Below are 144,179 nucleotides of genomic sequence, written 5' to 3'. Positions count from 1 at the left end.
GATCAGGTAGAAAAAACAGATCCCTCACAATTTTGGAAAACAATTACCAACCAACACATTACCAACAAATAATAGCAATAGTGATAATGTTACTGTAAAGTTATGGATTAGACATTTCTCAAATGTGAACAAGAAATGTGAAAATGACTCTTCATTAGATAGAGATATTCATAATATGGAAAACGGATAGGTCAATATTAATATGAACAAAGGTAGAAATAATTAAAGTAATTAAAAAAGAGAAAATCACCAGGCAAGGATAAAATCACAAATGAAATGATTATTTATGGACAGTCTGTATAAATTAAGCCAATTAGAAAACTGTTTAATAGCATCAATGGCGTATTAGTGTAATTAATCTGATGATAAAAACAATCCCAGTAATTATAGAGGAATTGCGCTTTCACGTTGTCTGGCAAAACTGCTTACATCTGTATTAAATAATTGCATATTAATTTTTAAGGGAAATGACATTCTAAACCAATGTCAGGCTGGATTCAGACCTGGTTATAGAACTACAGACAACATGTTTGTACTTAAAACAATTGTTGATAAATACATTAATAACAAAATTACAACAAATAATAGGGATTTCAAAAAAGCCTTTGGTAGCATACGGCGTAAAGGACTGAATTATAAATTGTTAAAGAATATTATTACTGGAAACGTATTTCAGGTAATTAAAAGTATGTATGAAGATGTGAGATACAATATAAAATAGAATGACTAAAGATTTCAAATCGCTCAGAGGTACGGTGTAAGACAAGGTTGCAACATCAGCCCAATACTCTTTAATTTATTCCTAAATGATTTACCAGGACAACTAGATAAGTCATGTAAAGCAGTTAAGTTAAACAACAAATCAATTAGTAGCCTGTTATGATGACCTTGTCTTTGTGTCAGAAACTGAAGCAGGTTTTCAAAATTGTTTCAATAAGTTGGCATCCTACTGCAGTATGTAGAACAGTAAACACATCTAAAACAAAAATTTGTAATAAAATTGGCAAATTATTAAATCATAAGTATAGTGTTTATTATGAAAATGAAGAACTAGATATAGTTAAAAATTATAAATAGTTAAGAATAGAATTTAAACCAAGTTTAAACATTTATATAAAAAGTATTTAAAAGCATTTAACTATATCAAACAAATAATTAGCACATCAACATAGCAACTTGGATCAACATTTTTGACCATATAATAAGACCAATACTAACTTATGGATGTGAAATATAGGGTTCAGAGAAGTATACAGATAAAACGTACATAGAAAAATTAAATTTGAAATTGTGTAAAATGCTTCTACAAGTTAACCAGTCAGCATCAAATCTAGCAGTTCGTAGGAAATTGGGCAGATACCCAATCTCAGTTTTCATTAAAAGATGATGGTCAGATATTGGTATAAAATATGTAACAAAAATGGAAATAAACTAGTAAATGAGGCTATTTCCTGTGATATTATTGATCAATCACAATGGGCAAAATCAATACAAGAAATAATAGGCGAAAGTGAAATTAATAATTACTAGAAAGAGACCAAGAATAGCATACATCACACAAGTGGTCAAATAGAAGCCAGTTATGTAAATTTGTGGAGAAAAGCAATTAATTCAGAAAAATCCACATCTGAAGAAAATAATTAATAAAAAATAATAAAAGAATAATAAAAGAACTTACAGTAAATTCAAGAAAAAAATTAAAACAGAACATTACTTGACAAAAATTAAAAATCCAATTTATAGAACATGTATATATGCAAACTCAGAATTAGTGATCATAATTTATATTTGTTAGAGAAAGGTCGTCATACAAGACCAAAAACAAAAGCGATGTGTAAAAGGTATGGTACTAATAAAGTTGAGAATTAATTTCACTATCTGATTAATTGTTCACAACACAAAGAAGCAAGAATGAGGTTATTTCAATCAGCACAAACCTCAAATCATAATCATTATAATATGTTAGATAATGTAGCAAAGTTTATATATATTATGGGCAATATACATATAGAACTGACAATTTACATTAACGAAAGTGCCAATTTCTAAACCAGTGCCAACAGTATATTTATTTTCATCTTTTTTTTGTAGTTTTTGTTTTGTTTCTTAGAATAGTATTTGACTATGTTCTATTCAAAATGAATATTGTCAATAAAGTTAAAGTAAAGTTTAAGTTTATAAACGCCACTAGAACAGCCATGTCTGTATCTGATTATATTCACCACATGGACACGCCTTCAGAACAACCTCATCCGTCTCTGATGGTATTAAACGTGTGGACACACCCTCAGAACAGCCTTATCTGTATCTGACCATACCAACCACATGGATACGCCCACTAAAAAGCCTCATCCTTATCTGATCGTACCAACTGGGTATACATGCCTTCAGAACAGCCTAATTTGTATCTGATCTTATTAACTGCATGGACACACCCTCAGAATAGCCTCACTCGTTCTGACTGTATCAGTGACATATACACTTCCTCAGAACAGCCTCATCCATATCTGATTGTATCAACCGCATAGACACACCCACAGAACAGCCTCATCCATATCTGATTGTATCAATCGCATGGACATCCCCTCAGAACAGCCTCATCCATATCTGATTGTATCAATCGCATGGACGCCCAATCAGAACAGCCTCATCCGCATCTGACCATATCAACCGCATGGACACGCCCTCAGAACAGCCTCATCTGTATCTGATTGAATCAATCGCATGATAGGCCCTCAGAACAACCTCATGCTTATCAGATCATATGAGCCGCATATCAACGCCCTCAGAACCGCCTTACACGTATCTGATAGTATCAACCACATGAACAAGCCTTCAGAACAGTCTCACCCATATCTGAACTTATCAACCACATATACACGCCTATAGAACAGCCTTATTCATATCTGATTGTATCAACCACATGGACACGCCCCAGAACATCCACATTCGTATCTCAGAACAGCCTCATCAATATCTTATTGCATTAACCGCATGGAAACTCCACGTCCGTATCTGATAATATCAACTGCTTGAAAACCCCCTCAGAACAGCCTCGTCTGTATCTGATCTTATCAACAGCATATACACGTCCTTAGAACAGCCTCATCTGTATCTGATTGTATCAACCGCATGTATACGCCCTCAGAACAGCCTCATCCATATTTGATCATATCAACCACATATACACATCCGTATCTGATCGTACTAACCGCATGGATACGTTCTAAGAACAATGTCATTCTTATCAGATCATAAGCCATACTGGAACGACGAGCTATATAGTATGTGGCATATTATGAGGGAACGAGAACGCTCTTACACTCGATTTGGTGGCTCTAAGAATATTAGAACAATATTAAGTAATGATTTCAAAGCAGCAAGACGGGCATTTGACAAAAAACTTCAGTGCTGTGAACGAAATTATAGAAATGATCTTGTTTCTAGCATTGAAAGGGTATGTACTGAAAACCCACACCAATTTTGGGAGCATATTAATAAATTGGGGCCAGTCAAACGTAAAGATATCCCAATGGAAGTTTACGATGACGGTGGTCATATTACAAGTAATCATAACATTGTTTTAAATAAGTGGAAACACGATTTTCCATCCCTTTATAATCAATCTGATTTAGATGGATTTGAAACTAATTTCTACGAACATATTTTACAATATAAATTGATCCTAGAAAATGATTTGAATGATCCACTGTATGATAGTAATTCTGAATTAAATAAGAATTTCTCCAATAATAATATTTTAGTAGATGAGCAAAATGGTTTCAGAAAGGATAGAAACTGCGAAGATCATATTTATATTTTGACATCTATTATCAGGAATAGAATATCCCATGATTTATCAACCTTTGCCGCTTTCATTGATTTACGAAAAGTGTTCGACAGTGACGACAGAGACGCATTGCTATACAAATTACTTATTAATGGAATTGATGGTAAAATGTACAAGTCTATACGAGCTATGTATAGCGACACAAATTCTTCTGTAAAACTAAATGATTTTAAAACAGACTGGTTTAACACTGAGCAAGGCGTGCGTCAGGGTGATAATCTTTCTCCTACATTATTATCCATCTTTATTAACGATTTGGCAGTTGAAATTAACCTGAAACAAAAAGGAATAACTCTTGATAATAACGTTAATGTTAGTATTTTGTTATACGCTGATGATATCGTGTTGTTAGCTGATAATGAAATTGATATGCAAATTATGTTAAGTCATTTAAATAGGTGGTGTGAAAAATGGAAAATTAGGATTAATAATGCGAAATCGAAAATGTTACATTTTAGAAAAGCCAGTGCAGCTAGAAGTGCATTCCGATTTTGTATTGGTGAAGACGTGTCAGATTATACCGATAAGTATAGATATTTGGGGATTGTTTTGGATGAATTCGTTGATTATTCTGTAACTGCTGGTATCGCAGCAGACTCGGCAAGTAGAGCGTTAGGAGCGTTATTCGTTAAATTTAAAACTCTCAAGAATCTTGGGTTTTCCACATTTACAAAGTTGTATGATGCCAGTGTCGCACCTATACTTGATTATTGTTCCGGTGTTTGGGGTTTTAGTAAATTTGAAAAGTGCGAAATGATTCAAAATAGGGCTCTTGGCACCCATAGGTTTTCCCCACTCCCGGCTGTTGAAGGTGACACTGGGTGGGTCTCATGCATATGGTTAGACTGTGGAAGTGTCTTGCTGAACTTGATGACAATAGACTAGTTAAACGAGTATTTCTGTGGGGTCACTCCCTAAATTATAATAATTGGTCATCGGAGATTTACCAAATTAAGGAGCTCGTCGACTTAAATTATGAACACCTATTTGACGTAAATATACATGCATTAAGAGAAAATATTGCAAGGAGGTCAGAGTCATCTTAGTCAGAAGATGTTAGTAACAAACCAAAGTTACGTGTCTATGCAACTTTTAAATTTTAATATAAACCAGAAAAGTACGTGCTAATAAATTTAAGTCGGGGTCAAAGGTCACTATTAGCTCAACTGCGCATGGGCATTTTGCCTCTCCACATTGAGACTGGGCGATTTAGACACGAGCCTGTAAGTGAACGAATCTGTAATTTTTGTGATGCAAACGTTGTCGAGGACGAAATGCATTTTTTGTTTGACTGTCAACAATACAATGAATTGAGGCATGAGTATCTAGATTCTATCCTCAATGAAATAACTGGCATATCACGGGAACAAATACTGGTTCGTTTATTTTCAGGGCTAATAAGAAAACTTGCTCTTTTTATAGAAAAGACTTTTAACAAAAAAAGAATTTTGTTGCCAGTGTACGTCTGAATTTAATGAACTACGCGATTGTATTGTTGATATATTATTTCAAGCTCTTTTTCGTAACCTTTATTTGTAAATGTAATCGTTATTACTTAAGGTGACTTATAAGTCCACTGGGCTGGACAGTTCTCTAAGCTGCAGGTCACTATAATAAATTACTTACTACTACTATTCACATAACAATATAATTTGACGCATTCAACACAAAGCAAATAAAGCGACTTTTTAATGCCAGTTTGAATAAGAGCACTGTTTGATCTTTTCCATTCTAAAACAAAAGAATGTAATTATACAGGAAAAGTCCGAATTCGCCTGTCTAATTGTTGTGAACCAGTCAACGAACTATGTTTCTGGCTATTAACTTCCCCTCATGGTAATGCGATCTGCAGAACACCAGTTTATGGTTTATAGACTGTGCACGTCGGACGTAAATTTGATATACGGAAAATTCTGCGTTTTTGAGTGTTTCGTTATTTCATTTTTGCTATAACGAGGTGTCCGGATTTCAAGCTAGTCTGCATCATGAAGAATCTTGAGGCCACGAATGACACAACTCACATTAAATCATTAAATTGTTAAACCTGTACTTGCCTGTTTTTTAGTGTTTTGCCTTGCACGTTGAAAATATAGCTACTTTTGGTTTATGTTGTGAGCTTTGTTTCAATTTATGTGGCTTTCCCGGCAACGAAGTATTCGAAAATCTACATCTTTCTGGGGCGGTTATTATAATTAGGTAATAAAATTAACATGTCATCATGATGTCTTTAATAACGTGATAATGATAATGTACATGCCAAACATAACATTTTAAAAAACCTTTGGCATTTACAATTATTTTGACAACGCACATTTGTGTGACATCAACATTTATATCGGTACATATAATAATAAAATAATAATTGTATTTTATATTGCATAATTTATGTGTATACATTGTTTTTTAATATTGACATTTATGGAAGTGATGTATTAAAATAAAAACGTTATCATGACAGAATTAGCATTTATTCATAGATAGTTTTTTTTTTGCATTACGTAATTGTTAATATAATATGATTTTCTGTTGTGCACGTACCGGTATACACTATAATGTATTTTAAAAACTTAACCTTTCTTTCGAAAAAAAAAAAAACCTTGTTAGCTGCTATCATATATATGTAAAATGTAATTTATAATTCATTTCTTACAGGGAATGTGCTTATCTAACATCGTAGTGTTACGTAGTTTTTGACAACAATTCCAAATAAGTTTTCCAATAATAAAAAAAGAAAGCTACACGAACGCGTGTACCTTATACCGAATGTGTTTCTATTTTTTTTGCTTTATAATTGTTTAAATATCCAAATCAGATAACCGACTAGCAGTACATTTGTTTTGCTTGTAAAAACATAAATACATGTTAGATTTTAGTAAATATTTTCTAACATGTTGTCCAACAGAAAATATTTCATTATATCGATAACATTATTTACTTATACTTACAGTTATTAATATATACTATCACCATAACATTCATATCAGCCAATACAATAATTTAATATCTTCATATCAGCCAATACAATAATTTAATATCTTCATATCAGCCAATACAATAATTTAATATATTCATATCAGCCAATACAATAATTTAATATCTTCATATCGGCCAATACAATAATTTAATATCTTCATATCAACCAATACAATGATTTAATATCTTCATATCAACAAATACAATAATTTAATATCTTCATATCGGCCAATACAATAATTTAATATCTTCATATCAGCCAATACAATAATTTAATATCTTCATATCAGCCAATACAATAATTTAATATATTCATATCGGCCAATACAATAATTTAATATCTTCATATCGGCCAATACAATAATTTAATATCTTCATATCGACCAATACAATAATTTTATATCTTCATATCAACCAATACAATAATTTAATATCTTCATATCGGCCAATACAATAATTTAATATCTTCATATCAACCAATACAATAATTTAATATCTTCATATCGGCCAATACAATAATTTAATATCTTCATATCCGCCAATACAATAATTTAATATCTTCATATCGGCCAATACAATAATTTAATATCTTCATATCGGCCAATACAATAATTTAATATCTTCATATCGGCCAATACAATAATTTAATATCTTCATATCAGCCAATACAATAATTTAATATATTCATATCAGTCAATACAATAATTTAATATCTTCATATCAGCCAATACAATAATTTAATATCTTCATATCGGCCAATACAATAATTTAATATCTTCGTATCAGCCAATACAATAATTTATTATCTTCATATCAGCCAATACAATAATTTAATATCTTCATATCAGCCAATACAATAATTTAATATCTTCGTATCAGCCAATACAATAATTTAATATCTTCATATCGGCCAATACAATAATTTAATATCTTCATATCGGCCAATACAATAATTTAATATCTTCATATCGGCCAATACAATAATTTAATATCTTCATATCAGCCAATACAATAATTTAATATCTTCATATCAGCCAATACAATAATTTAATATCTTCATATTAACCAATACAATAATTTAATATCTTCATATCGGCCAATACAATAATTTAATATCTTCATATCAGCCAATACAATAATTTAATATCTTCATATCAGCCAATACAATAATTTAATATCTTCATATCAGCCAATACAATAATTTAATATCTTCATATCGGCCAATACAATAATCTAATATCTTCATATCAGCCAATACAATAATTTAATATCTTCATATCAGCCAAAACAATAATTTACTATCTTCATATCAGCCAATACAATAATTTAATATCTTCATATCAGCCAATACAATAATTTAATATCTTCATATCGGCCAATACAATAATTTAATATCTTCATATCAGCCAATACAATAATTTAATATCTTCATATCAGCCAATACAATAATTTAATATCTTCATATCGGCCAATACAATAATTTAATATCTTCATATCAGCCAATACAATAATTTAATATCTTCATATCAGCCAATACAATAATTTAATATCTTCATATCAGCCAATACAATAATTTAATGTCTTCATATCGGCCAATACAATAATTTAATATCTTCATATCGGCCAATACAATAATTTAATATCTTCATATCGGCCAATACAATAATTTAATATCTTCATATCGGCCAATACAATAATTTAATATCTTCATATCGGCCAATACAATAATTTAATATCTTCATATCAGCCAATACAATAATTTAATATCTTCATATCGGCCAATACAATATTTAATATCTTCATATCGGCCAATACAATAATTTAATATCTTCATATCAGCCAATACAATAATTTAATATCTTCATATCGGCCAATACAATAATTTAATATCTTCATATCAGCCAATACAATAATTTAATATCTTCATATCGGCCAATACAATAATTTAATATCTTCATATCAGCCAATACAATAATTTAATATCTTCATATCGGCTAATACAATAATTTAATATCTTCATATCAGCCAATACAATAATTTAATATCTTCATATCGGCCAATACAATAATTTAATATCTTCATATCGGCCAATACAATAATTTAATATCTTCATATCAGCCAATACAATAATTTAATATCTTCATATCGGCCAATACAATAATTTAATATCTTCATATCAGCCAATACAATAATTTAATATCTTCATATCGGCCAATACAATAATTTAATATCTTCATATCAGCCAATACAATAATTTAATATCTTCATATCAGCCAATACAATAATTTAATATCTTCATATCGGCCAATACAATAATTTAATATCTTCATATCAGCCAATACAATAATTTAATATCTTCATATCGGCCAATACAATAATTTAATATCTTCATATCAGCCAATACAATAATTTAATATCTTCATATCAGCCAATACAATAATTTAATATCTTCATATCGGCCAATACAATAATTTAATATCTTCATATCAGCCAATACAATAATTTAATATCTTCATATCGGCCAATACAATAATTTAATATCTTCATATCAGCCAATACAATAATTTAATATCTTCATATCAGCCAATACAATAATTTAATATCTTCATATCGGCCAATACAATAATTTAATATCTTCATATCAGCCAATACAATAATTTAATATCTTCATATCGGCCAATACAATAATTTAATATCTTCATATCAGCCAATACAATAATTTAATATCTTCATATCAGCCAATACAATAATTTAATATTTTCATATCGGCCAATACAATAATTTAATATCTTCATATCAGCCAATACAATACTTTTCATATTTTCATATCGGACAATAAACTACTTTTCACATCTTTATTTTGGCCAGTAGACAACTTTTTCATCTTTGTGTTCTGAATTATGATTTTTCGATCTCTGTTTATTTCTATATGACTTCATAAAGATGTGTACATTATTATAACATCAATAATTATGGACATTTTTATAGGTTTCAGACAAGTCTATAATTTAGATTTCATTTCTCATTTTCGAAAATTTGAAAATGTTATAACAAATATCAAATTTGCGTAATGGTTGAGTGAAACACGTTTTTTTTTGCGATTATTCCAGTTCATCATATCCCGTTACCTCGTATTGCCAGGCTTTGTATTGGTTAGGGACTCCACTAATGGTCTCAGTGAGTTCTTCGTTGGTAAAATCTAGTCCAACATAGTATCTGTAAAGGTGCAATTCTAACACTGAAGGTCTCATGCCACTAATCAACCAATGACCGTTCAATTTAAATGCCTTGCAAGAACCAATGAAATATTTTAAATATTTTTTTTTTCTCAGGTGCTCCCTGTTTGAGGGCGTGATAAACTGGGTCAAAGGTGAGACCAACCAGCGGCTGTTCACCTGTTCTAATCTTATTTTTTTTTTCAGTGATTTTTCTAGGTGCAATTCAAATGCTAGTACAGTGGGTGTGTCTTGTTTACCTGAGATTTGCAAAAGTTTGAGCTGGCCAACATGTTATTTTTTTCATGTGGTTGATTATTGGCATGTTGATTTCCCATTTTTGAGCCATGTTTTCAACTTTGTTTATCATTTTCATATAGCAATCTCGTCATATGTTAACATTGTCGTCTGTGGAAATTCAATTAGTGGTATGTGCGCCCTCGCACCAGGCATTAGTGTGCGCATGGGCGACGCGCATGGGCATAATAGTATTTTTGTCACATGATGTAGTTTGGTCATGTGCATTTATTTACCAACATTAGACAGTCCTGAAATCGTCGTTATTTAACTGGACGTTTCTGAGACTCATTGCGATCCGATTCTTCGTTTCAGGTACAGTAAATGTTATGATATAGTCTAGATGTACTCCCTCATGTTTCGTTACAATTTACATGCATAAACTGTGAAAAATTGATGAACATCAAAACTTTTTAACTGCGTGGCACGACATGGCCGGTGCACACATTATTTGCTGTGAAACGATTTTGTCATTAAGATTGCTCTGGATGTTGTAAGATCTGATTAGAACAACTGACGCTTTACTTCAAAGTATCGCCAAACGCCGGCAGACTTTGTCTACGGCCTATACTTACCCCCCCCCCCCCGGGGTATGTCAATACGTCTCGGGATACGTCTAGACTAGACGAAAGTTTACAGGCGATCAATATTTTGAAACAAAGTAGTTAATCAGTCATTTTTCTGATCATACAAAATCTTGGTGGTTTCCACTGTATTTATATGAAATATGATTTGCAAATCATGTCGTTGGAACCTGTGAATAGCTTTTGTTAAATAAAAATACATTTGTAAATAATCATTAATTGTCAAGTCTCGGCCGCACAGGCGCTCGGAACGTTTCTTGGCTAATAAAAAATGATCTAAAGAGGGATCGGCGTAGTTAGTCAGTCGCCCGTACATTCCCCTGCTACTCATATAATAAGGGAGGGGCAAGGTTATTTTCATTCAACGTAATTGCAATATTTTTTTGTTCGTACAACGTAAATTGAAAAAATAAATTCTGTAATTCTGTAATCACAGGCTAGACGTACAACGTAATCAATCATATATTTTATTCGTACACTGTAAAAATGTGTTATTTTTCTCGGTTCGTACAAGAATTTACATCCAAATAAAAAAAGCCGTAAAGAATAGTACAGGGTAATTACATTTTCGAAACTGTAAAACGACTAGATGACACAATTCACTGCAAAATTCAATTTTCACTGTAAACTGTAAAAACATCTTTTTTTTCCCTTGTAATTTGTAAAAAGCCCTATTTATTTCCCGTAAAACTGTACCAGCTACCTCCCTTGCCCGCCCTCTAATAACACAAGGTAATAAAACGTTGACACCATGACATCGAAACTTCCCGAAAATAACATGATTTTCCAAATTCACACAACTCAAGCATGATATCGGTAGAAATACTATCAATCGACTTACATTACCTTTATTCAAACTAAAACAGGTTAAATCCTGTGAAAATCAAAACACCAGAGCAATAAGAACAAACCCATCTACGCGGATATTTTGAAGCAGAGGCCCAAGCATGCGTATATGTTTAGAACTGCGCATGTTTGGAACTGCATTATGCAGATGTTGGTTCTCCAACACATTGTTTTCATTTACATATTTTAATTTGCTTTTCACACCAGTTACGCAGTTAGGTGTATTGTTTTTGTCAAGCTCCATTCCAAGTTGGTATGCTTCATGAACTAGAGTATTTTCATTTTAATTTTTAATTTTTAGCCAATAATTTATTAAGTGCTTTATGCTCGTTAGAAGTAGGGGATACCAACCAAGTTCTAATAGACATGCTAAATTACTAGCTTTACAGTTAACTTTACAGAATTTGGTGTGTAGCTTCTCCATAGGAAGCATATTGTTATGAAGATCTTTGGATTGTAGTATGCAATCACTAGCCAATACTTCACTGCAATCGAGTAGGACTTGTTTGATTATGCTGTCAAATAGTTTTATTGCGATGTTATTTTCTGAGTATAATAGTTGTTTCATTTTGAATAGTGCTTTTGTTGCTCTGTGTCCAAGATCTTCCTGTGCTTTGCTGAGTTTACCTGAAGAATTTATTTTTAGTCCTAAATAAGTATACGTTTTCCAAATCACGTATGTAAATAGGTCTCTATGTGGTAGTTGAGTGCGGTAACTGAGCGTCTCAGTTTTTATGAAGATATGCGTTGAGCATACGCTCACTTTCAAAAGTAAGCGTGGAGCCAAACAATGGAAAGCTTGAGTGCGCTCACTTTTAAAAATAAGCGTGGGAACAAACCATGGAATGCTGGTGATGTAATGAAAGCTACGCTCAGTTTAACATGAAGTTGATACAAGTTCGTTTCAGAGGTCTAACTTAAGTTAAAGAATCCAATCTGGATTCACATGAGCAGGACGTTTGTTAAAACTGAAGCAACCATATTTAAAAAAATATTCACGCAGTTTGAACTCATGACCTTGTAAGATGGACGCGTCTGGTAATGAGGGACTACGCTTACTTTTACGTGTAATAGTAGGCATGGGACCTACAATAGAATGAGAAGTGCGCGTGTCTGATTTCAAGTTACCATAAGTCACCAGTATATACATGAAGTTTTGGAGAGTACTATTTTGATTTACGCAAGATAAAAGCCGCGATCAGCTACAATTATATTTAATAGTGATAAAGGTGCAACTCTGGCGTGAAATACAACATGACCAAAATATGTTTTAAAAATATTTATTCCTGTTATTGTTTTAGTGTTGTGTGACCAACAATAGAGATGGCTTCTGGAGACCAAGCTACTTACCAACAGGAAGAAGGTGATCAGTCACATTATCAACTTGATAGAAACAGGGCTGATAATGTTGTAAAAATCTTTCTTGAGTTGATTGACTTACAACGTGAACTGGCTGCACTGAATGGCAAATTAAATGCAATCATCACACAGTGTAAAAATGTACCAAGCATTGCTACCAAGCTGGAGATAATAGATAATGCCAATCTGCCAAAAGATGAGTGGACGAAAGCTGATTCAAATGAATTAGAAAAACAGGTTGAAAAAAATCATGGATATAGTGCAAGACTTGATGACCAGGTAGGTAATATGAGGTTATCACCTGCTATCATTTGATAAGAGCGACGTCATGGGTTAGTATTACCCAGAATCCATGATCCAAAGTGATATCAGATCTAAGCTTGTTGGTGACCATGCATTTGTACCTACTGCTCTCAATATGGTTTTTGAAATGAACAGCAATATTTCTCTTCTTCACAATATTTTTTTCAGAATAAACTTTTTATTTTTTTGTCATATTTGTCATTGAACCATGCAATTAATTGTTGTTATCTAGTTTGAAATTCTTATTTCACAGCGTTAAAAATAATACTATCGCACAATACTCTGCATCGTGTTCAAGCACACAAAGAACTGTTTAATGTGAAATATCAGTTAGTGCTATTCCCCCTAAACATCACTACTATGAATGATATGTACCATAGTCAAGTGATAATATGACTATGCATGAATGTATTACACTGGTAGTGAAGTTACATGTACCTGGTGGCTGCCATGTTTGTTTTTATCAGCAGAGAACACTTACACTCGTAATCATTCCATATTTGGAATTCACATTTCCTAATATGGTAGGATGCAAATACCTAGTGCAATACCGCAAAATTAAGGCACGCTGTAACTTATGGCATTACAGTGACAGATGTATAATAATAGAAAATATTATTATGATTGTTGTGTTGTTTTGTATTTGATTTGTTTTTATCCAAATTGAAATAACCAGTTCGTTTGTTTGTTTGTGTCTAATATAATAAAAAGTCTAATTTTCTTTATATCGGTAGGTTGTACAGTCTGAGACCACTGGGAATGCAGATATTGTTGGTGACACAGGGTTTTCAGAGCTTAGCAGGTTAACAATGCATCCGGTGGCTACTCCGACTGGTAATGAGGTGTCCACTGTTGCTGTTCTCCAGGAACAGCTGTGTACACCTGAAGTTGACTTGACTCAAAGATCCAAGAATTTGTTGAATAAGTCCCAGTTTGCTGAGCACAAACCTTGTAAGAGTACAGATGAGTTCTTTTCTACTGTGGCTCTACAGAAACAGCCAAGTGCTGCTAAAGTTGACTTCACTCAAAGTGCTCAGATTCTTTTGAAAAAAGAGAAGTCCCAGGACAAGGTAGACTATGTTGAAAAGAAACTTGGTAAGAATCTGAATATGGATGAGTTTGATCTGAAACATTGTAAAACTAACAAAGAATGTATTAAAGTTGTTGTGCCACTCGCTGACCAAGATTCCTTATCACAGACAGCACCCACGCATCGTAAAAGTAATTTTTTTTTACAAAAGTGTTTCGAGGTCAGGGAATGTGACGATCATATTGAGTTGTCACACCATAAGATGGACAATGTTGAACTTGGAAATGGTGAAGAACTTCCTATGCATGTTGAAGAGACCATTGAAAATGATGTTGATGCTGGAAACATGCCATGTTATTTGTCAACGAGTGATAAAACGTTTGACAGAGACAAAACTCGCATTCTAAAGGCCAAAAGCAAAAGGAAAATAGCTATGCAATTTCCCTCCTATAGTGATATGTTGCATTCAGTAGACAGAAGAATTGCCAACTCTCTCCAGTCCAACAGAGATAATGTTGATGAGACATCAGACATGTTAAAAGACAATCCACCTTCTGAATTGACAAACCAAGCAAGCGACAAAACAGAAGCAACTACTAATGTACCAAAACCTAGCAAGGTAGGGGGCCTTCAGATGGCCCATCACAACCAGCCATTCTATTCACAGCCAACTGGTTTGCATGAATCAGTAAGACCGGCAAAAACTGAGAAGTGTATGAAAACCAGTGCCTTGACCTTGACCAAACCTTCACATGGCACAGATGTCACGGGAGATGTCAGCAGTGTCATTGGTTCAGAGCAGTGCTATATCCATGGTGCTGGGTTACCTGCGTATCACCCAAAGTTGATAACAAACTTTATGCATCCATGGAGTGATAAAAATATGTTACATCCAGTGGACAGAAGAATTGCCAGTGACAGTCCACATATAAAATCACAATGTCTTGGCAACTCTCTTCAGTCCTATAGAGATAATGTTGATGAGACATCAGACATGGAAAAAGATTATCAACCTTTTGAATTAACAAACCAAGCAAGCGGCAAAACAGAAGCAACTACTAATGTACCTAGCAGCAAGATATGGGGCCTTCAGATGGCTGAATCACATCAAGTTGTACAAGCTTCAAAAAACACTTCACCGGTGTTGTCAGCTACAGCTAGGAAATCGGTTGCACATGTACCGGTAGATGTGAACTTGGATGTGCAAAACCAAGGGTATTTGAATGCAATTCCTTCTTCACCATGTGAAATCCAATCATCTTATCCACAGCCAACTGGTTTGCATGAAACATTGAGATTGCCAAAAAATGTGAAGTGTATAAAAACCAGTGCCTTGACCTTGACCAAACCTTCAGATGTCACGGGAGATGTCAGCAGTGTCATTGGTTCAGAGCAGTGCTATATCTATAATGATCGATTACCTGCGTATCACCCGAAGTTGATAAAAAACTTTATGCGCCTACGCATTGGTGTTCCATTTCCAGTACAAGTAGGGCAAGACCTCCCTAAGCGTTGCTTACGAGGAACTGGTACATATTCTGTGCAGAACAATTATTATGCCTACCCAGGTAATATTGTCATGCATTGTCAAAATCTGTTGTTTCATATTTACATAGTGTGGAATACTTTATTTTCACTGGAATTAATTTACGCTGAAAAGGCTTTTTGGGTGTTTTGTATGGAATTTATTTTCACTGATTTTTGATGAGTTGAATGTGAAATATAGGAAACAAAGTATATTCCCTGGTTTTTATTTTCACTGAATCATCCCTGCAGCAAAAATAGTGAAAATAAATTCCAAGCGAAAATAAAGTATTCTTCAGTAGTGTGTTCAATAATGCAGTACTGGCAGGTCAAGTTTTATAGAAAAAGAATATGCTATTTGAATAAAAAAAAAATAGTTTATAGGGGAAAATCAATGCACTCTTGAAATAATTGAAATTGAAAAATTTGAAATTAAAATAAAATTGAAATAATGTCCAGTGTTTAAAATAAATATAAACATGTATGCTATTATTTTTGTAAACGGATTATGCTTTGAGCCATTTAGGGTTACAGTCATGTGTAAACAAATGTACACATGCTTCAATACATAATCCGCAGTATGTTATTAAAATGCGTGATCTTGCTTGATCTCATTTTCCAGGAGTTCGGGTAAAACTGAAGTATAATTGCCGACATATTGCCACAGTCGCATGCTTGAGACCAACTGATACTATCAGTGAGCTGCGTCATATTGTCAAATACAAGGTACTGGATTCAAGTAATGGGAGGGAGGGAGGGGGGGGGGTTACTGTCATTCAAAGATATTCATTAAATCTTGTAATCTTCCAACCAGCAGCAGTATTGTGACAATCAAAGCATGAATGGATGAATCCTTTGACACAAGTGTTAATGTCCATATCATCACATGCTAAAAATTGGCCTGGTCGGCCCTTCACTACTGTAAAATACTTTATTTTCACTTTTTGGGTGTTTTGTATGGAAATTATTTTCACTGATTCTTCACTAGTTGAATGTAAAATATAGGGAAAATAGTATATTCGCTAGATTTTATTTTCACTAAATCATTCTTTCAGCGAAAAATAATTCCAAACAAAAATAAAGTATTTTACAGTATTAGAAATTGTGGATTTCTACTTCATGGCAATATTGGGGGCTTATCAACTCTATTTATGGATTCAGTTACAAGCATAATCGCTAACAAAACAAATTATCAATTTGTTTTTTTTTCAGGTGTCCCAGGAAACTGGTTTACACATGGATCGATTTGTGCTTCACAATGCTATCACTGGCATGCTGCTTGATGGTGGTAGTTACATTGGACACAACAACTTGACAGTGGAGATCAAACCAACCTCACGTTGGTTTTAATAGAAATCCAGAACAAACGCAATAGATATGGGTGGGTGGAGTGAAAGAGTGAGTGCTGTATTTGATTTGTTTGTGCTAAAACGTCATCTAGCACCGTTGTAGTATGCAGGCTTGCATACTCCACTTACTCAACTGTTATGCATACAGCTATGAAGGATGGCTCACTTGGAAAAATGTATAGTCTTATATAAATAAGAGAATCAGCTCTACATATTGTACAATTTGAGCATCAATAAAAATTTACATAACCACATACAAGGTTTCAGAAACTACAAGCAGCTGTAATGAAATTTTGAGCTTTTAACCCAATTTAATAGATGGGTTGTTGCATTATCATCTTTGCTGCTGTCTTCAATTTTATTAAATGTTTTTATCGAGCAATAAAAGATGTAAAAGTAGTATGGTTATCACAAGATAACTGCAGAATAAGCACTCCGGTAGTAAGAGTTACCTTCATTTGATATCACCTTCATATGCTCATAGAGTGTTGCAGTGTTTTATAGATAAACATTATTTCAGGTAGTTTGCTACCATTAAACATAAAAAAAAATGATAACAATAAATTATTCAATGATTGTTTGTATAGGTCATTTGTATTTAATGTTTTTCACGAAGAAAGAAGGCTGTGTTTTCAAGAAAACTTATACAAAATAATCTAAAAAGCGGCCATTTTGGAACATTTTCATAGAACACATTATTCCACAGATAACTGGTATTCAAATTCTCCCATTTTTTAGTGACTCTCATCTGTTGCCCTCATAACACTACATTTTGAGATACATGTATGATGGAATGCTTCTGCCAAAGGAACCAATGGTATACTGTTCAATTTTCACGTTTGTTTTGTGGAAAACTTAGTTAGGTGACCATATATTTTTATTTCAGAATTTTGAACCTGACAGTAACCTAACCAATCTTGCTGGATTTTGAGGATTTCCGAATATATTTTTTTCAATGGTAGCAAACTACAGATGAAAGCGTCGCTGCTTATTTACTGGTCTTTTTCTGCAGCATAATAAAACTTTAAATATGGATGAGAATTGACATAATTTTTTGTGATGTTTGATAATGTAATTGATAAATAAATTAGACTAAGATTTATCGTGACCCTGTTCTGGTACTATATGCAGCCCACATGTGGGTTTTCATTCAATAAAATAATTAAATTCTCTAATACGCTTGTGCACTGGTTATTTGTGTACATACATACAGTCTTTGCATATGCGTATTAATGTTTTTAATTTTTTTATCTGAGTAATGCAACATTTTTAGCTCATGAATCGTAATCTTATTTTATCTACAGTGTGGTGTATCGAACATTTTAAAAATTATTTTTTTGTCCATATTACATTCTTAATATTACAGTTTTTGGTTCAGCCTTATTTATATATTATATATATAATGCATATTTCACCAAGTGATAATTTTACTGCATTCCATGTAATGGAGTATATAAATGTATATAGTGCACATTTCACTAAGTGATAATAATTGTACTTTTTTTATTGCATTCCATGTAATGGATTATATAATATGATGAATTTCTGTATATTTGAAAGTATAATAAAAATTTTGATATGAAGTACTGATTGCCTTTAATAGTTTGTTTGGTAGTCTTCAGTGAAAACCTGTGATGTACATAGTGGAAGTCTTTGGAGTTACTCTGTCTGTATGTATCACTGGTCGGATTTCAGTGAAACTTGGTATACATATGCTCTGGGATAATACACATAGTTCTGGCTTAAAATCCATGCATACTAATAACCAATTTTGCATAATGTCTATTTTCAAAAGCAAACTACAGTTTTCTTCCCTCATAAACAACATGTTGTTTTAATTATTTAATGAGAGTCAAGAAATTAGTTGTTCGCTGCCTAAAAGGGACATGTAGATATAACTTAAATTATTTCCGAGGATCCAATGGGGGAAGCATGTTTCTAATATTTTTATTTCATTTTTACGCACTTGTTGAAAAGGAGAAAGTCTGAGAGTGATGAAAAATGGACATGTGCATAATACAACTAAAATTATTCTGAAGTCCCAAAATATAGAGAAATATTTTGTAAAAGAAATCATAATTGTATGCCCATTGGCAAGTAGAAAATAATCTCCCCAAGTCTGGGTAATGCAACAATGTTGTGGTGATTTCTATCAAATATATGTCTCAAACTAAATAACGTCAATGAAAACTGTATGCTTTGTCCTGTGTTTCAATGGATGGAAAAAAAAGTTACATACTTGATGTTAAGTGATGAGAATGAATACCCATGTTGATTACAATCCCTGTAGATTCATAATCCACCAAATAGCGAATGCATTGGGGGGGGGGGTTAGCTGGTACAGTTTTACGGAAAATAAAAAGGGCTTTTTACAGTGAAAATTGAATTTTGCAGTGAATTGTGTCATCTAGTCGTTTTACAGTTTCGAGAATGTAATTTCTCTGGATTATTCTGTACGACTTTTTTTATTTGGATGTAAATTCTTGTACGTACCGAGAAAAATGACACATTTTTACAGTGCATGAAAAAAATATTTGATTGATTACGTAGTACCGGTATGTCTAGCCTGTGATTACAGAATTACGGAATTTATTTTTTTAATTTACGTTGTACGATCAAAAAAATATTGCAATTACGTTGAACGAAAATAACCCTTGCCCCCCCCTCATTTTGGTCATCATTTTGACAACGTTTTTATTTACCTATAAACGTATTTACAACTTATACCCTACAGGAGAGGGATAAAAAACTAAGGCACGTAATACTAGAAATCAGCATGCATGTTGAACCATGTTTCTTTGCCTTATTATCTGGTAGAACAAGAAAGTTCTCATGAACTGTGTCCCACTATGGCTAAATGAAAGCAAACTTTATTTGTCATATGACCTTAATTTATCAATTTTCTGTTTTTACTTATGTCTGTGAATCTACTAGTCATAGATTATTTGACAAATGTACTTTTGAGATGGTAAAAAATATGTGAATGTTGGTCAATCAGCAGATTTGATATCTATTTTTGTTGAATATAATAAAGTAAACACCTTTATATATGGTGATCCACACTGTAGGAAAAATACCCACAAACCTGTTGCTACGGTACAACTACCAGAAGATACCGAATACACAGTGTGTTCGAATATATTTTTTTGTTGTTACCTAATTACTATGCAAAGAGCACTGTTAATAGAAATTCTGTAGTTGCCTATCCCAATTGAATTCTAAAGGGTTTTTTGTAGTAATAACTTTTAAATAAATTATTTGACATTCAATTAATTAATACTTGCTAACTTGTGCTAACCTAATGACAACTAAATGTATTTTAATAACCACAATTAGCTAAATTTTTGACTATTCATTTGGTAATATAAATCATGTTCAGAACAGCGTGTAAACATTTGAGATTCATCGATCAGAGTTTTGGATCGTGTACACTTGTATTGTTGATATTAGAAATATCTTTAGCAGGGGCGGATCTAGAATTTTTCCAGAGGGGGGGGGGGGGGCTCTAATACATGTATTGTCTATATTGTAGTAATAATTTTATTGAAATCATACCCTGTTTCCAGATTTTTAAAATACAATAAAGTTTCAGATACATTCAAAATAGCAGGAAAAAATACAAATGAAGACAAAAAGAAAGCTTAAAGCGCGGTGGTCGCCGCACAGCACGTGTTTGATGTAAATAAACAATGTATTTTACACGCGTTGTATACGTTGCTATGAGTCCCATATCAAACAGGACGCGGCGCTTCGACTGCCACCCTTTAATAAAATAAAAGAAGAGAACACAACGTCTTATTAGAAAAAAAATAATATTCAGCCACATTCGATATCATTAGATAAGTTTAGATCTTTAAAAGTGCTGAAATAGGTGAGGGTACATTAAAGCGGGAGGGTTGTCACCTGCACACGCCCGGGAATTGAGTCCCAAGCGATGATAACAGCAATATCGAGAGATTTAGGATGGCAAGACATCAACTTTATTCACGATAAATCGCGAATACAGTATTTGGACAGATTACAAAAGATGAATGATAACAGGTGGACCAAAATAGTTTTCTCTAAACTACATGAATCATATCAGAACAAGGCTAAACTTGCTTGGAACTGGCCAAAATATATAAACAATACCCTAATTCAAAATGATATGGATCATGTTTATGGCCTAAAAAGACCACAGAATATTAGTTGGATTAAAAGTTTCTATAAAATTAGTGAAGAAAATGAAATAAAGCGTTGAAACTATTCAAGACATGAAATCCCTAAAAGCACTATGGTTGGATTAAACACAACAATAATCAAAGAAAGCTTAGAAAGAACCATGTGCTGAGAGTATTGGAGACACATTAAATATAATTCAAAATTACTTAGCTGGAAACTAATTATGCAAATCAGAAAATTAATATGAACAGATTTGAGTGTAAAACTAATGAGGTCTGCGCAATGTAACAGAAAATCTATGTTTCTAAGTTTAATTGAAACATGATTAGAACCAAAAAATTATGAATTATTATACTTATTAGGGAATTAATATGAACAGATTTTTACCCCAAACTAATTAGGTTTGTACATTGTCCTAGAGCATCTTTGTACTAAGTTTCATTGAAATGGAATAATTAGTACTTTAGATATCAGTGTGAAAGCTTAAAATTGGTTAATTATGCAAATTAGGTAATTAATATGTACAGATTTTAACCCACAATTATCCAGGTCTGTCTATTGTCCTACAGTATCCATGTACAAACATTCATTGATATGTGATGATTAGGACCTGAGATATCAGTGTGAAAGTTGGTTAATTATGCAAATTAATTAATGTGATTAATATGCACAATTATTTATCCTAAAACTAATCAGGTCTCTGCATAGTCCTAAAGGATCTATGTACCAAGTTTCATTGAAATGCGATGATTAGTACTTGAGATACCCGTGGAAAAGCTGAAAATTAACCAATTATGCAAATTAGGTGATTAATATGCACAAATATTTATCGGAAACAATCAATCTCTGCATAGACCTTGAGTATCTAAGTACCAAGTTTCATTGAAATGTAATGCTCACTACTTATATCAAATGCTGAAAATTAATTAATTATGCAAATTAGGTAATTAATATGTACTGATATTACCATAAAAACTATTAGGTCTGAGCAGTGTCATATGACATCTATGTACCAAGTTTCATTGAAATGTGATGATTAGTACTTATATCAAATGCTGAAAATTAATTAATTATGCAAATTAGGTAATTAATATGTACTGATATTACCATAAAAACTATCAGGTCTGTGCAGTGCCATATGACATCTATGTACCAAGTTTCATTGAAATGTGATGATTAGTACTTGAGATATCAGTGGGAAAACCGTAAATTGACTAATCATTATGCAAATTAGGTAATTAGCATGTATGTTCAAAGGTTCATCAAAATCCAATGAGTGGTTGTTTAGATATCAGTGGAACAATCATGGAACAGCTAAAAATCAGCTAATTATCATGCAAATTAGGTAATTAATATGCACGGATTTTTACCAAAAACTAATCAAATCTGCGCATATGTTCAGAGCATCTATGTACCAAGTTTCATCAAAATCCAATGAGTGGTTCTTTAGATATCAGTGGAACAGTCATAGAACAGCTAAAAATTAGCTAATTATCATGCAAATTAGGTAATTAACGAGCATGGATTTTTACCAAAACCTAATCAAATCTGCGCATTGGCCCAGAGCATCTATGCACCAAGTTTCATCAAAAACCGATGTATGGTTTTTGAGATAGCAGTGGAACAGTCGGACACACATACACACACACAGACACACTAACTGCAAAGACTCCCATTATGTGCTTCGCACATGGGAGTCAAAAAGGAAAATTATACAAAGGATCCCCTTGATCATCATGGCATCTCAATCCTCTTTAATAGACTTGAAAGGGAATAAAACAGGATGGGAAAATTATAAACGTGACGGGGTATGTAAGCTTTGTAATGATGGAAAGGAGGATGTTTATCACTTTTTATTTCTTTGCAAATCAACTAACCACTTGAGAAGTAAATTCTATTCAGCACTGACCGATACAATAGCGGAAAGTGGTGAAGAAATAATACATCAAACAAAATCCGAAACTTTCTCACCCACCTATGGAAATTCAGAAACAAGAAACTGAATGATTTACATGTATGAATTAATGCTTCTTATAGATTTTTTTCTTTTCTTTTTTTGTTGTTGTTGACTTGTATGTTACTTTTTACGCCGTTTCAAAGGCTAATAAAATATTATTATTATTATTATTATTATTATTATTATTATGCGACGACTCCTTCGATTTAAATATAATTTGATTGTAGTACCTTTTCCAAAGAAAATGGCAATACATTTCAAAATGTTGTCACGTTATTTACTATCAGAGCAGTGGCAGCGTCACGAAATTTGGCATGGGAGCATCTGCTCAGCAACCATGCGCCAAATACCTAATTAGGGTTCTGGGGGCATGCTCCCTCTTAAAAAAATGAAATCTAGATCCACTGAAACGATATTTCCTGTATTTTGAGGGACAAATTTTGCTGACACAAAGGGTTTGGAGGGGCGAAGCCCCAAACATTTTTATGAGGGGGCAACCCCCCTCTGTCCCCATGTGCCGCTGCCACTGCAGAGTTTCTCAAAAACTGATTTCAGAAGACATCCTGCCATCATGTCAGATCTATACTGCTAGTTGTAGCATCTGAAATCGCGTGCACACTGTTACAACACTAACCTAATGTAAACATTTTCTGTACATCATTATAAGTCCTCTATAGAGGGCGCTTTTATTTATGATAACCACTAATTACGCGTTTTGTCAACTTCGCTTACTTTTTTACTCCAGCACTGAAAGAAAATAACTGATGTATATTAATGAAGGGCATAGCAATGACAGTCTTTGTTACATGGAGCTAAGTGATTACAAAAATGTTCTCAACTCAGCCCCTCAACAACTGTGTTCTCAAACACGGACTTTCGTTCAGCTAAACGTACATTTTACAAGTAATTGTGCACGTAACTGTCGCATTTAATTATTTGTTTCCAGACCCCAAACATCCCCTTTAAATCCGTTACAGATCATAGAGGGCGCCACCAAGCAATGCTGGCTTTTTGGACGGATTTTTACGAAAACTGTGCTTATTTACATTAAATTGCCCACTAAATCTCTAATCGCGTCATGATTCAAGGGCGCCACATGGCAGTGCTGGCTTTTTTAACAGGTTTGTTTTTACGAAATCCGCGCATATTTACATTGAATTGCTCGCCTATTTCTCTATTTGCGTTTAAACGCGGTGGTCGTTGCGCAGCGCGTGTTCGAATTTCATGTAAACAAACAATGTATTTTACACGCGTTGTATACGTAGCTATGATACGAAATTTGCACTTATTTACATTAAATTGCTGGCCAAATCTCTAGTCGCGTTACTGGTTAGAGGGTGCCACCAAGCAGTGCTGTTTTTTTGAACAGATTTGTTTTTACGAAATCCGCGCATATTTACATTAAATTGCTCGCCTAATTCTCTATTCCTTTCTTATCTCGCCGAAACCATATAGAATAGAAGAATAGAATAGAATAGTACTTCATTGATACCGTAAAAAATATTACATTTATTTTTTGGTTATAGACACCAATGAAGTTGAAATATTGAAAACATTAGTAACGTAATAAGTAAAAGTATATAATAAAAATAGTAAAATTAGGTTATACTACTAGTATTTTGATTGTGAAATTAATTGTTACACACATACTTTGATAATACATTTTTAAAATTGTTAGTCAGTGTTATGCATGTACAACAAATAACAACCGATCCCAAATTTTAGAAATACATGTAGCTCAGTTTTGTTTATGTCTGTTGTAGTTGGTGGCGTCCTTTAACACGCGACGCCCACAAAAAGAGATGCGCGATGATAGATAGTGATTTGACACACAATTTAGTATGAATGAAAAAAAACAAAAAAACATACAATAAATCAATGGTCAATGATATGCATTTTATACCTCAATCAGTTAACATAGGTAGGTCCATGGTTATACATAATCGTAAAAGGGCGGCTGTCGTCGTGCCGCGTCCTGTTCGATATGGGACTCATAGCGACGTATACAACGCGTGTAAAATACATTGTTTATTTACATGAAATACGAACACGCGTTGCGCGACGACCACCGCGCTTTAACACTTGATTGTCATTGATACACGTAGCTCAATGAGCCTGCTTATGTTTTGATCTCCACCAACCAATGTCTGGTAATTACCATACCACCTCACATGGGCAGTCGTAGGCAAACAATGTAAGTACTTGTATTTTACACGCATTGTTTTAGCTGCAGTTCTGTAGCTCTGGATTTCGCTGGTGTCCAATTATGAGACGAACGAATCAGACTACGGATGCAAATCCAGAGCTACAGCGAAATACAGAGCTACAGAACTGCATCTAGAATTGTTTACGCCGCATGGGGCCCATGTCGAAAATGTTGCATCATTGTAAAGAACACACAACTGATATATTCTACCCAGAATACACTTGGTCGTCATTCACCACGGTGGAGTAGCAAAATAAATACGAGCAACAAATAAAACAATAATCCAAAATATCATCCATTATATTAAGTTTCCTAAATTGGCGGTTATTGACCCCCGCATTTAGCACGGATGACGCATATCACATTTAGCACCTAAACTTTCAGTCACATTCGATACTATTCAACTCAGGCCCTCTCAATGGTGGTCTGAGCACTCAATAATAACTTTATTACATTACTATGCCATCAGAGGGCGCAGTATGGTATAAAATAAAATAAAATACAAATCATAACAAATACAGTAGCTAAAATATAAGATAAAATTAAAATTAAAAGATGTTAAATAGGAAAAAAATAATGATAGTTACAGGATTCTTCCAATGTAGAGGTGATAGCTATCATATACCTGATTTCTGTTCTGCCTTATTTAGAAACGTTGCCAGGGGTATGAAGCACGTCATTATTTTAATGAAAATGTCTGTTTTATTTAGTTTATTTTTAATTCCTATTTCTTGAAACATCTATCTTCTTTCTTTATCGAGAAATTCGCAATCTAGGATAAAATGTTGTTCGTCTTCAACTGAATTTGTATGACATTTTTTACAAAATCGCTCTTCCGCAGTCAGAAGTGCAGAAATAGGTAAATGTATATTAAATTAAATGTAATTTGGTCGTAGTGCCTTTTTCAAAGAAAATGGCAATGCATTTACAAATGTTGTCCAATTATTTACTATCAGAGTTTATCGAAAACTTATTTCAGAAGCAGACAACCACCCTGCCAACATGAAATCGCGTGCACAGATTGTACATCAGGCAGGGGGAGGGGGTGTTGATAATCACTCAATACATGGTACCCCTCTAACGATCAATGCTCTGACTGTCGGCGGCCATTTTTGTTCTGACATTCAATCGGTGATCTGCAGTTGATTTCCGGGTTGAAGCAGTTGTGAGTTAGTCAAATACTTCGTACATTATCAAGGCGATGAACCCACTAAATTTTCTCACAACCATATGTGGTGACAGGTGAGTATCCATAAGCCGTATGAAAGCTCAATAATTCAAAATATTATTTGCGATCGTCGACAGATAAGTTTTGTTTAGAGAGGTGTTCGGGATGTTCGCACAGAAACAGAATGTGTTTCAAGTTTCCGTCACTCCCCGTTCACTTCTACATTTAATTCTCGTTTGATTTTAGTTTTGCTAACTAATGCGGCGAATAGTCTTTGGTAGTTATCGTTCCTTTGATAAAAACACGTCACATAAACTGACCTTGTCTTTAAACGACACACCCGAATGCCGTAGGCTTCGTAAACAAGCAGGTGCAAAGTCCGACCTGAACTTCACTGACCGATTCTTACCCGTGCTGGCCGGGGATCGAATACGGTCAACCAATGTTTTTTTTGTCGGAATTACAGTTATCGACATAAATATCGTGGCCCTTTATAATAACAGCTATATTTCTCAGTTAATTTACTGATGATCGAACTTCACACACCATAATTGTGATCGACTGTGTTCGATTGAGACAAGCTCACCTGGTGTGCCGGTTACGTGTCGGGGACACCAACCGAGCTGAGGACAAGTTGGCATCACCTGGAACAACTTAAACCGTGTCCCGTTTTGAGAATTTCGTATGTGTGATGATTTCTACATTATTGTGCCTTGTCTTTTTGGACAGTTTTCATTTCCACATTTCTTTTTTTGTAATCAGTACTATCAATGAACTGGGCTTCTAGTGAAACAGGAAACCTGGATATAATTTGAAATGTGACATTTTCTTTCCAGTTCCTGATAATATATCAATTGTGTGAAATTATTTGTCCTTCATTTACCAACAGGCAAGGGACATTCATAACATTTAATGGATGTTGCTGTTGCAATAATCCTTGGGGAGTGTCCATAAACTTACATAATACTAGTACATGTATTAGATTTAAAAAACAATATTAAACCAAAGACAATAGAAATCTCTTTCTAATGTCTTTGATTAAACAATGTACAGTGATATAGAAAGACTGAATGATCCTTAAAATCGTAGTATTACTAATCGGTCGTTGTTCATAACCTACCTTTTACCTTTTCTGCACTTTTCAGTGATATTCCTTGGTAGCTCTGGGTCATTGAGAGCACAAGTTTTTTGTTTTGTAGAGCGATACCGAAGGATCGAACCCCAACAATTAAACTATTTTTAGGTGAGGAGAAAATAAACACCCTGTTAAAAACTACAGGTATAGGGATTAGATAAAACCAGGTCTCGCGAGCCGTGGTGATCACGGGAATCATGAGGTACAGTGTCACTGGTAATACGCTAATTTAACGCAATATTAATTAACTGATTCATAGAGACAACAGCTTCAAAAAATCGTTTGAGACAGTTTACTGTCACATAACATTTCATTGTTATGTTAATTAGCAAGCACTTCCTTGTACTGGAAGCTCACGGATGTGTTTACCCTCACCTGAGTACACAAGATTATATAGATTTTTTTTCAATGATATTTAAGGAACTGTTCTAGTTTTGGGGGACAATTTATTCTTTTTATTTGTAGTTGTACCTCTTAAGGAATCTGCATTTTTTGTCGTAGCATCCTCCTGCATTTAAACAGTCTGATGAAACAACTGATCACAGCAGTAATATTTGCGTTTATTTTTATTTCACTCAATTTATTTTATCTATCTATGAATAAAAAATACTAATAATATAATAATCTGAATAATATACTCATATCAGGTTACCCCTGAATTTGGCAATTATTAGTTTATGAATTTTTAAAGAGCATTTAGAAACTCAAAATGGCAGTTGGAATCCTGACCAATCACAGTGACTATGAATATGATGTCACTAGTGCTGAGGAATGTAATTTCGAAACGATCTGAGCAATATCTAATCAGCAATCAGTTTCGCATATAGAGGTCGGTAGAGGCAAAAGAACATCCAAAAAACAAATCACAACCTGCCATTTGAATTTGAATCTACGTTTTATAAATATTTACATTTTAAATATTAACAAAATTTGACAGTTTAACAGCATCATGGGTAATCTCAAATGAGTGTAATATGGGTAAATTGTATTAAAATAACATTAAATAAGGTTTGGTTGGTTGGTTGCTGAATATGAATCTTATCTTGGCCTTATTTTTTTGAGTTAAAAGACTTTTAATATCATCAGAAAAATCATAAATGCAGAGCTGACAACCATTACGAAAAATTTGTATTTGTTACGAAAATACAACAGGAATACGATTATAAGCCCCTCCCCGAGTATAAGCCCACCCCTCTGTTTTTGGTCGTTTAACAAGTTGAGGGCATCCCTGAGTATAGGCCCAGGGTGGTTTTACCGGGTGTCAAGAAATTTATTAAAATATGCATGTAAAAAGTGTATTTCATTGCCTAAAAATCATGATTGGTACGGTAGTTTGGTTCCAGCTTTTACGAGAAAACTCACATTAATTTCAGAGTGCATGGTGGGCGAACAAACATAGTTCCCACATTTTCTATTCTGTTATATACTTGAAATGAACCCCGATGTTGCAATACCGATTTAATCCATATTTCTTTTGAGTAGTAGTTTTCCAAATGACAAAAATGTGATCGTCAAGTCGTGAAACCTGGTCACTGAACATCATTTTACTTTTCCCGAATAGTCTTGTCCATTGAGTCTATCGTGAATGGGGTGTGAACATGCAAACTATTTTTAAATACTTTGTCAATAATCGGAAAACTTTGTCTGTATGACACAGCATTATCATGGGTTAACGAAAGACTGGAACCTGTTAGGTCAAAGGAAGTTGTTCAGATCAAATTATGATAGCGGAAATAGCTTTGTATCGAGAGTTTCATACGATCGAAAACATTTCACAACGAAGATAATGATAAAGATCTTGCCTTCGACCGTTTTCCCACAGACCTAACCCATTTTTGCACCGTAAATTCAGACAGTATGTAAACCGTATTGTAATAAAATGCGTGCACTTTTACGAACATGTTTCTTCATTGTAAAAAGTGTTGTTGTAATCATTGACGACTCGTTTCACATTTTTCCCTCAAAAAAACGTAATTTTCCTCCAAGACCGGCACTGTGAATGAAAAATATAATTTGGATAATGTTTCAAGGTTCGGGAGATGGTTACACTATTAAGCGCATCAAAAAATTATTTTTTTCTGAGGTGGTTCTTGAGTATAAGCCCACCCCTTAATTTTCCTGATATTTCATGTTCAGGCCCCTGGGCTTATAGTCGGGGAAGTACGGTAGGTAAAATACTGCAACTTAAAAAAATACAAATTTTGGATTAAAAATACAAATTTAGTAGGTGCTGAGCACCAATTCTGTTTTTCCAAGGTTGGCAGCTCTGTAAATGTGTCTGAAGCGATTTAATTGTTGTCTCAAAATATTAAATTACCGTAAAATCTGTATTACAAGCCTCATCCCTAATAGAAGTCGCACACATTCTTTTTGAATAATTGAGAAGCAAAGATTCACCATTTTTCATATGTGTACATGCTCTAATAGAAGCCACATTCCCTCTGTTGCATTGTACCATTTTAATAGAAGCCGCAGCTTCTAATACAGATTTTACAGTACACAACTGTGACATATGACAAGAATTGACACACAAAAACGTATTACAATTTCTAGTGGACCAGGGAGTGGTTGGCTGGCTGGCGAGCTAGCTGAAGAACAATTGAAAATGAGTGATTGCAACATTGTAATATTGAGCGATGGTTATGTGAGTGCCTGACCAGTCTCTATAAAAACGTATGTTGAATGCTGCTGTACTGTACACCCACATACTAACCTGGTTAGAGCTTATGCATGATCATCAAACATCCTGGTACTTTTGGGGGTATTTTCATATTTTGTCATGTTACTGTTTTTGAACATCAATAGCTACTGCTTGCATTTCTTTGTTAAATATATCCAAGAAATTCCCATTCATAGTGAATTTGTACCCTTAGAAAGTACATGTATCAAGATGTGTGTCCTTTTTTAAGTCAAGTGTAAGGCATATTCGTTGGCTAGTTTTGTTAATTGTGGGCAGTTGAGTCCTGTTAATTTTTGTATGATTGACGAAGCATGCAGAATCTTTTCTGTATTGGTCTTCACCAAAATCATATTGTTTATATACTTATAACACGCTTCTTGGGAAAACTTCATCCATCATGGCTATCCTCAAAGTCGACCTTATTGAAATGATCACCATGTTGCAAGAGTAAACTTATCTGTGAAGCAAATTACCTGTAACAATGTAATTGCTAATAATATGAAAAGGCATTACAAATGTGCATTTTATTTTTTTTTCTAAAATTTTGGTGAAATGCATACACTTCATGGCACTATAGACAACAGCATGCATCTTGACACAGTCAGAGGGCTTATGGATCAGATTCTGTCCATTTGTTCATTTGTCTGTCCGTCCATCTGTGCTTAGCATTTTACAAAAGTTCATGCTCTCGATTTACATATGCTAGATTTTTCTTGTTGATCAGATTCAAAATGGCGGATTGACGGCCATATTTAATCCAAAAATACCTTAAAAACTTAGATGGTGGCCAATTGTGGTGGCCAATTCTGTTCAAACATAGAATATCAATTTGGTAACACCTGTTGTTGACATACCCGGTACTGAGGCACATCCATTATTTTTTGGTCATTTTGGTTGATTTGTATTGCGATCCATTCTAAGATGGTAGACTGGCAGCCATTTTGTTTGATGAAAAATATGAATCCATCTTTACACAATTCTGCTTATTATCACAAATCCAAGCTGTCAAATTATGTCAAAACATGGTTCACAGATATCAACGAAACTTGTGCACCAACCCAGTGTTCTCCCCAGGCCTTTCAAGCACTGCGGGCCCGCGTCGCTTAGACAAACAGCCGCGTCGCTTTCGTTTTGCCCGCGATGCTTGAAATCCTGTCCGCGATGCTTATTCACGTTGTATTGTTGTATCAGCCTTGTCTAGCACATTTTTAAAACAATAACATGTATTAATCGAAAGGTAATCCCACCTTTGTACATGGTTAGCCTTACAAAAACAGTGATAAAAAGTCTACAAGAAGTTACCAAGTCAAACAAACCCAAAATACTAGGGTAGTAATAATTTGCCCATTGTGTCGGGATGGTCTATCCCGACTTGCTGCACTGCGGTTAATTGCGTTTTTACTACTCCATCGCCGATGACGCTAATTACCAAGAATTTAAAAAACAAGTGAAATTAAGTCGTATTGGAACGAAAACTGTAAATAAATCGAAGCAAAAATTATTCAATGCAGACGAGACAGTCGAGGAAAAAAACAAACTCTGACCTCTAGAAATACCTCATTTATCATAAATAATAATCGTTTTAATTAACCAAACATTTTAAGTTTGTGTATTTTTAAACAAAAAAGTCAGGGACCGATGATCGAAACAGCAACGGAGAATACCCATTCAACGCAATGCCGTAAAGTGACAATGTTGCGGTGATCGTAGCGTTACGCATAAGGTATAGATAGATCAATGAAAAATCGCTGACTTTAGTTTTGAAATGCCATTGTAGAAAAAAAATGTCATTATTGATTTGTTAATTTCTTCATATTCTGATAACCCGCAATCTTGTAGACTTTACAAATTTAACAAAAAAGTGTTTTTCCTCCATGTCGTATGAACTGACAGTAACATTGGCACTAAAACTGACTGTACTTGTTGTACACAAAATAATGATGAACCAGTTACCTCCATGGATAACAATATATTCACTGACTGGCTAGAAGTATTTCCATTTTTTTCCTGTTCTATTTCAAACTTTACCCGGTATTTGACTTGATGCACGCATAAAATACAATGAATTTAAATGATATAAAATATATGAGATATGTATAAAACTATCTCTTCTTTATTGCAGTTCTAATGTTTGTTGGGGAAACTAATTATTATGCAAATAAGATGTATTGTTATGCTTGGCTTGGGGTCTGGGGAGAACACTGCACCAACCCAATACATGTACCGGTATATCTCAAATTCATGCTCTTTGATAATTTATCGTTAGTTCTTGTGTGTACAAAGCACAAACAGGGTTATATTTCATGTTTTACAAATGTGGTTTGATAGATATGTGTGTAAAATCGTGTTAATATCAATATCACTGGGTGGTTTTCAAAGCAATTTAGTAGACACATACTTTATACCTTATAGTTTTTTTGTGTAACTTTGCAACTGTTTGTACAGTGCATTGACACATGGTAAATGCTTTCTGTTTGTGTAAATGAGTATGCGATCATATTAATTAACTAATTTACATATTGAGACATTTTAATATTTTTCAGTATTGCATCATATAGATGTATAATGACACTTGGGAAAAAATTCCTTTTGTTCAAATTTGGTATCGATACCTTGGGGGTAATGGGCATTTGTGATTAGTTTTTGGTCCATTTTAACACATTATGTAGCTAATTTGCATAATATTTTTTTTTTCATTTCAGTCTGTGTGTAATCTTTGATAAAATTTGGTACATAAAATAGGTTAGCTGGTACAACATAATTAAATGGAAATTGGTTTGCAGTGCATTAAAAATGTGTGATCGCAAGCTTGGTTTAATTTTTTATAGGTCAAAAATCTTCGTTATCTGTAAAATTCCTGAAAGTTTTGATTTATTGCTTGCCATGCAGTAACAATGGTTTGCTTAAATACCTGCTGCAAATGAAAGATTTATTTGTCAAAGTGCAAATAAATTTGAACAAATAGTTGCCTGATTTACCATATGTTGTTTCTATTCATAAAGCATGTATTCATTACACTATGTTAGCATGTCATTCTGTTCATGTCAAGTTCCATTGATACATTTCCTCCAGACTTCTTTTAGACTAATTCTCAACTTCAGTAATGTCGCATTCAATGACTGCTTTGCCGGAATGATGACACCATAGCTGTCACCTTCACTGAATAACTAGACAGTTCTGCTCCCCTCCCCCCATCCCAACTCTAGCTGATTCATATATATGCACAGGGAGTAGGGAACAATATATTGTTCAAAAATATTACAAAATATGGTTGTTTCCATACCCATGATTTTGGCCATGGCGATCGTAGCATTCGGCACTCAAAACAAAAAAGTTGCCGCGACCAACACTATTGTATTTACTGCAGTTGTGTTGACATCACGCCCTCATTCGTCGATCTGCTCGTTAACCAAATCATGGCAAATGATACGCATATGATGATAATAACACATCGCCACATCAGACTAGTATGAGTCAGTATATGTTATCTGAAGTTCACCACTGGGGGCCTGGGGGTGATTTTGATAGCGTTGAGTCTTCAGGCAGCATATCTTGGCATTTGTTGAGTTTCAGTCTGACTTGCTATTGGGACCAAGATCTATTTTTTCTGGCAGGTCTGTAATGTGAACACTATTTGTGTCAACTGAGAAGACTACATACATATACATGTATGACTGAATTTATCTCCGGAACATTACTATAAACACAGTGACAGTTACTAGAAACTCTTCAGTTGATATTTAATGGTTTAACTTTTGTTACCTACTGGTAGTTCTTGTTCATAGTGTATTTTTGTGGCATGAGGTAACAGATTTTGTTTAAAATGACCCATACCATCATGTCCAGTATTGAAAATGATCATGGGGTACAGCAATTCAACAAATATTTCCAAAAGTCAGGACTGAAAAATATACCATTGATTTACCCACGCTTCATAGGACAATAGCAATGAATCACAGGAAAATTTGTTTATTTCTGGTCACATGACATGATGATGTATATATTTTCAATGTTGTAAACAAGCAGACAAATCAATAGATGCATCTGGTTTGAATGGCAATTCTCTTTACCATCAAGATTAATTTGAGTTTGTATTTACCTGGTACTCATTGAAATGAGTCACATTGTGAACATAAATGAGGTTGTTTAATATTTGGACAAATGAATCAATAATCTAAAACTAGAATAGTGACAATTTTTTTTTATAATCGTAGTGTTGAATTAATTTTGCAATGACTTTGGTCAATGCAGCTGGATTTGAACATATCATTATTGTACGTCTGTGTCACATTTCCCATGTTTATTCTTTTTCATAAGTAATGCCTGGAGAATTCTGCACACAATGAACAAGTACATTGTCTGATGCATTATGAAATTGATATATGCTGTGTGGACGAGATAAGAAACATTTCCTGTTAACGCAAAGGAAGTTAAAATACAGTGAAACGAGGAAGCGAATACACACTGTAATCTTTACTTGGTATACTTTTGTATAATTCATTTGCGTCGACAGTTGCCACACTTACAAATGAGTGAATTGGCACTTGTTGAAAACTGATCGGTATACAAAAATAAAAACATTCAGTGGTCTCCTTTTGGGTGATGTATATTTCAGTGGTGTTGATGTTTTGGTTGATTAGAATCTGTTGTCGTGTTGGCAGTGGTTCAAGTGTTATTGATTGTTGGGGCAGCACTGGTATGTTAACTGCAGTGTTGTTGAGTAGAAAATTTTGTTCTGTTTTTTGTTTTTCTAAAATTCTTACGTAGTGTTAACATGATTTTTTTATTTTACCTTCTATACTTGTATTTTTGACTTTTTAGATTTGCTCTCTGTCTCGCGTGCGTATGTAGTGTAGGAATCAATATGTCTGCGGTCGTGTACACATGTTGGCAACCCTCTTCAATTGACCAGACTTTCAAAACTTTCAAAACAATTCTTAAAACCAATGAGTAAATATCCTCATTCTGGAATGAATGCATTTTTAACAGTATTTATTAACTTTTAACTAAAGTGAAGGCATAACCTGACCTACCTCTCTATTTCCTTTCCTGTTAGTCTTCGACCTTTTGAGAATTTTAACTGCAGTAACAACTTTAAAAGCATGTGCATGGTTTAGTGGTTCTTAACAAATTTGAAACAAACAGCATTAGCAGGCAATGTAATAAACATTTCTCATCAAGTTCTGCTTTAAAGCAAAGGGGTCGTCACCTACGCACACACGGGAGTTCCAAGTAACCATAATAGTGTGTTTGTAAACAACGACATGCTATGTTTCATGCGCAGATGATGACTCCCCAGCTTTAATTGGCTTAAGTGATAATATTTGCGGAGATTTTGTATACAAATAGTTAAATTAACAAAAATTATTGGCTGGGTCAGTTGATTTGGTCCTTTAAGTCTGACAATATCCAATGCTAAAAAAAAAGAAGAATAATTCAAGGAATAAATCACTGCTGAATTGCATGGTGTGTATCCTCTTTACTTTTAAAGGCCGATGGTTGTCGCGCCATGTTCTGTTCGATATGGGACTCATAGCAACGTACACAACGTGTCTAGAATACATCACCTTTAAAAAATGTTTAATATGTAGTTATGCTGGAGATGAACTACATTTGTGTTTGTTTTAAAGTGTTTACTGCCTTTAAAATGATGCGTATCGGTACTAGAAATTACTAATTAATTAATTTAAGTAAGTTAAGTTTGTCTCTCTCGTAACTGGTACATTGTATGACTTGAATGTTCATTGTTGAAATTTCATTTCTTTGTGTATTTATGATATTATATCAGTTGAATACAAAAACACACATGACATACGATTTATAGAGACAATCAAGTTTTAAACTATTAGGCAGTATCAATTTCAGTGACAAAACTAAAGTTTCACGATATGCCTAATATTGTCATTCAGTTTAGCCTATGACTCGTAGTAAGCTTTTCCATCAATATCTCGAGTGCTTACTTATTTCAATGAATCTTCGTACATATATACTCTAAGACAATGCACTAATCAAATTACTGTAGTTTTGTGTTTATATCATTCATAATAATTATCTAATTTGCATAATAATTTAATTTTTAGCTTTCCATCGATTTTTGTTAGGATTAATCATTACATTATAATGAAACTTGCTACATGTGCACCCTGAAACAACACACAGACCTAAATATATGCATAAGAATTAATTAATTTTCATAATTATTCATTTGGTTCATTGAGCTAATCCAGAGACATGATTAGTTTAATGTTGAAAACATACATATTGATTATTTTATTATTATTAGTCAATTTCTGGTATCTCAAAAAATCTGATTTAAGGATGTAGTAGACTTAACATGGATGCTATAATTAGGCTTGTTATTTTCATATAAGAATTGTCCTGAACTATAAAACTATATATTTTATTAAAAGCTCTTGTTTCACACTTCCTAAAATTCTGGGTCATTTTTGATCTAATTCAATGGTAGTCACATGACTGCTAGTTAACTAACAAAAATATTAATTAAAACAAATGGGTACTGCGTGACGCTGAAAATAGTTAGATGAGTAACAAACATCGTAATGTTAACCATAAGGTGTCCCATCCAATCGGGTGACAGGATTTTTGCCCAGCGTGTTGCGTTAATTTCATGACACTAGCTTGAAGTGTTCGACCACAGTCACTGAATGACACCAAATTTATTTTGAGTTTAAAACGTGATTTTTCGCCAATGCTCTCACATGTTTGTTTGATACTTTCGGTAGAACAGCCCATGCAAAATTCAAGCAAATGCGATACCGAGGGAACGCAGCATACTCTATATTGTAGTTCACTAATTAGTTTGTTTTTATTTGCCAGAAATGGAAAGTAACCTTTCCAATGAACAAACTGACCAATACTTTCAGTTTGGGACGTCATTTGAGAAAAATTTTACACTCGGGCGAAGGATATACTTCTATTTTATAGATTGTGTGGTTCAAGTTAAAAAGTGATCATGCGTATCATCGATATTCAATGTAAAACAGGCTCCAAACACTGACAAGACTCGTTTGCCTAAATAGCGTTGTACAGTTACAACGTAATCCTTTGCGCATACAAAGGTTGTTTATTGCCTGGACATAAGTGAGAGATTATGGTTACTTCCTTAGTAACCGGGAACTGCACGTCTGAGTTGATTGTGGCAGTTACTGCAATTTTTAATGTAGGCCAACTGTGATCAGTTTGAATCGCCACATGTTTTCTACACAATGTCTAAGTTGCAGACAACGATCATATCGGTCACCAGCCTTAGAAAAAAAAAATATATATATAGATATATATAAAATAAAATAAAATAAAATGTGCGTTGTAGATGCAGGCTTGCAAGCTGGAGACGAGAGATAGAAACAACTCGGTCTGACAAAGCATGTGCTTCGCTGTTCGGTCGAGTGGCACCCGGGACTGGCGTAACGATTATTCAATTGTATTTATATCTCAGATTCTTACTGGATATTAAAATTTAATTGTGATAAATAGTTTGTTGTTTGGGACAACGTGGCCTGGTATACAGGAAGTAAACATGCAGTACTGTTCAGCTCTGAAAATTTGACGTCATAATTAGGCGGAGACACTCCGTATAAGGAGTGAGGTGATTGACAAGTTTCTTGAGTTGTGTCATCATTTGCCATGACCATTTTCTTGAGAAGCATCAATCGTATTCAAATAACAACATGCCTGGCCGAAGAAAACAGCTTTCAGATGTCAACCACAACGTCAACCAGCAGCGATTGGAACAATTAATTTCCGTGATCGCCGAAAAAGTTCGCTATTTAAAATGTAGACATCGATCAGTCTCAGCTTCAGCCATTTTATCATCGTCACCATGTGACGATAATTTCTTTTTTTCTTGGCACTTCTTCTAGTTCTTCAATGTCTGAGCTATATGGAGATAAATGTTGCACCGTCACAGCAGTATCGTTAGCAGTGTTCTCCCCAGGCTCAGAGGCAAGCATGGCAGTCTAATTTGCATGCTAATTTGCATACTAATTTGCATATTTTTCAGGATTCACTCTCACAAAAACAAACATACAAGACAGTATTAAAATGTATGAGAGACTTTATTTAAATTACATAATACTTTACATAATATACCATAATTTGACAAGATCGTCATTTAATGTAAACTGTTCCATAAAACTTAGTCTAAACTAATCCTTCTGACTTTGTTGTGCATTGGCTGCCTTACTGTAGTTAAACTCGTCATAGACTTGCACGGGACTTTGTTCCATAAAGAAGATCCACTCTTTGCAATCATGTTGTGCTTTGAGCATTAACTGCACAACATTCCTAGTGGGAAAAAATGATAAATAATAAAAAAACAACAATGAGGATTGAGGTTCAAATAAATGTAAACATAACGATTGAATTGTGCCACGATCGGGAACCCAGTGCCGTATGGATAGCATTTCGTCTGCAAAACATGTTGTTTACATGTTGGTTTTGTCAGGTCAACGACAAGGAGACTCGGGAATTTCGAGGAAAAAAAACATGAGGTCACTATTCAATTAAAATTAAAACGTAACAATAGAATTATGTATACAAATCGGGATTCCATCGATCATAGCGCGTGATGATAGCAGCTGTCGTTCGCAAGACGTTGACAGGCCGCCATCTTGGAAATACCGACACAGGTCAACATGTGACCGGAAGATTACAAAATTCGATTTTTTTTTTTGCTTGGACAAATTATAACATACGCGTACCCATTAATCTATGAAGATATCCATAAATAATCTAAAAAAAGTTGACAGTAACGAGTGATGTTTTTTTTTCATGTCGTGTCTATACCAGCCTCGTGTCTAAGATGTTGATTGAAATCGGTGTAGGCCTACCATGTTCGGTGTTCTTACGATCGGCAAAACATACACACACTGGCATTTTATTTCTAAAATTACGAAATCTTACCTGAACAATTGACCTTAACCAGGGAAATGTCTTTTTCCACGACTCATCAAAACCAGCCTCACGTCGTTTCTGTGTTTCTACACGCTTCCGTTTCTGTGCTGTGCTAACGGTGATTGTACGTTTTAGCCGGGCGGCATCACCTTTTTTTCCTTTACATGTTTTGTCATATAGCATCTCGATGTTTGCAACTTGAGTGACAATTTGTTCCCCATTGACAGTGTCTGTACTTCACACGTGTTTAACAATGGGACTGTTTAATTTGTCCCGGCAAGTTCAAACCGCCGTGGCGTAGACGGTGATAATTTACGCAGTGCTACGTGTGAGTGGGTCAAATGGACGTAAACAATGCATCCTATTAGCATGGCGGTGAAGTTGTAAGCATGGCGGTCCGAACCCAAGCGTGGCGGCCGGGTCGCCAAGCATGGCGGTGCCGCCATGCTTTGTTCTATGTGGGGAGAACACTGCGTTAGAGTCCGAACTTTCGCTGGACTCATACAACGATCGATGTTTTTTTTTTGAGATGAAGTTTTGCTTCTTCGGACATTGGAGTCATATTCTTCCTTTTTGGTCCCTTCCTTCTCTTCATTTCTAATAATAATTCTTATAACAATTTTAAGGAGCGCTAATTTTTGGATATGTAATTTTTTGGGTGTACTGGTTACTATTTTGAGTGGGAAACACATCCATTGCATGCAGATAGACAAATGCCACCAAACTAGACAATAAACAAAAAATGTATAAAATAGTGACTGTTAAGTCTACTACATCCTTAAATTAAATTTGTCACAGAGGTGCTCTGGAATTAATTAGACTGAGTACCACAGATATACAATCAAATGTATTTTTTGCAAGTTTTATAAATTTTGATAATGTGGTTCACATCTCAAATAGCAGACAAATATTAGCTGCCAAAGTAATCTGAAATTTTGAATTAATTTTAATGTGTCTTCATTATGCTTAGCACACAAGAGTTCTTTCTAAGCTTTCTTTGATTATGATATATACGTTGCAAAAATCTTTTCACATTATGTCAAATTAATTGCTCAACATTAAAAAAAATCATGCTCAGTCTGCTGACTTGAAATGCATGTAACATTGCTATATACCATTTCCTTAGATACATGAAAATGTATGCTTTGTAGAGACTTGAAAATGATAAACTCAAACCAAGTGCCTGTGAATAACCATGAAACTAACACTTTGCACCTTAGTTTTGGTTTCATTGTATTTACATGCTCACATAACCCTTATTATTATACATCTGTCACCGTAACGCCATAAGTTACAGCGTGCCGTAATTTTGCGTATTTTACAGGGTATTTTCATCCTACCATACTGTAAAATACTTTATTTTCGCTTGGAATTAATTGTTGTTATTTTCGCTAAAGGAATGATTTAGTGAAAATAAAATCCATCGAATATACCATTTTTCCTATATTTTAAATTCAACTTGTCAAAAATCAGTGAAAATAAATTCCATACAAAACACCAAAAAAGTCTTTTCAGTGAAAATTAATTGCAGCTAAAATAAAGTATTTTACAGTATTGGGAATGCGAATTCTAAATATGGAATGATTACGTTCCTGAAATAATAAAAACAAACATGGCTGCCACCAGAGTTTGACCGGACTCTACACAAAGAAGTTCACTGATTCTGTTCTAAACATTTTGGATTTTGGCATTCCCATGATGTATACTTAGAAGGAAAAGATGTATAATAATAAGGTTATTACGAGAATACCACAAAGTATGCTCTCAGACAGTACACCGCGTATCTCTTTTTGTGCTTCTTTTGATACATACACCTATGCATATTCATTTATTTCACAATCTTATTCAAAATAGCCAAATGGGGGACAACATTTAGCAATCCAATTATATATCCACACTTTTTAGTGATTCTTGATGGCAATTCTAGTGAAATGGGCTAACGACCATCTACTTCCAACCTTTATCTTTTTGACTCAGAAAAAACTTGTAAAATCTTAGTATACCTTTTCAACATATGCATTAAATTTTAAGGAATTAAATTACGAATGCATAGCTATTTTTAAATTTTAAAATAAAAGTAAATTTATTTTTAAAAATAATAGTAAATTTTCAAATGTAAATCTATTTTCAAAAAGTGAAGTGAAATTACAAATGTACAGTATAATTTATATAGTATTTATAATAAATACTTATTTCATTTTTGCTTATGCTTTTAAGATTGATATACAAATAAAAATGTTAATTATGAATGTGCGAAAATATGAAAAAAAACAACAACCAAAAACATAATTTGTTTCAAAAAGCTTGGCTGTGACCCTTCTTGGTTGTCGTTTCCATGCAACTTACATGACTAGCTGCATGAGTCTTCCAACATATCATTTTAAATTACATGTGTAACAAAATCTTTTTGACATATAGATGCTACGTAATGATTTTAGTAATTTCCCAACTACTGAAGAAAAGTCTGTATGTTAGTTTGAGATGAATCTATTGAGCAAATACGTTGAAAATAAATGTTAACTACAACTATTGTTGTCTATTTTCACCAAATTCTTTTCAGTGAATATTATTTGCAGCTCACAAGATTTGAATCATTGTAAGTTATGCTAGAAAAAAAACATCTTCCTAAAAGTTGAAACCAATGACATGTTACCTTCTTATATTTTTTCTCTTGCAGATTGTAGAAGTACCAGTAGTATTTAATCAAAATATCTAAAAAGGCTTGAGAATGCCGCCCCCACCACCACCACCACCGGGGCCCCCACCACCTCCTACATTCAGTCAAGCCAATACAGTAGCACCTAAGCTGAAGAAAAACGAGCAGGGCGAGCGAAATGCGCTATTGTCGGCAATTCAAAAAGGAAAGAAACTGAATCATGCTGAGACAAACGATAGAAGTGGACCGATAATTACCAGTAAGAAAACTAATTAATAATTTTGACTAGTAGGTTTGAAATTGAGAATTGAGTATTTTTAGTCCCCGTTCGGACGCAGTCCGAAAACGGGGACTTATGTTTTGACCTCCATGTGTGCGCCTGTGCATGCGTCCGGACCTGTATCTTAGAAATGCCTGGACCATTCACAATCAAACTTCACACATACATCATACATGATATCATACATATGTACGTCAATTTGTTTCATGATCTGATTCAAGATGGCCGAATGGCGGCCATTTTTGTGCTAAAAATCATCAAAATCGAGCATTTCCCGGTTGTTTACAGATGGATTTTGTTCAAACCTTGTATATACGTTGGGCATTATAGGACCTTAATGCACATCATTTTGTTTTACGATCTGATTCAAGATGGCCGAATGGCGGCCATTTTTGTGCTAAAAAATCATAAAAAGCAACCATTTCTCAGCTGTTTACAGATGGATTTTGCTCAAACTTGGTATATACATTAGACATTTTGTTTTTCAGATAACATTTATAATGGCCGACTGGCGGCCATTTTGTATTAATCAATGTGGTTCTCGTGCCATATCTCCAGCTTGTTATGACTGATTATGTTCAAATTTTAAATATTCATTATACATCATGTCATAGATATATTGGTTTGACGATCTTATTCAAAATGGCCAAATGGTTGTCATTTTTGTACTAAAAAATTATCAAATATCAAGCATTTATGGATGGATTTCGTTCAAACTTGGTACATACATTAGACATTACGGGTTCTTGATGCACGTCATTTTATTTTTCAGATCAGATTCAAAATGCCTGTCTGGCCGCCATTTTGTTTTAATGAATGGGTTTCCAGACCCATATGTCTGACTTGTTTTGTCTGATTATGTTCAAATTTTTAATATTCATTATACATCATGTCACAGATATACGGATATATTGGTTTGATGATCTTTTTCAAAGTGTGCTATTTTTGTGCTGAAAAAATCCTCGAATATCGAACATTTCTTGCATTTATGGATGGATTTTGTTCAAACTTATAACACATGTTAGACATTACAGGTTCCTGATGTATGTCATTTTATTTTTCAGATTGGATTCTAAATAGCTGACTGGCGGCCATTTTGTTTTAATGATTGGACTTCTAGAGCCATATCTCTTAAATGCTTTGACTGATTATATTCAAATTTTATATATTCGTTATACATCATGTTATATATATATATATATATACATGTATTCAAAATGGCTGATTTTGAATGCTGTTCCAGAGTAATATCTCTCAAAATGGACAAGTACTTGTTTGACGATCAGATACAAATGTCAATCATTTTAATGTTAAAAAAATCATATTCCTAACATGGTTATATTCCAGCTATATTACTATAAACATAACTATATATCTTAAATCTGATAACTAACGGGAACTGTGCCATGCATGGCTTGTTTTTATTATCCTTGAAGCTTAAAATGAACTCCATTTAAAATAATAAATGTGAAATCCGGACATTCAGAGTTGTAATTAATAAAATTAATTTATTTTTGCAGTTTTGAAATATAATTTTGTGAAGAAGAGTGTACATATCCAATGTAGTGAAAACATGATTACAGCCATTCTGTCTTTAACGCTATAATGGCCGTACTAACAAACAAAGCATTGATTTGGCAATACTTTGTAACAATGTAGCCCTTTATATTGTATAAATGACCAAGTACTGAAATATTATTGCAGCCTGCTTCTATTTATAAACCTCCTTGACCTTTTGCTGACCTAATATACTTCAAAGCGTTACACAACAATAACATCACTTTGTTGGTCAGGGAATTGACTTTTTTAAATACTTCCTCATCTTTAGTTGTGCGCTGTTCTTACCAACAGTCATTCTGACTGAGTATAGCTTTTCTATTTTTTCAGTGAGCAGACAGGGTATGTGCCAAGCCAATTTTGTATGTCGGTAAATTTGTACCTTCTTCAACTTAAGTTAATTTATGGTTGTACATTTACAACATGTCAATAACTTAATATTTAACAAAAGACGTAACGCAACTTGTAACTTCCTTGATGTAATGTCCCTTGGGATTCAAGTGAATTGTACAAAATGTACATGCAAACAAGTAAACAAGAGAGCCGTGGCAATGGCCGCAGTGAACCAACCATTTGATTTCCTACTCTCTCCTAATTAAACAAAAATCCCGCTTCGCTACAATGTAGCATCTGCATCATTTCCATTTGCATTCGCGTTTGCTTTGCTTCAGTGTTGCGTGCATTTTGGCCAAATCGAGGTCAAAGCGTGCATATAATTATAACAGCTACAAACAGGACATACTTAGATTGGGACTCACTTTAATCACCCTAAATTCAAAAAGATATAAATATTAATCAATGTGAACATGAGCAATACGTGCAGGCTTGCATGGTCGTAAATAAACTAAACATTCTCCAATCGATTTCAATCAGTCGATAAAAATGCCGAGATGTTTGGCGGAATGAATACTTTACTAGATTTGTTGTTGTTTATGATACACAATTAATCTCAGTTGTGAAGCAGATCATTACCTGTCCTTGGAGAAAAGAGGCAAAACTGATGCAAAGCTATTTGGAAGCGAAAGCAAGTTGTACCGAAGCTGCCTTTTTGTTTAAGTGAAGCTGAAACGATGCTGTAGTGAAAAAAAGCCAATTTAAAGCATATGCAATGGCTGTACTGTAGTTATGTAATCATGGTTTTAATGAACTTTACTTAGTTCCGATTGATCTCAGGGACATACATGTATATATCTACCGTACTCGACCGCGTTAGCGCCCAGGGGCCTCAACTCAGAAAATCACGATTTTGTAGGGGTGGGCGCTTAACCGAGCACCCCCCTCGAAAAAGAGTGCAAATGAAAATTTTGATTCATCAAGTGACAGATTACGTCTTTGAGGGAAAGTCAAATTACTAAATTAATTTGCGTCGTCATTGATTTTCACAACAAAGAAACAGAAATGATCACAAAAAATATGCACATTTTATTACAATATTAATTACGTACCACCATAATTTATAGAATTAAAAACATTTGAGTCTGTTGGAACACAGTCGAAGTCAAAATTGTCATATTATTTCCACTGACGAAGTTGTTGGATCGTACGCAAACTCTCGATGAAAATCACTTTCCGCCATGATGCAATTGCAGATTTGACCTACAGCAGCGTCGTTTGACCAAATGGGTCAAAGTTGGTTATTAACTAATCAGAATGCTGTGTTGTACAGACGCAATTCTTCGGAAATTCCCAAAGACTTTCTGGTAACGCAATGCGGAAGTGAATAATCAATGTCGAAGTACGATCTGTTGGAATTGATTTCAGCGAATAAACGACATGGTTTTTCCAAAAAACTAGTAACTAGCCATTTTTGAGAGGTAAACTGAATATGGCATGAAATATTTATCGCATTTTACTTGTACTAACAGGTCATTCTCGAAGCGTAGTTTACGCACGGTTACCGTGTTCTACGCATTCACAACATATTCACAGCGATCGATGTCCACGCTGTATCATATAAAAACGATTACCAAGATTCGTTACGCAAGACCAAGTTTTAAATTAGTTGCATTTTGAAGGGGTGGGCGCTTTGCCGAATGTGACCCCAAATATAAAAATTTTGCAAAAGTGGGGGGGGGGGGGCGCTTGCCCGGGCATGGGCGCTAACGTGGTCGAGTACGGTATCTGCCATGTAGAAAACAACCACTATAAAGTCGAATTGATAAATTGTACAAATTGGCAAATTGAATTTTAAACAAGTACATGCAAAATTACATTCAAATATTCAAAGACAATTTACATCATACATGTAAAAAATCCAAGAAAGTATTAATTACGTTTTTTGATTCAAGAATTTCAAAACAAAAATAAGATCCCTACCCATTACTCATCACATTATTAACTGTAAATTGTTAAGTATTAAGAAAGTTTGAAGAAATTTGATCTTCCATGTTTCAGAACCCAAGAGCTCAACAGTGGGTGGTGCCCGGAGTAGTAACAGTGGTTTCAGCGGAGGAGGTGGGAGCAGCACTGTTTCAGGTGGAATGGGAGGAGGAGGGGGGCTATTTGCAGGAGGAATGCCACAACTTCGAAAAACAGGGAACCTTGCCTATGGCACAAACACAGGTACGATTCACATCAGATTTGGAACCATCTTGTCTGCCAGGTTCAGTGTACTGGCTGATGCCAGAGGGATAAAAATGTAAATCACTTCATTTGCATGCATAATTACTGTCCACTTTAGTTTACAGTGTATATTTGATATTATGTGTGAAAATATAAGATGCAGTGTTGTGTTCACATCAAGTAAAATCTTATTTTGTGCTCAGTTGGTATTAGATTTCTGAACTTTGCTGACTTTGCAGATGTTGTTTTTGATTTCAGAATCTATTTAGGAGACCAGTGATAATTAAAACACTTACACAGCAAATTTAATCACTTTGTTCAACTTTCATTCTCTGAATGGAAGTTTGCAAGTGTCACAAATTTTGTGTGGAAACTATATTTAAACTATTTAAACTAAAAATGACATTTGGCAGAGACATGTTCCTACAATGATTCAGTGTGACTGGTTGAAATAACTCACCTATGCCCCTCTCTTCTAAATTGAGAAATTACGTTTATCATGTATGTGTTTTGATTATCCATAGCTACTTATCCATAGCTAGATTTATTTTTAATCTCATTTGAGCTGTGGTATAGATTGAGTGATTGATTGAGTGACTACTGAAATCTTCAACACATCGCCTGGTGAATGCCTCCACAGATGAATGTGAAAAAAAAACGCATAAGCAGGCGATGTGCTAACATTTTTTGCAATGCCTACTCACAATGTATAAATGCATTTCATTCTTTGCTGCTCTTTCTCTCTTTGTAAAAACTTGCTGAGAATCTTCCATTAGGTAACTTGTATGATCATACATGTACAACCCCCATCTTAACAGGCAACAGATTAATCTATTCTGTGCGGAGGTGTGACAGCTTATAACTCTGTTGGCTCTATCATCTAATTGTTTAATTTCACCCACAGCGCATCCACCACCACCACATAAAGCACCCCCACCTTACAATGTAGCTGTAAATAGGAAAAAAAGTTTAAAAAGAGGTAAATCGAGTGGGTCACACTTTTTCTGTACACCCATCATTTTATATATTCTTAATGTTACCCCTACTACTCTAAATGTTGTTTGTACACGTATGTATATTTGTCAGTATTACCGTAGTTAGTTAGTTTGACCATGTTCTCTCCATTTGGGCACTATATTGAATGCCATTATAATTGTCACATGATTCCAACATAGCAGTCATGTCATTTTCTCACTTACTGTTAATGTAACAGCCATTATTCTCAAGATCAAGATCATGTTGACTACCTCATAGTTTTATTTTTTAATTATAATAAATACAGTATTATTTGTCTTTTTTGGTATTCTGATATTTTCCAGTTCTTTATTTTACGCATTTTCTTTCATATTTTACTTGGGTTGACTTCTGTTGGATTTGTTTATTTTTGGATGATAACTTCAATACTCTAATTTCAGTCAATATAATTTGCCATTATTGGTTAAAAATGCTATTATCAATCGTAATTCATTCTCAGCTTTGATCAATTCATGACATTTTCTTTGTTTTAGGGTTAGGGCTACACAGCTAATAGACTTCTAATTATAAATAATTCTTGATTTAATTATCTCTCACCTCAAGTATTGACTGGACGACTTTCTAAGTGATTATAAAGATGCAATGTATATGCATTCAATTTTCATTCAGTCAAGGAAATAGTTCTAATTTTAAATAACACTGCCTTTCAAATGGAGACAGTATGGTACCCCTCTGTAGTCATTAGTTTATGTGCATAAATATACGCAGATTTCATGTTTTATTCCCCCTGTTATTCCTGTCTGCTTTGTACTTTTTTCTATCCATTTATCTGTGTAGTGCTTGTGTATAACGTATTTCCTTATATTGATACTAGCATGTCACACCTGTAATGTATTCTTGTGTGTGTGTAAAGTACACACAATGTGGAATGTGGTGTTCTTTTAATTTATTGAAAACAGCTCTTTGATCAACACTTGGTCTCAGTTTTCATCTACAAATGTGTATTAAAGAAACTGGTGAAAAAGGTATCAGGACTACATTCATACTACCGTGTGATATTTTCTTTAATACTTGATGGCATGATAAATATTACCGTGAAATCATTTATTTTCTCTGACATCTAATTTCACTGTTTTGATATGTCCACTGGGTTTTTCAGTTTATGAATCTCAACGATAACAATGATTTCCAATTCATTCGCAACGTAAATAGTGAAATTAAAACCCAGTGAATAATTAAATCGGGAGGGTCATCACCTGCGCACGCACGGGAATTGAGTCCCAAGCTACGATAACAACACGCACTGAAAATGAAAAGACTCATGGGTAGACGCTTGTTTGTAAACAACGACACGCTATGGCCATCTGACGCATGCGCAGGTGACGACTCCTTCGCTTTAATGGTTTGACAGTAATCTATATGTATACAATGATATATGAAGGGTTAAGTATAATGGTTTCTTTCCAAACAAGATCTTCGTTCAAATCCTGATTGCTGTTTTAGGAGCACTTTATTTGTCTTTATGAGATTTGATGTATATATTTCTATATATATTGTACATTAAATTGCTGTTTATTTCCTCAACAGATCCACCACGGCCCCCAGGTAACCCTGGGTTATATAATAGGTATAATAATAATGTGAGTAGTGGTCCACCGCCTCCACCACCTCAAAATAAACCAGGATATTCATCCAATTACAATAACCATAGTACCACAAAAGTTGCTAATAGTTGGGATTCTAAAAACAAAAATGTGCCATCGCCGCCACCACAAAGTAACAAACCTGTTAATAGACTCAGTCAACATGGGAATCAGCCTCCGCCACCACCCTCTCAGAACACTAAGCCAAGTTATATGAACAGTGGTGCTGGCAGTGGTCCACCACCACCACCACCTTTGCAACAAACAAAGCCATCATCAGCATCATCAAACAGGCCTCTTCCTACTACGCCAGGTTACAGGCCCCCTTCAGCGGGTCCACCGCCACCACCATCTACAGGGAGGTCAGTAGCATCATTAAGAGGATCACAACCCCCTCCCCTTCCTGGTGGTGGACCACCAAAACGGACATCTTCTATCAAGACAGACAGGCCGCCTCCTCCACCTTCTCCACATGGTGGCATGTCCAGGTCCACGAACGTGCCACCACCACCTCCCCCATCAAGACCCACTGCTGCTCCACCCCAACGACCAGCAGCACCTGTACCAAGGCCACTTCCCCCCACCCCTGTAAGGGGCCCAACTGGAAACGCTGGACCTCCTCCTCCCCCTCCTACTAGGGATCGACCACCACCACCACCACCAAGTCGCGCACCAAGTTTACCGCCTCCGCCACCTCCACCAAGTCGAGATGCCAAGAGAAACTCCCTTGTTGGCAAAACCACACCAAGTTTTCCAGTTGGTGTACCAGGTAAGATGCAAGTCACAAAAGTGCCATACAAGTGCTAAAGCTGCTATTCTTTGTGTTACAAAATTGGATCTTTTGGGAGTCTAGAAACTAATTCTACATTTCAAGTATGGTATATTTAAATTATGTGTGATGTGATGACTTACACGAAACATCAAAGAAACCAGCGAGTGTTTTACAATTGACAATCAATACACTTGGGTAATCAGGTAACATTATATAGTACATTACAAAAGTATGTACTCTAAATGATGAAAAAAAGTAGTCCCAAAACATTAGTGTGATCATGACATTTGACCCAATATGATTCTCCCATCATGCTTTGTCGTGAAATTATGTTTTTTTTATTTGCAGGGGATGATTTCTCTACTAGGTTTAAATTTAGAAATGAATCTGAATTTCCGCAACCAGAAAGGTTTACACAATCCACAAAGACTTACCCAAGCAAAGCAGTCAGACAGTGTAAGTGTAGTTTATAGTTCTACTTCTCTTTCTACCTTATGTTTGTTTTTTCTGCCTTTTTGTAGATGCCTAAGTCTTTCATCATCATCCACTGCAAGCTGCTTTTTCAACTTCTTTTTCAGATAGTTTCAGATATACCACACAAGTACCTTGGGTATAATTCAGGTCACTTATAGTTATTTTGAGGTTATTTGCATATTGAATTACACTGGGGAAGAGGGGGGCTGGAGTGTTTAGGGTGAGGGTTCAGTTAGAGGTGAGGGGGTTTTTAAGAACTTCTTCCTTTCTTTAATTGCTTTGTTCATTTCACAGCAAATTTACTGAATTTTTATTTCATTTTTCGTCAAAAAGATGCATCTTCTCCAAAACTGTAAGTCTGATTGCATTGGTATTAATAATCAAAACTGCATCAAACACCAGGACTATACCGGCTATTAAACTAGTTGCTTGTTTTGTTTACTTGAACTTGTTGCCATCTTGTAAACCCTCTAGCTAGAGTTTAAAGCCAACCAGAAAAACCTACTAGTTCACCAGACCAATAACTTTGGTGCTCCTCCAAATATGGATTAAATTTGAAACCATCCTGATTGAAAATCACAGATTTGGTCTGAACAGTATAGACAGAAAATGTAGGGTAGCTGTGTCATCTGTTACAATTTTTGTGCTGAAACATCATTGAAATCAAGACCTTGATGCACATCATTTAGTTTTAGATTTTATTTAAAATTGACGACTGGCGGCCATTTTGTTTAATAATAAAGCAATACCTCTCAATATGGACAAGTACTTGTTTGATGATCAGATACAAGATGACTGAATGTCAATTATTTTAGTGTGAAAAAATCATCATAGTTAAGCAACAGCTTCTGGATCCATATCTCTGACATGTTTATGTTACAACTATATTACTATAAACAAAACTATATATCTTAAATTTGATAACTAACATGCCATGCATGGATTTTTTTATTTTATGTACAAGTGTTGACTTTTAGGGCATTTTGAGTTCTATGAAAATGTCCAACTTAGAAAAAAAAAGTAAAATAAACATTTTAGGTAGGAGATGAGTTAGTCAAAAACTTTCATAGGATTTGTCATATGAACTTTACATTAACTAGACGATTCATATGTAATATCTATTCTGTCAACAGCGACTAGAGGGCCGCCACCAGCACCGCCTGGATCCTGATGGAATTAACATTATCTACTACCGGTATTATTCATTGACTGGTTATCTCATGCAGAAAACTTCTCTGAAACCATTGCGTATAAATATGGATATCCACCTGAATAGCATTAAGACATTTCTCTCTGTATAACATATCCAAGACTGCAGCAACTGCAAGTAATTTACAGAATTAAACCATGAAAACTACTATCAGAGACAAGCAAATGATTTAAAATAGATACAGAAGAAGCGCTCTTGTTATAAAAAAGATAAATAGGAAAACATATTAATAAGTTAAAAAAAAAAATTGAATCGACTCCAAGGTGCCTTCACTGCAAGAACTAATCAATGTTGATTTGATATTGTGATATGACAAAACATAGTATAAAGTGAATGTAATTTGATTGTCCTGATCACTAAAACAAGATGAGAAATAATTATAATTTTAATGTGTAGTAATTATGCTACAGACAGTATCATGATTATTTTATTCAAGTCTATCCCAGTAGTTTTTATTTTGGCATTCAATGTCAAAAATTATATTTATTAACAGAATAATACATATTACACTGGTTGCAGTGGTAGTTTGCTGTTGCATCTTCCACTGGTGGCAGTGGTAGGTTGCTGTTGCATCTTCTACTGGTGGCAGTGGTAGGTTGCTGTTGCATCTTCTACTGGTTGCAGTGGTAGTTTGCTGTTGCATCTTCCACTGGTGGCAGTGGTAGGTTGCTGTTGCATCTTCTACTGGTGGCAGTGGTAGATTGCTGTTGCATCTTCCACTGGTTGCAGTGGTAGTTTGCTGTTGCATCTTCCACTGGTGGCAGTGGTAGGTTGCGGTTGCATCTTCTACTGGTGGCATTGGTAGGTTGCTGTTGCATCTTCTGCTGGTGGCATTGGTAGGTTGCTGTTACATCTTCTACCGGTGGCATTGGTAGGTTGCTGTTGCATCTTCTACTGGTGGCATTGGTAGGTTGCTGTTGCATCTTCTACTGGTGGCATTGGTAGGTTGCTGTTACATCTTCTACCGGTGGCATTGGTAGGTTGCTGTTACATCTTCTACTGGTGGCATTGGTAGGTTGTTGTTGCATCTTCTACTGGTGGCATTGGTAGGTTGCTGTTACATCTTCTACCGGTGGCATTGGTAGGTTGCTGTTACATCTTCTACTGGTGGCAGTGGTAGATTGCTGTTGCATCTTCCACTGGTTGCAGTGGTAGTTTGCTGTTGCATCTTCCACTGGTGGCAGTGGTAGGTTGCGGTTGCATCTTCTACTGGTGGCATTGGTAGGTTGCTGTTGCATCTTCTGCTGGTGGCATTGGTAGGTTGCTGTTACATCTTCTACCGGTGGCATTGGTAGGTTGCTGTTGCATCTTCTACTGGTGGCATTGGTAGGTTGCTGTTGCATCTTCTACTGGTGGCATTGGTAGGTTGCTGTTACATCTTCTACCGGTGGCATTGGTAGGTTGCTGTTGCATCTTCTACTGGTGGCATTGGTAGATTGCTGTTGCATCTTCCACTGGTGGCATTGGTAGGTTGCTGTTGCATCTTCTACTGGTGGCATTGGTAGGTTGCTGTTGCATCTTCTACTGGTGGCATTGGTAGGTTGCTGTTGCATCTTCTACTGGTGGCATTGGTAGATTGCTGTTGCATCTTCTACTGGTGGCATTGGTAGGTTGCTGTTGCATCTTCTACTGGTGGCATTGGTAGGTTGCTGTTGCATCTTCTACTGGTGGCATTGGTAGGTTGCTGTTACATCTTCTACCGGTGGCATTGGTAGGTTGCTGTTGCATCTTCTACTGGTGGCATTGGTAGGTTGCGGTTGCATCTTCTACTGGTAGCATTGGTAGGTTGCTGTTGCATCTTCTACCGGTGGCATTGGTAGGTTTCTGTTGCATCTTCTACTGGTGGCATTGGTAGGTTGCTGTTGCATCTTCTACTGGTTGCAGTGGTAGGTTTCTGTTGCATCTTCTACTGGTTGCAGTGGTAGGTTTCTGTTGCATCTTCTACTGGTTGCAGTGGTAGGTTGCTGTTGCATCTTCTACTGGTTGCAGTGGTAGGTTGCTGTTGCATCTTTTACTGGTGACAATGGTGGGATTCTGTTACACTTGTGAACTGAGAGAAACTGTCATTCAACCCAGCAGTGCTTTGTGGTGTACTAGGTGATGGAAGGCTAGACTTGAAATTAATTGTGATGCTTTCTCTGGCATTTTTCATTTTATAAGCAATTTTTCATGGTTGTACAGATGACTTTTGGATGGTTAAATTTTCTGTATAAATAGACGTATCAATTGTTTTGTTTTTTTGTTTTGGTTAAAGATGCATTTTATAAAATGATAATTTTGTAGTTTGTTTTGATTGTACTTTTTTTCACTAAAAACTAACAACAATTTTGTGGAATCTGGTACTTACAGTTTTAAAGCAATATTTGAAATGATTAAAACATGTACAATATCTGGTGTGGGGGTGTATATTCACTGTACACGATTTTATGATGAAACATTCTATTTCTTGGGTCCCAAAAAATACCTTAGGGTGGGCATTGTTTGGTGGTGTGTGGATAAACCTTGTATTCATTGTTTTGCATTTCCAGTTCTAATGCATGTCGTACACTGTGTTCTTAAGAACAACACAGCATGCATATGTGACACAAACCATTAGGATTGTATGTAGCAGCATACCATCATATTTTTTGTGTTGGTTTAGCGCTGATAGCAAGTATGCTATATCTTTTTGAATGGTAGACCATGTTCTCTGGTTGAGGAAGTGTGTAAATTCTCTTTACTTTTGAGGTGATTGGAGTAGTTTCAGATAAGGTGATGTGAAACTCTCCCATATTAAAGTGTTACTGCTCGAAATCTGCTTTTTTGCAATTTGACAGTGGCTGCGAGGAAAGTAACTGTGATTCAAGGAGTGCAATGAAATCTTGTGACGTTGTCTTTTGCAAGAATAAAGTTGTTTTACATAATAACAAATTAATATTTGATGCATTGTTCCAGAACCTACATGTAGCTATACCAACATACCCCCCCCTCCCATCCCCAACTCGCATTTTTTGTGTGTGTGTGTGTGTGTGTCTTCCACAAGTTAGCATATTTACAAATCTTTTAGATAACAAAATGCAATTTTCAAAAATGTTTAACAGTTCTTTTCTGTACAGCTAACATTTGTATTTGTGAGTTTACCATAAAACTTTCAGTATGCGCTGAAAAACAGCATGTCACTGTTTTCTGTGTAAAATATTCTTATAATGTTGTATCTATATTGATCAGAATTTGATTATTAATTATTTCGGGAACTGAAAGACACCAATGAGTTATTATCATTTAAAATCAGAAATCACTTTTACTGACCAATACATTACATGTACATTACCAGTGTAATGTTTCTTGTCTCTTTTTTTTTTCTTTTTGTCAGTTTTATTACAGTTTGTCATTTCTGGCCCATGACAATCAAAATAATAATCCGTCAATAAAAGCGTAGATATTTAATATCCATATTTGCAAGAATAGATATTCAGTGCTAATGAAATGTTATAACTTTCAAATTGATGGTATCAATTAAAATCAACTATTTTAAAGTTAGGGGCATTTAAAAAATATATAAAAGGAGAGTGTAATGTTGCGTGGTTTATTGACTAGATTGGTTAAATTGAAGAAGGTAAGGCTTAAATGAATTGTTCATATCTGTGGTTGCCGCAAGTGGTATTTGATGTGACCTCAAGACTCCAGTCAATGCGAATCCACTTACAAGATTGTCAGACCAATCAAAGCAGCTTGTTCATTTTTTTTCAACGTATCAATTTCTGCCTTGTATATATGCTGCCACTCAACTGCAAGACTTTGAGTGTATTACATTGGAAGCACTGTATCATCATATCTGTGTGTGTTTATGTGCTGATATGAATTCGTTATAGAATCCAATTGCCCCCTGGACTGTTTTGAAAATATGTGCATTTTGATAGTCAAGATGTTTAAGATAATGGGACATATATCTTGGGGGGTTGAGCTTAGTTTAAGGCATGGAACAATGATGCTCGGTACGACTTCACCATGGTCACCAATTCTACCATAATATTGCAATTAATTGCACTTCCTTGGAGATTTGTATTTATACAGATGATATCCCTGAATTTCATGTGATCGTCATGATGCATTTACACTGTAAAACTTTACAATTCAACCTTGTGTACATGTCTGCTGTTTAAAAAAAAAAAAATTTGCTCTATAATAAAATCTTTATTTAAATCCACATTTAAATACAGGGTGCTAAATTGGCTATTACAAATTAAACACAGTATATTTTGTATGAGAGTGCTCTTTCAAGTGATGCAGTAATAGGTTATAGCACCACCTGGTGGCAGAACAAGGAAGACAGTCATCATTTTTATGTGAAAACTGAACATGTACAACACAAGGTTTATAATCTGAAAATTTTGTTATCAACCAGTAGAACAAATGAACTGTTGTAATTCTGTAGTTAAAGAACTGTTGTTTTGACAAGATTTGGGGGCAAACTCATTGCCAAATTAATAAAAGTTGATAAATACACTTTTTCATCTGAGTATATTTTTTTTCTGTATGGTATTCAAAATTTCTATCTACACTGGGTTTGATCATGGCTACAGATACAATTTCTCGTACAGTCTATTGTGTGGCAATCTGAGACCATTCCTAAAGTGCTGAAATAAACTGATCAACTTGTGTTGAATATTAATAGCAATTCCTGCTCAAATTGAAACGAATTTGTATATTTTTGATTAAAACTGCAATAGCTGTGATTTTGAACAATTTTTTGTTTAAAATAAACAAAATATTGATTTAGACACAATTGTACAACAAAGTGACCCAACAGGTGGCTAATGTCACATACTGTAAAATATTTTAGCTGGAATTAATTTTTGCTGTTTGGGCGTTTTGTATGGAATTCATTTTCACTGATTTTTAACAAGTTTAATGTAAAATATAAAATGTATATTAGCTGGATTTTATTTTCACTGAATCATTCCTTCAACGAAAATAGCAAAAATAAAGTATTATACAATCAAAGTCATTTTGGTGAAATCAATCACATGATAGGACAGTAGAAAAAAAAAAGATACCAGACATCTAATACACTATAATCTGAATTGACACATAAAATTAGACAAAGCCTCAAGATAATTCACCATTTATATTAAATTCTTTTGCTCAAAATCTGGCTTAATTTTGAATCCAAATCTATCAACCATTTGAAAATAGTGGTATCCAAGAATTTTAGTATTTAAAGTGCCAAGTCGAAACTACTGCTGGCAATGTTCTATGGAAGGGAGATGAAAACTGCAAATCAGAAACCAAAGCTTTTTGAAAACTCCTTTATTCACAGAGAATATACCGGTATAATCTTTATAGAAAATACAGTAAAAGCCAATATGCAGACCTGACGAAGTCTAAAGTGTTATAGTACAAAACAACATTTGAATACTCTTGTTGTTCATTGGTCCACATGGCCTGACATCTGAATATTTGTATTCTGATAGCAGCTCATCTGAAAACTTGTACAAGAAATATGTGGCTTTTGCCAGTCGGAAAATGTACTTTTAATATTTAATATGTGTGTCTTAGGTGAAATACACTGCAAGACCGAGCTTGTGGTCCTTTTTTTTATATTGTATGGAAAGTCGAAAATATATATAGAAGAGCAAACTACTTGTAGTCCAGTGCACATTGACAGACAAGAAATCATATTCTAAATGTGAAAAGGTGAATTCCTTTTATAGTTCAGCATTTCACATGTTAGTTATTTTGAGAAATGTACATAAATGTACGATAGACATTCGCATGTTTTTTAGTTCATGACATTTTGGGGCCATACAAATGAAGTATACCTGAAATGCCAATCAAGTCTTGGCTATATGATATAACATGATGCTCCACTGATGGAAAAACCCATATTATTTATGAGAATCTTTGCACCAGAAAACTTGCCCTCAAGGTTAATACTTTAATAGTTCCAAGGTCTTGTGATAGAGCAGTCTCAATCGAAAGTTTAACAGGTTGGACGGACAGATAGCTGGACAGACTGACTCTACTTGGTTTTTCTGGCTTGTACACAGTTTTCATTTTACTTGAGTGAACCATTAATTTTAGAGACATCCAGAATCAACATGTTTTTTTCCACAACATATGCCTGGCAGGCTACCTGGGTGTTGGTGTAGACCCAACACTAAGTCTGAATTCATTCTCTCTCGCAGTCATCTTTTCATCAGCAAGTCTGGACTGTGTTCGCACATCGTCTAGTTCATCTTCTCTACTTGCATGATCTTTCATGTATTTTTGAAGACGTTGCCGAGATTGCTGGATCAGTCGTGTTGATATATTGAACACATCTGTTAAAAAAAGAAATTCCCGTAAAATGTGTCTTTATAGTAAATATTATTTCAGTTTTCAGATAAATATTAAGATTTTGTTTAAATAATTCATGTATTGAGTTAAATTAATCATAAAATGGCATTGATTTTTTTAAAGTGTTTTATTGTAACTGCCATAGGAAAGATTTCTTATTGTACCCCACCCCTAATCCAAACTCTAACACATACCCCAAATTCAATTGTATATGCCCCTCTAGATAGGTGTCCTTAGGAGGGTCATATAATTTTTAAATTGGGAAGCGTCCATTGGAGGGTAGGGTTAAGTGTAGTGTTAGTGTTAAGATAGGGCATACAAAAAGAACTCTTTCCCATTCATACTAGTATGACAATTACTTACTACTATAATGCACTCTTTTTGTAAGGCCCAGAAAAAAAGGAGTTTCAAATCAATGTTTTTTATTTAAATTCTGTACGCCAGAGAGTCAGGTATTCAAGCAAGATTTTCGACACCTCTACTTTGAAGAATACTAATATCTTATTTATGGATTACCTTCAATATTATCAAGTGCTCTGTTTTTTAAATGTTTTCCTTGATCTAAGATTTCACCCCAGTCACCACCATCTGCTATGACGCCTTCATCACTGTCATCGTCTTCTCCCTCCTCATCCTCATCTTCTTCTTCCTCTTCCTCCTCTTCACTGTCAGATACAACACATCCTGCATCTCTTCGTTCATACTTTGTCACATTCACGTTGTCAAGTTGTTTCAAATTAGCTAAATGCTGGATAACTTTGACTCTGTGAAAATATAAGGCAAGCGCAAATGTAAAAGTAATTTTCTGTAGTAAAATAAAATATGATAAAAAATTTATCAGAAAACGTAAGAAGAAATAATCAAGCAGACTCGCAAAGGAGCATAGAACATGACCAGGGTACCAGATGTGTATTCATTACTTCGTCAGTCATATGTTTTGAAACTATGTCTAGGTTAAAAAATATACTACTGTAAAATCCACGGTTTTTATTAAAATGGTAGAATGCAACAGAAGCAATGCAGCTTCTATTAGAGCAACTGCACATATGAGAATAGGTGAAATTTTGGTTCTCAATTGTTCAAAAGGAATGGATGCCACTTCTAGTACAGATTTAATGTACCGGTAATTTTATTCTTCTATACTTTTGTTTTTTTCCTTGATTGCACAGGAAATGGGCAGTAATGATGTACCTGTATTCATCTTACAGTTTCAAACAAAAATTTTTAATACAATAACAATGAAAAAGTAATGTTGTCATGATTCAAAAGTGCACTTACACTATAACATATTCAGGAAATTGCCTATGCATTAATTCAAGTATTCATTATGAGATAGGTACAGTAGTTTAACCACAAGAAAAACTACAATAGTTATACTATGTTTACATGTGGAAACCCACATTTTGGCTATTAGTAACATATTCACTTCAATATGCAAATAATAGAGGTGTACCTATGGCATACAATAAATGCTTCTAATAAAACAAACACAGTTTTAAGTGATCCTCACCTGTATCCAGGTAACTTTGTACATGGATTGTCTTTTAAATTGAGTATGATCAGCTTCTGAGGTAGCTCCGCTGTCAATGTAAAATGAAAAGAAATTAAATAAGTGTAAAAGCTATGTTTGAGATGACTGATAAATGTATATCATAGTATCAATAATCCATCTGTGATTAATCAAAATTAAGAACGACTTAGAAGCACAAATTGTAGAATTGAGTAAACGATTCGGAATTTTTGCCACTCGCCAAATGGGAAAAGGAGGGAACACTGCATCAACATCATGGATTTTTTTTCATTTTTTTCTTTCATATACTGGATTGTTTTAAAACTAAACTATGATACATTGGTTCATTATTGCCCCCATGTCTTGGCAAAATTATTATTGGACCCTATATTTGTCAATATTTTGAAGAAATATGAAAATTTGATTGTCAAATTCAAAATAGAAAAAAACAAGACAAATTAAATTGATACTACATGTATGTGCACTGCCTGCCATCTAAGTGTACACTAATGTTGGAAATAATGAGAACTCTACAAATTTAATTCAGACATTGTAGGTAAAGCAGTAGTTAATGTTTTCAGAAACTAGTGATAACATCACACCTGGATCAAAGTCTTCGATAGCATTTTCTGAAAGGTCTAGAAGCTTAAGCTCTGCCACAACATTCAAGTTTTCAATTCTTGAAATATTATTGGCCGCCAACGTCAAAAACCTCAATTGGTGTAAGGACTCCAAATTTTCAATCCTGGATATTATATTCTGTAAAAATAAAAATAATATATTCACAATTAATTTATTTCACACAGTCTATATGTACCATCAAAAATTTACCAATGTCAACACTAGGTGGCGCCATAATCTTAACTCATTTGACCAATATATTATGGGTATTGCAAGGTTTCACTACTCCTCTATAAAGCACAACCAAAATACAGCTTACTGTCACTGCCATATTGTTCCGAACACCAAAACAGCAGCATTGCTAGCTAAGTTACTGACTTGTTTGCTATGCATGCCTGGTTACACAGGTTGGGTCAAACCATGGATGTACTAACAAGTAGTATGTCCATGGTCAAACCAACCTCAGAAGGAGATGTCAAACTCGGACACATTAAATATAAACAGAAGATCATGACGTGATTGCCTTTCAATTTATATCATTCAATCGTATAAATTTGTATCATGTACTAATACAGTATATGAAATTGTTACACACAGTTGATGGTGTGTTTAATGCTTATAAATGGGTACATTCAGCCAAAAGATGCACATTCATACAGTGGTTTGAATCATGTAATGATCTTGAGACACGTATAACAAACCAGTGTGCAACTTAGCTGTCAATGTTGCTGTTTTGTTTTTCTCAACATTATGATTTTCATATGTGCTAATGAGAAAATATGGGCACAAAATAGCATGACCATTTGATTTCTCATGTTGTTTATGCTTTGGTTGATGCCTTGGCACAGGCAATCTTACGAAAAACATGAAATTATAACATACGTATGAAAAGATGTGGTAGCAATGTAATTTTAATCCCTTGTGTAACATTATACAAGTTTCTTAGCCTGGTTACAGCAATGAAAAGATTCTTTGTATCATTGGAATAAATTTACCGGTAGATGGCTAATGAGTAAAAGGCAACAGTTCAAGACTGTTGTAGTAGAGAATCTACAAAATGAAGAAAGGTAATCAGGCTATATGCTTACAGTGTAAATGCATGCATGATATTATGTTCCCCGCTGCACGTAATATCCACTTACATGTTGTAAGTAGAGGTTTGTCACTGGTCCTAACATTTCTAAATTGTCAATCTCATCAATATTTTCTCTGTCTAATCGAATATGGGTCAGCTTCATTAAACTTTGAATTCTAAAAAAGACAAATAATACATTTAGGCATTATTAGAATCGCACATAACCTGCATACAGGCCTTGAAGGCTAATTGAATGAATGTCCCATATAGCTATGGTTTAGTTTAGCCTATAGTCATGATCTATGTTCAAAACTCTGTCGTGAATTTTTTCACAAAAGATTTCTGTCCATTGATAGTGATAGTTATTGGTTCACCAACAATATTATAAACCGTTCAACTTTTCAAAGCTAGTAACATTCACGATTTGATGAAATAAGGGAGGGCGTTTATGAGGATGGAATTTCATTGAAGTCACTGTGCCTCAATCCCTGGCTTCTCGTGTAATAAAACCCTGGTCTCCTTGTGGCATCTGGTGGTTAACAAATAAAAGCAGCGGTAAATATGCCATTGTTTGACTTGTGTCCCCTCACAGTACTGCCTAGATCAAGGTATTTGCATTGTGTTTATTTATCATAAATCAACTTGTAGTTGTTTTATAGAGGCCACCAAAAAAACCAAACAAAATTGTGACCTTTCATACAATCTTGTGTGTATATGAATAATTTTTGGGCAAGACCAGAGCAAGAGACAGCTAATAAAAATAAATGTCAACAACTTTTTACTTACAATTTATCTTGTGATCCACTCGAGACCTCTAGGTGTGGTAAATTTCTCCTTGCTATCATGGATAGGGAAATTTTTTCAGGTTTCTTCATTGTTTCTATATAAATAAAAAATTAAATTAAAAATACAATGCAATCATCCAAAAAATTTGCAATTACAAATTATAGACTGGAAGAAATAATCGGTGTAATGATGTCTGCATCCTGAAACCTTGGAAATTGATAACGTTGGACCGTCATTATACCAGGCATTGAAAGCATGGACTGAAACAGTAAGAATGTGGAGAATGATTGAATTGTACATGTGAACATAATTATAAAAATTAAAAAAACCCAACTGTTCATTTACAATCAGTTACATTCAAATTTAAAAACTGTTATGGCTAAGCATGCGCCACTCTTTATTTTGTGAAGTACCAGTAGTCACTTCTTCACTATATGTGCTCATACATTTGTGTAACTGTTGTTTTAGTTTATAAATATTTATAGTGTACCTGATTCCATAGTATGTGCAACTGTTTAGAACTACGGTAGGGTACCCTTTCTTTACAATGTTTCAAACTTAAATTAGTCCATCCTAAAATGAAGTACACTCATACATGTTTGAATCTGAGTTTTTTTTCTCTAGTTTGTAATCCTATTTGTAATACATCAGTCATCTTAAACTTGTAATCGTCATTACTAGAATCCTACCATATCTTAGCAAAGCTCACATATGGGTCTATCGAATAGATGGAGCAGTCATGCTGGTACTCAGATTGATTAGTTTGCCGTCCTTACTTATTATGTTGATACATGTGCCGCCATGAGGTTTGAATATGGATGAGACCATTCAAACAGCATGTAGCCAACATGTATGGTACCATTTACCCATGTACATGTTATGTGGGTATTAAAATGGAAAATTTAAAACAAAGTGTATATTGCATATGATATTCCTCTGTTTAAAATGGTTGTGTCCAGGAGTGTCAAATTGTTTCGATTGTAAGCGCTGAAGTCATAACTAATATATATTTTATTTTATATTACACTTTATTGCTGTACACTGATAGAAATGTTATTACTAAAGAAGCAAAAAACATTATTATTATTATTATCACACAAACACTGCTGGTAACTTTACTACTATTAGGGCTTATATTGCAATTGTTCCAAGGGATATTGGTAGGGAGATAGTGATTTCACGATCAGTATTCTGGTGCTTGCTGTAAATATTTGAATTTGAATGAAAGCTGATAAATAAGTAGCAGTTTTCTATCTTTCACTGTACATCACTTACACTAAGACATGTAAGGTATACATTATTATAATATAAACCTTTATATAACATATTCAAACAGCAATACAAGTCAATAACTCATTGCCATATGAACTATGGTAGTGTTTTACCATAATCTCAGACTACTATAGAACAGACTAGCAATGCGGATTTTCGTTTGGTCAATGCAACTATAACATAATAACGCAATGCCCTTTATTATTTCATCAGATATCATGCAAGATGTACACAGGGAGTAGTATTACACTGTACAGCAAGTCTCAGAAGTATTGGGGCAGCCAATTTGCAAACTCACTAGCGAGTTGGCTAACTGCTTTGGTTTTGACTGAATGGCTGGTTTTTGAATTTCGCTGGCGCCGTCCCGTGGCTCACTCTGGGTGAATCTATATAACAGTAGGGGACGGTTGTCATACTTTAGTTGGATGGTGATTTCGTTTTCAAATACAGCAGGGAAAGTGTTCTATTTTCTTTGTGTAATGAGGTGTTCGTATACAAGGGGTTGTCCATACAAAAACAATGAATGAAGTCAAATTTTATTAGCGGTTGGTTTAATGTTACCGCATTGTTAAATTCATTTTCTCCCTGATTTGTAGGAAACTGTTTCTCAACTTGTCTCTTTATTTAGTTTCAATCAGTGTTCAAGTAATTAGTTGGCTACCCCCATATAGTAAATATCGGTGGATTAATCGCATTTATCATATTATCACTTGTACGCCAGCTGACTGTGGCTATTCTCAGGCTGATCAGGGAAACTACATGTATTTTCACATGATCATGCCTTGCAAAGCAAATCATTCAGGGGAATCCAGACATGTACCAGGCTACATAAAAGCATTCTATGTTCCCTAATGCAATAAAGACTCGCATAGAGTGGACGCGACCACGAGTCAGCGCCAGCGAGATTCGAAAGCCAACTGTTTAGTCAAAACCCAAGCGATTAGCCAATCCGCTAGTGAGTTTGCAAATTGGCTGCCCCAATACTTCTGAGACTTGCGGAAGTTGGATCATTGTTCGTTTTTCTTGCTAAATACTCAGGTTAACATGTGTTAATTCAGGTCTCATACCACTAATTTATTTATTTATTTATTCAACACTAAAACAAACTATAGTAAGTTGTTCTATGGTCATATAACAATACAAATAAAAATAAAGATAAAATAAACTAAACTACACTAAAAATTGACAATGTTAGCATTTGGGTAAATTTTACCAAGAAAATTGAAACCACATGTACATGTATGTTATAGAATTCTGGTCAGTAGAAACATGTTGGCCAGCTCAAACTCCTACAAAATGGATGTAAACAAAACACACAGATTTGACAGTCTTTCTCGCAGACAGTGTAATATCACTAATCACACACAAGTCTCACAGCTGACGTATTTTGGGTACACTCCCATAGATCGCGTTTCAGAACGATAAGACGCGGTGAAAGAATTTCCATTGGTGAACAACAACCATAAGATTTTGGCTATGAACGCTGATAGCATGATTGATGACATGATTCACTCCCAGCAAGGTCTACCAAGGCACGCATCATACGGGCGTAATCCCCAATTCACACCTATAAAAGGCGTTTCTAATCTGTTTTATAGTAGTCTTAGACTTTTGCTGATTTAAAGTAGCCTGGAACCATTGATGCGATATACATATTTAATATTATTATGTATTTGGGATTGTTGATTTTAGCGAACGAGTTCAGTATTACAGCAGACAAGGTAAGGACGACTTTATAAGGCTGTTTTATTTATTTGTTGGTGTAAATACAACAGTATAGTTTCCAGGCTGCAGCATGGTTGCAATAGTATTATTAACGTCATCAAAGAAGTAAACAAACGGAACATGTAAAACAGGAATTCATAAGCCCATAATTTACGAATTTGTAAACAACAGTTTTTATACCAATTGAATTTCTGTACATTACCTTCCTCTACATACTCAGCTTCACCGTCACCGCCCCCTTCAGCCATTTCCGGAAAATATGAACACAAAAACTGCTACATGCATGAACAAAATTATCAACTACCGTGGTGTCAGGAATCTCAAAACAGTTGTCATGCCAAACTCTCAATCTCGAACGCTTCATCAACAAGTCACACGAGATCGTGGTATTTTGACCCTTGACCTAAATTGCTCCCTCGAGGTCAACAGACGAGATGAGTGAGCGTGTCTTCGCTCTGACACTTTCGAAGCAGCATGTCGGCAATGAATTGGATTTATTACTGCGTATAGCCGATACAGCATGGATAGTAGATCCCCAGAGCTTCGATTAAATCGTAAGTTTTTAGAAAATTTTCTCATTTCCAAGCAATGGTTTTAAATATCCCGGTACGTGATTATGTTTAAGGGATTAACCAATAACTGTTTTTAGGGGAGGCAGGGATTGAATTAGGAGGGGTCGGCGTACATGCATGAATAAACGTTTTTTTTTACATGTTACAATAATTATAAATTAGGATGAAGAAATATACCAAGAAATTATTGTGAAAAAGCTTTTTATCAATTGACATTAAATCTATTTTGAGGTTTAGTTTTTTCATGGATGTGTTGTTTCCTAACGGCTTGCTTTTTAAGATTTTCACTAGATTTACCGTTTTGTCACTGGAAACAATGTTTGGCTTTCTTTGCCAACGGTTGATTGATATTTTACAATTGACTCTAGAGGAAACTGATTCTGATTGAATGCTGAAGAAAATTACATTTGGTTTTTCAATTACATTCATTCCCTGTGCCTTCACATGACAATATTTATATTAATTTGAAGAATAAGATTTTAACAAAGGATCCATGTTATTACCAATAATGCCCTATAATTCTAAAGAAGCCAGTTGAAGACATTCATGTGGCTATTTATAGTTCAATAAAAGCACGTCTTTGAGGACTGACTGAATTTCGAATAATTGGATTCCTAGTATTTTGATAGTTTTTATATCAAATTGTTTGTGTTTTAACTGTGTTAAATCTGAATTAAATTGCTTTGAAATTATGTTTTTATGAGCAAAAAATGTTCACTCAGTTATTAAGTAGAAATCCTTTCTTAATCATTTTTGCATATATTCTGTAAGCCAGGTGAATACATTTCCTGCAGCTACCGGTACATTTGGCTGCTATTTTCAGCTGAAAAATCAAAATGCAAAATGTGATTTCATAACCTCATATCAGTGCAGTATAAACAATGTTTACAATGGCTTATCAAAAGAAAATTGTGTACTTAAATAATTTTTTAAATATCTATGACATAATGTATATATTTTGGTCTGATGTACACAGCAACAACACAGTCTCATAAATTATTATTTTTATTGGCCGTTTTTAATATGGCAGCATGCTGGGGTTGCTCAATGATGTGAAATATGACTGCTTTATCTCTTAGCAACAATAATACAGCAATCAGTAATGTTCTGTGGAAATGATAATTCTGTGGCAGGTTTTGTAAAAACAAAATGTCTGCTGCTTTTATTTACTGTAGAATACCGTAGTAACTCTAGAAACATTCTTGATCTAATATTGTTTGTAAAACACTGAAATGTACCCGTAGTATACTTTTGATATAAATTTGTATGATTTAATAATTTGAGGTTGTTTAAGGAACAATTTTTGCAGAAAATTTTAAAATGGAATGCTTCATTATTTATCCTTCTGAACTGACCAGACACACGAGTTTTGAAAGACATAAACGATTATAGAGCTTTTCTCTACGATCCATAATAATTAAACACTAGTGGTATGATGTTTACATTATCTGTATTTTTTTGTGTGCATAGAAATTAATTCTTACAGGAGATGTCCAATGAAATTTATGCTTCTGTAAAATTTCTTGATTTTGTCTGGCTTGAAAGAATTATTTCGTCACGATTTTGAAGCGGTTTACAGTTGTTTCCAATTCACGCTACAGTTGTATACTGTCATTCAAATAGAAATGTTTATTCATAATCATTATAATGCACATTGAGTCAGAGATGAGACAAATATCTTGCTTGCGAATTTTACTGAAATTCAGAGTGATTTCTCTGAAATTGCTTTTGATGATTCAGTATAAGATGTTGCTAGGCAACCAGATTCAGTAAAAGATATTGCTAAGCAATCCAATCATCTTTCTTGAACACCCAAGGTTATCAAGTAAATGAAGGGATTGCCTTAGAATTGTTATGTGGAGAAAATTTAATGTTCACTTTTTGTAAATGTTATCACAAATGGAACACAAGCTTATTCAAAAATTAATATTTTGCAATATATCATTTGGATTGTGGATTTATGCACACACAAAAAAATTTGTTTTTCCAAGTCTGAATAAAAAATATAGTTATTTATTTTCCTTTAAATGTCTGATGTCAATTCTAATAATGTTGTTGATTTTTTATGAACAAAAGCTTTATTTCATTTCAGTACCTTTCTAACTTCAATCTATTGGAAACGCATATAATAATACATGTATTATAATATGTTTATTAAATATAGCTATGTAAACAAGTGTTTTTAAATTGCGTCTTCATTTTTCACAGATTAAAAGCAATACTTAATGGCAATGTTATTCTCTAACAGGATACATTACAAATTCAGTTCAATTGAATATGTAGTATAATCATTATTTGGCAAGCTGTTTAAATAAAACTGATCTGATCTTTGAAATATGTACACAATGTAGACGTGCTTGATGATTGGTTAGTTGAATTGAGGTGAGAAATAACACATTTTAGTCTGATTCTTAATGCGTATATACATGTATCATAGCTACATGTACGTGGTTATGTCCCAGGAGGATGCATCTAGAGTACTACATCTGAGCTTGTTCACCGAGTTCTGTTTGAGCTTATTCTTGTTCATCAATCGTGTCATCTCTTCATCAGCTGTTCCTTCCCACAGTTTTGACATGTGTATAGCATTCAACCATGAGTTCTGCTTCATCAGTTTGTTAACACTTTATTCTAAACTGTTTAATATATATTTGACGGTATAAGTTCGCAAAAGTCGCTGCTACTCTCTGTCTTATAGTGGCACTCTGAGTTCATTTCTATCTTTTTTGTGGTTTTATGACATATTATGTGAAAGATGGGCTGTTTTAAACGAACAAATTGTCATGTACTGTAAAATACTTTATTTTTGCTTGGAATTCATTTTTGCTTGTTTCGCTGAAGGAATGATTCAGTGAAAATTAAAAATCCAGCGAATATACCTTTTTTCCTATATTTAACATTCAACTCGTCAAAAATCAGTGAAAATAAATTCCATACAAAACACTCCAAAAGTATTTTCAGCGAAAAATAAAGTATTTTATAGGACTGTAATGGATTGATTATTTAATGGCTTTAAATTTTGCATATTTTCACTGATACGTAAAATCCGCTAAATTAACTATATCCACATGAACATGTGAAACAATAATAAAACTAATTGTTTTTTGCCAAACTTGTGAACTTAAAACCTATCAAAATAGTGAAATTAAATATCGGTGAAAATAAATGGTTTTACAGTATTTCCTCCAATTTATGCACATCTATGTCATCAACTACATGTATTTTACCATATTTGCTCTATTAGTGGTGCACATGCTTACATAAATTAGAAAGGTATTTCTATCGTCAAAATAACTAATATTTTAAGGATTCAGTATACAACAAATGTATACATGTAAACCCTTCTATTGGAGATGTGCTTCTAATAGAGTAAATATGGTAAGACATGTAGTTCCAAAGCTGCATGAACTCTTTATGAATGCTCTCAGAGAGCATGTAAGCACCTAATGTTCACTGCTACTCAATTTTTCATGATAGAATTGAAATGGTTTTACAGTGACCTACAGTTGTGTATTATTATTAAAACTTGTCGGTCTACTATAAAATGTATATAAATATCTGGCCTTGTATTTTATAGTTCAAAATTCAAGACTCCTCCCACTCTATTACTAATGGAAAAAGATTGTGTATGGATATATGAACAGACGATAAAACTGCTCTCATAAAGTGAGTGTATTATATCGTTCAACCAACCTGCTTGCATTCATGAATTTTTAATAAAAAAAAATAATAATTACTGACTTATGATTTATTTCTTATAAATAATGACACCTATCATTATGTATTTTAGTGAAAAAAATTAATGTACACTTAGTCCAAAATTATTCTAATGCAATTAATTTTTTTCATGAACAAACTGAATGGAAAATATTATTATATAAATTTGTTATGTCTATATACACTATCTTAAATACTAAATATAATACAACCAGCCCATGGAGCTTAATTTCTGCATTCCTTGTGAGTTTGTTTTTTCATTTTTGCTGTCTATTGATGGAAATGTTCTTTTCTCCCTTTGTAACTGTCAGTGTACAATTTCTCATATTTTATTTAATAAACAGACTAAATGGTATTTCAATATTGTTGTTACTTGTAGTAATAAATTTGTATTGTGCTGCATCAAAGGAAATACTCTCAATAATTTATCGACCTGATTACACTGTTGTCTTATTTTCTGCATGTACAAAGTTAATCTTGCAGTGTATTTTAAAATGAGAATATTACGCTTCATCTGACATGTACGGTAATTCCTGATCCACTGGAATCTTTCTACGTATAACTTAGTACATATATTCACATGTACTGTCAGCAACAAGTAACTTCATATTGTTCATACATGTACCTCTTGTGCTTATTAAAATACTGTAGAATACTTTATTTTCGCTTGGAATTTATTTTCGCTGAAGGGATAATTCTGTGAAAATAAAATCCAGCGAATATACTTTTTTTTCCCTATATTTCACATTAAACTCATCAAAAATCAGTGAAAATAAATTCCATACAAAATGCCCAAAAAGCGAAAACTAATTCCAGCGAAAATAAAGTACCGGTATTCCACAGTACGTCCATGTACGTATTCAAAAATATTGATTACATATTAGAATCGTCGTTGAGAATAATATCCAGTGAATTACATGTACTTCAATGACTGTTCAATTTTGGTATATTGAACGCTACATCAGACAGGCAAATTGCCATTTAAATTATTCATAATTGAGCATAATTCCCCTAATGTATATTTTAAGTTTTTTGTTGCCAAGTTGCCATTTTGCTGACCGCTTCAAATTGATGAAAGTGTTCCCACTCCTAGTAGAATTCTATACATTGTGCATATATTGGACTAGTTTTATTGTATTTTATATTGATGTTCTAAAACAGGACATATTGACTTTATGGTTGAGTTGTATGAAGGTGACCAGTGAAACCATTGTGTCAGGGAACCCCCTCCCTCGAGGGAGATACACTACTGATAATTATTACACTTTTGTTACTGGACCCCCCTGACCACAGTGAAGTATTCATTGATAGAAAATATGACATGATTTGGAAAAAATATAAAATTAAAGTGCTTTTACAGTAATTGTCACAAATAAAAGTTATTCATAAGATAACAGATTGAATACCTTAGTAAATCAAAGTACACGAAGAAGGGATGCAACCACAGATAAATTGGACTGTCTCTATGTCAAAATGGAAAACATCCCTATGTAATGTCTTTGGATTTTTAGATCAGTACCGTATGTACAAATTTATGAATAGAAAAATGTACCGGTATATTCTCTTTGTTCTAAGTACTGTTGTAAATTTATCTTAGACAATTAATTCACAAAATGTTTTTCTTACAACATTAAACTTGCATTATTATTGAGTTAAATATACATGTATATCAAACTGCACATATTTTATGTCTTTTTAATGTCTTTTATTCACTGAACTGAGATGACCTTTTAACTGACAGACTTAATCAACAGCCTGACATTTTGACATTTTGAGAATTATAATAATTAATTCAAATGATTTCAGTAATTGTATCAAATAAAAGGTTGTTCTTATTTGTTACTTTAAGTTCAATTCCTACCACCTAATCCCTTCTGGGAGACTTAAATTTATTCAGAATTATCATGAAAATCTCCTTTATTTTAATGGAGGCCATTTGACGCTGTGTTTCAGATTTGTACATAAATTTATAAGTTGTATTGACGTAAATGCTGCTCTGTGTTTCCCACGCAGTGATTGAGAATTTTATACTGTGTGTGTACCTGAGAGCTTATATGCCCTGTTTACTTCATAGTGTAGGTGTTGACGTACCACTGCCTTCAGGGAGAAAAAAACACTTTCATAATATGTCTAAATTTTATCCTTCATCTTGTTTTTGACCAATCTGTCTATTTTGTGATGATCAATTTGCATTTGATGCATGTTTTTTAAACTCAACTGATGTAGCACTTACCGGTAAGTAATGACTGATTGTTCATCCATCGTTCTGTATGAATGCTTTAGTGAAACACTATCTTTTCAAAACTACTACTGTAAAATGACTAATTTTCACTAGGTTTAAATTTCACTGATTTACCATTTCAGGCATATTCATTGAGTATTAATGTTCACGGTTTTATCTTTTAGATAATGTGTTCTATGCTAAATTTTACATATTCACTGGGTTATAATTTAGCACATTTTCCAGTCAGCAAAATAGGCAAAATTGAAACCCAGTGAATTATTAATTCCTTCACAGTACCTTTAATATCTGATTTTTTTCTTTTAGTTCTGCTTAATTTGTAGTAATTTTTTTATAATTGTTGGTATTTTAATAGTACATAATGTTATTTTTTGACATCCTTTTATAAACTAATATTCAGATTGCCTACATGTATCTCTCTATTTTCCCTCTGGTCATAAAAATGAGAATTAAATAAATCATTACAATATCTGCTGATTTCTATTTTTGGGAAATACTTTTTTGTCTTTTATTAAAGCAAAAATTTTGTTGAAAGCTACTATATAAGGAATCAGAATTGTTCATTTACTGTTTTTATACGTCAAATAATACACAGTTCAGATGCTCTACAGTAGAGTTGTTGCAAATGACAGATGGATTATTATAATATATTGAATATCTGACTTGAAAATATTCTATATTTTACAGAAAACTATAATTGTCATATATGTTTTATTTCCTGCGTCACTGGATTTCAACTATCGCATTCTTTTATCTAATGTATCATGTATTTAATGCATACATAATGATATAGTATTCTACTAGAATAGAAATTCAATACACATGTATATCCTAAGCATAGAAGAACATTTCCCCCGAAGTTAGTAGGGCCATTGTTCTCCTTGTGTAAACTGTTATATTTGTATTTCTTGTCTTTCAGATGATATACATAAATTTTTTAGATTAAGTGCATCATTGGTCAAATAATAATATGAAATAGGAATTTTTTGTACTGGTGTTTTATGCTGTATATTAGCAAATACATTGGTTTTATAATTAATCATGACATGAAAATGCTGTAGTATTCGCGAAACGAAACAATGACATTTTCTAATACATATGTGCACTGGTTATTTTGGTATGTACAATAACGATCCTTGAACATGTGTACAAGTGCTTTTGATTTTCTATCTAATGAATACTGTAATGGTAATTGCCATTTATTTATTTTATGATAACTCTTAGTTCGACTTAGTCTATAATATGGAGTAACAAACAACATTTTTAAATTAAAAAAAGCGTAGAAAGAACCCCTGTGTGCTTGCTGAGAGTATTGGAGATGTATTAAGAATTAATTCCAATTTTAAGATAAGCCTAGGATTTCTATTTTGAATTTTGTGTATAACAATATATTTTACACAATGTACATGTATCTGTTGCATGGGACCCATATAAAACACTGCCCTGCATGTAGGCTGAGGTAATTTAAAGTATAATTTGCATGCAATTTCTTTTTTTTTTGACAAGTCAGGAAATTAAACTGCTTTGATGACATTTATTAAAAACACATTTACATGTAGATAGTCTGTAATTACACATTAGTTCATATGGGGTAGCTGTTGGACTCGCTGTGCTGATGAATATATCAGTCAACACGTACAATGCAAGGTTATGTCTTGTGTAGATTATGTTATGTCACAAGTTTTAGGATAACAGAGTAAGTTTTACCCCTCCCGGTACTGTAGTATTTTTACTCAATATTGATTATGATTTATTTAAACGGAAAACATGATTCTTTCAGGACACAGTATTTATACAGACACTAATTGTCCTTTTTAAATATTGTGGAAATCGTTATCGCCTTAAATTTTAATGGATTTTGTGAGATGAAATTACACAAAAAGTTCCTGACAAATGAAATGTTTCCTGCTACAAAATTCATACTTTCACTCTAACAATAGATGCATAGAGCATAGTCATGCAAATAACAACAGCCAATAACATTTGTCTTTCACTAATATATTAGTATTAAATATAATTTCTCAATAGCACTGTGTCTCCAGTTTTTTATATGCTGGATCATTAAAATGTTATTTAGTTAATTCGACTGTAGACTTCATCATTTACAGTAGTGCAAACATGATTCATATGGGAGTTAGCAAACTCCCTAGGATAGCTTGAACATTGCAATATAGTCTATGACTTTCTTATTGGCACAATCAAATAATCTATCATAATGTTATAACAATTGCTATATTTTTGTGACGTCTCACTTCTCCTGCCGTCACTTGATTTTTGACTATTTAATTCTTGTCTTGGTATGTACTATGGCTAAGTTGTTGTGTGTTTTCTTATTGCAACATTGTTGTAACTATACATAGAAAGTTGTAAATTATCTACATGAATCTTATTTGCAGTCACTTCAAGTTACTGAGGTTATTGGAACATTGATAAGAACTTTCCCAGAGAAGTTGTAAGTTCAAGTATGAATCTTGTTACGGTATTTTAAAGTTATGGGCTAATAATAGAGAAAATATTGTATATTGAATGTATTGTTTTATACATAAAACAAAAGATACACAATGGAATGCATCAGAAGTCCTTTGTCTGGTGTTTTAATTAGGTGTCAATCAGATTAGGCATCTGTGATTCAATTCAACAGGTGGCCCAGGAGTTTGTTGATTTCAAAGTAGGTAATATTTAGCCCTTCAAACATTTTTCTAACCAAAATCTATGTGGGACATTTCGCACATTTTTATCTATTCTTCTATAATAATTTTTGTACAGTTTATTATTCATGATTTTATCATGGAGATACCATTAACATGTTTGTAATATTTTTGTGCCAAAATCAATGTTCGAGTATGGGATCATAATGCTGTATATGTTTGTCACAGGTACTATTTCTATACCAATAACTTCCATGTTAGGAAAATACTAATGGCAGTGTATGTTTATTATATTTAACATTTTATATACGGCCTATATAAGGGGGGGGGCGTGTCACAGAACATTGTACAAACACAACTATACCATATATTTCTATGGGCTCTGTGCATACTGCTGTGGAATGCTAGTTGAAGAGACGGCTAAAAACTGCTAAAATTGGGGGGAAACTGCACAAACTCAACTTTGAAGTTATCATGAGCAACCTAATTTATATACGTTACACATGTATGGGTAATCTTGTTACTCTGTTCAAGAGAGTCTCGACAACTATCCCAGAGAACAGTTTTCGACATTTGTTTTCCTCGTGATGGTTGCTAGGTGGTGAAAATGCCCGGATGTCTGTCCCCCGAAATTGACAACTAATATATTGTAGGTGTTATCAGCAGTATAAGGATTTCATTATCAGCTACATTGATCATTGATTATAAGTCGTCGCAGTTTAATCTGAAGCTCTCTTTCCATCTGTTTGTGATCATGGAATATTTTTGCTATAAAATGCTGCCTTACACTTATTCGAAATCCAGTTTGTCTGAGTACTTAAAACAAACAGCATGCAGCTGGATAAATGAAATTCAATTTTAACACTGACAGTAGTGTCATACATTTTCACTGGCTTATGAAGGCAGCTGTATGAACTGACACTTAACTACTGTACATTCAGTTAAACAGCACATATTAGAATTTTCCTATCATTTGAGATTTGTTCTCATCTCATTGTCCTGTTTGCTGCTTTGAATACAGTACAAATACAAAGCATGAATACACGATTCCTATTTCCCAGCTATTATCCCTCAATTTCTAAATGACTGATTTGTTCCATGTTCACAGCAATTGAATCAACATAAACGCTGTACTTCCATTATGTCAGGGATTACACTTACCTCTGATTAATTTCTTATTCAATAGACGTACATTATACTACTGCAATTTAGTCTTTAGTCTGAAAACCATTAGCTGTTGTGTATTCGATACAATTTAATATATTATGATGATGTTAATGGCTACAAATATGTATACCACATGGCTGTTTTATAGCTGCATTTAATTTTTGCAGACACCTATTAAAATTGTCTTTTGTTGATGGGTGGTGGTCGTAGCTTCGCGTCCTGTTCGATTTGGAACTCGTAGCGACGTACAAAACCAGGTAAAATACATTTTTTACATGAAATTCAAAGACGTGCTGCGCGACGACTACCGTTCTTTAAACTGATGTTTTGAAACTTTTGAAATGTGCCATTGTGATTGGTCAGAAAAAAAGACATTTGATACTTATATTCACAATTGTCTGAATTTGAAAGTAATGCAAGCTTGAGCATGCTTGAAACAAAAAAGAATTGAAATTATTTATATACACTGTAAATACCGGTATAATTAAACTGTGTTTATTGAACAACTTGCAGTACCAAATTTGATGAGCAGTCAATTCTATGTGAGACAGTAGGAGCCAAAGGCGAGCACACTTTTGAGCGTAAATAAAACTCTGTATCAAATATGGCCCTGTAGAGAATCCATATTGTAATTATTTCATCAATATTTTGCTTTTTTTGTCCTGAACCTGACTTATGCATATGTGTCATGAAATACTGTCTCCTTGAAACAAAACACATGCTTTTATTTTTATGTCACAAACACAGAAACACCAGAATTTCATTAATGTCAAAATGTTGTATATGAAACGCAATAGAGTACTGTACCATATGCTTATGCAGTATCTTATTGTATACCAGGATGGTTAATTGTTTTAAATAATTATTTTAACTAATAACATTTTATTGTTTCTTCTGAAAATACAAAACATACATGCATGTAGCATTATTTTGGGAACAGAACATACTCAAAGTATATTATCTATTTCAATAAAAATTGAAATGTGATACTATCTATTGCGATATGTAAATAATTTGTCAGTTCTTGTGTCGCCATGGTTACTAATGATGGATATACATTTAATTTAAAGTAGCAAAATGAAATATTAATCCCCTGAGTCCTGATAGGAGATGCACTTATAATTATTATCACTGAGAATATATGGCTGCATCTTCACCAGCCAAGGTTCAATTATTTGGAAGTTGCGTCACCATTATACCTAGGAAGATTTCCCACTATAAACCTGTATTCAACTGCCGATGAAATCAATCACAGCGGTGCATGTTCTGGTACGTTGCCATGGTAAATTGAACAAAAAATCAAGCTTTGTTCCAAAGAAATTCGAACGCGCAGTGTTTGTATGTTTTCCAGTTTAGCTATGACATGATATAAGATAACAAGATCTATTGGTTTAAATTAGAAATTGATGCGAGTTGTTACAGAATTGCTGATTGGTGGATCCAACTTCTTGTCGAATCAAATCATTCAATTTAACTGAGGTCAAATACAGCTTTTCGGGACCACTATGAATGGTTGTCTTTGGCAAAACCATGCTAATCGGACAATGATAGGACAATACACTGTCGCTATATAAGTGACTGTACAGTGTTTTGAAGCCGTAATCATCCTCTGAACTATGATTGATTATATTTGTTTGTAAGTATTTCTGAAATACCATATATCATAAGTTATAACTTATGAATTTGTTATAATTGTGTTTTGAACTGGGCTTCCCATCTTAGTTGCAGAGTGGCATCTGTATATTTTGACAAAATCATTTTAAGTGCTTTTGTCTGTTTTGTAAATACGAGTGGCTCATTATTTAATGTGGCAATATTTGTTGTGTTTCATATATAAGGATGTAAGTAAGTTTGACGTACTATTCAAGCAGGTTTTTGTGCAAACTATCACCTAAATCATGTCATTTATCTGTTCGTATTTCAGCTGCTTTTTCAATACATGTATTGATGTTTTGCTCTAACAGTAGTACTTTTGTTTCACTTTACAGGTTGTCATAGCAACTGATTACGATGGGTGCTTCATCGTCGTCGTCCTCCGTGGCTGTGGAGAATCTATTCCCCGCTATTATCCAGTGTTTCTTCATCATCTTTGTTGGATATATTTGTGGTCGGACTCGAATAGTTTCCCCTACAGAATCAAAAGGAATAGGTCACTATGTGTCCTACATTGCTCTACCATCTCTGCTGTTCAAAGCAATGGTGGAGCTTGATTTTTCATCTGTTAACTGGATTCTCTGGATGAGTATTCTAATCTCCAAGTCTATTGTTTTCATCCTGGTGTTTGTGTTTACAACTATGCTCGGACGTCCAGTGCAACTGGGCACGGCTGGAATTTACTCCATCTTTGCAACGCAAAGCAATGATTTTGCTTTGGGCTACCCGATCATAAAGGCATTATATGCAAAAACACATCCTGAGTTTGTAAACTACCTGTACTTATTTGCTCCAATTAGTTTAGCTATTCTTAATCCAATTGGCTTTATTTTTCTGGAAATCCAACGAAGTCGATCAATGGACGCGGAAGATCAGCAAGCTGCCTGGAAGGTTGCATGGAATGTAACAAAGAGAAGCATTGCAAACCCAGTATTGATTGTCGTATTTGTTGGGGTTATATTCAACTACATATTTCAAGGAGCTGTGCCGATATTTATTAAAGATATCTTGAAATTGCTTGGTGACTCGTTTAATGCGACTGCTTTGTTTTATTTGGGACTTGGTCTTGTTGGAACTTCACATCGCCAAGCTAAATTTGTTCTGGTGGTGCCTGCAATATTGATTGCTGCTAAATCGTGAGTATGCATTACATAGATGCTGTACATGTGACGTAGTGTACGTTGACCTAAATGTGATCACAGGTTTATGGACAGAATGTTGTAAAAACTACAGAATTATTCGATACATGTATATTTAGTCAGATACTTTAATCAGTACCTTTCTTTAAATAAGATTCTCGGTTTTTACTCCACAAATGTCTGCTTCTCCATATATTTTAAAATCCACACTACATAGTCAATCATGCATGATATTTGCTCTCAGTTATAACTTTCATTTCTAATGGAGCAAATATGGATATATCAAAATATATTGTAATTTGAGAAAAAAAATCTCTTGATTTGACAAGAAAAAAATCTCTCGGTTTTGATATCTTTACAAAGATTAAGTGTACATGTACACACATGTAGGTATATATCAATTTTTATTTTTGTCTTTGTTTTTACAGTATTTTTCTGCCTTTGTTGACTCGTGCTATTATTAGTGGTATGAATGCAGGAGATACTGCTAATGCTACCGAGGCGCTCAGTACATTTGGATTTATTTATGGTACATTTCCAACAGCACCAACAGTATATGTTTATGCAACATTATTTAATTCAAACCAAGCTCTTGTAAGTATTATTATTATAGGCATTTAAGTTGCACTCTGAGATCACTCTGTTATGTGAAATATTTAATGCTCTAAATTTTGGCCCAAATTGCGGGAAATATTTACTAAGTAATAATAATATTTAAGTTTCAAATCTTCAATGTTTTTCAGCGTGTCTGCATTTATTTTGGCTTCCTATTTTATTGCTTGTTTCAATTTCATCTGCCATCTGCTTCCCACATGCACAGATTAATAATGATTATTGCTTCTCTTATGAATTATGTTTTGTTGAATTCTGACGTATTTTCCACAATTCATGACTATTCAAATGCACAAACTGACGCTGAGTTATATTTTGACCCATGCATTATTATTTGACTTCGGGTCAAAAAATAACAACAGCTCATAAAAAACAAATCCGAATCCAGCAGTAAAATCTTTTTTTTTTCTGAAAATTCGTCAGTGTTGGTCACTTTATAGTATATACTCGTGTGATTATTGTGATTAACATCCTAAAGTATGCGCATGATGTGTTCTCTGTTTATCTCACAGGTCTTGGCTGTTTACTTAACTTTCTCTTTCTCTGAGTCACTTTCACTGTTTTTGTGTTGATGCAGTTGCAAATACCAGAGATACATGTAACATGTGGTAATGCCCAAAGCAATATTGATATATTTTCTCGCAGTATACATGTATGCTTGAAAAAACACCAACATTGCTTCTCACAGCACAACATGTTAACTCTAGTTTTTGTCATGAATAACCTTAGTTGTAAATAAAGAAAAAGAAATAAATCAGTAATTTTTTTTACAGATTGCTACAGGTTTATTGGTTGGTACTTTTCTGTCTGCTCCATTGATGTTTATTTCTGCCACCATGGAGGCCTTACCCGTGAACAATCCTGCTGAGTATGAGAGTCTAGTGGCCGAGGCATCGCTGTATATCAGTATTATTGGCATTGGATGCTGTGTACGTATAGCATAGGAAATATGTAACAATTTTAACGAGTGCTGAAGACTTTTTTTCATTATTTTATTTTTAAAATTATTTTTGTGCAAGGCGACAGTTTTGGACATTAAATGTCACTCTTGTCTCTCCTGACTTTTTTGTATGTGCTCGTGCGAGTGCTGACATATAGTGCATACTTTCTTGAGATCATGTCCCAGTTTGACAGGGCTATGTGACCTATCATTCCTTTTTGGCAATTTAATACGATATCTGGCATCAACCAGATCAGGTTGAACACAAGCACCTGCGGACCTTAATCAAGGCCAGAACGCTCACAAAGTTGCATTCCTGGAGGGGGGGACCCCTTGTAGGACATGAACTTGGATATACCTATGATAAGCCCATTGTTGCAACCACTATGCTACCAGTGATCGATAGGATATAATTTATTTGCTGTTAAAACAAATGTTCTCATTGACTAAAAGAATTTGTTTATTTGCTCTGTTAGAATTCTAGCTCGATCAATTGTTATTGCTAATATTTTAAAAGGCTTTCACTTCAACCTGCTCCTTAAATATGGCACTTTTTGATATTTCATACTTTTACCTCAAATCTAATTTACCTAATTTGTATGCTAACATCCATATTGTTTTTTATAGATTTGGGTATTGGGTATTTTCCTCATCAGCAGAAGATCCACATGGATTCCACACAACTTTACAGTTAATCTTGTCTTAGCTCAGGTAAGATTGGTATGAGATTATCACAAAAATTAATTAAATCTGTGTGACAGCAGTGCAGTGGTTGTAGCAGAGGATGGTGTCACATCAGACCATCTGCCTGACATACTTTGTGGTATTCCCAAGATAACCTTATTCTAATTCAATCATTTCTTGCTTGCATAGCCATTACCAGCCCATGTATGACAAGGTTCACACATATGTTACATTGTTTTGTTACATTGTGCAGTGTAAAAAAAATGAAAGTGTTCAAATATGTTCAAGCGATTTCCATGCACTAAACTAGTACCATGTGAATATGCAAATCGAACCAAAGAATGTTTCCTTCACAAAACTTTGATTTAGAAACCAAGTTTTGTTAACCTGATATAATCAAATTCACTAAAATTAAACAATTGAAAATTTCTTTTTCCACAGTAGCAACATTCTTCAGAACAGAGATTATGCTTTCCTTTTACAAATTCCGTTTTCATAATAATATACAAGCATGTGAATTAACAATATTGGGAGCCAGTACAGCTCAAATTTACAATCTCTTAGAATTTGTTTGTGTTAACTATAGAGGGCGCTGTACTCATTTTGCTTTTATGTTAATTATTTTACATCCGCTGTTTTTTTTATCCAGAGTTGAGTTGTTCTGAGAGTTGAATATCATAAGCTTTGTTGTATATTGCTAGAGAAGACAGGAGCGGACAACACAAAATGTCTTATGTTTATTGTTTGAGTAGTAACAGTAACTAGAACACATCTGAATGTGTAAAAATTCAGTACTACTGGTAGTCTGAATATGAAAAAATTGCAACCAGCTTGTACGAAATAAATAATCCAAAGTTATCAGACATCTAAAAAAATCGAAAAGTTTTGAATAAACTTTTAGTAACCCAGACAATGAAATAAAGTTTGGCTAATATGTGGCGTCAAACTATGTGAATTTTCAATCCGTCCTGTATTATGTCACACTGGAATTACTGTAATAAGCATAAATATTTCTAAAGATTTTTTGTTAATATACAACATTTTTTTTTTTTTTTCAGTTGGTAGCTTGCATCGGTGTTATACTTTACCGATTCTGTGATGACAGAAAACCATGGCAACATTATATTCAATTTATAGCCTTTCTATTGGGCGTGTTGGGGTCAAGGTGCTGGACGTCCATGATTGCGTTAGCATTATGTTTGCTACGATGTAAAAGCATGTGTTTTGTTCTACGATATAAAGGCTTCTTTTACGTCTATGGATGGGGGTGAGTACGAATAGTTTAGTTCACAAATGATGTCACCGACATTAATATGAATAATTACTCATAAAGACCATTGATTCTGTCAAACAAATAAGGAAATAAAAACTAGTATAGCATCAAACAAATTTATAAATGTTGTTTTGTTGAAATAATAAGCAAGTGCTTTGTTTAGCAAGTAATGACCACAGGCATATATCTAGTACCCAAATCAGATCTTAAACCTGTAAATCACATAGTTATATAACATTTTTCACTCAGAATGACATCAATATGCGTTGCTATATTGTTGGTTGTTAGTACATCTCAGGATAAGATTGAAGTGGATCCGGTATTCCAATATGGTAATTTACAGGCAAGTAACTGAATCAGTTGGTTTATGGAATCTGTTTCACTCAATGTACGTGCGGTGAGATTCTGTTATTTTGTAATCTGCAATATAATTTTTTCATTTCAGTTAATAAAATTTGAACTTATTCTAACACCATCAATTTTGTTGTTTATCTTATTTTCTATAGGTTGTCATGTCAATAGTCATTTTGATCTCAAATATTGTCATAGTAACTGCTTCCTTGGTGATTTTACAAAGAAATGACAGGTTTCAGAATAATGAGTATTTACGTGTCAGTGGTGTCGACAGCGGTATTGATAACGATAACACTGTTGGACTAATGGAAGATGAAGATGAAGAAGAGGACCAATCAGGTAGCGTTTAGTTTGATTATATTAAGCGCACTAGCACAAGTCTATGGCCTTTACTGTTTGCACACTACAATAGATGTGAAAAACATATCAGAGAACACATATCGCAGATATGGGAAAGGTTTTATTTATTTAACTATGTTTAGATTCTAGAAACAGAGGCTCAGGTGATGCAGACATCCTTTGCAGTGAAAATGGTACTGTTAACGTAGTAGATGTAGAAAACATATCAGAGAACACATAGAATTGCAGATATGGGCAGGGTGTTATTTGTTTAACTATGTTTAGATTCTAGAAACAGAGGGTCAGGTGATGCAGACATCCTTTGCACTGAAAATGGTGCTGTCAACGTAGTAGATATAGAAAACATATCAGAGAACACCTGTAAGCACATTTCCAGATGTACTGAGCATAAACAAAGAAAATGTCGCATGATGTTGAATAAATATGAGAGTCGAGCTAATGAATTGAGTATGGAGAATGATGAGATACTATCAGCATTACAGAGACATCAATTAGTTCGACATATTGTCTTATTGTTATTGCTGTTATTGTCCATGTTTATTGTAAGTATACTTTTATAATTATTCATATTTTATTTTTAGCTATTTTAATTTACAATTTACTATATTTGTTCTCTGACATGTACATTACCCAAACATTGATCATTTAAATTTAAATGTTTTCAACCATGTACACAAAGCTGTCGTTTATGTAAATCTTAGTTATAATGTACAGAATAAATGGACAGTGACATAAAAACTTATAATGTAGGGCTTTCATATGACTGTTTTTATGCCCTGTCACATAGTGCTTGTGGGGTACATAGTGGTTACCAGCATTCGTCCATCCATATTGCTTAGAGACATATACAACCAGTTCTTTGTTTAAGACACTGCATACAAAAGTTTATTGACATATTTAGAGACCCTATATTGTCAGGTAACATCATTAAAATGCAGAAACAGCATATATGGAGAACTATTGCAGATAGAGACATTTAACCAGTGCTTGTAAAAAACGTTTGGGGAATCTGACATTTATTTATCATACTGTGGAATACTTAGAATTTTCGCTATTTTCGCTGAAGGAATAATTCCGTGAAAATAAAATCCAGCGAATATACTTTTTTTTCTATATTTCACATTAAACTTATCAAAAATCAGTGAAAATAAATTCTATACAAAACGCCCAAAAAGCCTTTTCAGCGAAAATTAATTCCAGCGAAAATAAAGTATTCCACAGTAGTTCACATAGAAATTCTGAGGTAACCTAGTACTGGACTATGTAGACTTCAATACAGTGACAATGACCTTAAGTAGTATTATTGTACTGCCAAAATAACAACCATTTTCAAAGTGACCTGTGAATTTTACTAAAGGCACAATATATAATTCTTTATTTTAGGGGTTATTTCTGTGTATGTGGAGGTTGTTTAATGACAGCAAGTCTGGAATCTATGTAGAATTGGAATTCTTGGACAGCGTGTTCTCTTTTGGTCAGAGTTTCTTTGTCCTGGCGTGTTTTGGATTTGATACACAGTATGTTATAATGCCTTTCATGAAAAAGTGAGTTTTTCTTCTCAATTTGTTTTTGCATCTATTTTTTGTTTCTGACACAGTTTTCAGACATATTCACAAAAAATGCCATGATAGATAGGATTGACTAGTAGAAAATTTGAAGAATTTTAACACCGAAAAAATTTGTGTTATTCTCCTAAGTGAATAGTTTCATCAATTATCGGAAAAAGAGCAAGCAACAGAAAAAGAAACTATAAATGGTTTCCATAGAAACAATAGCTTTGTGCTTTCCTAATACCATTAACATATTGCCTGCTGAAAGCCTCCACAGAAAATGGGTGAAAATGGCATCAGCAGGCAAAGGCACTAGATCACTGGTAGCCATTTTGAATTGAAATACATAAAAATAAGGCTCAGTTACACAAAGTTAATATTTTAGAATTTCAAAGACCCAATCAGGGAATATTTAAACAAAATGTCAGAAAATTCCTGTCTTAGTCGCATATCAATCACAGGCGGATGATATATCTGAAATGATGTTGATAAATTCATACATAAGTCATACATTACATTTACTACTATCTGAGCATGCTGAGTTGTACTAACATTCTATTACTGTCATTGTTTAATGCTTTCATATTCAGGATGTCTATAGAATTAGACTATGCCATAGCATTGCTAAAACATAGGTAATATGATCATCACATGCTTCTTGTGTGCATTCATTACCTCATCATGTGAATCATTCTTCACTATATTCATTCAATCTTTGCACCAATCTTATTAGGCTATACTCATTGTGTGGTCTGGGGCTTACAAGAATTGTATGTGTAAAGAAAACAAAAAATGTGTTAGAAAATAATCTGGTGTATACACTGTCATTACACTAATTGTCAAATAAAAACATCAGTTCACCTTATTGTGGACATTGCAAAAGTTTGTGTAGATGACATTTTTTGCCACCTGTTGCCTTTTTATTTAAAAATAAATCACTTCCTAATAGAAAGGTCAATAAATGTTTATGTGTATAATAAAATAAAATTGCAAGATGGCTGTGCCAACATTTAATTGTCGTTTTCTGGCTGACTTTACCAATCAATCAATCAATCAATAGATTAATCAATTAATTCATTCCTTCATGCACTGGTATAGATACTTTCCATACATGCATTATTGTCTGAGACCACCTAACATTGTCATCACTATCAATATTTTTCTAATGTTGACATAACAACAGGCAATTAATTTCGCATATTCTAATGTATTAGTAGTATTTCATACTTGTTTTTCCAAAGTACATTTTGCCGTTATTATAGTTGTTCATCTTTAATGTCGCACTGTGCCGTAAAATACATTATAAATATAACTGCTAACATTTTTGGGATGTTGTCACTATCATAAGTGTTATGTCTTCATAACCTGGAAAGGAACATGCACAATTTGTTTGATATTTCCATTCAAAATAAATCCCTGTCAGTGGAAATCACATTTTTATGGTATGGTTGTTACTGAGTTGGGCAATTTGGCATTTCCCTGTATTACTTAAAGCACACTCGGGAATTGAGTCCCAAGCGATGATAACAATACATGCTAAAAATGCAAAGGCTCGTGGGTAGAAGCTCATTTGTAAACAACGACACACTATGGCCACATGATGCTTGCGCAGGTGATGACTCCCCCCACTTTAACAAAACATTCAAGTTATTTTATGAACAAAAATTCAGAAAAATACTGGGGTAACATTTACTCTGTGTGCTGGTGACTTTCACCAAACATTGTGTCACAGTACTGGTATCAGTACGGTATTAGAAAACAGTCAAATTGTGATATGCCAGATTAAAGAGAGACAGATAATGTTTGATAAGTTAGTTGGTATGTAACTAAACACTTTGATTATATCAATAACTAAACTGACGTCAATCAATTAAACTGATAAGCTCTTCAGAATAACTTTCCAGTCAATTAACATAAAAATAATATTCTTCTTGGTAGTACATGGATTCATACTATTCTAAGGTGTATTGGATAAGTGCAGCATTCATTAAAAACAATCTGAAACTTTTTTTTTTTTGTCAGTTGGCATGCTCATTCATTGTACACTTACTGATTGCACAGTATTTGCATCATATATATGGTTTGCATGCCTTCTCCACTTCATACTCACGTGTATATTGTTAATTAATAGCTGTAAATAATTATGTGAAGATATTTCATTGGGTTGGTTTGTTAATTGAAATTGTTATTTATCAATTTGGGAAATTGTAATTATCATAGATGGCGGAAATTCTGGTATGGAGTTGAACACGTGCAGCTGCCCGAGAAAAGAGATTTGGATCAAGAGACCAAATTTACCTGTGAACAGTTTAATATGTACCACAAAGACAGATGTAAACAAGAGTTAGTACATGATTTGAGGTATGGTAATAAATATCTGATTTCATAATAAATACTCTCTTTATATCACCAGTGTAGAAATTTCACAGCCCTTGGTGGTATAAAGTTTTGCTCATGGTCACTTAGGGACAACATCAAAAGTTCAATGTAGGATAAAAAACTCAATTCCTTTAGTCTCCCCCCTCCCACTGAAACTTAATTGATAAATATTGATCATGGCATCAGACTACATTCACCAACCGTTTAATAGGAAATAATGAAGCTGAATATACGCATGTGCAAACTACTTTTCTGGGTTCTGCACATGCTCTAGGTCCATGCCCTGAAACTGACCTCATTTGACGCACATGTTTACACTTGGGCCAAACCATTTTCTCGTCTTGGATGTTTTTATTTTCATTTTCTGTTATTTTTGTCCATGATTGGATAGAAAAAAAAAACGAACTACAAATACTCCAAGATTTTTTCGACCTCATAAAAAAATAAAATCGCTTTTGTAGGATGGAAACTTTTTGTAGTCAACCCCCCCCCCCCCAATCTAAAGTTTAAATTCTGTGGAATACTTTATTTTCGCTGGAAATAAATGTCGCTGAAAAGGCTTTTTGGGCATTCTTTATGGAATTTATTTTCACTGATTTTTGATGAGTTGAATGTGAAATATAGGAAAAAAAGTATATTAGCTGGATTTTATTTTCACGGAATCCTCCCTTCAGCGAAAATAGCGAAAATAAATTCCAAGCAGAAATAAAGTATTCTACAGTTAGTTTTTTATCCGACATCGATCTTTTGACGTCGTCCCTTAGTACATGTATCAAACAAAATACTTGATGTGTAATCAATACTTGGCGGTATAATACAAAAAATAGGCTAATATGTTGGGTTCTATCAAACTTGCAATTGTGTAAAGTAACACTTCAATTGATGATGTGGGTATTTTGTGATATGTGTTTGGATGACCTCTATTGAAGTAAATATTCAGAGAGTATTCAGCTATATACTGTAAATCACTCCATCCACAGACTGAAGCAATAACAGTATAACAGCACATAGCAAAAAACTGTTCAGTTCAAAATCAAAACGCTGCCTTGTGTGATAATGTATTTAAGGAATTTAACATGTTGAAGTTCTAGGGTACTTGTTATACCGTATTACCTCGGGCACGCGCCCAGGGGCCTGAACAAACAAAATCGGGAAAAAATGGGGGTGGGCGCTTACCCGAGGACCACCCCAAAAAAAGATTTTAAAAAGTTGTTTTTGTGATCGTATGATAAGGTCAAATAAAGGATTGCTTTCGTACACTTTGTACACGTACTTATTTCTTGATTTATGCAAGGTTTCAATAAACGTAAGCACTCGGTCAAGACCTGTGGGAACACTAAGACACGGGGTAGAATTTCAAGAATACAACTTGTTTTATGTCAGCGAATGAAGTTGTATTACTCACTGAAATTGGCTACAAAGTATGGTAAGTATTGTAATCAATGCACGGTTACTTTTTTAGTAACCGTGATCAGTGCATGCAAGTCAAAACGGCCGGGAAAAACTACCGCTTGTAATCCAAGATGGCGATGACCTCATTAGCATAATTTTGTTCACGCACGTATTGATACATCGCATCGTAATTACTGAAGAATAGCAGACAGGGTTACGAAACAAATAACCCTTTTATTACTGATGTGAAATGTTTACAAACTATTGTGAATACATAAACATATCCAAATGGCGATACATAAAAAACAGACTGAAAATAAACTCTGGTCGACCTCATTAACATGATTTATTCACGCACCCACACACGTGACAAAATTACAAAAATAACGATGATGCAACAAGTTCCCATCGTTGGCATGCCTCATTATGGTTATCGTGATGGACTTGAGGTCGGCAAAATGTTTTTTTCTTCAACGACAGAAAAATAATCCACATGACCGTAATGCCATAGCTGTGATGAAGGATGGAAAGAAAGTAGCAAGTTTACGACGTGATGTCTCAAAAGTGCTAGCTCCCGTTATGGATTCACAGTCAGCGAAATACTACGTTTTGAAACCAAGGCTAAGTGCTTCAAACCACTTACCAAGGTATGGATCGTTGCAATATTGCAATATTGGATTCATCGTGAATGAAGAGAAAGCAGAACGTGTGCGCCACGTGCCACGTGGTTCATCTTACGTCGTTAAGTTCCAATGAGTTTTTACATAAAAACACAAACAAAGCGGCCTATTTCAGGGCCACCACACACTCCAAAAAGAGAACTACCGTAACAAACACACTATTTAAATAAATCGAACGCGTTCGTTTTTGACAAATAAAACTTTATTGTTGACCCCGTTTTTGGCTAAAAATCACCCTGGGCGTTTAACCGAGGATGTCCCCAACATGTAACTTTTGTGAAAACAGGGGGTGGGCGCTTGCCCAGGGAGGGGCGCGTGCCCCGGGTAATACGGTATATAGATTTATAAACACCGAAATAACTGGTCAGTTTATTTTCTTCTTTACCTAGGTACCATTTACGTGTTTACAAAGGAGTATTTCGAGGCAGCGCATTTGTTGATTGGTTACTTGAAGTAGGATTGGCCAAAGACCGATCTGACGCAGGGAAATATGGAAACCGTCTCTTACTAGGACGCGTTATTGAACATGTAAAACAAGAACATCATTTCCATGACAGATCTTACTTTTATCGTTTTGTTAAACTTGATGAGTATGAATAACATCTCATTTGTACTTAGCTGAACCCGGACTATTATGGATTGTGTTATTGTACACGTAACCATGTTACGCACTGTTCTATACAGGAGCAGTATAAATTAATTACGAAAATTGATTGTATATTTATTTACATTTATTCGTTTCTTGTAAAGAAACAAAAACAAATATTTATACTGGAATTCATTTTCACTGAAACGACTTTTTGGATGATTTGTATGGAGATTATTTTCACTGATTCTTAATGAATTGAATATAAAATATAGGAAAAAATGTATATTTGCTCGATTTTATTTTCACTGAATCATCCCTTCAGCGAGAATAAATTCCAAGCGAAAATAATATATTTTTCAGTAAGTATTTTTTGGCATAATGGCCATTATTTTGGTGAACGTACACCAGTGTTGTTATACTTTAATGGGTTATCAACTAAATTTTTAATTGGTGAACGTACACCAGTGTTGTTATACTTTAATGGGTTATCAACTAAATTTTTAAATCCATAAAACTATGGATGTACCAAGTGAATAAACCCGGGGAGGGTAATAATATATGGTGTCAATAGCTGAAATGCATGATAACATCAATAATTTGTAAAAATGATAATCTCACTCATTTCTGTTTGAAATTGAACTTTTCCAAGCGTCTGATTTCTGAAATGTTATTGGTTAGAAATACTTACTATTATTGTACACAGAATGTGATTGCTTTTTCAAGCTTGCAAAGTGTTTGCTTTTTATGATATTTTCATTGCATGTCATTTCACTGTACATGGTTACGAAAGTTGCCTACCTTTATTTTATAAATCCTTGGTTTAGCATGTACATGTATATAATGAGAAACAGATATACTGTTATTTGTAATATTATAATAAGATTTTGCTAAGAATGTATGATATCTATAATTCTGAATTTTGGTGCTTTGATTACTAATGAAGATATCTTACTGTGACCACAAGAAAGAATGAAATGGTTTTGCTAATGGTATAGATATATTACTCACAATTTAGCCATTGCTTCCTGTGATAACACTTTGTGTAACAGTGATTAGCTCATTTGTATTCAGTTGTTTACAATTGAATAATTTAACTGAACTAAAATAATGTATTACCTGAATTTTACACTCGGGTATGCATGTATTTTATCTCAATTTGTCAACTACACTTCAACTCTGCTATATTTATTTAGACTTCAGATATTTCAGATTTATTTGTATGCTACATACACTGCGATCATACAAACCACACATTATGTACTTTTTTGTTATATAAGTGGTGGACCTTTAGAAACTTGGAGAGGGGCAGTAATTTATAGAGAAAAACAATATATTTATATAAAAAAAAGAAAAAAAAAATATGTTTAATCAATCAAGCTCATAACAAAGTTCAGGAAAAACAAATAATTTACATTTTTTTCTCACCATATTCCCTCACAAATTTTCAATGGTCAATCTTTAAAAAGTGATTCATCTACCCCCCCCAAAAAAAAACGTTAATTTTGAATATTTGTTTCATCATGATAAAATAGTGACAGTCTTGATTGATTTTTTGTGACAAGTTTAATGCCCCTTTTCAAGCCTTCATGTGTTTGAGTTGACATCTCTGGTGCTAAGACTAGGAACTCTATTTTTACATTGAGATATCTGTTGTTTTGGCAAGGCCATGAATAACAGAACTTCACTTTTTTATTCGTTATTTTCTGCCTTTTACTTTTGTTTTGAATTGCAAAATAAAATGGAATAAAAAAAATAATAGTTGCCTGTAATTTATTTTTTAAGAAAAATGTTCGTCTTCACGAATGGAATGAAACGCTGACTAACTTTATACATTTATTTCTTGTGATAATATTGCACATTTTGTGCTGACAAAATAAAAAAAGAACCACAATACAATAAGTCTTTAAAAAATCTATTGGCCAATCGCTAAAAACAATCAAGGTGATTGGCGCCCTCTATGTCAGATTGTAAACTACCTGGTCGGTACGTTTGTTGATAACGTAATGGACAAAGTGTGTAGGTTAGGGTTATTTATTTCTGGTCAGCGTACGACAGTTGAAAATCGTTTTTATAATACTGGTATTCTTACGCATGTAGTGCCTTTTGTCACCTTTTTTGGTTGATCATTGATCTCCAACAAAATACACCTTTCCTACGCAAGATTCCAGATATTTTTAGCATATGCAGATGACCTTGTAATTATTATCTCTTGTTTTAAAAGATGTATGCTAACCTGTTTATATTCTCAAAAGGGATTACTTGAAATGGAATTTATAATTAAATTTGCATAAAACCAAAATTATAGCTAACAATTTTTTCTTTCAAAAATATTTCAATCTAGAAGAACTAAATTAATTAATCAAATGATTTAACAAAAATAAGAAAGGCCGATATAAACATGTGCCACATGTACAGATAATGTGTAAAAATTTCAGTCGGAGATGTCGCAATATCACATTAAAAAAAATAATTTCTCAACTGTGTACTTTTTGACGGGACTTTAAAATTTACGTATCCTTTGTGCTGTTTTGTTAGAAGTGTTACGGCCAAGTTTGTAATCATAGTCCCTCGTGGGACTGTGTTGTAATTTACATTTTTGAAAGACTGGGAAATCAGTCATACGATTTTTCCACAATACATCTTATTATTATTATCCAGAGTTCAGAGGAAAACGTAGATCACAACAAATTGTGAGTGAGGTCATTCATCGATATGCAGATTAATTAATCCTATATTGTAAATAATCTTCGACACGTGAAATACGTGATGTGTATGACCTTTGACCTTGGTAATCGACAATTAAAGCGCAAAACTCAACCACAGCATTGACATGTTGATTGGGAGCTGCTGAACCGCAGAAGATATTCAGATGAAAACAGGTAAATACCACGTCGTTTAGTGATTGTATTTGTCGGTGTGAAAAATGCTGCGAATGACTGTTAGGATGGGAAGTGAAACAGCCGGGGAAAACTGCCTTCCTCCACGGCTGTGGACGATGGTTTGAAAATGTACAGTTTCTATTTTTTCGCTGACTCGCATTTGCATATTTATCTAGCTCATGCATGGTTACTAGAAGACCGTGGTTTATGTGGTACAAAATACCGTGGGTCAGTCCATATTGTTACATATTTTTTTAGGCTAAGGGATTGACCATTGGAAATCCGGAGGGAATGGGTGGTTTCTGCTGTAAAAACAATTATAGGGACAGAAAAATAAACATCTAATACATACCATAGTAGATACAAAAACAAATTCTACTGATATTTACTAGAGACAAATTATTATACCGACATCATCCCGGAATTGAAAATCTACCTCAACACTCAGTGAAGGAAAAATGTGTTTATATTGAGAATGAGTTATTTTTGGAATATTTATGTCCAAGCAGTAAATGGATAAATTTATTGCGTGTTTAGGAAAAAAGGCATCATTTCTAAGTTTTGTATAAACTATAATTTATTTATACATGTACATTGTGCAATTTCAATGACGCCACAAGTGTCTATGAATAGAACACCACCAGCTCTATGAATACTGTAAAATACTTTATTAATTGGAATTAATTTTCACTGAAAAAACATTTTTTGTGCTTTGTATGAAATTTATATTCACTGATTTTTGATAAATTGAAAGTAAAATATAGGAAAAAATATATATTCACTGGATTTTATTTTCACTGAATCATTCCTTCAGCGAAAATAGCAAAAATTAATTCCAAGCGAAAATAAAGTATTCTACAGTAATAGACACTTTTTATTACAGGTACTAATTGACAACACTGATTATCAAAAACTATGCTTGTGCAGGTTTTGTAAATAAGCAAATTTATTTCTGTATCACACTCACAGTCAGCTGGCATATGTGATCGGAGGTGTAGAAAGAAAGCAAAAGTTCAACTTCAACTTTTACAAAAAATCTAACCAAAAACTTGTTTTTTATTCTTCCCATTATGATGAATAAACAACAAATCGTTACATCTTTAGGCATATTTCAACAGTAATTTAACAAAATATGATTAACAGTGTTCCTACAACACAGACGACTATGTGTGTGGAACAGCCTCAGCTGAACAATGAGCTTGTGTTTCTTTGATGGTCATGAACTGTACACAAATGTACCGTAGCTATATCAAACAATCAGACCATGATGATCAGACCTTGCCCTTTCTTTCTACACCCAAGGTCATCCTTGCCAACATACTGTGACCATGCTCTACTAATATTCCAACATAGCATACAACATATGCGTGCCTCTGTTCCCTATATTTTAAAATCAATTTATTTCAAAATTATAACACCATCTAGCCAAGGCTGTCCGGGTAAGAAAAAGCAAAAAAGTCACTCAGAGTGCCCGCGAACCTGCATCTATACCTTAATGAGATAGACTCAATAGCAATATAAGAACCAGGTAGCAAGTCCCGAATTCTTTAATTTACTTTGGTACTGTACACCCTGATTTACTCGGGATATTTTGTAGAAATTAAATGGTAGTAGGTAATCATTTAGTCTTTATTTGTTTCTATCATTGTGCAAGGACACTTATTGAATAATCACCAAAGAATATGAACATCTAATACAATTTTCTATATATTCATTGTTCCTGGCAGTTACTTTCACCAATTGTTCTGTAGATGTGCCCTGCATTACATTGTAGCAAATGTTATCAACTATCATGTATGTCGTTCACTTCTACATGTGTGGTGCGACAGCCATCGCACTTTGATTAATTTAAATGATTTCTTGTTTGTTTCATGAAAACTATAATTTGGATGATATCTTGAAAGTCATCACAATTCCGTTCAAAAGATTGTGACAGTCAAATGATTTCAAGTTTTAAGAGAACACTGATCTTATATGTGATATTAAATGGTCCATTATTATGTCTATATTCTAGTAATACTGTATATATTCATACTGGAACTCAAGATTGGTGATAACAACATATATCAGCCCGTGATAGTAGATATGTGGAAATGGGATGCATCTCATCTGTGAAAATATTATATGCATTATCCATCTTTAGAAGTAAGTCACATTTTATTTTTGACTATTTAGTTTAATACATTGCCTGCTGAAAGCCAAAATGATCAGAAAAAATGGCATAGGTAGACAATGTGTTAAACACTTGGTTAGAGAAATGAATGAACTTTTGTAAATTTCTTGTTTTTTATGGTTTGTATATATCCGATACGGTGTTGTGATTGGTCTAGTAACAAATCTTCTATCAAATGATAGAGAGAATGTGGTCTAGTTATAAATCTTACATTGTATAAAAGAAATTTATAAATGTTTTATAAATTATATAAAAACATTCATGCCTTTCTGAAACTGAATGTAATGTAATGTTAATATTTTATTCTATTACATTCTCTAAAATCTCAAGTTATACTTTTTTAATTCTTTCCACTTTTTGCCAATTTTTTTTTATTCATTGTTTTTCCTGTTTTAATGATCATACATGTATGCATTCTATTCTATTCTATTCTATTCTATTCTATTCTATTCTATTCTATTCTATTCTATTCTATTCTATTCAAAAATACATACATTGTATACACTGAGTATGTAGCTCCAATTGTATTGGCTCTGTATTTGTACGTTGACATGAAGGTTAAATGAACCCACATTCTTTGTAAGGTAAACAATGTCTGAATGAGAAGCTGTGACTGATTTATACCTGACCCTACTACACATTAGTGTCTGGTCTGGTGTATGTTTGTCAAGGTCTCCATCATAAACTAAGTACTTGCATTAAACATTGACACATTTTCACTTGTAATTATGTTTGCAATTAAATGATATTATTAGACATTTGTCACTGTAACACCATACATGTAAGTTACAGTGTGCTGCAATTTTGCGGTATTTTACGGGGTACTGTGGAATACTTTATTTTTGCTGAAAAGGCTTTTTTGGCGTTTTGTATGGAATTTATTTTCACTGATTGTTGATGAGTTTAATGTAAAATATAGGAAAAAAGGTATATTCGCTGGATTTTATTTTCATGGAATCATCCTTTCAGCGGAAATAAATTCCAAGCGAAAATAAAGTATTCTACAGTATTTTCATCCTACCATATTAGGAAATGCAAACCCCAAATATGGAATGATTACGTGTGTAAGCGTCCTCTAATAATAAAAACAAACATGGCTGCCACCAGAGTTTGACCGGACTCCACACAAAGAAGTTCGCCGATTCTGTTCTAAACATGGTGTATCCTTGGAAAGAAAAAAATGTATAATGATAAAGTTATCATGAGAATACCTCAAACTATGCACTCAGACAGTATGCCACGCATCAACCTCTTCTGCTCGTCAGTCCATACTCTCGCTGAACTGTCTTCGTGCATACTTTGAGGTATTCTTGTAATAACCTTATATTATCTCCAGTATTGCGGAACAAAAATGATATCTGGACACCATAACTGAATAAACACCATGCACATGGCTATCCAAGTGTGGATTCCTAGTCAAGAATAATAAATGAACATATATATGTATATTATATTATTTGAATGTACCGGTAACTATCCATTAAGTCAGTTCATGGACCTCAGAGGTCTCAATTGAAAACAAAACAGTAGAATAGGTTATGTTGTCACAGTTGTGAATTGTCAATAAAGCAAACATTGACATTTTTATAATTCAGAAAGAGCAACACTGTACATTAGATTCATTGATCAGTTTCCTGCCTTAATTATTACCATTATCAATACAAATGACCACAAACTTTATCAAATATGTAACTCACTACCTGAAACTACATCACAAGAAACATTATAAGATTACAATTTTCGCATTATTAATATCAAAAGTGTTATTTCAACCTTTTTTTCTGTTTTTACTTGTTCACTGTTACATGTATTTTATTACATTCCTGTTCAAAATGGATTGTTTTTGATCATTACGGAGTGATAAATTATTCTCATTATATCTTAATAACATATGAAGCAGTACCAATGAATACAGAAAATTATTTTATTTCATTCCTCCACACTTGAAATCTTCTTATATACTACTACCGATACTATATGACTGACTGACTGACTGACTGGCCATCATTTTGCTCACTGAGTTTATAGTTTTTCTTATACATGTATATAGTCAGGTGCATTCTGAGATGTTTCTTTTAGGTTCAATATTTAGATATACAGTGAGCGACATAAACCTGTAACTGTAATGTATCTGTAAACACTGGCCCAGAGCTTTCATTCAAATTCAAATATGTTATTGTGGTGGGTTCAAGTACAAACTCAACACTGTATCTTACTAAACTGTGTTCACATGCCTTCACTTTTATCTGAATGAGATGTAATGTTTATAATCACTCGCTTATTCAAATTGCTGATTGGATGGTTTCAAACTACCTCAATTATATATTAAAATACATGTATAGTGTTCGTGATGTCACAACGTCATCGATGATTGGTCAACTACTTTAATGTACTTTTGAAATTATAAAATGATGTATTTATAAATGTTTATGCGTCCATACTTATTCACACACACTTTAATAGCGTACAGTATAAATATGCACAAATTGAGGTGGATACTTTGCTACTTTTCACAAAATATGACTCGTACTTGGCTGAAAACAGTACTCTTACATACCTCATCACAGAGTACAACTTTAACAATGTCATGTTTCGTTTGATAGGTGTACTTAGTGATAATAAGACATGTCCTGAAGAATATCCATTTCCAGGATGTCCCAGACCAGGCATTGATCCTATTGAGGCTATTCAATGTTGCTGGAGTTATGATGTAGGATATTCATGCTGTGTACCATCACATTCAGAGTAAGTCTAAGATCAGCTCAGTGAATTCATTCACGGTCACAGTTTTCCACAGTTTAAGAACATTTTGTTGTTTAGACGCATATTCCAAATAATTTTTTCCTGGTTTCAAATTAATTAGGTAGACCAAATGACATACTGGCCATCAACAAAAATAAGGAAGCTTGAACCCTGGCAGTTATACTGGGTATTTTTGTAGCCATTTAGCCGATGTCGTAATGATAGAAACCAATCATATGCATCTTAGATTGCGTCTTTGAAAACTAAAATTCGTTCATTGATTGGTGGTCCACAATGGGGCACAGTGTAAATTTACTTGATGGCGCAGAATGATTGTGCAACTAGGGGGTGCACAATACATTTAGATGCAGTACCGATTTTATCCTCTATACATACCTTCACTGTATGTAGCTCAGTATACATGTATAGCAGTCAACTAGTAAAAACAGCATTTAACAATATCAGGGGACTAGCTTCTTTGTATAGTATTTACAATCAGAAGACACAATTTTAAATAGAACTGATGTGTGTGCAAGTGTGAGATATGCAATAAAGAAATCACACAATTAGAATTATGATCACAAAATCTCATTTCCGGAAATTCTAATGCAAATTTGGGCGTTGTGTACGAACTAGTTTCTGTTCATCTCAGACTGTTTTTTGACCTTGCATATTCGAAAATGTGTGCAATTTTGAATTTTTTGAATGCGGACATATTCTTGTCAATTTATGTTTACGCAGTCAAACATTTTCAAGCACCCACTACATTCTGTGACACTATTGATTAGAACTACATTTGATTGATGCACATAGAACAGGATGGCTTTCAAGCGTTCGCAGATCGCAAGAGTCCCGTGAGATCTTCATCACATGCTCTTATATTATGAACACGTGATAATGTACATATTGTTAGCAGTTGTTTTGGTGATAAACGAAGACTGCAATTAGTTGTTCACCTTGTAACAATCAAAGCTTCACTGTGGATTGATTGCAAAGCTATGCATTCCCACACAATAATAATATTTGTATTTTTCATTGCAGAGTCGGTTCAGCCATTCTCTTAATAGTGTTTGCAGTAACAGCGTTAACAGTGACAGTCATCTCTGTAATGTTTGTCTGTTTTGTGTGTCAGCAATTTTACAATTTATTGTACAATGCGAGAGTTGCAGAACAAGAGGAACGCGTCTCATTGATTGACTCCGGTATTTATGCATAGTCTTGAAGATTAACTTTTCAACTATTGAACATGCATCAAGAAAAAAAACAATACTTGGGGGTGGCGCAACGTGACAAGACGTTCCACGTTGCTAAGACGCGCACTACTGTACCACATATTTCTATGGGCTCTGAGCGCGCTGCTGAGGAACGTTGAGCGAAGAGCTGGTGAAAATTCGAGAAAACGACAGGAACTCAACTTTGAAGTAATCCTGAACAATCAAATTTATATGCATTACACACGCATGAGTAATCTTGTTACACTGTTCAGGGGAGTCTCAACAACCATCCCAAAATACAGTTTTCTGAGAGTTTTCGGCCTTTTTCACCAGGATTGTTGCCATGCTGTGAAAATGCCCGGGTGTCACCCCCCCCCCCGAGGATACCTCAATATATCTCATAGTACATTAAATTGGACTGTGGTGAATATCTTATCTCAAATTCAAACCGTTACACTATCAGCAATATTTTGCTTGAAATGGTATTTTGTTATAACTTGGGTCACAATTTTGATTTATTTCGGTTTGTCTTTCAGTCTTTGGATGTACATGTATAATCTTTGAAGTTTATCGATGGATTAACAAGTAATAATATTGATAATGTGGCTTGCGGGATCATACTTTTTTTTAATTTCTTCCATGAATCTAGAAATGCATATTCAAATTGGTGAAATTGTAGTTCTCGAAATCCAGAAAACTTTAATTTTCATTTGACATGAAGCAAATTGTTGATCGTTGCATACTGGTGTTAGGTGTTAGAATTGACCTTATGTAGATGTTATGCCAATAATGGGCTTAAATATTGTTCACTGTAAAAGCAATGTATATTTTGTTATTTCAAGGTAAAAAGTGGTTTCAAATTTGTTCCACATGGTCATCACATCTGTTGGCTTTGAAATTAGGGTTCATTCCCAGAAATATTGAATATAAAAAAAAAATTAGATAAATTTGGGCAAGTCTGTCTGGTGGTGAAAGGGTTACGTAATAGCAATGACTCAACTTTCAGGTCAGTGTTGTCATATTGAAATCTATTATAAATGAGTAAGCAGTTTATATTTTTCACTTCTTGTTTGATACGCACAACTTCAGTTAACTGAATTATTGTATTTACAAGTCAGAACATTTTTAGTATAAAGACATAGAAAATTTATATGATGGAGAGATGTTATTCCATAAATCATATTCACAATATCAAGAGTTCTATGTGGAACTATTGCGCAATAATATTTGAACATAACCAAATTCCTGGTAATAGAGTATCCAATAAACTAAGTTTTATTGGATTTTTGGCAATCATTGTAATATGCAAATAAAATTAATGAGCTGACTTAATTTTTTTTACATTCCAGAAACACTTTAATGTAGGGTTATTAAACCAGTATAGATAAGTGTACCAACAAGAAATTGAGTGAATAATGTACAGTAAACTCCAAATCACACGGGATTGTGTTACTGTATGCAGGGCCTGAATAGCAAACACGTAGTGAGACTACATGCTCACTAATCTGGCCCTGTACTTCAAAGGGTTTATTTGGAAACCGCATTTCTCATTTACAAACTTAAGTAAACAGTACACTGCTTTTATTCTGAAAAACCACTGATATTTTCTTTGTATCAACAAAATAGTATATCATTCAACAAATGGAAATGTATTTATTAAGCTTTTAATAAATCATGGAATATATACACAATTGTATACTCATGGAATTTCATAATCTTTTGTCCAATTGGAATTTGTTGTCCCTTGTTACATACATGTCATTTTTCACCAATATTACCATGGAAATATGCAAAATACTATTTGAAAGTATGTGGTTGTTCATTATATATATATATAGACTTCATAATTTGATTCAAAATAATTAAACCTTAACTAATCTTGCTTTTGCAGTGTGTATATATATTTTGACTTTTTGAATACAAGAACCATGTTCATTTCTGTTACCAAAATCAAACTTTGTTTAATCATTCATGGCTGCTGTTTTAACAAGTTTGATTGATGAACACAGACTTTGTGTGAAATCAACATTGCATACCTAAACTAATCTTACAAAATCTTGGTTGCATCTGTGTATTTCATTACTGCAGCTTTATCTTTGAACCATTGAGGATTTCAACAGAGCTGACAAACTTAAAAACTGTAGGTAACTGAAATCATTCTAACTTTACCCAGAATCCTCTGCTCATTAATGAAATGCACTGAATGCCTTGTATAGTACGACAAAATAGTTCTGCACTTTTGCAGCCCAGTTCAAATATCCCTTAATAATTCTCAAAGAGCTTGTATGCTAGCCCTATACATTGAACGTAATTAGTTGTGGCTGATATAACAAGTTAAAAACACTGCAAACCATTGTCTCTATTAAATTCAGTTAGATTTTCCAAATCACAGAGTCTTCATGCAACAGGCACTCATCGTGTAACAAATAAATTGCGCCCTCTATAGCCAGGATTCAACAGACATTTTCAGGAGAATCCTTGAAGAAAAATTGGTTACTAGTATTTCCATTTGCAACCAAAAAAAAAAAAAAAAAACTACAGAAAGTTGAACATGTAGTAAAATGATACAAGAATAAAACTCCCTGTCATGACTGGTAGCGTACTATTGAACCATGTCATGACTGGTAGCGTACTATTGAACCATGTCAAAGTAATCTATGACTGCAGGCTTCTTTTTATCAAACAGATCGGTGCTTTGTTTGGATGCTTGAACTGACATTCTGTAAGAAAAAAAAATCAATATATAAAACATTCGCCTGTAATAGGAAATTTTTAAATCGTGTGAACTTCAGAGGGTATAGATTTTATATTCCCACACAATTTCAATGTGCATGTTTAAGTGTCACCAGTGGATGCATCAGATGGCCATTGTGTGTCATTGTCTACAAACTCGCGTCTACCCATGAGCCTTTGTATTTTGCATGTTATCATTCCCACGTGTACGCAGGTGATGACCCTCACGCTTTAAAGATCAACAGTGTTGTGGAACCTGTTCATCGGTAATTATGGAAAAAGTTTTACTGTGGAAACAGAAATGACTGTTAGGTACTACATATTGAATAAAGCAAAAACATGCAGTACAGACTCTATTCACAAAGATGCAAGAGCACAAGTGGTGTCAGTATTCTGGAAATTCAAACTTTGCTCATTGCTTGTTATTGTGAACAACGACCTATGTCACATTACCGGTAGTTGCATATCCTACACTACATGCAAGGAAACACTATCAAAATTCTATCAGCCGCCATTGGATCAATTTTAATGGATTTTCATTGTTTATCTTCTTAAAATAGAAATCAAAGTACGCCATATTTAATGTATACTTCCATAAAACCTAGAGCCCCTGCCACCAACAAATCTCTGTTCAGCACTGTACTTCCAGCCTGATGCTACCTATATACATGTATGTACGATTTAACTTTGTTCTAAGTTTCAAGTGAATAATTTTGAAAACAAGCAGCCTATCGGCTGAGATAGCTCCGCTGTTAGCAATGCACATTTCAATTAAAGAACTGAAGACATCATTAGAAAATGAACAATATGTATAGTATCAAAACAATCGGACTTACAGTTTTTAACAAGAAGTCGAAAATATCACTTCCTACCAAAAATTACAAAAATATTCACCAAAATTATAGAATCCAAGATATCATCACGAAATGAACAAATCTGAGAAAGGTCTACATGTAGTACCTATATATGTAGTATCAAAGCAATTAAACCTTTGGTTTTTAACAAGAAGTCGAAAATATAACTTTTTACCAAAAATTACAAAAATATTCACCAAAATTAGAGAATTGAAGATATCATCACGAAATGAACAAATCTGAGAGAGGTCCACATGTAGTATCTATATATGTAATATTGAAGCAATTGCACTTGCGTTTTTTAACAAGAAGTCGAAAGTATCACTTTTTACCAAAAATGACAAAAATATTCACCAAAATTAGAGAATTGAAGATATCAACATGAAATGAACAAACCTAAGAGAGGTATACCCAAGGTACATATACACCAAGTATCAAAGCATTCAGGCTTGTAATTTTCAAGAAGAAGTCACGGACGACGGACAACAACAGACGACGACGGACAATCACTCATATGATAAGCTCCGCTCGACAAAGTCGACAGCGGAGCTAAAAAGGTTTTCCATTTCCAGTGTTGAATAGCCACCAAGTTGCAATCCAATCATAGTATAAAACCAAATGTAGTTCAGTCGGTTATCATCTATTTCATACGAGCAGTATTCACAAGAATATTACCTAATATCATCTTCTTTACATACATGCGGTATAGGAGTTGGTGCTTTGGGGTGCATTTCATTCTGTATTAAACTCGTCAATGTCACAGCTGGTATGTAAGACCTGTTTCTGTGTATGAAAGAGTAATACAATTAAAGAATGACTGACAATTAAACAGTGAATTTATGTTTCCACATCCAAGGGTTATCACACAATAAAATCTCAATAAATATATAATCTAACAAAACATTGGAATTTGAATTTCTCACTAAGCAAAACTTAATTTCATTTCAAAATGTTCCTCATTTATCTATATTACATTTTGATCAATATTCTGATAATGTTGAACATTAGAAAATATTGTTCAACCCTATTTCAAAAATTTACAATATGTACAAAGATCATAACCATAACGATATTTATTTTGATGAAAAGCTAATATATTGATAATAAATTAAATGTCATTTCTTTTTTTGACCACAATCAGTATTTATTTTTTTCACTAATCTAACCTGATTGCTGTAGCTACAGTACTTCGTTTTGGTTCCGGATCATAACTCATGGTTTCACATTTATAGTGTTCAGCAAGTTCATGTATAACTTGGCGATGATCACGTGTCATCGAAGTAAAGGAGTGGCTTTTCTTGTTCTGTTTTATCTACAAAGATAAAATAGTCAATTAGACAAGCAGACAGATGAGAAAATAATAAGAATAATGCAATGTAGAAATAATTTTGTTCCAAATGAACTATTTAACAGTTTTTTAAACACTGTTGACATGCATAACTTGTGTATATTCAGTGTGACAGGACAGTAAATAAAGATCAGGTGTCAGGTGACACCATGAAATAAACATAATATTGCGATATAAATATCTATATCGCAATGCTGTTAAACGGTGATATTCATCTTGCCATACATGCAGGAGATATTTGTCCCATACATGCATGAACAAAGATGGCGACTTCAAGTGTTGCACAAATCAACCAGTGATAAAGACATTACCAAGATATAACTATGCAATTCATAGCAGAGGGTGTAACAGTCATTTGTAAGTATTAACACATCAGCTTACCTGTTGTAGTGCTTGCACCAAATTTGACAGATCTCTCTCAACAGAAGCCACGAAAGCAGGATTTTTTCTGGTGTACAAATTCAAACATATTTTTCAATGACATTATTGATATGAACTTTATGGAATAAGGGATTTTTTCGTTCACTGCGAGATCTTGCGTAATGCGTGAATGACACAAACCGAAATCTGCCGCAGAAATTATTTATTTTTATATTTCTATGTCTTATTGCTGATATTTCAGAAGAACATACGGCATTCATCTTCAAAATTACAGGTAACCATCAATGAATGTGTATACACATAGCATATTATTAAATATGCAAGTACCCACAAAGTGGTTTCGCATTTGTTAAATCCAGCACAATGTTTTGACGCTACTACGACGCAATGAGCTTTGTTTTTACATTCAATTTTATGAATATTGTTAAATCTCAGAGTGAACAAAAAATGATCTGTTGACAAGATATTAGGTCGGAGGGGCACAACACAAAATGGCACATACAATGTACATATTACTAGTGAGTTTGAACAAAATTTAAATTAAGCACTACACACATGTTCAGTGCATTACAAGCGAGAAAATATTATGCAATAACGATAAATTACACGCCAATTTTGAGAAATTTTGCGAATTTGTTAACCCATGTCAACAATTCAGAATATGATAAATATCTTCACTATATAAACTAATGCAAAGACATTAACTGTTAACTACCAAGACATCAAAGATCTTATTCCTCAAAACATTTTCAGGTGACCCCATTTCTTTATATAGTAATGAAACCAGAATAATGCCAGTAGAAAATTACAAATAGTCTTCATTTTTACATACAACTAAATTGAAAGCATAAATATTGTATAATTTCATGAACTATTTTATCACAAGATTACTTAGACTGCATAAAGTTAATGTACGTTTCATTTATCGCTAACATTGTCATAGGATACTCACCGTGCTTGTTCTTTCAAGAACTGCGAGTAGTCTGGTACTCCTGCTTTGGAAGATAAATTGGCATCACCGATGTTAAGAGCTTCGGCAAAACGTCTGAAATTATACGTAGTATAGAAATAAAATTATCTTATAATGACACAAAAAACAGTGTACAATAAATAAATGCTATATAAATAATCAATAAATTTATTGTAAACTATTTTATCTTTTGCTGCTGTCAATAAATGCAAATTTTGATAAATGCGAGTTTCAGATAAAGTAATTACAAATCTGCCAAATTTATTTTTCTCTTGTGATATAATACCAGTAATAGACCTTGTAATTGTACTCTTCTTTCATTACATTCATACATGTATTACCCTGAACACACACTGAATTAAGTCAATTGCTGAATGTCAGGTTTATATGATCTTACCTGTTCCTTTCCATCACAGCACAATCTACAGTACATTCCAGTCTGTGTAAAATTGACACAAATAAAAGGTGAATAAAATGGCATAAATACAAATCAAGCAATCCCTTCTGCAAAAGTTGTTCCAAAGAAAGGGAGATCTGGTTTCAAAATGTACAAAGCAACAATGTAATATGGATTATAAATTTACAAGTTTTCTGTGTATTGATAAATATACTGATATCAGTACTAATGACAAGATAAAAACGACAGATATCCATAATATACGACTGTAGAGGGCGCTTTTCACTACTCACTGTCTCTGTTTATGTCCATCTTTAATCTGCATTAGATTGCTAATGTCCACAGTCTGTCCTGATTGGATATCTTTCATCTTACTAGCAAGCTGTGATGTAGCCAGTCTGAAATAAACAAAATAATTTCAAATAATTCTTACAAACAATGAAAGTCTCTGAATGTATAATTAAAAGATACAAAAAAAACTCAAAGTTTTAAAGAAAGAGAAGAAATTAGACTGTTCATTTCTTAGCCGGTGTCTAGTGAAAAAAAAAAACATGCTGAAAAAAGCTTAGCATTGAGAGTTCGTGTTTCGATTGAGCACATTCGACAATGTTTGAAGATTTTGAATTTGACTGTTTCGATAGAGTAATAATTATAATCTTGTAAACTCTGGTGGTACATACGGTACATGTTATATTGTAATAAAATGTGACCATTTCTGTTTCTTCATTGTAAAAGTGGTGTTGAAATCAATGATGATATATCTAATTGCACAATTTAATTTTCCCCCAAAAAAACATAATTTTAGTCCCAATCAAATTTCGGTTTTGTCTACACCAACTACGGTAGACTATTGTTGAAGTAGTCATGGTTACGTAGCACATACCTCTGAAATGCTTGTGCCATCTGTACATCATCACCGCCTTGCATGCATGAAGTTTTCTCACTTCTATTCCCACACTTACATGTTATCAAAATCTACAATTCAAATCAGAATTACATAATAAGCAATCAAGTAACACAGAAATCAATCTAAACCAAACTGTGAAAGTTGTCTATGAAGAGAGACTGGAAAGTATCAATCTGTATCAGTAATTTGAGATTTTGATGTCACCAACTGGTCGCATCCAGAATGCCAAACAATATTTTAATTGAGCGAACATTAAAGTTTGTCATTTAAAAAAAAAAATACTATTTTTAACTGTTTCTTGAAAAATGGACACTTAATACTTAAGTATGTATATGTAGATACTTTGGTAGAACCTGTTAATCTGTCTCATTTCAAGATGGCAGCTAAATTGCTGATAATGATATTAGCAGCAGAGCTGTCTCACCTAACAGATAAATTGTTTTTTGTAGACATTAAGGTTGCCTTTAATCTGAAATCCAACCATTTCGAGTACAACCAAGAATGGCCTGGTTGCTATGCAACTACCGGGGTTTATAGTTAACACAGAATTGTGCCATCACTGATTGCCTGTCTCTATGACTTATCATTAGACAAGGCCCACAGACATCACTTAGCACTTACGACCGATTCACTCATCTTTAATTTATATATTTTTCCCACAATCGTATATGGCATCTGGTGCAGGTTGCTTTTAAAATTTAAGAAATGTTCACCTACACTGAAATGTATCAGTAGCCAAACAAATCAATTAAACTTGTGAAGAGCAGTAACAGTCGGTCTTACGACTGACAGGTAATGAAATCAACAATGACTGTTGCATGTTCAGTCCATCACAAAAAGTTTCACTTCTAAAATTCAATAATTTATCCTATGGACTTCACCACATTTAGCTCATTTTCCATAGAATTCTATGGAAATTCTATAGATAAGGGGATAAGGCTACAATCAGAGAACATCTACCGTATTTGCAGATGACCACATACCTGTGTTTTACACGATAGTTTAGGACACTGTTTTCCTGGGTGGCATGGCGCGCCACATGGATGCCCACATTCTTGTCTACGTACAAGACATGGTTGGGTACAAATCTCACCATCACATTCGCCCTGTCAACATAAACATACATTTATACCATTTATTTTTTTACAATTACTTGAGGGTATTTGTAGTAACCAATTTAAATTAAATTAAATTCATTGAAATTTGTCCTTCACAGTTTACAGCAATGGTCATTGATATTCATAGTCTCACAAACGCTTTTTCATTTAGAATAGTCTGACAATAGAAACTGGTCTGCACAGCATTTTTGACTTGTCAAATTATATAAAAAGACAATTGAATTTTTTTGGTATTATATTTCACATGATAGTGCACATATTAAACAGCTGAAAGTGTACTTTTTGTCTGAATATTTACTACTGGAGCAAAATGTAGCTTGTCTAAAATTTTGAGGTGAGCTGCTATCACACGATGCAAATTCGTTAAGATCTTGTTGGAAGCTAGAGAGTCACATGACTTGATTTGGCCCTGAGAATGGTCTTCCATTTATTCCTGCCATCACATCCACTGTGGTTACAAAAGTAAGTTGAACAGTGAACACGATACTGCTCAAATTGACTAAGTGTTCAAAACGTCATAAAAAAGACGCCGACGGCGATGCGCGTCGCACAATCTTTTTGCTAGCTGTCAAACAACTTGTCAAATCAAAACATCTACGCGCCAAATTGAAAAGATTGACGCGCGAAAAATAAAAGTTAACCCGCCAACCGTATTTTCTCTAAACCACGCCCACTGACAAGAAGTCTTACAAAATGGAAACTGCCGGAGGTGACTCGTTCCGAACGCCTCCTAGGGAATATCAACTCAAATGGTGGCTAGAAAATATTGACCACAAGATAGAGAAGTATGATACTGGTCTGCGACGTTCTGGAGATACCAGTTTATGTACAATAAAAAAAAAATAACGGCTTAAGATATTCAGAAAATTTTACCAGGAATTCCATCAGGTCACAAGAGACTCCTACTTTATGGAAGCAGGCAAGTTACGTACGGCAACTTGAATCAAGCTGAACTTTATAATGCCTATGTTACATCGTTTAACGAAGACACTGCTGGTAATTTGAAATCTCAAGCAGTTTCCAAGTGTACCCCCACAACAAAACACAAACACTGCTACGTGTACTGCTGACAGTGCTCCACGTCAACGTAAAAAATATATTCCCAGTCTCCCCGAAAATCACATCACTTCAGTTCTTGTCACGAGAAGTACGTGTCATCAATCGAAAGAATCAAAGCCGATAAAGAATCTCTTCAATGTTTCGATCAACTCTAAGTCACCATCCTCAAGTTATGGTAATATCGTCTTTTGTCTTTGCTTGCTCTGCATAATAATAAACTTCGCCATATTTTGTGGATCCGGGCCCTTATCGTGAAACGAAACTTTCCTGCTATTTCACGAAAAGAAGAAAAATTACCAGTGATCGGACCATCACCACACAATATAATTTCGTTAATAATCATATTTTCAACCTCTTCTGATGATTTTGACCCTCTCTTCAATATTTTACCGACTGCAGTACCGGTATTAGCCAAATAAAACTTATTTATTCTGTGGGCGTGGTTTAGAGTGGGGACGGTTGGCGGGTTGACTTTTATTTTTCGCGCGTCAACCTTTTCACGTAGATGTTTTGACTTGACAAGTTGTTTGACAGCTCGCAAAAAGATTGTGCGATGCGCACCGTCGGCGGCGCCTTTTTTATGACGCTTTGAACACTTAGTCAATTTGAGCAGTAACAGGATATTTGAGGGGCAGAAACAAATCTTGTGGCTTTGGCATCTAAAGGTATATTATTTAAATATTTCATTTTTTTTTTAACTATGAGTAGATGAAAAGCAAAGCAGCACATATATTTTTGTAAGTGTATAAGTTTTGACAAAGAAATCACACATCGTGTCTATACACATCATACACACAACTGTGGAGGCATTACTGCTACACATTTAGAAACAAATGTTTGCTAAACGATACATGTCTCTCATTATGTACCTTATGACACGTTTTCAGACATTTGTGTTGTTTACACGGCAACTCCTTACCGCAAGGTCGGCCACATGATATGTCCTTGATATGACATGCAATATTACTACGCAACTGAAAAAAAAGAAAGAAGTACAAATTGATTTGAAATAACTACATTATGATGGAAATATTTACAAAACAGACAGTGTGTTGTTCATAACACCAATGTTTTCTGGTCTCACTTTTTTGTGCTATTAATGTATGGTAAACACCAAACATTTTGTATTTTGAATTACAGATCTTCAAATATACTGAAAATTTTCGTTTAACAATTACCTGGTATTAATAACAGTGACCAATAACAAATTCACTCGATATTAAGATGCAAACTAAAATAAAGTATGCTATCATGTATCACATGTGCACTTTTTGATCTTAACAAAAAGTGAGGAGACAATAACGATATTCTAAAGTCACCTGATACAAACACATTCTGTCACCAATCTCATCATGCCATGCTCTGTTTAATATGTTGTTACCTTAGTACTGCAACCCTCACACCAGACGAGATACCAGATTTTCTACTTTTTCCATATTTGTTTAGTAGTTTTAATTTTAGAATGTGATGGGATGAGACACTGACATACTGTAAAATGACTAATTTTCACTGGGTTTAAATTTCGCTGATTTACCATTTCAGGCATATTCAGTGGGTTTTAAATTCACGGTTTTGTCATTTAGATAAATGTGTTCTATGCTAAATTTGACATATTTATACTTGGTTTAAATTTAACACATTTTCCAGTCAGGGAAATAAGCAAAATTACAACCCAGTGAATAATTAATCCTTTTACAGTAGTGAAATGAACAATCTTCTGATGCAATAATGCATCATAAATTGACTGATGCATCTGAATATTTAGCCATCAGTCGTCAATTTTTTTCGGCTTTCACAAAATCTAACTCACACTATTGTTATCATTTTCCACCAAACTTTTATCAAGATTTATAGTCAATTGGAAATTACAATGTTTTGGTTCAAAATTATGAGGAAAATTAAAGAAAAATACACAAACTTTTTGCAATATGTTGCATCAAAGTTCTGGCAAGTAATCATGTTACATCATTTTCCTGCAAATCTTTATGTAACAATACAGTACAGCCTACCTCATGGCCTCCCATACAACGTCGCTGTACAAGCTGCGTACATGGTGGACACCTCTCATCACTGTGACAGTTATGCATAATGGGATGCTCGCAATCATGTTGTCTTGAACACGGTTGATTACATTCTGGTGGCTTGGTACCGCACGGTATTGGTGGAAAGATTATCTCAATACCGCAGTGACAAGGAAGCTCGTCAAAACCTGTGTACAAATGGAGGTATATTTAAAACCACTAAGACAAACTTATTGTTAATTCCACATTCTGTTTAATGTTGGTTGATTTATTGGCTAGTCATCAAGTTGCACATCTGCATCATACACTATGGAATGCACATCAAATGTGTATGTCACAGCATTTACAGGTGGAGATAAACACATACAAGCACGCACAGATATACAAAGATCAAAACATTAGTTCATGTTTTCGGGCTTTGTCCAAATGGGAACTGATAAACACACCCAGTGTTACCATAGCAACCAGAAAATTAGGTTCTGAATAAAATCAGTATAAGTGCCTACGATGACATTTTTGTTACAATTACAAGATTACATTACATGAAATGTGTGTGGCACAGCATATTGCTGAAGTCTACTATCACTTTTCAACAGGAAGCTATGGTTTACAAACACAGACCCTAGCAGATTTGGTCACATTTCACAAAATGATCCTGCAACATTTTTCCATATTTTGTTTTAAAAGTATTTGATCAAGACCTTTAGGCAATGAGAAATAAAAAAATAAATAAAAGTAAATAATGTTTTTATTGGCAGGAAAATGCAGGCACTCAAGGGGTTATTCATGATGTGCAAGTTCAAAAATTGAGTGCTTTTGTGTAAAATGGATTGGTATTCAAGTAATTTGGAATTTTATAAGATCTGTATTTAACGACATGATCCTTTCAGTATTGTGGATTTACCTGCTTGCCAACACTGTTCACAGTTGCCAGTATGACATGGTTCTTCACAACGATGTAAACCACAACTTAGTTTTCTACCACACACTACGGGGCATTTATGATCTTTATCCTACAGGAGACACATAAATACATAAACTACTGCAAATATACCAGTAATGAGTGCTAAATCTATCAGTCATATACCAGGCAATATTTCTGTAAACAATGTCTAAAACATAGCTCAGTATACTGTAGAATACTTTATTTTCGCCATTTTCGCTGAAGGGATGATTTCGTGAAAATAAAATCCAGCGAATATACTTTTTTCCTATATTCCCATTAAGGCCACACTGATTTAATTTTATGGATGACATCCTCTGAAGACCCCAAAACTAATGCGAGAGGGCGAAAAAAAAAAAAAATCGGCCAAAAAAAAAATGCTGCTAAAACCACAGGATTACGGAGCTATTATTACGAATTTAACCTCAGTGTATCAAAAAAACAACAAGTCTTTATTTGTAGGAGGCACATGTCGATGTACACATTTCGTACTGTATTACTGTCACAGGTATTATCACCTTTGATTTTGAAAAGGCAAGAGGATAAGGCAGATGTTAGCTTTGCCAAAGGCATACACATCAACTCAATAATAAAGAAAAACTTACTGTGTTGTATTGAAAAAAATAATTAATTAAAAATGAACAATAAGTTTGTCAACAGCAACCTGGAAATTAACTTCTTTGACATTAAAACTACAGCTTTTAAAGTGACACTTCAGATAGACTAAGTGTAGACACAAATGCTCTAGAACTACTTCAACTATGTAACAAATTATAAGAGGCTCGATATTGAAAAAAAAACACCAACGTCACCCCCCGTAAGGGAACTTCGGCCAAGGAGCTTCTGCTGCTTTCGTTGCAGTTTTGTCGACTTCAATGCGGACAAAGCAACCGAACTGATTTGTCGCCTGACCGACTTTTAGGCCACCATACACCTCCACTCCTCTCCCATTTCTCTCATCATTGCAGAAGAAACGCGGGACAGCCACTCTGGACAATATGTTCTCAAAGTAGTCTGGGCGAAACTCGCTTGCCGCTACCGACCTCTCGTATAGCTGTGTAAACGTCTCCCTGGCCAACGTCAATTGCGTACCAGTCTACAACAATCCCTCCGTTTCACCTCTGAACTTGTATGCTCACGTATTTTGGTGGTGTGGTCGCCATGTTGGATCATTTATGGCAAAATTTGCATGTTTTGAAGCAAACTCTTTTCCATAGGTCCTTGTGCTTTACGTAATGCGCATCTAACTGTGCGGAGTTTGGTTTTGGAGTAGTCCAAAACGAGTTTTACGACAAGTCGGTGCTTTGCGACAATATGAGTCGGCAAGTTCTGGGCAGAAAACCGATCTGTGGAGACTCGTTGTCGGAGATTTTTTTTTTTTTTTTTGAGAACAGGCGAAAACTAATGCGCGCGCGGATGTCATCCATAAAATTAAATCGGTGTAGCCTAAACTCATAAAAAAAATCAGTGAAAATAAATTCCACACAAAACGCTCAAAAAGCCTTTTCCGCGAAAATAAAGTATTCCACAGTATTAGATTTTGTAATTTTATTAATTGCTGAGTTGTGAAGCTATTCAGTATGTAACATTTCATCAGAAAATTAATTAATTTGACCACAGGCAGGTAAACCATTAATTTACATACAGTAGACCTTGAGCAGAGAAAGTTCCAACTCAATGTTTTTTTTCTAAAATATTCTAAGATTATTCGAAAATGATGATGAGAGAGAAAGTGCATTTTCCATGTAGTGATATTGAGCTTTTTTTTATTGAAACAAAGAAACAAATGATGGTGTAATTTAACATGATTTTCTATACAAATAAAAATGTAAATCTATTTAGTTATTAATTATTCCTCCTTCCAATTTAATTTTAACTAAAAAAAAAATCTGGAATTTGTACTTCTCAGCAGCAGCCTCTACTCACCACACAGCACCTTTGATGGCAGCGATGCCTACCACACTGTCTTTTCTTGTTGCATCGCTTATCACATGACGGTGGTTGCGATGTGACGGCAAACTCAGCACATGGTATATCTTTATCAGTGTAACCACATCTACAATTAACAGTGGATATCCCTGTACATGGTCCACAGACACCATCATGACAGGTATATTGACATGCATGGGGTTTATCTAGGGATAGAGACAGAAAAGACACATAGACATTAGCATACATATATCCAGTATCCCTTTAGCTAATATCAAAATGTAATGGCACCTTCTTATGGACAACTCGAGACCAAGTGTGGTGTATGTTATATTGCACGAAAGTTCGCCAGAGAAACACAAACAACAAGACTGATTCTGAGCTGTCATGAATGTAACTAACTTTATTTTCAATGTGCATGCATGAACCTTATTCCGCAACAATGATAATAGATAACAGTAGGATATACAAAATATCAGTGTACCTAATGAAACATCTTTAAAATACTCCAGGATTTACTTTTTATTCTAGCAGCAAATGGGTGTTTTCGATTGAAACAGTCTTAACCTTTTCACCACAAGTTTTCCTTTTTTTATCACAAATTCACAAAATATTTCTGTTTATAAGTTTGCACTTTTCCTCAGAAGATTTGGACAAAAATAGACATTTTTTTTAGTAAAAATGAAAATTTACTAAAATTTTTAGCGGCTTCTAATACAGATTTTATAGTACTTGTTTAATTCGATTATTACAGTAGTAATTACCTTCCAAAGTAAGGGAGAAGTGCATTATACAAAAGTACGATCATGGCCTACTTGTATATCGTACATTTTGTACGATGCGAGGCAAGTTAAAAATAGCCCCACCATTAATGAACCATCTATAGATTTCATAGCAGAATATCCACGTGATATTATTACAAACCTGCAGTGCCACAAGTGAGTTTCTTATTACATATATTATCACATGTTGGTATGGGATCAGTGCAAGATGTCCTGGTTTTACCACCGGGTAAGAGAGATGACAGCGGTGTCTGACCACATGGACAGTGTGTGACACTAGACGGCAGAAAGCTACAAGAACCACATGGACCCGGGTGGCATAGTTTCTCACAAGTGTGATTGTTGCACGACAGTTGCCTGCAGTAAAATGAAAATAATACTAAGTTAAAAATTCAGAAGAAACCTCAACCCTCATGTGGCCAAGTCAATGTCAAAGTACATGGAGGTTGACAAGATTACATAGTCAAAGCAAAGAAAATCAAAGAAAGCTTAGAAAGAACTCCCGTGTGCTGAGAGTATTGGAGACACATTAAAAATTTATTCAAAATTACTTGAACTTGAGATATTGATGGAAACGCAGAAAACTAATTATGCAAATAAGGTAACTAATATGAACAGATTTAAGTGTAAAACTAATAAGGTCTGCACAATGTACTAAGTTTCATTGACATGTGATTAGAACCAACAAATTATTAATTAATATGCTAATTAGAGAATTAATATGAACAGATTTTAACCCAAAATTAATCAGGCTGTCTATTGTTCTAGAGCATTTATGTACCAAGTTTTATTCAAATGTGATGATCAATACTTGAGATATCAGTATTAATTAATTATGTTAATTAGGTGATTAAGAAGCATAAATATTTACCAAAAACTAATATGGTGTATAGTCCTAGGTTCATTGAAATGTGATGAGTACTCTTTAAAAGTTTCATTAAAATCCAATGAGTAGTTTTTTAGACATCAGTGCAACAGCCATGGAACAGCAAAAAATTAAATTATGCAAATTAGGTTATTAATATGCACAATTATTTATCCCAAAATTAATCAGGTCTCTGCATAGTCCTAGAAGATCTATGTCGCAAGTTTCATTGAAATGTGATGATTAGTACTTGAGATATCAGGTGAAAAGCTGAAAATTAACTAAGTATGCTAATAGGGTGATTAATATGCATAAATATTTACCCAACAAATAATTAGGTCTCTGCACAGTCCTCAAGTAACTATGTACCAAGTTTCATTGAAACGTGATCATTACTACTCGAAATATCAAAAGCTGAAAATTAATTATTAATATGTACTGCTGATATTACCCTAAAAACTATCAGGTCTGTGCAGTGTCATATGACATCTATGTACCAAGTTTTATTGAAATGTTATGATTAGTACTTGAGATATCAGTGGAAAAGTAAAAAATTGACTAACCATTATGCAAATTAGGTAATTAATATAAACAGATTTTTACCCAAAACTAATCAAATCTGCGCACTAGTTCAGAGCTTCCATGTGCCAAGTTTCATCAAAATCCAATGAGTGGTTTTTCAGATATTAGTGGAACAGTCATGGAACAGCTAAAAATCAGCTAATTATCATGCAAATTAAGTAATTAATATTCATGGATTTTTTCCAAAACCTAATCAACTCTGCGCATTATCCCAGAGCATCTATGTAGCAAGTTTCACCAAAATTTGATTAGTGGTTCTTGAGATAACGGTGGAACAAAAAAAGGGACATACATACATACATACATACACACATACATACATACATACCGGTACATACATACAGACATACATACATACAGACATACAGACAGGGTAACTGCAAAGACTCCCTTTCGTGCTTCGCACACGGGAGTCAAAAAGGATGATTATTTGCATCAGCAGCTGTGAGGAGTACACTGGGTAATGCCCTCTTTAGTGAGAATTGAAATCAAATCAGTAAACCACAGAAATCAGATAAGGAAAACCGTGATCTCTTTATCAATCTCCCTTGGAACATGGCAATATTCCTAGGAACATTGCCAGCAGTGTTTGTTTTAACTTCGGAACTTCAATCCCAACAACCTGATGCTCCTGGACACAACCCATTTTTAAACTTATGGATTTGAATTCAGAATGAAAGACTCAAAAATTGTGTGAAATACAAAAAGGATAGTTCCCTCTTTTCATCACACATTCACAAAATAGTCCTGTTTAAGTCTGCAATTTCCTTCAGAAGATTGGGACAAAAATAGCCAATATTTTTGAGTAGAAACTGAAAATTTACTCAAATTTTGTCTGTCTGCTTCAAAATTAGGGTTCATTTCCAGAAATATACAAAAGTATACAAAAAAAAGTGCAGACATGAGAAAGTCCGGTGGTGAAATGGTTAAATTCTGTCAAATATTATAGGACTTTCAATATGCAAATGAGTTGCTAATTTACATCAAACACACTAGCAATATTCCTAGAAATATTACAATGTTGCAAGGATGGTTTTCCTCATCAGTTTATCACAGCGCTTGATGTAAATTTAAGATGAATGCATGTACAGTATGTGCTCTATTAGAAGCGCATTCACAATATAAGCGTGAATAAACCAAAATATATTTATTGTATGTAGGATTATGAAAATGTGACATATTGATATAATGGTGTTAACTTGATTCTTTCAAATGTCTCTGTATATCAGTAATATGCACTATTCTTTCCACTGAAGTCAAATTCATGAACATCATTAACGTCAAATTACCTCGCACATTTCTCCTGACAGGAGAAGAACCCCGGTCCATCACCTGGTGGTTCCATCTTTGTACCGCATACAACCTCCCTATTCGATCGCCCACAATAACATTCTGAAATTCATCAATAACTGAATTTTTCAATTCAACAATTATGCAAAGTGATCATTTAACCATACCATTTTAATAGATCAATATTTTACCAATTTTTCTGAACATTCAATTTTTTACAAATTTTTATTAAAGGTGGCTAACTAACATTTTGATAATTTCCCTGACATACCAGTGGAGAGCGCCCTCTAGAGATGTAACCACTACATTTTGATTTAAAAACAAAAATGACAAACTGAAAATAAAAGGACATTAATTGGCTCCAAGGCATCTGTGGTTGTCATGACAACAGGCAGATGTACGCAGCAAACCACATTTATCTTAAGTTATTTTGTGTAGCAAAAATGTGTAAAGTCACTGATTAGTACATCTCATCATTGAGAACATAAAGTGTAAAATCAGTTTGAACTGAATTCAAATTTTGCCTGTCTGAGCATGTTACAGCACATACATGCAATGCACTATGGGAATATTGTACATAATGAAAAATATTATCACAATCACTAAATTATATTTTAAATTTTTGAAATGATTTCATAATACTGCACTCTTTTTCGAGGGGGGTGCTCGGGTAAGCGCCCACCCCTACAAAATCGTGATTTTCTGAGTTGAGGCCCCTGGGCGCTAACACGGTCGAGTACGGTATTCCACAGTAGTAGGATTTATGTCAATAATTCATTATATTATAGAATTTTTTCATCTGTCACCAAGCAAATTTTTTAAATATGAAGAAGTATCTCATAATAGACAATAATTTCCAGTTTCCTGCATGAACACATAATAATAAAAGAATGATGAACATATTTATGATCTCCAATTCGGCTTGAATCTTCTTCATATATCATACTTTAATAATTATAATATTAATTTCTTCACATATATTGACTAGGCTGAGGTAATACACACTGACCCACCTTGCTTATTCATCACAGTACAATCTTTGCAACTTGCGGCATGGCAGACTTCTTCACAGCTATGTAGACCACAATTCAATGTTTTACCACAGATGGCGTCACAGTGGATTGCACTCACAGTTCCACAGCGAATAGGTTTTCTAAATTATACTCATTAAGGTGGAATAACACACAAAGTAACTTTCATGGTGACATGTTACATGTACTGTAAAATGACTAATTTAGCGCATTTTCCAGTCAGCAAAATACGCAAAATTAAAACCCAGCAAATAATTTATCCTTTTACAATACCTATGTAATCATGATCCTAGAGGGCAGTATTAATACTTTCCACTAATGCACAAATAAAATGCACAGAAAAAATTTCAGGAAGTACTCCACAGTGCACACAATTTAAATGTACTTGACATGATGACCTCTACCCTGCACAAAGCATGCTGTAATGTCTATAATATAGGATACTCAGATTTACCACACACACACTTCTTAGTGATAGTTATAGGACAACTCGGGCATGGACCAGGATGACATAATCTGTGAAACAAAACAAAAATAACCATGGGTGAATTAGAAGCCTACACATGGGGGAAAAAAGTCATACGCAACTGGTGCTGACACCCCATCCCCCCCAACAAAAAAATATGATGCACAATTTTGAAAATTACAAACCAACAAGCCAGTAGGCTGGTTGGCGATCCGCTCCGCTCAAAAACAAGCTATATGTTTTTGGCTGTTTCCATGGTGTGACATAAACGTGAAGCTAACGTCGGTTTATATCTAAATGGGCCCGTATACGAAGTTTGCAAAAAACATTCAGTCTTTAGAAGTCACTTAGTTTATTACTAGGACGTATTCTGCTGTTACATTTATTATTTCCAACCGTTTTGCGATAGTATTTTCTAGAATGAAGGCAGCATTTAAAGTTCATTCAAAGTTCAAAGTTACGTTGGGATTACGTTGATACAGTGTAATGTCGGCGCCGGTGATCTCCTACCAGTGTACAACGTAGCCAAAATAAAAAGCATGGTCATTTGAACACTGCTATTACAAAACTGGTAGGAGGTAATACATTTGGGGCGAAAGTATTCAAAAATCAGTTTTTGGATGTTGCAATGGCAATGGTGGGCCAGGATTTTTTTCCAATTAGTGACGGTACGACCTACCTGTGAAGTATGAACAAAATCAACCAAGCCGAAAAAGTCACAGAGGAGTTAAAAGCCGTTGCTGGTGAAAAGTTACCCCAAATTTGGGATCAAATTTCTCGGTAATGAAAAAAGATATCAAAAATTCCTAACAAATAGTAACTTTGTGCCACACTCAAGCTGAGTAGAATGAGCTATGTCTGAAGTGTTTTATCCTAAATTTGTAGGAGGAGATACATTTGGCGCGAAGCTTCAGATTTTTCCTAATAACTAGGGTGAAGGTGTGACCTACCTGCCAAGTTTGAAAGAAATCGGCCAAGCCAAAAAAATCACAGAAGAAATCATACGCGAAAACACTGGAAATGTACACACACAGACAGACACACACACACACAGACACAGACACACACACAAAACGACAAAAGTGATTATAAGGGCAATCCTAGCGGAGCGGACCGCCAATAACTAGTTCAGTTCACATTTTTAGGTGCATTTGTTTACATTTCCACTTGTAAGTTACTTGGTTTTTGTATACAATGTTTTAAGTTCACTCATGTCCATGTCCAGTCCAGGGTGTGTAGTTTGTTATTGCAATTTTGACACTTGTAAAGCGTTAGTTTTAATGAGAAATGTAGTTTTCAAAACTCGTAAACTTAAAGTTCATGTTATAGTATATTATATTATCGATCATAAATTAAAATCATAATTTTATGAACAGACATGTTAAATAGTACTTGTTGCACCCATCGGAGTGTTGCATACTGAAAAATTTTTCAAGTTTCTAGCTATGCAAATTTGAGAAACACCCAATCACAATCTTTGTGTCATTGGCATGTGACCTGATATAACCAATGAGGCGTCAGCCAAATTTAAATTGTAAAACTTAGCTTAGACTTACATGTTACATTGATGAGGACATGGCGTATTGGAACGCTTTTTTTTACAAAGTTCACCGCAGCTATGTGCTGTCTCAGTTCTCACCCAGTTTGGATCCCGTACTTTACCTGCAAGGCAAAAAAACAAATGGTCGATAACAGATATATTCTAATACTGGAATAAATTAACCTAAATTAAAGGCTTATTGTAGTAATAAAAGTCCCATTCTTGAATACTATCAGCACAAAAAAATAATTGATAAATAATTTTATTATACATCTGTTATTGTAATGCCATAAGTTACAGCGTGCCATAATTTTGCGGTATTGCACTGGGTATTTTCATCCTACCATATTAGAAAGCGCAAATTCCAAATATGAAACGATTATGCATGTAAACTTCTTCTAATAATAAAAACAAGCATGGCAGCCCCCAATGTATGACAGAACCATACAAAGAAGTTTGCTAAATCTGGTCTAAACTTTTTGTATTTTGGCATTCCCATGACGTATCCTTGGTAGGAAAAGAAGTATAATAATAAGGTTATTACGAGGATATCGAAAAGTATGCACTCAGGCAGTACGGGGGCACGTCGACATCCGCTGCATTTTGGTCGATACTCTTGCTGTACTGTCTTCGTGCATACTTTTCGGAATCCGCGTAATAACCTCATAATATTAATGGGCTTTTGAACTGATGCTCAAAAAATATATTAAATTATTGAAAAAAAATAATTAAAACAATTAATTAAAGGCTGTTTAAGCCTGATGTACTTTTACATTGACTTGACGAGATAAAAGCTATTGCTATCTCGCATATACTGTAGAATACTTTATTTTCGCTTGGAATTTATTTTCGCTATTTTCGCTGAAGGGATGATTCCGTGAAAATAAAATCCAGCGAATATACTTTTTTTCCTATATTTCACATTAAACTCATCAGAAATCAGTGAAAATAAATTCCATACAAAACGCCCAAAAAGCCTTTTCAGCAAAAATTAATTCCAGCGAAAATAAAGTATTCCACAGTATGTATTTGTAACTTGAGTATTGCTGTAAGGGTTTACTGACCATAATTAGACTTACCACAAAAACATTCATAGACACTTGGTATCTTGGCACATACATTCTGACATGCTGGACACCTCCAACCATCCGCACTTTCAACTGTACAGTACACAATGTATAAAGTAAGCACGAAAGATTTCAGAGCATAAAACATTACTGACATAATAATATGTATCAAGAACTACAATCTAATTTCCACTGGTACGAAATGTACAATGTTTGTCTTCTGACTAGAAGAACATGACCAAACTTAAAGTACACAGCCAGTTAACACACAAATTTCAATAGTAGCCCATGCACGTGTTATTTCAGCGTGTACAAATTAAGCCCTGCAAGTTTTTAACCGACTTGTTCCACAATTTTGCCTGCTGACATTTCTAGAAAACTATATTTTATGATGGGTAATTTTTGCATCTATCATATGGTTTAGTTAGGAGAGTGTTAAAAATTGTATTCCAATTCCAACATTTGGTTATCATACTCTTTTAAAAATCAACTATGTGTCTTGAAGTATGTCGGAATATGAGATAACTGACTGTGTACCTTGTAGTGTAGACTTGCTTCCAAAATGTAAACAACTTCAGTTTAGTGTGGATGTAATGTTATTATTTTTTCATCACATCCTTGCTGAGCGACTGTGCTTTGATTGTACTGTATTCATGTTTATGTGATTAAAACAAAAGTATGCACATTATGGTGAAACTGATATATTTTTAGTATTGGCCAAAACGAGTACCTCAACTCAATAAACACAGAAATAAGAGATTCTATTGGTGACTTGCCTTGCCGTCTTGCCACAGGTGATCTCGCCCATTTTCTGATACAGTGCAAATGGAAGACTGTGTAGCAGCCTTGACAACTCCAGACAGCTGACTGGCACTTTATAGCATCACAGCACACCATGCACTCGTATGTGCCATCACTTAAGGCTTCAATCATTGATCCTGTAAATATTATTTACAATTATATTTTAGAAATAATTATCTGATAATGATTCTACATCATATGGAAACAGTGCTAAATCATTGAAAACTGTAAATGTACCTCAACGACATCACAGCCAAAAAATATAATTAATATCCATGGTTTTACCTGTCTGACTTTCTGCACTAGTTGTAGCACTATGAAAAGACTTTATGCCGCCTGCCTCCCTGTGTAGATTTTCAGAACTATTGGAGCGTGGTGAGGACAAACAATTCAGATATTTGCCTTTGCCACTTTTCTTATGGGTGTTTTTATCAGAATCAGCGGATTTGGCGTCTTTGAATCTTGTATCTTGTGGTCTTCTCGTCCAGTTTGCTTTAGCGCTCTGACGGTCTTTAGATGCAGACCCACCAACACCTTGTGGAACATCACTGCTGACCATCTCCACCTGAGATGGGGTGTTCTGTTCATCGCCTGGTCGCTCATGTGATCCAGATCTGCTTCTTCTTAAGCGTTCAAAAGAAAGAGATCTCCTTCTCCTCCTGTGTTTGTCACTGCCACTTCTCAGATCTTCGTTAGATAGTTTTGACTCCTTCCCTTTAGCTTTGTTTCGCCACTTTTTCTCACCATTGATTCTTTTATCCTCATTTTTGCCAAAATTGCTCTCAGTCAAACGGTCATATTGGTGTCTCTCAGGAGGTTGTCGGCTGGAATAGTGAAACTTTCCTTGTCTTATTAATTCTTTATCATGCTTTTCTTTATTCTTTCTTGAAACCATTGTATCTATCTCCTCGCAACTCTTGGCCATCCTGTCAGAGTTCCTTCTTTCATTTTCAGTCAATTCAGAATCAGAGGATACTTTGGTTTCAGATGTTTCCGCTTGTTGTTCTTCTGTATACCCACCTTCATGTTGGAGTATGGAGTCAACCGTGCGACCGCGACCTCTGTAGTTGTATTTCGGTCTAGCACCATATGTATGTTGTGAATTTCTATATTCTCCCAAATCTTCTCGCCACTCTGCATAGTTAGGTTCAAAGACATTACCTGTCTCTCTACTGGTACTGGCTCTACTCATACTATCTTGCTCGGTCGGATCATTTGGTCGTCTCCAAGACTTGTTTGATCGGGAATTCCATCCTCTTCTGTTGTTGAATTGCCCATGATGGTTAGACTGCACGTAGGGTTGGTGCATGTTATTTCCGGTTGTAAACCCGGCTTGTTGGTGGGCATGACCTCCAGTGTGATATCCACCCGATGAAGGATTGTAGTTTGGTGGATAATGGTAACCAGGAACATTATACTGCATAGGCTGAATTACAGGCTGTCTATAGTAGTGCTGTGGATAACTATTATAGGAGGGTGGTTCAAAATATTGAAGAGAGTGTCCACTGGGTTGGTGAGGATTTGCTGGAAATGTTGTCATCTGCTGATCATTAGTTTCAAAAGGCACTTGTTCGGAATAGGCTCCGTAATGAGTATTTCTTCCAGTTTGATCTGTATAAAGAAACACAGTACATGTAAATTAATATATATATGAAGCTATGTTTCTCAAACTACAGATAAAATACAATCGTGAATTATTCACGTCAATATAGATCAACTCAAGCACAACACATTACCTCAGTTTAGCAACTAAAACCTGTTAATTCAAGGATAAATTGCCAATAATAATTTATGATGCCCAAATACATGCCCATATTCTACGATGGAGCTATAACTTGACTGATTCTATACTTACCAGCTGAAAAAATAATAATGCCAAATTAAATTCTCCCGTTTCAAAAAATACAAAACAAAAATAGTCTCATGTAGAATACACTTTATATGCAAACAGAGACATTCTATATGCAATAGCCAAATCCTGTAGAGATGGATTCCAAGATATGACTGAAAAATTCATACAAATAATGAGTAATCAAAACACTTCATTAATCAAAGAAACCATAAAGTAAATTAAAAAGTGTTACTAGTACAACATAAGAAATGTATCACCGGTATAAATAAACTACTGGTACATATGCCATATTCTTACATATTGTAAATCTTTAATATTCAAGGACAGTTTTATGATTGCTCAACTATGTAAAAACTTTTATTAACCCCAAAAGAAAGTGAAGATGTTGGGTTTATCTCAAAAGTGTTGCCCATGACCCCAATTTTCCCATTTGCCTGCAGTGGGCGTGACCACCCAGATTGATTGGGGGGGGGGGGGCTGTGGTACAACAGTCAAAACCCAAGCCGTCGATGCCCCCCCCAAATTGACCTAATTTACTTGCTTCACAGCTTCAAATTAAACAATTACGTCTGTGATTGACACTTCCCCCTTGGACTCCGAGGGAATAACATGTTCCACAACAAGTGTTAAACCATAGACTGAAGATGAAGTTGTAGTTGTAGTTGGGTTGTGTACTTTTGCAAAAATATTAAAATTAATACAAATAAATCACTCGCAGTCCATCAACACGGAAATAACATTTTACCTTACCTGAGTCTGTCATGTTGGTAGAATGAACAGCTAATTCACGCCATTAAGTTTAAGTGTCACAGGAAGTTCCCTCATATTCTAAATTTAGCACCGAATATTGGTACATTTCAGCCAAAGTTGCCCAATGTCATGTGCGCCGCCATATTGCAATTTATTGCGCAACCTCATCTGCGCATGCGAATTTGTTTCTCGTTTGCGACATTTTAACAGGTACACATTTCAAATAGGGACTGCATGTAAAGTTCTTATAATTGCATTATTTAGGCGGCGTGTCAGATAATTATGGAGTATATCTACAAACAAAGACTTTCTTTTAATGTTTCGAAGATATCACTGACCTCTCCAGAGGGCGCTCATTCTGTCAGGAGATTTGAATCAGCTGTTTGAATCACAGCTGGGCTATCTTACATTGTTGATCGCCGTTTATCCATCCCAGATTGACAGCTACATTCTGCGACCAACCCAACACCGTATCATTTCGACTATGTGTGTGATGCTGGGGTGGATTATATGTTCTTCTCAAAGAGTGTTCTTTAAGCTATTTCTCATCTTATAAACATGAGGAATTTTAGCCATGGGACTAGCGTTGGGATCCTTTCCCTATATGTGGCGTTGGCTACAATAGCGATGTCAGTGATAATATCCTTTATACATGTACTTCCTCCAGCGATGGAACAGTTGTATACCCACGCAAACGAACATCGTTATACGTTAGTTGTTGGAATACTATCCGCCAGAGAAAACTATGAACTGAGGCGGGCGCTGAGAAACACGTGGATGACGTATGTGTCGACCTGCAACAGTTTGGACTATGGTGTAATGGTGAAATTTATTGTGGGCTCACATGCTTGTAATTTCCATCCATCTCTCAGACAGGATGAATTCGGATGTCAACCCCTCAACGTCACCGAGGCTGACTTCGACACACCCATTGCAGCCTTGGATGTAACATTCGACGACGCAGAAACAGAAGTGTACGAAACGGAAGGTCTCATTTATAGCCAGGACTTTGTGTCGAACCGTGATATCGTCATCACTGCGTTAGGAGTGTTTGATTTCCAGTTAGACGGCATTAAGTCGTCATATTTGAAAGTGACATTGTACGACACGGTGAGTCACGAGCGTGTCGTGGGTGCGATATTCACAACACAAAGTCCAGGTTTATTGAAGGGGAATTTCAGATTCCGTACCGTGGAATCCTACGTTCTACCAAAAGGATTCAGAGGTACCGTAGTTGTTGAAAACATGAACTCCCAGAATCCTGCCTTGAAGTGCAAAGCAGAAAGATGCGATATTATTGACAATGGGAAAGGGTTGGTAAGTCTTGGAAGAATTCGACACGGTTCGCATGCTAGTAACCAACTCCCAGTTTTATGGGAACGATATCAAGAAGAAATATTTTACGCCGCAGGCAACTTTATGTTTATTTTTCCGAAGACAGACGACGACAGCGACGTAATATCAAGACGAAGTGAAACTATGGAAAAATGGATGAAAGCTAAGAAACGGGAGACCGATTTGATAAATCAGGAAATATTGGAATTTAATGACATTGTGTTAATCGACGAAGTTGATACATATCGAAACATACCCAACAAATTAGTTGAATTCTACGATTGGGCATTCCGTAACATTGAGTTCGATTTTCTCTTGAAGACGGACGACGACTGTTACGTGGACATTGAGCGCATCGCACACAAACTGCGCAGTCTTGAACTGCGGAGAACCGACAAATTTTGGTGGAGCCAGTTCCGTAAACATTGGCCAATAAACAGTTTTGGCAAGTGGGCGGAGTTGACTTACACGGCTAGCGAGTATCCGATGTTCGCGTGTGGTTCTGGGTACGTACTGTCGTCGGATCTCGTTGGCTGGTTAGCGAGGAATAAAGACTTTTTACATCGTTACCAGGGCGAGGACGTTTCGATGGGTATCTGGTTATCTGCAGTTAACCCAAATTTTATCCAGGATCCAGGCTGGCAGTGTAATCAGACATGTTACCGTGGTGTCTATACAATACCAGAAAACACGCCCCACCAGCTGCAAGAATTGTTCACGAATACAGAAAACTGCGGCAATCCATGCGATTGTCATGTCGAGGAGACAAATAAATAAGTATATGAACAAAACATTAAACGTGAATGCATACTTCGATCTTATTTCGGCTGAGGGCGCGTGACGCGACGCTACAAAATCTCGCGTGGTGTCGAATGCTCCTCCGCGATGTGACGCGACAATTGCGTTCTGGAACAAAATCACTCTTGCGTCCATTTGCACATGTTACCGTACTTTGTATACTGCAGTTGTCGATTTCCTGTCAAAATATAAACTTATCACCATAAAATGACCGGAGAAAGTTACGTTTAGCAGCAGAAAGGTGAGTTCACAATTGCCTTTTCACTTTTGTTTGTGTTTGTAGTTCGAATTTCTTGCATCTTTGACATCGTTGCTGCCACCATGAAAGTTTTCGGAAATAATCTGATTTGCATGAAATTATATTTCAGTACCCAACCAACTTGTTAATAATTGTCACTGAATACCGTGACTCAATTTCAAAGAACAACGGCGTCTTGTATATAGAAAATTGCACATTGGTATCTGCCGGGCGGCTCGGGTATTTATGCGGAAATTAGAATTTGACTATAATCCCAAACGTCGACGAATCATAAAAATGACACTCTGCACTAGGACTCAATATTTCGTGCACTCATGCCACTAGTCCTAGTACTTTGTTAAAATTTGCGATGTTGGCGTTGGTACCGCGACATCGACGTGACAATTTTCGGCCAACCAAATAAACATTCTGACCCAATTCACTAGGACAATTAGGTGTTATTTTCGGATTCCTGTTGTCTGGTTGTTTTCGCTGAGTAATTGGGACTTTACCTTGTCTACGAGAAAACTTTGAAAATGTATACATTTATAATACATGTTTTCCGAATAAAAAGTGGCTGAAATAAATAAATGTGCAAATGACATCTTTTAAATCAAGAGCTGAACACAATGTAGACTGGCGCAGTCGGGGCTATTACTTTGTTTTTGTAGTTTGAATAAAATAAAAAAAAAAACGCGAAATGAAAATAAAAAAATCGCGAAATGAAGGTATTAGCGCGAAATCACGAAATTAATTATTTTATTTAAACTACAAAAACAAATTAATCGCCCCGACTGGGGTGATTTCGCAGTTACACTGCAGAGGATTTCGCGCTAACACCTCCATTTCGCGTTTTTTTTATTTTATTTAAACTACAAAAACAAATTAATCGCCCCGACTGGGCCAGTCTAAACACAATGTTGAATGCTAAATTATGCAGTTGATACTCACCCATGGTGGTATACTAGCTCGTGTTAAAAGCATTTGAACTGTCTTGATTTCGTTTATTTACAGAAAATACAATTAGTAGGTCTGTCATTTTTCGATACAGCTTTTTGCGAGTTGAGCGCTCTATCGACAAATGTTTCCGTCTCGTCAAAGCGACAACTGTGTTTGGTTGTGTATAGTCTTTCGTATTCTAGAATTTAGTAAAAAAACTCTCAAACATTATTTTTTGACAGACGAATACAAATAAAAAACAGTGATCAGTTGTGAATGGCATTCATTTCAAATACACACATTCACCACGCAGAAACGCTTCGTTACCACTTATGGAAAAGTTGTATTATAATAATTAAATACTAACCATCCTATATATTTTGTTCATTTCCACAGAATGGGTATCGTTAGGAAGTTGTTGGTAACAGCATGTGTGTTATCACTCCTGGGCATGGCGTACGTTCATTTGGTCAGCCTGGACCATGGCGTACCCAGCATGTCACGTTCGAAACAACTACGTCTGTCTTTTCGCGTTGTTAACGTGATGGCACAGAGGGCGATAGTAAGTTCAATCAAAGAGGTGACGTCACAGATATCTACATATTGCGATGCCGTCTTAGAGTGGTACTTAACGCCGCTGTCATCCCGTGTTCAGTGCGACAATAGCATTTCCGGCGTATTCCTTAGACTCATATTCCAGGAAGATTGCCGTTGCACCAGCTCGACCATTGACGATTCGTTTACGCTGGCTTTAGACGAATACTACAGCGGCGAACTTGAAGACATACAGCTAACACTGATTAACTTCGCTTTATATATAATACATTTTATTACTATATCGCCGACTGTCGTGAGTATAGCGGCGATGTTCGTCGGTATACTTTGTCTCCGACGATACAACAGGACGCATCGTTTGAATCGCCAACGTCTTTACAAAGCTGCCGTGTTGGTTCAATGCACCGTACGATTCTGGTATATACGCATAAAACATCTTAAAAAGAAAAGAGCCCGAGTGGCTCTTAACTCGCACCTCGGAATTTGGAAGAAGGCGATGGTGTTGCGTGTCAAGAAACGAGAGGCGGCTTCTCGGAAAATACAAAAAGCTTGGAGAAAATACAAAACACGTCGTTCTGTTAATAAATTAATGTTGTTGATAGCCAACATGGCGACAAGAGCCTATGCAATTGTAACTGCTGAGGAAAAGACCACCCTATCACGTAAGTTATCACCGAGCCGATCACAGTTGCCCAGGAGGAGTATGCCGTTACCGATCGCGGCCGAGAAATACCGAGTTGCGATTCAACAACTTGAAGCCAAGATTCGGGGTATTTCTGAAGTGATGCTATTCCGATCAACACGAGATGCTACGACAATGACCGATATAACCGATTACAGGCATGTCAAAGCCACGGAGACATTATGTAAGGGTAATGCAAGAAGCGCCGGTCTGCAAACTAAATCTCCTAGTAGTTCTGAACGTAGACGACCAAGCACCGGTCCAAACATCTTTGAACAGTTTTTTGGCTTTCCGTTAATAGTGACACGGCGAAATGACACATTTTCTTTTTAAGCATGAATTGAGGGCATCGAACTTTCAAAAAAAGAATTTTATTTTATGCTTTTCAGTTTTCTGCGTTTATATATTAAATATTTGTTTTATTCTAGAACCTTTGTTTTTATTTTCTGGTAGCATTTAATATTTTTCTTTTCCACGCCACAACAATCAAAAAGTAGTAATGTAAAATAAAATGTTTGTCACACAGTGATGAATTATTTGCAAAATAACAAATTGAACTTATCAATAGTGATACATAACTATTTTAATCATGTGATCCATTGTTCAGGTCATAGGTCATTATCCACCAAAACGTTTCCGTGATGTAATACCGTTAGTAGCGCCTCGATAACGTTCTGATCGTTGATCGTTCGTTAATAAAACATATTTTTGAGAGATACTATATTACTATATATTTTAAAGCCGAAAGATTTCATAACCTCTTGTGCTTTCAACGTTGATTGGCTACGCCAAGTGCTTTGTCACCAGAGGGCGCTACTTATAAGAGTTTCCGATTCCTGTCAATATTCAGTGAATATTGCCTCTGTCTAATTGTATACATCAAACTGAACTGTATCAATACGAATGAGAAGGTGTGCCAACCTATTAATTCAATATCAACACAAAATAATAATATACCCAGTTATTGTGAGATCAGGTCAAAATGTCTAAAATGTGATATGTTGGAATGCCCCACTCCGAACATATCTATCAGATTTGCCAACATCGAAGAAAATATTATTCTACCATTGCGCATGTCCTAGAAAATAACACAGGTCAGCACAGGTCGCTGTAAACTTAACCTATAGGGACGTATACAACGCGTGTTAAAGCCGTGGAGTAAGTTGTCACCTGCGCATGCGTCAAACGGCCATAGCGTGTCATTGTTTACAAACAAGCTTTTTGCAAGTTTAGCGTGCGTTGTTATTGTCGCGTGGGACTCAATTACCGCGCATGCGCAGGTGACAACCTCCACGCTTCAAATACATATTTGTCTATACGAAATTCGAGCACGATGCGCGACGATTGTCGCCTTTTAAAGCGGCAATAGCTGTAACTGTCGATGATTTTTCTCCGAATTGTTATTTTAATAAAACATTTTCTGTGTCACTTACCGGAGTGCCTGGGCGAATTATCAAATACGTCACCAACCTGAGAGGCCAAGTTTTTCTCTTACGGCCCTCACTGATGATTTTATGTGTCATTTCCCATAATAGTGCGCATCATAATTTACCATGGTCCCCGTCACGTGAGAATTTAATGGAGACGGTTCGACCTTAGTTTTAAAATTGTTCATCGTATAATATGTGTTATTAGCCATGTGCAGGATCACTTTGCCCTTGCATTTGTGCCTAAAACAATATTTTGGTATGATTTGGTCATCTTTATGAGGTTATATTTAAACAACAAATTTTCAAAACCACAGCTATCGTCATTTTAATATCACTTCTATTATGAAAAATGCCATTTTATATATAAAAATTCCCAGTTGTCCGGTACCACTATTATTTATCAGAATTTATTGTTTCAAAATTAGGCATACTTATAAACAGTAACCACGGGTCACTTGATAGTTGAATGGGGCCATGTTATCGACCCATTTGGTGATATTTGATCAAGGGAGGGCAATCTACGTCATGAACTGATTAGTCAACAAAGTCTGATGACGCAGTCAGGATCGGAATGACTAGCGCAAAGATCGTTCAAATATCGATGACCCTGGCAACGTTGGACGATGGCTTGACTTTCGTGTGTTCATCCATGTAGGTCCATGGTCCACGTACGACGAGCCAAGGCTGTGAATCTGGGAAAGCGATGGTGTTGGTATAAAGCCAACGTGTTTTCGGTCATTGCACTTTGACAGGATACGCCCCTTATATTTTGTGTGTAACTCAGAGGCGGTAATCAAGGACTTAACGATTTTTGAGTTTGTGGCATAAGTTGTACTTAGCATTTGACTTGACTTGTAAAACAATGGCGACTTTGCTGAACTTGAACGTGAACACGAAATTAATGCTTGGCGTGTGTCCAATGCTGGAGTTTTACAGCAACCCTCCGCCAGCGTTATTCCAAGGTAAATACGAAAACGGTATCAAGCGAATTTATCAAAATGACGACAGAATGAACGTATTTATCCAGTCACCGGGTTATCAAGGATATTTTCCAAACACAAATGGCGGGTAAGTACATGGACATTGTGGAGACTATGGGCTTTTGGTCTCGGTGGGCTTCAATGAATCGTTATCCCACGGCATCCCAGTTTATTGTATATATTTATCAATGTTGCAATGAATTTTGATGTTTATGGGACTATATGGTGGACTCTGTACTCTCTTAACTGTTTGATGTTATCTTGTTAGCTAGAAGGTGAGTCACACCCACTACACTTATAGACGTGTTGGTGCGAGCAATATTATTAAAAGTCCGAATGAACCGGAGTGTATGTATCGTATCAAATCATAATCACGTGGTCGCGCTCGTAGTTCATATTCCAAAAACTACTACGCGACCACGATTTAATTAGTACATACTTACAACTTCATTACATTTTATTTCTCAGGAGATTTCTATGACAGTATTGCCATTTATGTTTTATTTTAATTTTTCTGACTTTTTTTAATTTGAGTGCTTTCTTTAACTTCTATTTTCGGGATATTCTTTGAATTTTTTCCTTTTATGTTGTATTTTCATTCTAGGTTTCTATATTGTTTTGTCAATGACTTCAATATTTTCATTTTATTTCCTTCTAAGTTTTACGGTTTTCTCTATGTTTCTATCCCATTTCTAAACTGATTTGTTATTTACTACGCATCGAGGTGATTGAAGATTGTTGTTGCCATTGATTTCATGCCCTGTTAAAGCGGGAGGGACGTCACCTGCGCACGCGCGGGAATTGAGTCCCAAGCGACGATAACAACACGCGCTAAAAACGCAAAGGCTCATGGCTAGATACTTGTCTGTAAACAATGACACGCTAAGGCCATCTGACGCATGCGCATGTGATGACTCCCCCGCTTTACCTTTACGACTGCCAAACAATTTTTCTCTCAAACTAACACCTCATGCTGTAAAACCACCAGTTGTACAAAACGTTGCTTGCGGTCGGTACCATATAATAAGATAGGAACCGGACGAAAAATAAACATATCGGCGTACCTCTATGCTTATTTTTGGTCGGGTTTATGTCGATAACCCATAACACTATTAGTCAATATTATTACGTAGACAGATATTATTAAAAGGAAATGTTGTTAAGAACACGCTGTTGTTTCACGATCGAAATACTAAAGACGTTAACAATTTTAGGGTTTTAGTGTTTTTGTTGGAGAGGGAGGGTCATTATTGTCATTATCAAAGGAAATAACTGGATTTAGCTAATTTGCATATTTTTGGGGTTGGGTGTGGTCATATTAATAATAACCTAAAAGATGACTTCCGATGATGAGGAAGCTATTTTGAAATTGGGTTCTGAGAAGTTGGTTCTGCCTGAGGTTCTGAAAAGTTGCTTCTGAGGTTTTGAAAAGTTGGTTCTGAGTTCTGAGGCTCTGAGGTTCTGAAAAGTATACACTACCTTTCAAGTTTACGAACACGTGCTTTGTTTACAGAGTAATAACTGTTGAGAAATACGAAGAAGTTGAAGCGTGGGCTGAGATGCTATTATCGAAACCAAGTCTACTAGATGTACATTGCAGACGCGCAAACACGAAAAACGACAATTCAGAAGCTGACCAAATCATTCGGGATGGTGAGTATAGGCGCATGTGTAAAACGAGCTGTAAATGTCGTCTGCTGGACTCGTACCATTAATTGAAACTTCATAGACGACAATGTTAACATATGAGGAGATTGGAAAATGGAAAACCGTCATGCCAGTAATCAACCACATGAAAAAAAAACTAACATGTTGGCCAGCTCAAACTCTTGCAAATCTCAGGTAATCAAGACACACCTACTGTATTTGGATTGCACCTAGAGACATCACTGAAAAAATACACAAAGAATAAACCCACAGGTACACAGCCGTTAAGTAAAAAACAAAAGACCACATGTTAGTCTCACCTTTGACTCAGTTCAAACAAGGCACACCTGAGAAAAAAATATTAAAAAAATTTCATTGGTTCTTGCAAGGCATTTAAATTGAACGGTCATTGGTTGATTAGTGGCAGGAAACCTGCCGAGGTACATTCATGACTACACATTACTCGTTCCTGGTATCTGCGCTTATTTTACCGACAATACGTAACTTGAACATGTGTACAATGTAGGAATGATATATTGCACTAATTTGCTTGTTTGTATGACATTTTTGATCCAAAATTTACTTTTGTACTTTTTGAATCTACATCTATAATTAACAAGTAAAAGGTAGGCGGTAAAATTTAATTTTCGATAAAGACAGGTTTGATTTTGAAGTGTTCACATACATAATCTCATTCCCAATTACCAAAATATACAGGTTGTGAAGGCAGGTAATACGTAAGTCAAGAAAAAGACCAAATACCCGTTTTTTTATTTCAGGTTATTTTGCGGTGATAGTGAATCCAAACAATCCACAAATCAAAGGTCAGATAGAGAAAGCACTCGATGAAGCTAGGAGCGCTATGAAAGCTGGCAAAAAATTTGTCCTCACGGTTAGTTCCTCACTTTATTATAAAAGTTGCATTCCCACTTCGTATGACCTACATGACATCTCTCACTTTCCCCTGTAAGCGCCGTAAAAGTTTTGGGTTTTGCACACGTTATGAGAAATCGTATTTAACAGAACTCAAGTGCAGTAAAGTGGCTTTGATTTGGTGATTAAAAACACCACGGTCGTCAGCGCAGGCTAGATATAATGCTTCGATATTTCAGGAATTTGTATGCAACTTCAATATTTATGACTTAGTAAAAGTAACGGTCCACGGTGATGGTGACGGTTACTTAATCTAGTATTAGTGGCTATTGACTACATGGACTTATATGTTGCACCTGAGAACCTATTTTTATATAAGTGCATGTTGACACACTTGTTGTTTTACACCAGTTTCATAACAGTCATCTAGAGACGTGAAAATCCGGGGGACAGTTGATACATAGCTGGGTAGGGAAGTGCCCCCCAGTGCTCAAAAGTGTGACCATTTTTTATACCAGGATAGTGGCAAAATCTATACCCATATTTATATCAAAGTACCATTTCTGTCACCACTGTTTATACCAAATAAAACAGTTACCGTATTTGCTCTATTAAAAAAGAGCATCTCCAATTATAAAAGCACATGTAAGCCAACAGTTGCATTGTATATTGATTTATTAAAATATGTATTTTGACCATAGAAACACCTCTGTCACTTACATAAGAGCATATATTAACACAATGTTAATAAATATTACTGATATTTATACCAGACCAGAAATAAGACCGATACTTATACCTAAAATAAAAAAAAACGATACCCATTTCAGGCGCACGTTCCTATTCGTTGTATGTCTTGTCCCCCGGGGTAACAAAGCGCCACGCCCACGTATCAAAGATGTTGATATGAATAATATTTGTCATTTGGAGTAAAGTAAAATTAATTATATCAAAGCAATATTCTGAATTGCACGCAAACCATCAGCGACGCCATGAAAGCCACTACCAGTGGGCACAACACAAACCTTTCCTGTAATAGCGCCCCTTACGACGAAAATGTTTATACAGTGAACAGGACTTATATATTATGTGTGCCATGTTGCATGTTGTTTGTCATTTAAAGCGGGAGGGTTGTCACCTGCGCACGCGCGGGAATTGAGTCCCAACGCAAAGACTCATGGGTAGTTCCATAAACAACGTCCAATAAAACGTGAATCACTAAACCACACACCAGGACAGTTAAATGTGAAAGCATCACACACACGAACAAGCACAGATTCTTTGAAAATATCGCAGTGCTTCAGCACACACCGTTATCTTTTACAGTTTGACGTCAGGAACGCGATCAGTGATTGGTTTATACAAAATGTCAAAGCAGATGTCAGATGTCAGTATGGCCGCCTTTTTGTCACGAATCATTATGTTTATCAAGATATTGAAGACAAATTCTGTGGAACAACTGTTGAGAAAATCGTCTGCTGTGGTTGTTTTCTCTGTGCTTGTTGTTTATACACGGTAATGTATGACTAGTAATACAGTAAATAAAATATAAAATATTGGCACACATTTTAGGCTGATGTGTCTGTTACAATCTGATTCGTAGATATTTGTGGTACAAGGCATGTACCCCTAATCATAATCATAGAAAACAAACTAATCTCATACGCATTCAGTGGAAAAAGGAAACATCTTTTTCTATTTCATCTTTTTGACTATGTTCTGTAATGTTCTTTTGTTAATTGTTTTGTGTTCTTGGACTTTATAAATTCGCCTTAATGGCATAGATACAAAAACTTCTACCATTTAAGTATGAAATTATTGCTACTATACACCAATGTCATTTTAGGGTTAATCGCTTAAATAATGGCCAGACAAACTAACTACGTCTTACAATCATTTGCGCATATTCTTTATATTTTCATTAGTCAAAATTTAGTACATCCATGAATAATCTTAAATTTTACAAAGTTCAGTCATATTTACTGTACCAAAATCTAATGTAATTCATTGAAGCGTGCGAGTTCAACCCGAGGTCGGAAATGTAGCACCCCCAGGTGCCAATAAAATTGGTCACCAGAAATGTCCAGCGCCTCTATCTCCAGTTCTATTTATACAACTTCATTGTGAAAATTGTCAAATTATCCCCGGAGAATTTGTATATTTTACTAGTCCAGTCATACTTATCTTACCAAAATGTAATGTGAAATAATACTTTGATACTTGTGATACAATTATTCTCCATTTTCGTATAATTTCAAGGAAAAATAAAAAGACTATAGAACTATAAGTTTAAAACAAATATTACCTGATGCAAGCAAATCAATATTCCCATTCTAAAACAAAACAAAACAAAACAAAACAAAAATACTGACCTTGAAAGGAGACATTTTTGTACTCCTTGAATGTTAAACATGTTATCCTAACGAATGAAATTTGGATTGATTTTTAGTTTCACAGACTGATACTTTGTTCCAATATATCGTTAGATGTGACGGGACAAGTTATTCAAATTAATCTTGAGCCAGAGAATACAACTGTAATAGGCGATTCCACTGTAAGTGACGTAAACGGTAAGGCGATTCGACCTTGACTTTGAATGCTGCATCCTTATAATAGGTCCTATCGCTTCTTACCCCTCTGAGTAATCTGTATTCATATATAGCATATTCACTAATTATTATCACTGTACCCATCCTCGCTTACTTGAGAAATAAATATTTTTAGTAACATTTCACTCACTAATTTTGGTGCAAAACTTTTTCATCTCTTGAAAAGTAACATAGTGCCCATCATTCTTTAACATCATTTTGATTGTTTTTAGTTACATTGTATTTCATGTTGCATATTATGTGGATCAAATATATATTGTTCATAACATTCAGCTTTTGAAAAAGACGTCATAGACAAAGTTATTATTGTTTTTTTTTAATATTCACATAATCATTTTTTTCTCCAGGAAAAAGTTCGTTCTTAAAGCATCAAGCATCTGTAAAAACAACGCAGGTCTTATCGGTTCCACTTCATGTTCCCAAGCCAGAAGATGGAGATACTATTGACGGCAACGCATCTCTAACCACGGACGATAGTGTGAACCTGGTCATGGATGCTTAGAATGTTCTCACATCTTTGTGGACGTTTACTTTGCACATGGCAACATCAATATTTTAATATTCACACAGATCTTTATTATTCTCGACTTTCTTAAAGAACCAACAATTTTTATATATTATTTCATAGCACCTTTTCTTCGAATATTGAAACACTTTTTTATATACAAAAGTTTCGTTCTATTGATAATCAGTTCGCCGATAATGAATTAATCACGCGTTCACCATTTTTTTTTACTCAGAATTGTTTAAAAAAAATAGACAGGTGCAAACGTTTATTTGTCAAGGTAGACATACCGTATATACGTTTTTCGTGTTTGAGGGTCAGCGCTGCATTGCAGGCGTTAGACCTTGGTCACATAAAAATAAAATAGAATAACAGTATTTTATATGTATACACCTTTTAGAATACAGTATTGTACATGTTGTACTCGACTACAGCCGTTTCAATCAACTTCGAAAGTCGAATTCGAACGATTTGTTTTCATATTTCCCCCTAATTTGCTGCAAAATGTTTGATAATAAAGTAACTTTGTCTGGGGGGGGGGGGCTAGTCTTTACATTCGCCATCTTCTGACCATTTAAGCTTGGTGGCATCATTGTATGTACCGCCCACATTATCGTTAAGGACATGTGTCAATAATAATAATAATAATAATAATAATAATAATAATAATAATAATAATAATAATAATAATAATAATAATAAAATATAATATAATATAATATAATATAATATAATATAATATAATATAATATAATATAATATAATATAATATAATATAATAATAATAATATAATATAATAATAATAATAATAACAACAATAACAATACAAAGCTCCATGTAACAAATGTCTGGGTCTTACAGCTCTTAGTATGTATACGATGTATCAACTGTTACAAACTAGGTGATTACTTTATTCACCTGGCTAAGTACAGTACCAAGTCTTGTGTTGATTGCATCTACCTGGATGATGAATGTTTTACCAAAGTCTGGATTTTGTAGTACACGTTAGGTCGTCAACGCTAGCTTGTGTTCTTGTGCAGAATGCCTGTTCACATTGCGTAGTCCAATGTACTTTGTGGGTACTCTTTGTTAGGTCTGTCAAAAGGATCGCAATATCTGATATCTCGTGTATAAATCGCCTGTAATACCCTACAAAATCAATGAACCATCAAACATCACTTTTCTTAAAAGATTGTGGAAAGTCTACAACAGCTTATCTTACTTGGTTGAGGTTTTACGTTTCAACCCCAGCAATAAGGCCCAGAATTGCTATTTCAGGGAACGCAACTTTGCATTTACTGGGACGTATTGTCAATCTTACTTCTTTCACTTTAGCTAGTAGCTGTTTAAGATGCTTAGTATGACCAGGTCATATCAATGATGTTTGCATAATCTTGATCCTCTAGAATCATTTGCAGGCAAACAAAATTTGCCGGTGCTCTTGTCATACGGAACTGCATCCCACACAAACTATGTACGTGCATCTGTGTCCAATGGTATTTGCCAGTACCCTTTCGTTATGTTAATATTGGTGATGAATTGCGAAACCCATAATCATTTCGTCTGTACAAGGCATAGAAAAGTGGTCAAACTGAGTCAGTTTATTCAATTCTCTATATACACAGAATCTCCAAGTCCCATAATTTTTCTTGGCGAGTACAACTGGAGCAGCATATGGACTTTTAGATTTTTCTATTATTTCTGTGGCTTACATTATGTTTAGTTCCTTTTTAACGGTTTCTTTCAGGGATTCCGGAATTCTATATGGTCTTTGATATATAGGTCGTTCTTGTCTAGTGACCACTTTGTGTTCTATTAATGACGCTTTACCAGGCAGATCAGTAAAGAGATCACTATAATTCTCAGTATATTTACTTCTTGTTTTTGATATTATTCCTTAAACTGGTAAACTTTCTGTAAAGTTCTCGTCTTCTTTAGAATCATTTTCGTAGCATATTCATATAATACAGTTTCTTTTTGCATCTTTTGTTGCCTATCTCTACTTTACAGTTTACTAGAGACACTTTTCTGTTTGTTTGTTTTTGCTGTGCATTTGTGAGGTACTGCTCCTAACTTGTTACACTTTTTTTTCTTCAGGTGGTAGTTCACCTGTCCACGATTCTTCTCACAGTTCAAGTTCAGGCACTTCTCTATAGGCAAACAACAAGTAGAGAATACACCTGTCCCATGTTCAGAGTACCATTAAAATTCTCCACCTGACCATTTGCCATGGAATGGTCAGCTGATGTTTCCATCTTCTTAATATCAAGCAATTTACACAAGTCTTTCATTAAAATGTGATAGAAGTTTGTGCCTAATAATATCTCCTTCGGTATTCCAACGAAACAATGTCACCAGTTCATCAGCATTACATTCATCTTCTAAGGTATCTTGTTGCCTAATCGCATATGGTAAAAAAATGTATCGATTGCTAGTCAGACCTGGTGCCTATGCTAAAGTAAAGCTTTCCAAAAAAGCCTCTAAACATGTACTTATTTGTGTGCCCCTTTTATACCCCTCAATTCAAGTGCAGAAACTTAAAATAGATACCCTATATACATACTATATACTGCCCCATTTTGTCGAGTAATCCAGCCGAATAATATCGAACGCATTTGGAACCCGGAAGCACGTCCGACAGGAGAATAATCGGAAAAATCGTCAAACTTGCTATTCTCCGGAGATTTTGTCACGATTATTTTTTTTATTTTCTCTCGTTTTTTGTTTGTTTATTGCGGGGAAAAATGTGAGGCGACAGTGAGAAATACCCTTTTTTTCAGGTTGTAGACACGTTGTATCTCCGAGACAAGTGAAAGTGGACCCTTTATTTATATTTTAAAATATTCGACCCTAAACACGGTACGCGTGAACAGCTGAATTGTTTAACTGGTTCCCGTCTCGAGTGTCACGGCGTACTAAGCCACAAGAAGCCGGTAACTAGTAACGGTTTCGGTATTCTGGTTAGTCCGTCACTTTCTCGTTGGTGTTCTGTTTCTCTTGGTTACCTGACGTCAGCGCTTACGCCCGTGACCCCAGGACAGGGGTTTCCTTTTACTCTCGAAAGTTGGACGAATATAAAACTGTTTCTTTTGTTATAAATTTGCACAGAAACAGCGAGAAATGCCAGGAACATCTCAAATATGTAAGTCTAGGCAGGCAGATTGCATGGGTATGGCATAATAAAGACTTGTTTACAGAAAACGAATATTACAATGTTTTCAAATTACGTCACTTACGGAATCCCGGCCCAGTGGAACAATATGGCGATTACTAGTTACCTGCGTCCTACCATCCATTAGTACCTTCCATGGTCCTACTTCCAAGGGACGCCGGGAACCAGTGAACTGAATTGTCTGTTATACTGCCCTCATTTATATATGCGGTATGTAGCGTTGAAGGTGACCTATATATTGCAACATATTCAGTCCTCCCTATCGTTGAAGACATTTTTACTATAACCACGCCTGTATGTCAATCCCTTTGCCGTAGCTACCTCTCTCTTATCTCTTCGACCTAAGGTAAGTCAATATTAAACATAAATATCCTCTAAATGTATTTGCGATGGCTCGGTATGTTGTTTTTTCTCAGATGTGCGTAAGCAACAAAATTCACATCAGACAGAATAGTGTTTCTCTTGACAGTTCCAAATGCATGCAACCATTATCTTGTGTGCAAACAAAATTTTGAACTCTATTAACCGTTGAGTCTATAGTGAATATACCAGACATGTATGTAGGTCACTAATAGCCGACAACTGGGCAGTGCTTGAGGTCAATGCACAATTAAACAGTTCTGTATAACTATTTTTACACTAAGCGCATGGATATCATCGGTAGTACCAGTAGAATCAATAGCAACAGTGTAAATGTTGATCCTTAAAATTTCAGAACGCGTCAGCTTCTACAAAGGATGCGACTGCAACTACCAACCGGCATGAGTGTACAAAGTTCACGCTATTGTAACGCCGGTTGTAATACAATGTAATTTTTGATTATGTGAACCATTTTTTATCGGAAAAACAGCTTGATGCTTTGAGTGCGTTTTCAATGTGATATCGTTAATGTGGTATTGATGCCACAGATGATGAAATACTGCCAATTATTATTAATATTACATCACCACAATCAGAATTAGAGGTTGTTATTGCGTCATAACCTTATATTACCGTTCGATAATGTGAACTTCGCAAATTAATTCATTAATGACAAAATCCCGCAGATTCAACTAGAGTTGTTTTATTTCATGTTGGTGATTTCTATATATATATAGGAATTTCCCAAACCTTCATATAAAATTCGAAGAAGCGTCTAGAGGCGATAATTTGTTCACCTCACCCCACACATTAACTTACCATAAAACCAACTCCCCATTAAATATGACGCTGTGGGGTTCATTATTTGGAGATAATAAATGACAAGTGTGGGTATTTAGTAGCAGATATAAGATCTCTCTGGGACAAATTAGCATATTTGGCGGGAGATAATAACCTGATACTGGTAAACCATTTTATTTGATATGTCTTTCACCATTAAATCCTTTTATGACTACAATTATAAATAGCTGCATGTTGATCTCTAGCATTAATAACTAATTTACACTTCGTACGACAAGTCGTTGAATATTGAGTATAATAGTTTGATATGTAATAGGAAAATACATCAGCCAATAAGCCGATGAGCCCATCAACGGTTGTTATTAGTTGTTTGATAATTTTTTTTGGACAACTTTTTCTCCCGCCGGCTTTTGTGTTGGGTATTTCTCGGGAACCGTTGTCAGGAGTGATAATATTCTCTTATGGGATTTGTATAGGTCTATTTGAAGTTTTGCATTCTGGAGTGGGGGGTCATGCTTAAAGTAATTGTCTTACTTCGGAAAATATGCAGAACATGTAGAGTTTATAACTTTCTTACTAGTAGATGAAATATACCGGTAATTGGTACATTGTTTTGCAATGTGCCTGAAAAAATAAAATAAAAATATGTCCAGGAATAGTGTGGTTAATATTGTTTGTAATTAAATATTTTTTTAAATATTGTGATGATAGGTCAAGTAAGTTTTAGTCTGAGACGTTGGTGGCAGTGTGTCTGACTGTACCAAAAACTAAGACAAACATTTCCTTAATGAAAAATATTGTGACATCGGCTGATTAATAAACGACTCATCTGTAGATTTCAAGGCTGGCTATCTCATACTATTAATATTACTACTAGGGACCGTGTTGATAATTATGACAATGAAATATTAGTCGTTAGTATGAAATTCTGATTATCCCCCATTGCTCTTCAATATTTTCGGACGCATATCTAAATTTTCTTATGCATATTGTTTTGTAATCAAATGTTCTTTTCGTGCAGCTGTATTTAATCTGTAGGTATATACGTAGCAGTGACAAAAATACTATATCTCAAAGTTATTTCTCTTGATTTTGCAACTAGCAGGACAGTAACAAATTATAAATAATTGTTGTTTTAAAAGAATGACACATGCACATAAGAAATACAGTTGATCAAACACAGAGTATGATTGAGGTCGGTGTTTCTACCGGAATTTAACCCAATACTCTGGTCTTCTGCACCTTGTTCAAAACTATTTATATACCAAGTTACATTAAGATGCGATGATTGGTTCTCGAGATAATGGTGGAACAAACATACATTTGAATATTTGATTTCTCAGTTGATTAAATATAATGAACGTTTCAGCTAAAAAATAAAAGTTGAATTAAAATGTATCAAAATGACAATTGATCATCGCATGTTGCTCAAATCAGGAAATTGTCGGTTAAATGATACCATTGAAATAGTGAAGATGTTGATCGAAACAATATAAAGTTCAAGGGTATGAAAGTTCAATGCCAAATTATGACGACAAGATCATTTAAGTAACGTATGTGTGTGCTATTCTTGAATTACACGGCGTTGAAATATTGTAGAATCGGTCGATATCTGGTATTTAGAATTTAATGTATTTTTTTGATTGAATATATTTGTTTTTGTTTTAAATATTAATTTCAGTGAAGAATGGAAAACCGCAAGCAATCTAACTTGTTACTCTGTCCTACGAAACGTGATGAGTGGCATGCATCAATGGTTGACTTTCTGCCGGAAACTGTTAACAAAAGGTTTATTTTTCACCGTTTAACATGGCATTCCCAAGACAACTTGAATTTAGTGACATATATCGAAATGACTAAAGAAGCCGTGGTTAGTAAAAACATCGCCCACGTCTTAGCATTCACCGATACAGCTGTATTGGTTCAAGCAATACTATGTGAGGTATATTCACATCTTAGAGGTCCCTCCGTGGAATCGGTTGCCTTGGCCTATCATAAATATTACACAAGAATGTACCTAGGTGGCAGTACTGCCAGTGTGAAATGTGCTGTATTTGATGTTGATAATTTCAAAGAAACAGACATTAAACTTGCCCTACAAGTTGTGGGAACGCAAGCTATGTTAAAACCATGCACAGGAACTGAATCTGTTGGCTTGAGTATCATAGAGTCTGAAAAAGATTTAAAGAAAGCATTGGTTACACATTCTACCAATAGTGTCCTGTCTTCAGTCGAATCTATCCTGTCAGAGTGGGCAAATCCTGGAATATACCCATACCTATACAAGAATTGTGTCATCTTAGAGGAATTTATGAAGAATGGCAAAGGTTTAGATGTCCAAGGTGCTATTGTGAATGGTAAAATATACCATTGGGTCATTGGTGAATCTTGTCATTGGAAATCACATCCCCTAGTACTCATTGGCTTCATGTATCCAGCGACAGTTAATCACAGAGACGAAACTCGTATTTGGGAGGCTTTTGATTCAATTGCCACAAACATGATTCAGCATGGATTTGACAATCAGGGCCTTGAGGTGGAATTGTTCTTGTCTATCGATGGAACAATTAAACTGATTGAGATCAATCCTAGAATAATGAGCAACACAATTCCCGTGTATCATTTGCGTATGGAAAACGGCGATCCATTACGTTTACTTTTACAATCTTGCTCTGGAGAACAACCACAGTCACTGGTACCCAATGGTATGTATGGTTTCCATGGCTTTGCCATTACATTTGGAAGTGCCAAAGCTGAAGAACTGTTCAATTTTCAAAAAGCCGCGATAAACTGCGATGTTTATCCATTGTATTCACCTAATGACGACATCTCCGAATCTGAAGATGGGAATAACCTCGCTTTTATTTATGTCAGGGGTACAACCAAAGCAGATATGACACTATTTATGTCAGGGGTACAACCAAAGCAGATATGACACTATTTATGTCAGGGGTACAACCAAAGCAGGTATGACACTATTTATGTCAGGGGTACAACCAAAGCAGGTATTACACTATTTATGTCAGGGGTACAACCAAAGCAGGTATGACACTATTTATGTCAGGGGTACAACCAAAGCAGGTATGACACTATTTATGTCAGGGGTACAACCAAAGCAGATATGACACTATTTATGTCAGGGGTACAACCAAAGCAGGTTTGACACTAGTTATGACACTATTTATGTCAGGGGTACAACCAAAGCAAGTATGACACTATTTATGTCAGGGGCACAACCAAAGCAGATATGACACTATTTATATCAGGGGTACAACCAAAGCAGGTTTGACACTATTTATGACACTATTTATGTCAGGGGTACAACCAAAGCAAGTATGACACTATTTATGTCAGGGGCACAACCAAAGCAGATATGACACTATTTATGTCAGGGGTACAACCAAAGCAGGTTTGACACTATTTATGACACTATTTATGTCAGGGGTACAACCGAAGCAGGTTTGACACTATTTATGCCAGGGGTACAACCAAAGCATGTTTGACACTATTTATGTCAGGGGTACAACCGAAGCAGGTATGACACTATTTATGTCAGGGGGACAACCAAAGCAGGTATGACACTATATATGTCAGGGGTACAACCAAAGCAGGTATGACACTAT

General features: G+C 34.6%; 8 protein-coding genes across 13 annotated transcripts; 6 read left to right on the top strand and 2 right to left on the bottom strand.

Annotated features, from left to right (window-relative positions):
• The first annotated feature begins 10,562 nt into the window (after nt 1-10,562).
• Nucleotides 10,563-18,916, top strand: LOC102808609 (uncharacterized). 4 transcript variants are annotated; one of them, XM_085501141.1, is made up of 6 exons: nt 10,563-10,650; nt 13,067-13,403; nt 14,162-16,025; nt 16,604-16,707; nt 17,194-17,362; nt 18,217-18,916. In XM_085501141.1, the coding sequence occupies exons 2-5, from the start codon at nt 13,089-13,091 to the stop codon at nt 17,329-17,331; spliced, it is 2,421 nt and encodes an 806-aa protein (XP_085357267.1). In that variant the 5' UTR covers nt 10,563-10,650; nt 13,067-13,088; the 3' UTR covers nt 17,332-17,362; nt 18,217-18,916. The 4 variants fall into 4 exon arrangements, 3 of the variants coding, with proteins under 3 accessions (XP_085357267.1, XP_006818528.1, XP_085357269.1); XR_014929897.1 differs by lacking the exon at nt 16,604-16,707; XM_006818465.3 differs by having other exon boundaries at nt 17,194-18,916.
• Nucleotides 18,917-26,754: 7,838 nt separating this feature from the next.
• LOC100371728 (uncharacterized) lies at nt 26,755-56,164 on the top strand. Its single transcript, XM_085501140.1, has 7 exons — nt 26,755-26,896; nt 42,228-42,465; nt 46,438-46,605; nt 47,510-47,584; nt 49,168-49,992; nt 50,344-50,451; nt 51,603-56,164. Exons 2-7 carry the CDS (start codon nt 42,279-42,281, stop codon nt 51,638-51,640), a joined length of 1,401 nt encoding a protein of 466 aa, XP_085357266.1. The 5' UTR covers nt 26,755-26,896; nt 42,228-42,278; the 3' UTR covers nt 51,641-56,164.
• A 788-nt stretch (nt 56,165-56,952) lies between these two features.
• Nucleotides 56,953-65,347, bottom strand: LOC100371877 (uncharacterized). The gene is made up of 7 exons (XM_002736316.4): nt 65,189-65,347; nt 61,990-62,083; nt 61,271-61,379; nt 60,110-60,266; nt 59,508-59,577; nt 58,514-58,761; nt 56,953-57,981 (listed from the first exon to the last, which is right to left on the bottom strand). Exons 1-7 carry the CDS (start codon nt 65,232-65,234, stop codon nt 57,791-57,793), a joined length of 915 nt encoding a protein of 304 aa, XP_002736362.1. The 5' UTR covers nt 65,235-65,347; the 3' UTR covers nt 56,953-57,790.
• Nucleotides 65,348-69,121: 3,774 nt separating this feature from the next.
• Nucleotides 69,122-90,693, top strand: LOC100372027 (lysosomal cholesterol signaling protein-like). Of its 3 annotated transcripts, XM_085501139.1 has the most exons (13): nt 69,122-69,224; nt 77,321-78,121; nt 78,553-78,718; nt 79,510-79,665; nt 80,304-80,387; nt 81,419-81,627; nt 81,883-81,976; nt 82,140-82,326; nt 82,612-82,889; nt 83,731-83,891; nt 84,488-84,532; nt 86,118-86,258; nt 88,738-90,693. In XM_085501139.1, exons 2-13 carry the CDS (start codon nt 77,343-77,345, stop codon nt 88,946-88,948), a joined length of 2,511 nt encoding a protein of 836 aa, XP_085357265.1. In that variant the 5' UTR covers nt 69,122-69,224; nt 77,321-77,342; the 3' UTR covers nt 88,949-90,693. The 3 variants fall into 3 exon arrangements, with proteins under 3 accessions (XP_085357265.1, XP_085357264.1, XP_077866732.1); XM_085501138.1 differs by lacking the exon at nt 69,122-69,224 and having other exon boundaries at nt 77,200-78,121; XM_078010606.2 differs by lacking the exons at nt 69,122-69,224; nt 84,488-84,532 and having other exon boundaries at nt 77,200-78,121.
• Nucleotides 90,694-91,729: 1,036 nt separating this feature from the next.
• On the top strand, nt 91,730-99,636 carry LOC102808018 (uncharacterized). The gene is made up of 4 exons (XM_006818460.3): nt 91,730-91,816; nt 93,831-93,961; nt 96,593-96,734; nt 97,773-99,636. Exons 2-4 carry the CDS (start codon nt 93,910-93,912, stop codon nt 97,945-97,947), a joined length of 369 nt encoding a protein of 122 aa, XP_006818523.1. The 5' UTR covers nt 91,730-91,816; nt 93,831-93,909; the 3' UTR covers nt 97,948-99,636.
• LOC100372172 (transcriptional repressor NF-X1-like) lies at nt 99,594-123,794 on the bottom strand. The gene is made up of 22 exons (XM_078010608.2): nt 123,632-123,794; nt 121,315-122,640; nt 121,005-121,166; nt 120,241-120,321; nt 119,178-119,283; nt 117,600-117,671; nt 117,138-117,277; nt 116,124-116,226; nt 113,530-113,744; nt 112,603-112,811; nt 110,638-110,746; nt 109,722-109,921; nt 108,582-108,686; nt 106,519-106,641; nt 105,512-105,603; nt 104,922-105,026; nt 104,629-104,670; nt 104,214-104,306; nt 103,262-103,328; nt 102,699-102,844; nt 102,208-102,315; nt 99,594-100,665 (listed from the first exon to the last, which is right to left on the bottom strand). The coding sequence occupies exons 1-22, from the start codon at nt 123,642-123,644 to the stop codon at nt 100,578-100,580; spliced, it is 3,705 nt and encodes a 1,234-aa protein (XP_077866734.1). The 5' UTR covers nt 123,645-123,794; the 3' UTR covers nt 99,594-100,577.
• A 395-nt stretch (nt 123,795-124,189) lies between these two features.
• LOC100372327 (UDP-GalNAc:beta-1,3-N-acetylgalactosaminyltransferase 2-like) lies at nt 124,190-125,994 on the top strand. Its single transcript, XM_085501796.1, has one exon. It carries the CDS (start codon nt 124,190-124,192, stop codon nt 125,741-125,743), a length of 1,554 nt encoding a protein of 517 aa, XP_085357922.1. The 3' UTR covers nt 125,744-125,994.
• A 4,183-nt stretch (nt 125,995-130,177) lies between these two features.
• Nucleotides 130,178-136,650, top strand: LOC102808965 (uncharacterized). The gene is made up of 6 exons (XM_085501663.1): nt 130,178-130,676; nt 132,102-132,241; nt 133,015-133,127; nt 134,435-134,623; nt 135,558-135,662; nt 136,065-136,650. The coding sequence occupies exons 1-6, from the start codon at nt 130,471-130,473 to the stop codon at nt 136,080-136,082; spliced, it is 771 nt and encodes a 256-aa protein (XP_085357789.1). The 5' UTR covers nt 130,178-130,470; the 3' UTR covers nt 136,083-136,650.
• The last annotated feature ends 7,529 nt before the right edge of the window (nt 136,651-144,179 follow it).

Source organism: Saccoglossus kowalevskii, chromosome 7 (genome assembly GCF_978046115.1).
Source record: "Saccoglossus kowalevskii chromosome 7, keSacKowa6.1, whole genome shotgun sequence".
Lineage (NCBI taxonomy): Eukaryota > Metazoa > Hemichordata > Enteropneusta > Harrimaniidae > Saccoglossus > Saccoglossus kowalevskii.
Note: the sequence above shows the minus strand (reverse complement) of the source record. Positions and strands in the feature narration are given on the sequence as shown.

Excerpts from the sequence above, each read along its gene's own strand:
- LOC102808965 (XM_085501663.1), top strand. The coding sequence starts at position 130,471 with ATGGCGACTTTGCTGAACTTGAACGTGAACACGAAATTAATGCTTGGC. Across the intron at positions 133,128-134,434 it reads GCAAAAAATTTGTCCTCACG|TTTGACGTCAGGAACGCGAT; the intron begins GTTAGTTCCTCA and ends TATCTTTTACAG. Across the intron at positions 134,624-135,557 it reads GTGCTTGTTGTTTATACACG|TTTCACAGACTGATACTTTG; the intron begins GTAATGTATGAC and ends ATTGATTTTTAG.
- LOC100372027 (XM_085501139.1), top strand. The coding sequence starts at position 77,343 with ATGGGTGCTTCATCGTCGTCGTCCTCCGTGGCTGTGGAGAATCTATTC. Across the intron at positions 78,719-79,509 it reads TTAATTCAAACCAAGCTCTT|ATTGCTACAGGTTTATTGGT; the intron begins GTAAGTATTATT and ends TTTTTTTTACAG. Across the intron at positions 82,327-82,611 it reads TGAAGAAGAGGACCAATCAG|ATTCTAGAAACAGAGGGTCA; the intron begins GTAGCGTTTAGT and ends AACTATGTTTAG.
- LOC100372327 (XM_085501796.1), top strand. The coding sequence starts at position 124,190 with ATGAGGAATTTTAGCCATGGGACTAGCGTTGGGATCCTTTCCCTATAT.
- LOC102808018 (XM_006818460.3), top strand. The coding sequence starts at position 93,910 with ATGGGATGCATCTCATCTGTGAAAATATTATATGCATTATCCATCTTT. Across the intron at positions 93,962-96,592 it reads TGCATTATCCATCTTTAGAA|GTGTACTTAGTGATAATAAG; the intron begins GTAAGTCACATT and ends TTCGTTTGATAG. Across the intron at positions 96,735-97,772 it reads TGTGTACCATCACATTCAGA|AGTCGGTTCAGCCATTCTCT; the intron begins GTAAGTCTAAGA and ends TTTTCATTGCAG.
- LOC100372172 (XM_078010608.2), bottom strand. Across the intron at positions 106,642-108,581 it reads GTCTGAAAACGTGTCATAAG|GGCGAATGTGATGGTGAGAT; the intron begins GTACATAATGAG and ends TTATGTTGACAG. Across the intron at positions 103,329-104,213 it reads TTCTTGAAAGAACAAGCACG|AAAAAATCCTGCTTTCGTGG; the intron begins GTGAGTATCCTA and ends TTTGTACACCAG.
- LOC102808609 (XM_085501141.1), top strand. The coding sequence starts at position 13,089 with ATGGCTTCTGGAGACCAAGCTACTTACCAACAGGAAGAAGGTGATCAG. Across the intron at positions 13,404-14,161 it reads GTGCAAGACTTGATGACCAG|GTTGTACAGTCTGAGACCAC; the intron begins GTAGGTAATATG and ends TTATATCGGTAG. Across the intron at positions 16,708-17,193 it reads GTCATATTGTCAAATACAAG|GTGTCCCAGGAAACTGGTTT; the intron begins GTACTGGATTCA and ends TTTTTTTTTCAG.
- LOC100371728 (XM_085501140.1), top strand. The coding sequence starts at position 42,279 with ATGCCGCCCCCACCACCACCACCACCGGGGCCCCCACCACCTCCTACA. Across the intron at positions 42,466-46,437 it reads AAGTGGACCGATAATTACCA|AACCCAAGAGCTCAACAGTG; the intron begins GTAAGAAAACTA and ends TCCATGTTTCAG. Across the intron at positions 46,606-47,509 it reads TGCCTATGGCACAAACACAG|CGCATCCACCACCACCACAT; the intron begins GTACGATTCACA and ends TTTCACCCACAG.
- LOC100371877 (XM_002736316.4), bottom strand. The coding sequence starts at position 65,234 with ATGGCTGAAGGGGGCGGTGACGGTGAAGCTGAGTATGTAGAGGAAG. Across the intron at positions 61,380-61,989 it reads AGTGGATCACAAGATAAATT|AATTCAAAGTTTAATGAAGC; the intron begins GTAAGTAAAAAG and ends TGTCTTTTTTAG. Across the intron at positions 59,578-60,109 it reads TATCGAAGACTTTGATCCAG|CGGAGCTACCTCAGAAGCTG; the intron begins GTGTGATGTTAT and ends TTACATTGACAG.